The following is a 144,179-nucleotide window of genomic DNA, read 5'->3' as shown; positions in this document are numbered from 1 at the left end:
ATTCATATGTTGAAATGGTATCATTGGGCCTGAGTAGCCTCCAGGAGGTGAGGCCTAGCTGACATAGTATCCTACCGGACCAATCGTTTGGGAGCAGATGAAAGACAGTTTTAATCAAGTTCTAGACTTTAAAGGTCTTCTCACTATTTGTAAAGGCCTGAAGGTTTTCAGAGTAAGCACATTATACTTTTTATGAAAAAGAAGGTAAATATTTTATTTGAGGATTTTTATTTATTTTTTTGACAGAGATCACAAGTAGGCAGAGAGGCAGGCAGAGAGAGGGAGAGGCAGAAGCAGGCTCCCTGATGAGCACAGAGCCTGATGTGGGGCTTGATCCCAGGACTCTGAGATCATGACCTGAGCCAAAGGCAGAGGCTTAACCTGCTGAGCCACCCAGGCACCCCCAAAAATGTAAATGTTTTAAATACAGGACATCAGAGCAGAACCAAATAAAGGACCCCAGGATAAAAGTGAGAAGGCCACTGTCAGGCTTTGTACAAGGGACTGGTGTACTTGTAGAAGCCAAAAGCATTAACTATTAAGAGTTGAACACATTGCTTCCTTTCCCTAAGCACAAGCCCTAGCCCCAGTCCCAGTGCAGTACGCAGAGAACACCGCTCTCTATTAGAAGAAATGTTTATTGAGGAGGATTAATATCCTTGGTTGTGCTGAAGGTTGTTCTCATCAGAGGATATATTGTCATGAAAATTGTGAAGCTTCCTCAATAAGGACTAAATGATTTCTTTAGAGAAATTTTCCTCCCTGGAAGTGCTGGAGAAGCATTTTCTGCCTGAGTAAAAGAGTCAAATCGCTTAACATAGTACTTTCGTCAGGGTCACCCCTGATGGCCCAAAGGACCGGGCATACTTGATACACACAGGTGGGGCTTGGATGAGGCACAGACTCCCCAGAGAACAGAGAAAAAGGGGGTTGACCCCAGCTTAATAGCTGATCCTTGAAGGCTTCAGCTTTCTGAGGATGTCTGATCCTGTTTCTGTTGTGTCCGACACTTGTAAGACGGTTCTGGTCAGCACAGGCAGCTTCTTGGCTGCAGGACTTGATACTTGCCAGTTTCTTTTGTTGTGGGTCAGAGAGAGCCCAGTAGTTAGGAGGGAGGTCTCTTGTCAGACCTGTAGTTCCTCCTGCTGCTGGCTTAACTATGAGGCCTCAGATCGAAACATACAGGCAGCTTCTCTTCTAGGACGTTCCCAATGGAAGTGAGCTTGTGAGCTTCAGGAGGCCAATCACTCCCAAAAGTAGCCACACTTTCAACTGGGTCTTGGTGATGCGCTAAGGTGGACATGAACTTGGCTTTTTGCTGGGGACTTCCTGATGTCCTGTGATTTTTTTCTTGGAATTGATCCACTGAGAAAATTGCCTCATCTTTTTTCTGAAGTAACTTTCAAGAGGAAACTCTTGAAAATTCTGTGACAGAGTTGGGGAAGCACTCTCTAATTTTCTGTCCTCTGCATGGGGGATCTCCTCTCTGCCTACAGATGTCCCTACTCCTGAGTCCTCCCTTCTGCATTTTCTTGCTTTGGAATCCTGAGGTCTCACTTTCATTGCACTTTTACTTTGTGAGAAAATCGTAGGCTGGCAGTCTTTGCTAGATCCCTGTTACTATGGCCCTGGAACTCAGAGAATTGTAAGTGAACGTGTCTGCCTTTTTGCTGAGAGAGTTCTGATAATGTATGCTGAGGCTCCATCACTGCTAGGGAGTCTAGATTTCTACAGTCATGGAGGCACCAGCGTGGGATTACCTTCCTTGGGCTATGTAACTCCAGTGTCTCCCGGGGTTCACAGATGATATGAAAATGGCCAGGAAGGATGGAGACTGGTACATAGGCATGGGATGACCGGCTAACCAACGGAAGGTTGGGAGCTTGAGGACAAATGGTTTCTTTAGGTTTCTGGAACACGGGGACTAAAGCCCACAAACTTTCCTGTTGCTTCTGCAACATGTGCCTTCCCAGGTGTTGATTTTCAGTCAAGATAGGAGAGTCTGATTCATTCTTGGATCGATGAAAAGACACTCCACAGTCCCTAATCTGGGATGAAGAAGGTAGTATGATCAGGAGGCACGATTGAAAATGGCCATGGGTGTTCACATTAGTGAAAGGTAGGGGCTGGGATGGGGACAGGGTTTGAGGCAAGGAATGGGGTTGTACAATGGGGAGGGGAAATGGTTGGGAATGAGGAAATGGTGGAGGTGCTTGCATTTTGGTGGCATAAGTATTATGAATTACATTGAATAAGACAAAGTGAGACTCTAGTGAGGAAGTACTACTAGAAAACAGGAAAGTGGCTACTAAGGACTCACTGTGTAAAGAAGGAAAACCCCAGAAGAGATGGCTATATTTCTGGTGCAAGTTTTCTGCCAAAGCCTTGACATAGAGGAGCTATTGATAAATAGAGAGCTGCTCTTGTTTGCCTTCAATATTCCAGCCAGTTATGGGGGCTGTGGTGACCTGTACATCAATCAGATGCAACAAATTCCCTAAAGATGTCCACTGGTACTCTGACCACATTTGTTTGGAAAATGGCCCCTCCTCTTTTACTTTCTTCTCTAAAATCTGGAAAGCCATTCTCTTCTCCATTTGTCTCTCCAAGAGGACCTGGATGTTAAGGCCAGGGAAAGAAATTGACTGGCCTCCTTGTGCTTAGTAGCAGAGTCTCCCCAGAGACAGGTTTCTGGTTGATGGAGGTAGACTTGCTCTTGCTGAATATCTGAGTGTGATAATGTGGGGAGGAACATGTTCTTGGCATGGGCCTGCCAATAGGAGAATTCTGAACTTGATGGGTTTGAACAGTCACTACCTCTAATTATTGGGACGTAAGTAGACAACCCACCAGGGCTATCTGGAGATGACTTCTCAGGAACAGGTTTCAATGAGATGGAAATTGATTTGGATTGAGTCACAGTTAAAAGGCAGTCTGGCAGTGATGAAACAGACAGAGTTGGTGGTACATGATGACAAGCAAAGGAATCAGTGGGATTCCTTGTCTGAGACAGATGTGGTAAGAGGTTGTTATCTGGTGAAATGGTGGGGTCAAGAACAGAGATGGTATTCAGAGGTAAAGTGGCCTCTGGTTGTCTGAGCATCATATGGTAGGAAAGAAGTCAAAGGAAGGGGTAGAGGTATGGAATGGTTACCCGGGAATAAAGAATCCTTGGTTTTTGGCTCTAGTGACAGGAGTGCCCTGGGTTGAGAGTAAGAAAAAGTCAGCTAAAGGGGTCATTGTGTTAGATGAGAAGATTGAGGGGATTGGGGGGAAGGCTCAGGCAAAGAAGCTGGTATTAGGTCTCCTGGAGCAACTGTAGAGAAGTCAGGAGTAAGTAACAGGAGCTGTAAAACCAAGGGGATCAGAGAAGGAGTAGCATCTTCCAGGGCCTCTGGGAACAGCAGCCAGTTCACCTCAGCAGTTGTGCTGTCACACACCCCACAGAAGGGGTCTGGACATAATAGTTGATGAAAGTGGATGGTATCATGACACCAGCCTAGGGACTGTGGGAGACAGGAGATACAAAACTGCAACCGGGACCAGAACAAACATTTGTGACCCTGGCTGGTCTGGCAAAGGTTGCCCCCCACCCACCAGCATCCCCAAGACTTTCAAATTCTAACTCTGAGAATTTTCCATCCCATGTCAATTCCAGGCTTCCCTGAGGCCCTAGAAATACATAGATTCTGCTTAAAAGAGGGGTACAGGAAAGAAGATAATGTTTACTCACCTTTACACAAGAGAAAGCACCTTTCTTGCCTCCCCTACTTCTGACAAGTTCTCTACCCTGGGAAACCAGGAGAATGATGAAGAAGAAGCAAGAGATCTTATAAGAGGCTGAATAGAGTGTCCTTTATAGATATCCTTGGTAGATTGGACTTGGAGAGCTCCAAGAATTAGGATACAAGGTCACATGATCAATGATAATAATAAGACTTACATTATTTGAACATTCACAATGGGCTTTTGTATGTATTATCTATCCCATGTGATACTGAAAACCACCTTATGTGGAACATAGGTCAATGGTTACCTTAAAGAGGAAGGTGAGTATCCATGATGTCACAGGTCTTTCAGAAAGTCTCAGAACTTCAGAAATTCTGACTCTTAGTGTCTCATATGGCCTCCTGTTGCACAGTACCCATTGCTCAGATCCATCTCTGCTTCATGCTCAGTCATGGTCAGAGCAGGAAATCTGAGAAGGGTTTTGCATTCTGACTGTGTTTCCATGAGCCTCTCCTCTGAGGCCTCTGTTTTCTCATAGGGAATGTATCTAGCAGTTGGCATCCTCAGAGATCATGGACCTGAGCCCTCACAGAATGGACAGGAAGGGTCAGCCTTGGAGAGCTCAGGTGGAATAGGGAGAACCTTACCTTTTAGAGTCCCACCTTTCCTCCTCTTGGCTCTTCCCTGATGATAGAACAAAAAGAAAAGAATGAGGGGTGGGGACTCATCTTTCACTCTTCTCTCAGAAATGGAGACATTCTTTATCCAAGAACACCAGGACTATATTTTAATTTACAGAACTTTGTGTTCCTTGCTTTTCACAATTTTTAAGTTTTTATTTTGAAAAACAAAGGAGGATTTTGTCTGGGAGGTCCACACTCGATATTCTCACTCAGAAGTTCTTTGTTCAATGAGGACATACAAACTGAAGCCCGACAGTCACATCTGTGCTCCCTTAGGTAGACGCTGTATCCTAGGATATAGCTCAGAACCCAGTCTCTTCTCAGAGGCTCAGCACTGTTCTCCTGATCAGCCCAACGTGAAGGCGGGCTTGATTAAGTGATGCTTGACATGGAAATGTGACTCATGATCAAGACTTGGGAACATTTGTTTTCTTACACAGACCTCATACTCTCCAAATAACCCAATCCAGAACCGCAGAATCATTGTGTTTGGGATTTTACCCAAGAGCCACCACCATACCCAAATAGACTATGTGTTTCAAGTGGAAACCTTAGTGCTTCCTTAATCCTTCGCCCTGTCAGATCTCTTTTCCTAGAGGAGTTAATGTCTGTTCTTTCCTTAGACTTCCCATTTTAGGTGTTTCTCTGACCCTACCAAACTCATTTAGAAATGTGGGAAGAAGAACAGGAAAATAAAGAGTCATTCTCTGAAGGGCAACTTCTGGCTCCAGATCTAACATTTTAAAAGCTTGGGAGTCATCACTTCAGTCCATGGAAGACGTAAAATGCTGAACAAACTAAAAATCAATGACATTTCTTGGAACCATAGTGGCAAACCACTACCTCAAATCTTCCGAGAGTGTCAGTGCAGAAAATCATACCTAAGATTCGCTTACCTGAAACAGAAGGCACTGGAGGCTCAACACTGCTCTCCTGGTACAAACACTTAAACAGACACTTTGACAAATTGCTGGAGGATGCATCTGGGCTAGCTTGAGAGTGAGAAACTCCTGGGGTCACAATCTAATGGGGGGCCTCCCATTTATATATGGGTTATATTACCAGGAACCCCACCTTCTTCTCGTAGTAAACTACAAAGAAAAAAAAAAGCTCTTATTTCTGGCAGGGGAGTGTAGTGTCTGAGAGAAAGGAGAAAGGTAACCCATTTTAAAAACATTGTGAAATATTCCCAGAGTGTTTTCCGTAACAGAAGCCTACTCAGCAGGGAAAAGCCTACCAGAGCTTTATGCCCCATGGGAGAAGGTAAATTACCCAACTACAGCGGCCCTCTCTAGCTTTCCTCTCTCATCTATAGAGTGGAAGAAAACAAAACAAAAATCTCTGAAATATTAGTGAACATCACAATCCAGGAACATAGGGCCATTAAAAGATGAATGATTAATCATCTTCCCTCCCCTGACACCTTACTACAGTATTGACAGCTCTGTGTAGGAACAGGATCATAGCTAAAAAGAGCTGCAAGGTATAGGTTTTATTTAGGGAGATTTAGGGAAACTTAAAGACAGTAGGGGAGACAAAAACAAGGACATTATAGGAAACTGTAGCCTCTGATATGTATAGCTACAGTAAATATTAAAAACACCCTAACACCTAACCAGTTTAACATAAGACTTCATATTAAAGTTCTCTTTATTTCAGTTCCCATTACCCAATACATCATGTTTGGCTTTCAAAGAAAAATTACAAGGCATGCTAAAAGGCAGGGAAAAGCAAACTGATAAGACAAACTAAGCATCAGATGTACATTCAGATATTATACATTTTAGAATTCTCATACGTAGAAGCTAAAATAACCATGATTATTATGTTAAGGGTTCTACTTGAAAAGGTAGACAATATATGAAAGCAGATGATGCATGTAAACTGAGAGAGGGAAATTCTATGAAAGAATCAAAGGAAATGTTAGAAAACAAAAGCAGTATGACAAATGAAGAATGCCTTTGATTAACTCCTCTGTAGGTTGCATAAAGTCAAGGAAAGAATATGTGAGTCTGCATAAATGTCAGTAGAAACTTTGTAAACTGAAATAAAAAGAGGAAAAGAATTTTCTAAATGCTAAAATCTAGAATATCGAAGAACTGTGTTTCAAACTGTGTAATAGATATGTAATTGGAATACCAGAAGAAGAAAGAACAGAAAAAAATGTTTAAAGTAATAATGGCCAAGGATTTTCCAAGATTAATAACAGGTTAGCGATATATTGTAGAAGTTCAGAGTACACCAAGCAGGGAAATATTAAAAAGGTCTATACCTGGACATATCATATTCAAACTGTATGAAAACAAAATATAAAATTTTGAAATAATCCAGAGATAAATAAAAACCCTACCTCTAGAGGGAGAAAACCTTAGAATTATGACCTATTATCATAAACCATGAAAGTAAGAGATTGGAGTGAAATGTTTAGTGTTGAAAGAAAACAAAAACACCAATCCAAAATTTTATATCTAGTGATATAATCCTGCAAAAGTAAAAGAGAAATAAAAACTTAGACAAATAAAAGCAGGGAATTCATCAGCAACAGATCTGCCCTCCATAAATGTTAAAAGAAGTTCTTTGTTGAGAAAGAAAATAACTCAGATCTACATAAAGGAAAGGAAGAGAAGGAATGAATGAGGATCAAATAAAACTTTCATTCATCTTATTCTCAACTGACCTAATAATGATAGTGTGTTGGTTGGTTATAGTATATGGATAAGTGAAATGAATGGCATCAGTGGTAGAAGGGACAGGAGGAACTGGACAACCTGAACTATCTATGAAGTGATATAACGTTATATGAAAGTGGACTTAGAGTAGTTGTAAATATATATTACAAACTCTAGGACAACCACTAAAATATTTTAAAACAGAATAATTGATCGACTAACAAAAGTGAGAAAATAGAATTATATATAATGCTTTTTCATACCAGAAAAGGCAGAAAAAGAGGTGAAGAATAGGTATAATGAATAGCAAACAGTACGGACATGGTAGAGATATTAATCCTACTATATTTTAAAATCACTTGGGGCACCTGGGTGTTTCAGTAGGTTAAGAGGCTGCCTTCTGCACATGTCATGATTCAAAGGTCCTGGGACTGAGCCCTGCATGGGGCTCCCAGCTCAGTGGAGAGCTTGCTTCTCCCTCTCCATCTATCTGCTGCTCTGCCTACTTGTGCTCCCTCTCTCAGTCAAATAAATAAATAAGATCTTAAAAAATAAAATCACTAAATGGAAGTAGTTTAAATTCACCAATTGAAAAAGGAGGCTGTCAGAGCACATTTAAAAAAAAGACCTAATTATATGTTGTCTATAAAATACTCACTTTAAATATGATGATACAGATAGATTAAAAACAAAGAGACAGAGAAAAATGTACCATGCTAACACTAATGAAAAGAAAATAGGGCTAATTCTATTATTTTGGACAAAGCAAACTTCACAACATGGAAAATTATCAGGGGTAAAGAAGAGCATTGCATAACACCAAAGAGGTCAATTCTCCAAGAAGACAGAACACTCCTTAACAGGTACACATGTAAGAACATAGTGTCAAAATATGTGAGGCAAAAACTGGCATAATTGCAAGAAAAAAAATGGATGAATCCACTGTTATTATTAGAGATTTCAACAGCCATTATCAGAAATGGGCAGATTCAGCAGGCAGAAAACCAGTAAAGATATAGTTGCCCCAAATAAACATCATCAATCAACTTGCTCTAATTGGCATTTATAGAATACCTCATCCAACCACAGAATACACATACTTCTCAAGCTCACATGGAACGTTCGCTAAGATGGACTATATTGAGGGCCATAAAACACACCTTAACAAATATAAAATAGAAATCACACAAAGTATGTTTTCAGACCCTAGTAGACTTAAACTAGAAATCAACTACAGAAAGATGACTGGAAATCCCAACATGTTTAGATTAGATTAAATGACACACTACTAATACACAGGCCAAGAAAGGAGACTCAAAAGAAAAAATATATTTTAAACCAAATGAAAATTAAAATGCAACTGAAAGGGCACTTAGGTGGCTCAATCGGTTAAGCATTTGGCTTTTGTTCTCAGCTCAGGTCTTGATCTCAGGGTCATGAGTTCAAGCCCTGTCTTGGGCTCTACGCTGAGCATAGAGACTCAAAAAATACAATACAATACAATACAATACAATACAATACAATACAATACAATACAATACTTAAAATTTGTAAGATTCAGCCAAAGCATCATTTGGAAGTTGTTTTGAATTAATCTATTTGAAAAGAAAGATTTAGTATCTCTCAGGGACTTTACTTACCTGATTGACATCTCTGTTTCCAAAGTACTGGTAAACACGGTTTCCTCTTTTGGTAGCACAACAACAGAAGAAGGAGCCCCAACTGACCCAGAAAGGCAAGACTGAGCAAGTGTAAATTGGAGTTCAGCCATGGTGCAGTAAGGCTTCTCCGACGAAGATGATTCACACTATTGCAAATGCACTCCTGCCTCAGGCAGCTGAGCGTGGAGAATCCATGTGCTAGACTAGAGTTCCAGGCCCACATCACAGGGCTTTAGTACAGACACCAAAGGTTCCTGAGTGCTGGGGAGGGGACAGCACAGGAGAGAGAAACTCACATGCAACCCTTCCCCCACTATCCAGCCCAGCAGATGTGTCCATCCTTCCTGGTCTGTTAGATGCCTCCAGCCTACCTTCCTGCTCCACCTAGTCACATATCGTATATTTACCTTAGTGAAATGTTCTCAGTCCCCTGTTACCCTGATATTACCTGAGACCCTTCTCTCTACTTGGTGATCTCACTTTGGACCTCAATTCATCTCTGAAGGTTTGCTGTACCCCGGGATTTACACCCTCAAGATCTACTCTGCCTTCAGCTGCAGCTCTCCCTCATACATCTTTCCCTGTATGAAGCCAGAAATAGACTCAACAGCAGCCCCACCCCAGTAGCTCCTCAAAAGTATCCAAAAGTACTGAATACCAAAAAGTATTCAAAAGTTCACTAAAAAGCACAAGAAAGCACAATAGCCTGTACCAAGGAACAGAAAGCATGACAAAGAGGGAGACAAGGGCATGATACACCCATGGAACTGAGGCAAACAACTTAAAAGCTTTTAGTAATTCTTTCATTTCCTCAAATCCCTCTTAGGCTATTCATGCCCTACAGGTTCTCTTCCACACCTATAGTGTCTCTCCCTGCTGCTCACTCTTCCCTCTCTGTCAAGTCCCCCTTCTCCCCCCAACATTTTTAAAGATTCCTTTATTTTACAGAGCAAGTGTGCTGCATTACAGCAGACCAAACTCACCTCGATTTAGAAAGTGAGCTCCTGGGCGCCTGGGTGGCTCAGTGGGTTAAGCTGCTGCCTTCGGCTCAGGTCATGATCTCAGGGTCCTGGGATCGAGTCCCACATCGGGCTCTCTGCTCAGCAGGGAGCCTGCTTCCCCCTCTCTCTCTGCCTGCCTCTCTGTCTACTTGTGATCTCTGTCTGTCAAATAAATAAATAAAATCTTAAAAAAAAAAAAAAGAAAGTGAGCTCCTCTAGCTTAATGTCTAATGAGCACAACTGTAACCATACCTAGCAATACCTTTTGGTTTTTTGAATGCACCTATGTTTATTTCTTCCTTGAAAACTGTTTTTCCCACATAGCGTCTACCTTTTCATCAAAATACCTTATTCTCTTTTCTACCAATGTTAAATAATAATGTCATTTTTGTTGATGGTTATATGTATTTATTTCTTCTCCCCATGCTACCTAGTCATATAATAATTGGAACCCTTACGGCTTCATTATTTAGATTATAAACTGTTGAAATTAAGCCCTGTATCATTTTCTTACTTGACTTGCCTACATTCCCTCACTGATGAATCAGTCTTGGCCCTAGACACCCAATCCTTTCCCTCCCATATGAGGAGGGTTTAACAGTAATGACAGCCTTCTTTTCCTCTCTTAACCTGTGTCTAAAGCTTCACCATTATCTCTCCCAAAGGAAAGTACACTTCTAACCCGCCCCACTTCACATACCCTCCCTTGACTACAGGACGTATGTCTGTTAAGAAAAATCCCTCCACATATCTTTGAATTTCTGGAATTGTTTTTAAATAGGCCCCTAGGACTCACAACTCTAAAAATATCCTTCAAAGTCTGAGCAAGATAAGCTCCACCAAAAAAAATTTTCAGGTTAGAAGGGGTTATAAATATGGCACATCAAACTGATTTTACAAACCTGGCCTTGTTCTAAAAGAGGCTAAGAAACTGACCCAATTAAAGGAAATACACAAATTATAAAGGAAATACAGTAAAGATACACAGCAACTGGATGCAGTATGTGATTCTAGCCTAAATCCTGTAAGAAGGTTTACACATACACACACACACACACACACACACACACACACACACACACACACATGCACACAGAGGACATTACTTGATAAATTGATAAAAATGGAATTCGAGTGGGAGTATAGTTAAAAGTTTTACATCACTGTGAAATTTACCAAAGGAGATAACCGTGCTGTCAGAGAATATTCTTTTTCATAAGAAATACACTATGAAATATTCTAGGAGAAAGTGTGAGATGCATGAAATATATTCTCAAATATTTAAGAATGTATGCATAATTTTCATATGCATATATGTGTTTTCCTATATGTAGAGAAGGGGAAGGAGAAAAGGAGAGAGAGATTGTAAACAGGTCAAAATCTTAATAGGTACATCTGGATAAAGGGTATATGGCTTTACCATCTATGCAACTTTTCCACAACTTTATTTTCAAATACATTTTAAAAATGAATTTAACCCAGCCTTTGAGATTTCTGTCTTTAATTTAAGAAGTTACTGCCTCCACCATACCCCAACACCAGTTGTGTGCAATGCCAACTTTAAAACAGTTATCTCAAGTTCCGTCCAATACAAGAAATGTGGGATCTTATCTGCACATTTGAAACATGCTAACATTTCAACAAGGTTTTACAAAATTGGCAAAGAGCACCCCCACTCAAAAAAAAAAAAGACGTTAGAGATTATATGCAATATAAAACAAACAACAAAGAACAAAAATTCAACATCAACATTGCTTATTAACATGGAACACCTAATTTCCTTTTTCTCCAGTGTCACCAGGTTCATTCTCTCCTGGGTTTTGCAGTATGAATTGATTTGCCAGCTCTTTGTTTGCTCTGTTAGTCAGTTACTAGTCCTCCACCGGATTTCCATCTTCCAAAAATGTGTTGACATCCTTTGGCCTTTATGCTCCCCTTCTTGTCATCTTTAAGCATTTATTTTAAATCCTTTTAACAGCTTTATTGAAATACAGCTCACATACCATAAAATTTACCCATTTAACATGTATAATTCCTTGATTTTCAGTATATGCTTTACCACAGTCAATTTTAAAACGTTGTCATGACTTAACAGAAACAAATCTGCAACCTTTTACTATTATTCTCCTCTCCCCTCCTCCCTCCAGCTCTAAGATGAACTACTTTCTGCTTCTAGATTTCCCTATTCTGGATATTTCATACAAATAGAACCATATGTGGTCATTAGTGACTGGTTTATTTCATTTAACATGTTTTCAAGGTTCATCCCTGTTTTGACATGGATAGGTCTTTTTTTTTTTTTATGTTTTGGGGCGTTTATTTATTTATTTTTTTTAACAGAGTTGCTCCTTCCCTTTGATTATCTTTTTTTTTTTAAATTTTTTTATTTTTTTCAGCATAACAGTATTCATTATTTTTGCACCACACCCAGTGCTCCATGCAATCCGTGCCCTCTACAATACCCACCACCTGGTGCCCCCAACCTCCCACCCCCCACCCCTTCAAAATTCTCAGATCGTTTTTCAGAGTCCATAGTCTCTCATGGTTCACCTCCCCTTCCAAGTTCCCTCAACTCCCTTCTCCTCTCCATCACCCCTTGTCCTCCATGCTATTTGTTATGCTCCACAAATAAGTGAAACCATATGATAATTGACTCTCTCTGCTTGACTTATTTCACTCAGCATAATCTCTTCCAGTCCCGTCCATGTTGCTACAAAACTTGGGGATTCATCCTTTCTTTCTTTCTTTTTTTTTTTTTACAGCTTTATAAACATATATTTTTATCCCCAGGGGTACAGGTCTGCGAATCGCCAGGTTTACACACTTCACAACACTCACCATAGCACATACCCTCCCCAATATCCATAACTCCACCCCCTCTCCCAACCCCCTCCCCCCATCAACCCTCAGTTTGTTTTGTGAGATTAAGAGTCACTTATGGTTTGTCTCCCTCCCAATCCCATCTTGTTTCATTTACTCTTCTCCTACCCCCTCGACCCCCCATGTTGCATCTGCTCTCCCTCATATCAGGGAGATCATATGATAGTTGTCTTTCTCCGATTGACTTATTTCGCTAAGCATGATACCCTCTAGTTCCATCCACGTCGTCGCAAATGGCAAGATTTCATTTCTTTTGATGGCTGCATAGTATTCCATTGTGTATATATACCACCTCTTCTTTATCCATTCGTCTGTAGATGGACATCTAGGTTCTTTCCATAGTTTGGCTATTGTAGACATTGCTGCTATAAACATTCGGGTGCATGTGCCCCTTCGGATCACTACGTTTGTATCTTTAGGGTAAATACCCAGCAGTGCAATTGCAGGGTCATAGGGTAGTTCTATTTTCAACATTTTGAGGAACCTCCATGCTGTTTTCCAGAGTGGTTGCACCAGCTTGCATTCCCACCAACAGTGTAGGAGGGTTCCCCTTTCTCCGCATCCTCGCCAGCATCTGTCATTTCCTGACCTGTTAATTTTAGCCATTCTGACTGGTGTGAGGTGATATCTCATGGTGGTTTTGATTTGTATTTCCCTGATGCCGAGTGATATGGAGCACTTTTTCATGTATCTGTTGGCCATCTGGATGTCTTCTTTGCAGAAATTTCTGTTCATGTCCTCTGCCCATTTCTTGATTGAATTATTTGTTCTTTGGGTGTTAAGTTTGCTAAGTTCTTTATAGATTTTGGACACTAGCCCTTTATATGATATGTCATTTGAAAATATCTTCTCCCATTCTGTCAGTTGTCTTTTGGTTTTTTTAACTGTTTCCTTTGCTGTGCAAAAGCTTTTGATCTTGATAAAATCCCAAAAGTTCATTTTTGCCCTTGCTTCCCTTGCCTTTGGTGATGTTCCTAGGAAGATGTTGCTGCGGCTGACGTCGAAGAGGTTGCTGCCTGTGTTCTCCTCGAGGATTTTGATGGATTCCTTTCTCACATTGAGATCCTTCATCCATTTTGAGTCTATTTTCGTGTGTGGTATAAGGAAATGATCCAATTTCATTTTTCTGCATGTGGCTGTCCAATTTTCCCAACACCATTTATTGAAGAGGCTGTCTTTGTTCCATTGGACATTCTTTCCTGCTTTGTCGAAGATGAGTTGACCATAGAGTGGAGGGTCCATTTCTGGGCTCTCTATTCTGTTCCATTGATCTATGTGTCTGTTTTTGTGCCAGTACCATGCTGTCTTGATGATGACAGCTTTGTAATAGAGCTTGAAGTCTGGAATTGTGATGCCACCAACTTTGGCTTTCTTTTTCAATATTCCTTTGGCTATTCGAGGTCTTTTCTGGTTCCATATAAATTTTAGGATTATTTGTTCCATTTCTTTGAAAAAAATGGATGGTACTTTGATAGGAATTGCATTAAATGTGTAGATTGCTTTAGGTAGCATAGACATTTTCACAATATTTATTCTTCCAATCCAGGAGCATGGAACATTTTTCCATTTCTTTGTGTCTTCCTCAATTTCTTTCATGAGTACTTTATAGTTTTCTGAGTATAGATTCTTAGTCTCTTTGGTTAGGTTTATTCCTAGGTATCTTATAGTTTTGGGTGCAATTGTAAATGGGATGGACTCCTTAATTTCTCTTTCTTCTGTCTTGTTGTTGGTGTAGAGAAATGCAACTGATTTCTGTGCATTGATTTTATATCCTGACACTTGACTGAATTCCTGTACAAGTTCTAGCAGTTTTGGAGTGGAGTCTTTTGGGTTTTCCACATAGAGTATCATATCATCTGCGAAGAGTGATAGTTTGACTTCTTCTTTGCCAATTTGGATGCCTTTAATTTCCTTTTGTTGTCTGATTGCTGAGGCTAGGACTTCTAGTACTATGTTGAATAGCAGTGGTGATAACGGACATCCCTGCCGTGTTCCTGACCTTAGCGGAAAAGCTTTCAGTTTTTCTCCATTGAGAATGATATTTGCGGTGCGTTTTTCATAGATGGCTTTGATAATATTGAGGTATGTGCCGTCTATCCCTACACTTTGAAGAGTTTTGATCAGGAAGGGATGCTGTACTTTGTCAAATGCTTTTTCAGCATCTATGGAGAGTATCATATGGTTCTTGTTCTTTCTTTTATTAATGTGTTGTATCACATTGATTGATTTGCGGATGTTGAACCAGCCTTGCAGCCCTAAATAAATCCCATTTGGTCGTGGTGAATAATCCTTTTAACGTACTGTTGAATCCTATTGGCTAGTATTTTGGCGAGAATTTTTGCATCTGTGTTCATCAAGGATATTGGTCTGTAGTTCTCTTTTTTGTTGGGATCCTTGTCTGGTTTTGGGATCAAGGTGATGCTGGCCTCATAAAATGAGTTTGGAAGTTTTCCTTCTATTGCTATTTTTTGGAACAGTTTCAGGAGAATAGGAATTAGTTCTTCTTTAAATGTTTGGTAGAATTCACCCGGGAAGCCGTCTGGCCCTGGGCTTTTGTTTGTTTGGAGATTTTTGATGACTGTTTCAATCTCCTTACTGGTTATGGGTCTGTTCAGGCTTTCTATTTCTTCCTGGTTCAGTTGTGGTAGTTTATATGTCTCTAGGAATGCATCCATTTCTTCCAGATTGTCCAATTTGTTGGCGTAGAGTTGCTCATAGTATGTTCTTATAATTGTCTGTATTTCTTTGGTGTTCGTTGTGATCTCTCCTCTTTCATTCATGATTTTATTTATTTGGGTCCTCTCTCTTTTCTTTTTGATAAGTCTGGCCAGGGGTTTATCAATCTTATTAATTCTTTCAAAGAACCAGCTCCTAGTTTCTTTGGTTTGTTCTATTGTTTTTTTGGTTTCTATTTCATTGATTTCTGCTCTGATCTTTATGATTTCTCTTCTCCTGCTGGGTTTAGGGTTTCTTTCTTGTTCTTTCTCCAGCTCCTTTAGGTGTAGGGTTAGGTTGTGTACCTGAGACCTTTCTTGTTTCTTGAGAAAGGCTTGTACCGCTATATATTTTCCTCTCAGGACTGCCTTTGTTGTGTCCCACAGATTCTGAACCGTTGTGTTTTCATTATCATTTGTTTCCATAAATTTTTTCAATTCTTCTTTGATTTCCTGGTTGACCCATTCATTCTTTAGAAGGATGCTGTTTAGTCTCCATGTATTTGGGTTCTTTCCAAATTTCCTCTTGTGATTGAGTTCTAGCTTTAGAGCATTGTGGTCTGAAAATATGCAGGGAATGATCCCAATCTTTTGATACTGGTTGAGACTTGATTTAGGACCAAGAATGTGATCTATTCTGGAGAATGTTCCATGTGCACTAGAGAAGAATGTGTATTCTGTTGCTTTGGGATGAAATGTTCTGAATATATCTGTGATGTCCATCTGGTCCAGTGTGTCATTTAAGGCCTTGATTTCCTTGTTGATCTTTTGCTTGGATGATCTGTCCATTTCAGTGAGGGGAGTGTTAAAATCCCCTACTATTATTGTATTCTTGTCGATGTGTTTCTTTGATTTTGTTATTAATTGGTTTATATAGTTGGCTGCTCCCACGTTAGGGGCATAGATATTTAAAATTGTTAGATCTTCTTGTTGGACAGTTCCTTTGAGTATGATATAGTGTCCTTCCTCATCTCTTATTATAGTCTTTGGCTTAGAATCTAATTGATCTTATATAAGGATTGCCACTCCTGCTTTCTTCTGATGTCCATTAGCATGGTAAATTCTTTTCCACCCCCTCACTTTAAACCTGGAGGTGTCTTCGGGTTTAAGATGAGTTTCTTGTAGGCAACATATAGATGGTTTTTGGTTTTTTATCCATTCTGATACCCTGTGTCTTTTGATTGGGGCATTTAGCCCATTAACATTCAGGGTAAGTATTGAGAGATATGAATTTAGTGCCATTGTATTGCCTGTAAAGTGACTGTTATTGTATATTGTCTCTGTTTCTTTCTGATCTACTACTTTGAGGGTCTCTCTTTGCTTAGAGGACCCCTTTCAATATTTCCTGTAGAGCTGGTTTGGTATTTGCAAATTCTTTCAGTTTTTGTTTGTCCTGGAAGCTTTTAATCTCTCCGTCTATTTTCAATGATAGCCTAGCTGGATATAGTATTCTTGGCTGCATGTTTTTCTCATTTAGTACTCTGAATATATCATGCCAGCTCTTTCTGGCCTGCCAGGTCTCTGTGGATAAGTCTGCTGCCAATCTAATATTTTTACCATTGTACGTTACAGACTTCTTTTCCCGGGCTGCTTTCAGGATCTTTTCTTTGTCACTAAGACTTGTCAATTTTACTATTAGGTGACGGGGTGTAGACCTATTCTTATTGATTTTGAGGGGGGTTCTCTGAACCTCCTGGATTTTGATGCTTGTTCCCTTTGCCATATTGGGGAAATTCTCTCCAATAATTCTCTCCAATATACCTTCTGCTCCCCTCTCTGTTTCCTCTTCTTCTGGAATCCCAATTATTCTAATGTTGTTTTGTCTTATGGTGTCACTTATCTCTCGAATTCTCCCCTCGTGGTCCAGTAGCTGTTTGTCCCTCTTTTGCTCAGCTTCTTTATTCTCTGTCATTTGGTCTTCTATATCGCTCATTCTTTCTTCTGCCTCATTTATCCTAGCAGTGAGAGCCTCCATTTTTGATTGCACCTCATTAATAGCTTTTTTGATTTCAACTTGGTTAGATTTTAGTTCTTTTATTTCTCCCGAAAGGGCTTTTATATCTCCCGAGAGGGTTGCTTTAATATCTTCCATGCCTTTTTCAAGCCCGGCTAGAACCTTGAGAATCATCATTCTGAACTCTATATCTGACATATTACCAATGTCTGTATTGATTAGGTCCCTAGCCTTTGGTATTGCCTCTTGTTCTTTTTTTTGTTGTGAATTTTTCCGCCTTGTCATTTTGTCCAGATAAGAGTTTATGAAGGAGCAAGTAAAATACTAAAAGGGTGGCAACAACCCCAGGAAAATATGCTTTAGCCAAATCAGAAGAGATCCTGAATTGTGAGGGGGGAGAAAGGGGATAAAAAGGGGTTCAGAAAGAAAAAAAAAAAACTATTAAAAAAAAGAAAGCCGATAAAGAAAAAATATAAAAAGAGGATAAAATATATATATATTAGATAAACTATTTAAAAAACGTTAAAAAAAAACGGTAAAAGTTAAAAAAAATTTAGCAGAAGAAGAGAAAAAGAAAAAAAAATTGAAAAAGAAAAAAAAAAATTAAATTAACTGCAAGGCTAAAAAATCATGGGGAGAAAGCCATGAGTTCCGTGCTTTGCTTTCTTCTCCTCTGGAATTCCGCCATTCTCCTTGGTAGGTGAACTTGGTCCTGGCTGGGTTTCCCGTAGATCTTCTGGGGGAGGGGCCCGTTGTAGTGATTCTCAAGCGTCTTTGCCCCAGGCGGAGTTGCACTGCCCTTACCTGGGGCCGCGCTGAGTCATCCGCTCGGGTTCGCTTTCGGGAGCTTTTGTTCCCTGAGCGCTTTCCGTAGAGTCCGGAGGACGGGAATAAAGATGGCGGCCTCCCGGTCTCCAGCCCGGAGGAGCCGAGAGCCCGGGGCCCCACTCCTCAGTGCACCCTCAGAGAACAGCGCCAAATGACTCCCGTCACCCTGGCCTCCGGCCGCGCTCCGAGCTGACTGAGCCTGCGACCGGTTCAAGGTAACCCCGAGCTGAGAGTCACTCCTCGGCTCTGTCTCTGTAGCCGGCTTCCCCGGTCTAATACCGGTAAGCTCTGCGACACTCAGACACCCCCGATCCTTCTGCGACCCTGCGGGAGCTGAGGCCGCGCTGACCCCGCCTGGGCTTCACCCCAGTTAAGCCTCTGGAGCAATGTCCCTCAGTGGAACAGACCTTTAAAAGTCCTGATTTTGCTCCGTTGCTCCGCCGCTCGCCAGGAGCCGGCCCCTCCCCCCGCGGTCTATCTTCCCGTCGCTTTGGATTCACTTCTCCGCCAGTCCTACCTTGCAGAAAGTGGTTGATTTTCTGTTTCTGGAATTGCTGTTCTTCTTCTCTTCAATATCCCGTTGGATTTGTAGGTGTTTGCAATCTTTAGATAAGCTATTTAGCTGATCTCCCGCTACCCGAAGTAGTCTCAGCCTGCTACTTCTCCGCCATCTTGACTCCTCCCCCCGATTGGTCTTTTTTATTCCAAAAACTATTATATCATAGGGATATGTTATATTTTATTTACCCATTTCTCAGTTGACAGATATTTGAATTGTTTCCATCTTTTGACCTTTTAATAAGATAACTACAAACATTTGTTTACAAGTTTTTGTGTAGACCTATGTTTTCATTTCTGGGGAGTATATACCAAGAAGTGGAACTGCTGGGTCCTATGTTAACCCTATCTCTAACATTTTGAGCAACTGCCACACTGTTTTCCAAAATAGCTGTACCATTTTTCATTCTCACCAACATTGTGTGGGGGTTCTAATTTCTCCACATTCCCACCAACATTTGTATTCTTTTTTATTTTAGCCATCCTTGTGGGTGTGAAATTTTGGCAAATATTGATTTTGATCTGTATTTCTCTGATGGTTAATGATATTGAGCAGTTTTCATCTAATCTTTTACTTTTAATGCCATTTTGGAAAGAGGGGAGTGTTTGATCTTCTCCATTATAGGTGAAACACAGTAGCTTATTTGAAAAGTAACAGGACAAATTTTTCTTCTAAATATTTGAAAATACATAATGTCAAGTCTTTAACAACATATACAGTGTTCTTCTATACTTTTTGTATATTACAGTTACTGAAAGATTAAGGGACAGTGAAATTGTGCCCTGAATTTGCTCCGTAGGATTACTTCTTGTGTGGAGTTCAGGAATTCATTCAAATGGCTCCTTAGGGTTGACTATAAGGCAGAGCAGAACTGATTGCTAAAGCATCTAAAGCCCACTGCCTTTTTGTCACCAATGCTGTGTACACCTGTTGTGTAAGTGTGTTCCACAGGTGCTAAACATCAAAGAAATGTGAGAGCTTTGACGTGGACACATGGCATATGTCTCAGAGGTGGATGGCAAGATGTTTAAATGGGCTTTTGCACTTTAATCACGGTGTACCACACCCGCCCAATGATAATAGTGCAAGTTGGGTGGCAGATATGTGGAAAGTTATATTGTTCTGTGTGGCCTTGGACAAGCTTAAACATTTCTGTAGTAAAAACCATTAAAAAAAAAAGATGCTGGGTGCCTCATAAGGACAGGGAGGAGGGGTCAGAAGGAGACCTGGCAAGGGTAGATCAGTCCATCAAGACTAGAAGTTAGCTCGCTATCAATAAAGACATTCAGAAAGTGTATTTCCTTTTAGATTGGGAAGGAAACCTCTTTCCATATAACAAGAAGGAAAAGGAAAATGAAGAATGGGGAGATTTTTGGGGAAGGGTTTTGTTTTGTTTTGTTTTGTTTTGTTTTGTTTTGTGAGAATCTCCATCACTGCTTTCTTGCTCCTCTGTGAGCTGTGGTCTAGCACATCTGCTGGGCAAGCAAAGATGGCCTAAGTTTGAGGAAAGTAAAGGAAATTTGAAATACATCTGAGGGCCATCTGGTGTCTCAGTTAAGAATCTGCCTTCCGTTCAGGTGATGATGCTGGTGTCCTGGGATTGAATCCTGCTCCTTCCTTGGCAGAAAGTCTGCTTCTCCCTCTACTTCTGCCAGTCACCCTGATTGTGCTCCTGCTCTCTTTCAAATGAAATTAAAAATAAAATAAAATAAATTAGATATGAGAACACTGAAAAGAGAATGTACTATGGAAACAGTGATCTAACCCCATTTATTTTGTTCAAGTTAGTAAGTCTTGGATAAGTATTTGGGAGTGAATGAATGATTTCCAGGTAGTGCTGGGGCTGAATTTCATGTGGCATCAGTAGACTCAGTTGTGAGTAGACTCAGTTTTGACATGGGAGATTTAATCCAACAATAATCAGTTACATACAGAAAGGCATTTCTAAAAGGACAGAGAGACAAGATTTTGCCAGACAGGAAGAACTGAAGGGGATTAGATAGGGTCGTCCACTTGTATTAGAGCTTGTTTTGTTTCTTTTTAATTGAAGAATGGCTGATGCAATATCACATAAGTGTCAGGTATACAACTCTATGCTGTGCTGTGCTCACCACAGCTGTAGCTACCACATGTCACCAGATAACGCTGTTACAGTACTATGGACTCTATTTCCTATGCTGGACTGGCGTTTTTTTACATGTTGGTTACCCGACAAGCTCTCAGTGAAGAAAGGAAGAACAAGGCCTTGCTGGATAGGCAAGAATTGGAAAGTGGATGATATGGAGTAGAAAAATTAACAGGAATATATAAGCTGGAAGAACAGGGGTATGAGGCAGAGGGACAGAATGTCAGACTATAGTATTCCTGATGGCAGAAGTATTCCTGGTAATAAGCTCTACAGGGTGGTGGGAAGTGCACTGGATTGGCCATAATGGACTCTAAAATGAGATTATGTAGAAACCAGGAGGCTGGCTTATTGGCTGGTCTGCCTGCATAGATGATAGATCTGCCTGTACCCCCTCCTCAACTCTTCAGATTCCCTGCCCAGGCCCCATTCCACCTATTGTCCCCTCAGGGCCTCCACAGCATCAAATCTGCATTCTTTCTGTGACCCCAACATTCAGATAGTGTAGGGTCAATGATAACCTGGAAAAGAAGCTACAACTGTGGTAGTGAGAGAGGTCATGGACATCTGGGGTTTTATTTGTTTTAGTCCTGAGCAGTCCTGAGTCTGTCCAAAAGACTACCTCAGGTGTTCTCTAGCACACTCACCCCATTTTGAGTCCCAGTCTGAGGTGGAGTTGCCTTCCCTCCAGAGTCTGATTGGAAGTGTGGGAATGTGTGTTGTCATGCACCCCCCCAAAAAAAAGCATTCCATGGAGTTCCTTGATAAGCCCCCAAACATCTGTATCCTGGTACACAGTCTAGAACTCACCTCTGGTTCATATGTTGCACGTCTTTTTGGGAAGAGCTACCATGCCTCCACTAAGGCCATGAATATTGAAAGTGGCATACCGCCATCCTAACCATAGTAAAGGCTGTATTTTATATATTGTCATTGAGTGTGGATGAGTGTGGATGGAAGGCAGGCACCAAGATCACCTTCCCCCAAAGGGGATGCCATGCCTGACAGCCTGCAGGTATTGCTTGCATACTCAAGGAACAGAACCATGCCTTTTTGGTATAAGGCATCGGTACGCTGTGCCAGATTCCAGTCTGCCTCAAAGTGGTGGTGCCTGGATCAGACTGAGGAAGGAGGGGAGTGGGACAGGGTCCTGAGAAGGGGATGATTAGACATCAACCTTTGTTCTACCAGCAAGGTCTCTCTTTCACCTTTTCATTTCTTCAAAGGTGTCTTATCCTGGAAGGTGGTAGCTGCCTTGTCAACATTCCTACCACTAACAGCTAAGTGATGCTTCTGTTCTGCAAAACACATCTTCAGTCCAGCAGCCTGAAGAAACACCCAGGGAAGGGAAGCATTTCAAGAGGAAACCTCAGTGTCAACGTTAATGTGACTCACAGGACAGATTCTACAGCATCATCTAGGGTATTCTTTGACGCTACCCCAACCAGCCCAAGATCAACCCAAACAACACCTGCCCCCAGAAAAACACTCACATTCAGAGTTCATCCACCTGTGGGACCCTCTGATCACTGACTTCTAAGTAATGATTAAGCTACTGTACCACAATAACAGTGAAGAAACAACAGTGGCTTAATCATTATTTTCTGAAAACTATACCTGTCTTTGATCTTCCTCAGATATAGAAGACTTGCTGTAAAGGGTGTAAAATTTCAATAAGGGGAGAGGTGTGAGCTACTATACATTTTCGGTAAGGCAAATCCATGCGACAAGAGAGAGAGTCCATATCATCACACTGCATAACAGAGGGTATAAGATTTTGGAGATTTGGGGGCACATAATGCATAAGTCCCAGGAGTTCCAGGATATTGGGCACCCTTTAAAAGCCAAAGGAAGAAAGCAGTAACAGCTCAACTGATTTACCCAAAACGCATTCTCCGAGACAATACACAGAAAAGACATCACCAATAAGAGAAATATTTGTTCCTCACAAGGGATTATTGTGGAGGAAAGTGCCGCCCAAAACACAGTAGAGGTTTACCTTGATGGGCTCCTATATTCTTGCTCAGAGTCATACCTCATTTCATTATCTGAGGAGCTAAATAGGTCACTCAACAGATAATCTTTGGGGCCATTCTCTGGGTGGCGTCCCTGATCCTTCTTCCGGTCACCATGTTCCCTCTCCAGATTTTTGTCCTTCTGCATGTCATTATTATCCTTCCCCAGGTCATCGTTGTACTTTGCCAGGTCACTGTACTCTAGCTGAAGCATTTCTGGGTCCTCCACGTACACACTTTTAGAGACACTCAATTTGATCTCACTCTTTTTAGAGTTCCCTGAGCGTCCACGATGGCCCTGAGACTCAGGTAGCTGTGGAAGAGTACTCGGACCGCTCATCGCTGCGAGAGACTCATAGATCCTGCAGGGCAGGCCCCACCAGTGTTGGATGAGCCTCTTTCGAAGGTGCCTCTCGAGTTTTCTTCCGAATCTCGTCACTGAGAGGAGACTGTGCATGACGGGTAGAGGTAGCAGCATGGGCCTGGGAGGGACAGAGATTACAACTTGGGCCTTGGTGGCACAGGGTTTGGGAGAATGGTTAGGAGCTGAAGGACGGTAATCCTCTTGGGATCTTTGGACAACGGCGGGTAAACCCCCCACACGTTCCTGCACCTTGTGCAACGCGTTCCATTCCAGAAGTTGCATTTCAGTTGACATGACTCTCAGATTCATTCTGAGGTCTGTCGGGTAGAGGACCAGATGGCAGGACTGGGAGTGGGGATTGAAGGTGGGCCCGGGGCTGGACGTGAGGGATGGGTTGGGGCCGGGTTTGAGGCAGGAGTTGAGGCGGGTTCTCAGGCAAGGATGGAGGAAGCGGATGGGGAACTACTGGGGATTCCTGCTCTGTGGAGGCACTTGAGATTTTATCTGAGGCATCGGCAGCGGGGAAGAGGGACTCACTATGCGGAGTTTTGGAGACCCCAGAAGAGCTGGATGGGGGTTTGCTGTAAATGGCCCTCCTCCAAGGTTGCAGGGTATGGGCGCTGCTGCTGCATATGCAGCTCCTTTGATTGGTGTTTGGTGCTCCAGAAAGGGAGGGAGGATGCCCAATCATGCTTATCAGCAATTCTTTGCTTTGGAAAAGAACCCTTTGTTTCCTTCCACCTGAGGAAGTCACAGCTCTTTTGGACTTGTTTCTCTAGAAGTGCCAGGGCAACAGGGCTGAGAAGTGAGAGGTTCCCAGGCTCTACCAGGTTGGCTGCAGGGTCTCCCCTGGAAGAAGCCTCCGAAGAATGGAGGGCCAGAAACTCTTGATGGGAAGCACGTGGAGCCAGGGTTGAAGGGAAGACGTCTTTGGCATGAGTTTGCCACCGAGGGAGGTCTAAAATTGACAAGCTGGAGGGGTCAATGCCTGTGATTGTTGGGACATAAGTAGACAACCCACCAGAGCTCTCTAGGGGTGAGCTCTCTGGAACAGGCTTCCTTGAGATGGAAATCGGTTTAGATGGAGTCACAGTTAAATTGCAGTCTGGCCGTGGTGAAGCGGACGGGGTTGGTGGTGCGTGATGACGAGCGCAGGTCTCAGTGGGATTCACGGTCTGGGACAGCTCCGTTAAGGGGCTGACTTCTTGGGAAAGGGTAGGGTCCAGAGAGAAGATGCTATTTAGAGACACTCTTTGTTTGGACAGACGGCTGAACCGAGTTACCCAAAAACCCATGCTCCCAAGACAGTACATAGAAGAGACAACACGTGATGAGAGAAATAGTTATTCCCCACAAGGGATTATTTTGGGGTAGGATGTGCCCCCCAAAGCCCTGTCACTGGAAATGCTGGAGTAGTTTTCTGTCTAAATAGTAAGAAACCCATTTCTGCACACAGTGTCTTCAGGAATCCTGAGATTGGTCAGAGGCCACGGGGCAGCCTGATGCCCGCAGCTGGCCTTTGGGTGAGGCGCAGGCTCCCTGTGGGGCATGGAGAGGGGATACCTCTGCCACAAACTTCTGGGGCTGTCTGTCTTTGTTTCTGAGCTGTCTGTTACTTCCAGTAAGGCCTTGGCCAGCAAAGACGGCTGCTTGCTGGAAGGACCTGGTATTTGTCTCCTTACGGGCGGGAACCCTGCAGTTGAACGGATACCCCGGGACAGGCTGTGCCTGGGCCTGCACTTGTGCTTTGTGCTGAGTTTTCCCCAGCTTGGTTGGGGAGGGAATGGGCTGCTGAGGGCAGGTGCTGCCTATTGCACGCCGACACCCCATTCTCTCCTCTTGGATCTTTCCAACCGCTGTCATGATTTTCTGAGCTTCGGGCGTTACGGTAAAGGCAGCTCTACCGTTAAGTAGGCCTCTGCTTTCCACAGATAGGGTACTATGCTTCTCCTGGGAGTTTTCATGCCTTTTGCGTTGAATTCCAGGAGTAAGCCATTGCAAAAAATCCTTCATTTTTTTACTGAAAATAGAAGGAGTCTGAGCCTTCTGGGAAAGGCTTTCAGGAGGCAGCTGACCCTTCTGTGATAGGGTCTGGGAAGGCTGGCTTCCCAGCTTTACCTTCCATACTGCGTCCTGAGTAGGGAACCTCTTCTTCGATGCCACATCTTCAGTAGGGAACCTGTTCATCCTCAGTTGGGATGTTCCCAGTCCTGCATCCCCTCCACCATGCTCTTGTGCCTTGGATCCTGGACACCTCATGGTCTTTGCAGCCGGTGGGGGGTTCTTATTCTGGCACTTCCTTAAGAACTGCCTAGGGACCCAGGGCTCCTGCTGTTGTTCCATCGTAATTCCTGTGTCCTCTGGATGGACATGCAGCACCCGGGAAGCTCTCGTGTCCCCGGGGGAGACACCCTGGGCATGAGTCAGTGAGGCCTTATAAGTCAAATGATCTGAGGCAGGGACCAGGCCAGTGTATGGGGCTTGGGCCTGGCTATGCTCCCTGTCCTCCAGCGTAAGCTTTAACTCATGCAAGAGTTGTTCTTTGAGATTCCATGACTTAGGATCCTGTGGAATTGGTGTGTTGGGTGGGATGGTGGTTTGGACTTGATGCTCATTCCTCTGTATAATTTGGGAGCTAACTGGCTTGTTGGTTGTCAAGATGCGAGGTTGTGATTGACCTGTATGAAATTCCTTGGTCCTGAATATCTCCCTGGACTCTGTGGGCACAACAACAGGTTCTGGATTCTTCACCCTTCTGCCTTGTTGCCGTCCTCTTCTAGCACCGGTATTCGCACTCTTACCCTTTGCCTCCCATCTGATTGCACCTTGCCTTGTAGGCAGCCTTGGGGCCCATCTGTTGCCTAAGGTGTCACGTTTGACAGATGTAGGAGTCTGGCTGCCGTTCTTAGTTTTCAGCACATCCTCTGCCAACTGATGGTTGATATTACAGTGTGATGGCCTCAGAATGCTCTGTTTTTCCTTGCCCACAGTTGAGGTGGCAGGGAGAGGATGATCGCGGATGGGGGCTGAATTTGCTGTTCCTGCTTTGTCTCCATGGACAGATTTCAAGCTTCCATCAAGGGAGTGTGTGGACTCTCTTGATTTAAAGTGCTGTATGGATTCAAGGACCCTAGGGGGCAGGCCCCAAGTCACCCTCTTATTAAGCCTTTTAATATGGTCTTCCAGCTTCTGTGCTGCACGAGGTTCAACAAGGGGAAGCTCCTGGAAGGTATTCAGGGAGTAGTCCTCAACCTCTGATGGTGGCAAACTTCCCTGCTTTATTTCAGTCTGGGATTTCTCAGAAAGTAGTGAGGTCTGCTGCATAGTATGCCATGAATTATGCACAGCCCCAGGCAACTGACCCTCACTGATTTCCTCAGACTTTCTGCGTAAATGTGTCTTCAGGGCATTTTCAAGTTGTCTCTGTCCCATGGTCTCCACAGACACCATGGAGTTTTGCACGGATGGGCTCCTAAGTTCTTTCTCAGAATCATACCCCATATCATTCTCTGGGTTGTGTCCCTGATCCTTCATCAGGTCATCTTCGTATTTGCCAGGTCATTGTCCTCTAACAGAATTTCTGGGACCTCCACATACATGCTTTTTGACACTCCATCTGATCGGACTCTTATTAGAGATCCCCGAGTGTCCACCATGGCACTGAGACTCAGGTAGCTGTGGAAGAGTACTCGGACCACTCATCAGTGGGAGAGACTCATAGATCCTGAGGGGCAGGCCCCACCGGTGTTGGATGAGCCTCTTTCGAAGGTGACACTCTAGTTTTCTCCGAAGCTCTTCATTCAGAGGAAACTGTCCAGGAGGGACAGAGATTACAACTTGGGCCTTGGTGGCCTTGTGGCTGAGACAAGGGTTAGGAGTGGAAGGACAGTAGTCCTCCTGGGATCTTTGGACTACAGTGGGTAAGCCCCACACACGTTTCTGTACCTTCTGCAACACGTCCCATTCCACATGCTGCATTTCTGTTGATGTGAGACTCTCGGATTTATTCTGAGGTCTGTGAAAACACACTCCACAGATCTTGATGTCGGGTAGAGGACCAGATGCCCAGATTGGGAGTGGGGATTGAAGCTGGGCCTGGGGCTGGACCTGAGGGATAGGTAGGGGCTGGGTTTGAGGCAGGAGTTGAGGTGGGTTCTCAGGCAAAGATGGAGGAAGTGGATGGGGAACTACTGGGGATTCCTGCTCTGGGGAGGCATTCGAGATGTTATCTGAGGCATCAGCAGCAGGGAAGAAGGACTCACTATGTGGAGTTTGGAGACCCCAGAAGAACTGGATGGGGGTTTGCTGTGAATGGCCCTCCTTCAAGATGGTAGGATACGGGCGCTGCTGCTGCGTAGGCAGCTCCTTTGATTGGTCTTTGCTGCTCCCAAGAGGGAGGGAGGATGCCAAATCATGCGTACCAACAATTGTTTGTTTTGGAAAAGATCCTTTTGTTTCCTTCCACCTGAGGAAGTCACACCTCTTTTGGACTTGTTTCTCTAGAAGTGCCAGGGCATCAGGGCTGAGAAGTGAGAGGTTCCCAGGCTCTACAAGGTTGGCTGCAGGGTCTCCCCTGGAAGAAGCGTCTGAAGAATGGAGGGCTTGATGGAAATCACGTGGAGCCAGGGTTGAAGGGAAGAAGTCTTTGGCATGAGTTTGCCACTGAGGGAGGTCTAAAATTGACAAGCTGGAGGGGTCAATGCCTGTGATTGCTGGGACATAAGTAGACAACCCACCAGAGCTCTCTGGGGGTGGTAAGCTCTCTGGAACAGGCTTCCTTGAGATGGAATCAGAATCTAGATCCCCATCCAGGGTTGGGAGGATTTACTTCAAGTTCACAGCACTTTGCAGGGTGAACATTTCAATCTATCATAATTATGTTTTTTAAATTATGTTTTGATATTAAAACATACAAATCAGGAGATGAGTGAGTATAGCATAATTCTTCAGACGTACTACACTGTCATCAAAGAGACTTTGACTTGAATCTCAGCTTTAGCATTTTCTACCTCATAAACTTGGGAAAGTAATTTGACTACTATAAAATGCAGTTTCCTCAGGGTGCCTGGGTGGTCAGTTGGTTAAGTGTCTGCCTTTGACTCGGGTCATGATCCCTGAGTTCTGGGATAGAGCCCTCAGTCAGGCTCCCTGTTCAGTGTGGTGGCTGTTTCTCCCCCTGCCTGCTGGTCTCCCTGCTCAAGATTTCCTCCCCTCTCTCTATCAAATAAATAAGTAAATTCTTTAAGAAAAAATAAAAATAAACTTTAAAATGCAGTTTCCTCATCTATCTACATTATAGAATTGTTATAGGAATTGAAAGAGATGAGGCACCGATGCATATTCCATACATTTAAAACTTATTTTGAAGGTGACTCGTTAGCGCAGTAGGTAACACGTCAGTCTCATAAAACTTATTTTGAGTACATAGAGCTCAAAAATATTATTTTTATCATGCTTTTTCATAGATTAACTTTTTATCCTTTTGTGTGTGTGTGTGTCTTTTTGATATCAGCAATACAAAGTTGGATAGAAATGAGTGCCTGCGAGGGCATCTGGGTGGCACGGTTGGGTAAGTGTCCGACTTGGTTTCAGTTCGGGTCATGATCTCAGGGTCTTGAGATCAAGCCCCACGTCCAGCTTCATGTTCAGCGTGGAATCTATTTGAGATTCTCTGTCCTTTTCCCTCTGCCCCTCCCACTTGTGCTCGCTCTCTTTCTCTCTCTCTAACACACAAACACATACAGACAAATAAATAAATAAATCTTTAAAAAAACAAAAATGAGTGCCTGCCATCAAGGAGATTGTATTCTAGGGGTGCCTGGCTCGCTCAGTCGGTTGATTGCCTGCCTTCAGCTCAGGTCATGATCCGAGAGTCCAGGGATCAAACCCCACAAATGGCGCCTTGCTCAGCAGGTAGCCTGCTTCTCCCTCTCCTTCTGCTTCTCCTCCCCACCCTGCTCATTCTCTCTCTCTCTGTCTCTCTCTCTCTCTCTCGATCACTCTTTCTCAAATAAATAAATAAAAAACCTTAAAAAGAAAAAGGAGACTGTATTCTATCAGAATAGATAGAATAGCAACAAAATGGACTGTGGCAAATGCAAAACCATCAGCATGAACAAAGTGCCATGAAAGCACAGAGCAGCAGCAATTAATTTTGCCTAGAAAAGGAGAATAGGGTTCTCAGAAAAGATTCCATAGCCTTATTTACCTTGATGGGGGGTTGGGAGGTCATCAAGGTATTCAATTAAATTGAGTTTTTGAGGAATGAACATGCAGTTGGTATTGACGGTTGAGGGCACTAAAATATAAATAAGCTAACACCCCAACAGAATTACAGAATCGGAAAATACAGAGCCGGAAGGGACATAGGCTGGAGGCTGAGATGTTGACCTAGTACTTCCCCCACTCCCTTGCTGTTGAGTGCATTCACATAACTAGTTGTAAGCGAACAGAACAGAGTATAGAAAAGAAAGCCTAAGGGCACATATTCCCCTGGTGCAGGTACAAGATGGTAGAATTTCCGTGATAATGTGTCACCAAGTTACACCACTGTACAAGTTGGGAATTCATTTTGGTGATAGTAAATCACTCAGACTGGGGAGTTGCTTGTTACCATACCGTAACCCGAACATCCTGATGCACTCAGGTTGATAATGTTCATGGAGCGTGATGCCTCATTTTAGAGTGGAAGAAACCACGGTGTCAGAAGGAGTAGGAGAAAGGATTGGCCTCAGATAAAGTGGGAGGTGGGGGTTGCTACGAAACCAACTGAAATGTGTAACTAAGCTGCACTTTCTAATATTTTCCCTGCTCACACGTCAGTATTTTTCAGAATTTAATCTTAAGATCCTACTAAGGACATACACCCTCATTTGGCCAACAAAACCACAGTATGTCACGGGGTCATAGTGCATATCAAGGTTACAAAAACAGTTAGGAATTGCCTTAAGAAAAACAAATCCATCTGTGTGTCTTTGCGTGCCACTTCAAAGCCACTAAACCATCTGAAATCAAACTTCTTAGGATTAAATAGGCTACAAGTTTGAGACCTAGAGAATGTCACTTTTAACCTCTAGCAAATTTCCAGTCAAGTGGTAAAATCTTCCCAAACGACATTTCTAACGGGAGGCCGACAGACTTCTAACTAAAGCAGTTCCGATGTGCCACTATAATAACCTGCTTCTTTTGATTGCATTTATTTTTAATGATTATTTTCCCTGCATGCCAATCCAACCTGTGCTGCCAGCCCAGAGCGAGGGGGAGGGGAGGAGGCAGAGGACCCGGCACATTGACTTGGGCTGCACTGCCACCTAGAGGTTGTGCTGAAGAACTGACGCATTGCTATTCAGAAAGGCCCCTGTCCACTGTGAAAAGGGGACCTTTCTCCACAGCACCCTGCTGGCTCAAGGAACTGGAAAAAAAAAAATACATTATGGGGCGGGGGAGAAGCATGACCTCTGCGTGCTTTCAGTGAAAAATTATTGCCTTGAAGAGGGAGCCCCTTTAAGTCATATTTGCAATTTGCACTTGGGAAATGCTTTTCTCTCAACAGTTATTATCAGCACAACGGTTACATTTGATTTGCACCTTGAACTGAATTGACAGAAAATCATTTGGAAGTGGATTGTTACAGAGTCTGAATAGGTCCATATGGTCGGAACTACAATTCAATTGCAAAAATAAAATTTATTCAGAACTTATTCAGGCTTGACTCAGAAGCCAGGAGGTGTACTGAGGGGATGGAAAGGACAAGGCCAATGATGACTTGATGACAGCCTAAATTCAGCAAATGAGAGTTTGACGGGAATATTCTTAATTGTTACGATTTTGAAGACAAACTGGAAATTCTTTCTCCTCAGGCAATGTCAACTTATATACAATGCAAAACATTTTGAATAACCAAGAAGGACCTATATTTCATGAGGAAGTTATTTTCAACTGATTAATACAAGGAACACACAGGTTCAGGAAAAAGGTCATTTAGGCAGGTTTTGGGAAAGATCATTATTTAGTCAACATTATCAATGATACTGTCTTTTTTTTAAGATTTTATTTATTTGCTTGAGAGAGCGAGAGAGAGCAAGGGGAGGGGCAGAGGGAGAGGGAGAAACAGACTCCTTGCTGAGCAGGGAGCCCAACTTGGGGCTCCATCTCAGGACCCCAGGATCATGAGGTGAGCTGAAGTTAGACATTAAACTGACTGAGCCACCCAGGTGCCCCTCAATGATACTTCTATATGAGACAGGCAGAAACTGAGACAAATCATTCAAGAGCTCACGAATTTTCAGCTACAACCTCTTTGTGACATTTTAAGCCAATAATGATGTCACCTCTTAGAATTTAAGAGACACATCTATGTTCTAACTCTGGGGACGACTGATCACATGGCTGTTGCCATTTACATCATCTGCCTGAGATCAAAAAGTGATGTGGAAAGGACAACAGAGAAAAGCCACAAAAGGGGGGAAAATGTATTTTGCAGCACAAAAAGCTTACTACCCGTACAAGTACAAAATTCAAAATTAGGTGAATTAATAATTCCACTCATTGGAAGACATGGTCATTTTCCGAAGGGCACAGTTAACTGTTTCCATTTTCAAGTACTTATGCTTCCTTTACTATTTTAGCACTTTACTCATTTAGTCCTCAAACAAGCCTACATGGTGCAGACTCTCACATCCCCATTTGACAGATGAAGACAGTGAGGTCCTGCGAAGTTAAGCAAACTTACAGGGAGAGCCTGAATCCAAACCCAGGTAGTTAGTCTGTCCTCAGGGTCTGTACTACACTATTAAACTAACTCAATAAAGAACACTTTCTATAGGGCAAACCTGCTGCTTGTTTCTGTGAGGTTGTTCAAGATGGTTCCTCCACTCATGAAAGCCATTGCCTTCCTGAGGTCCATTCTGGCTGCCACTCTGGAGCTTTCCTTTACTGCTTGGATGACCATTCAGATCAGAAAACCTCTGATAACAGGAGCGATAAGCCTTATCAGTGTCCTGAGACCTAATGGCTTTTTCCACTGGATCCTTCTCTGGAGCTGAGCCAGCCCATTCTTCAGTCACCCCACCAGGAATTTCCCTTTCTTGCCCCGTGTACATGTGTGCCTTCCCCTCTCCGGCCTTGGGCAAAGGTGACTTTTCTGAGGTCATTTAGTATACCCTGTCTGAGGGAGATGTTCAGTAAATATTTGAATAGGATCAATGAAGGTATTTCCAAAGCTTAATCAAGCCAGAGGCATTTTCAATATTGATGGAGTTCCTGGCGGCACTTCTAACCTCACCCAAGATCCCTGGTGGCTGAAGATGGAAAGTGGTCAATTGCCTACAGGCATTCATTGTTCTCCCTAAGATGTCCTCAGGGAGAACTGGAACACTAAAAAGCTTCAGTAAAAAGGATTTTACTAGTTAAAAAAAAAAAAATTTTTTTTTCAGCCAAGCGAAATAAGGCTCATCTGCAAATGTCATTAAACTAAATGTTTCTTTGTTGTACCTTTTAGATCCTTTCTGGTGAGGGAGAAAGGGAAGTCATTTAATTGTAATTCCCATAAGCTGCCAGTCTGCATACAACATGTTCAGTTGCTTTAATTATTAAATCTCATGCTATCAAGACATAATAAAATCTAAATTATCCATGGGGTTGGAGGAAAGGAAAGTAGAGGGCTATGAACTCTTTCCCCTGGCACACCCCTAATATTATCTATCAGGTTCAGAAGTATTGAATAAACAAAAGAAAGAACAAAAGAACCCACAAATCAACCAATGAAGAAATAAGTGAATGAAGGAACCACATATTCTGGGTCAACCGAAGGGTGACATGTCATTAGAGGCAGCTGATCTACTACACCCAGACAATGGACAACCAACTATGGAGACCATTCCCTTCTCATACTTAGGCAGTGTCTGCAGCCAGGTGCATGCTGTCTAGGAGTTGGCAGGCTCCAGCAAGCTGAGCTCCAGCAAGCCAGAGAGCATTCACGGCACCATGCCCAAGAGAAGTGCCAGAGATAGAAGCCAGAGGAGTCTGTCTAAAGTGGGTTGTCAGGACAAAGGAGGCTGGTGGTGGGTACTGGGAGTCCAGAGAGCCAGAGTGAGGATCCAAAATGCCAACAAGCCAAAGGAGATAAGCCAAGCAGATTGGAATTGATGGGCAGAAGGACCATTTTTGCCAGCACCAAGACCACCAGTATTTTGTTAGGCTGAGTTTTCTTTTTGCTTTGTGATTTTTTTTTCTTTAAATGGGTAATATAATGCACATGAAGCAAACCTCAAAATGCTCCAAAGGGTATACTGAGGGGTAAGTTCATTTTCACCCATGTCTCCTAGCTCCCCAATTTTCTTCTGCTGATTTTCTTCTGGATTTTTCCACAGGTAGCCTGTACCTATATAAGCATGTGTGTATATATCATAAACCATATCATATTATATGTATCAGTCTCTTTCTTTTTCACTTAACAATGTCTTAGAAATGGTTCATAGCTGTATATGCAGAGCTAGGTCATTCTTCTAGAAGACTACGTAATATTCCATTGTACAGGCACACCATAATTTATTTACCCATTTTTAAAATGTGTATTTAGTTCCCATTCCAAACTTCGCTACAGCAGATAACGTCGCGATGGTTGGCATTCCCATGATTGTGGACAGATCTGTAAAAGGGAAACTTTCATGTCAAAGAGTATGTGTATTCAGGTCCTTGAGAGTCAATGATCTCCACACCACATTTTCCTCTTGAATACTGACTAGAAGTATTTCTACCTTCTTCTGTTTGATTTATTCAGTTTTATTCATCTTGGCCATGGACCGCAAAATAACCCAAAACAGAACACTCAATACCACCACCATTTTTTTAATAATTTAAAATTTTAGCTTTCAGCTCTCTGAAGCCAATTTAAATTACTGCTTGATTCTAAAGACTTACTCACATTTCCTCTCCTCACAGTTTTCCCTGGGATCAATCCCCTGCATTGAAAGTATAACACAAAGATGTCACCATAGGTATCACCTGTCCTTGAAGGCGTCTTCTGAAAAGTGGATATACCTGTGGGTGGGATGGGGCAATGACAAAGCTTCCTAACTTAGCTGCTAGACTGTGAGTTCCTAGAGGCTAAAAAATTGTATCATATTCACCTCTTTTTCTCCTCCCCATCACATACCCCACTCAATGCTACTGGCTATAGCAGGAATTCTGGAAATGTTTGGTGACTGTATTATTTTCCTAGGGCAACTGTAATAAATTGACATAAACTAAGTGGCTTAAAACTATATAAATTTATTCTCTTACAGTTCTGGAGACTAGAAGTCCAAAATCAAGGTGTTGGTAGGGACATGTTTTCTCCAAAGCTTCTAGGGGAGAATTTGTCCTGTACTTTCTTCTTAGCTTCTGGTGTTGCTAGAAATGTTTGGTGTTCCTTGGCTTGTAGACACATCTCTCTAATCTCAGACTACATCATCACACAGGAGGACTACAACTCCTCAAAGGGCTGTATCTGTTTACAGCCATTTGAATAGCCTCTAAAATGGTAAGAGGACAGAGTACACATCAGCCCGGTAGCTGATGGAGAAACCTGTGGGAATGCACATTCTCCTTTGCTACACGGCTGGAATTTCCAATGGCTCCATTTTCTTCAGTACTGAGGGGATGGCCTCTTTTGTGATTTTGTCAACTAAATGATACATTCTTCAGGAAGAGGGAATATACCTTTTTTTTTTTTCTTTCTGCCCAGACTTTCAGAGAGTACTCCCCCTAATCAGTGCTATATAAATGTTTAATTGGCCAACTCTATGTCAAGTTGTGGCCATTTACATAAACGTAATGTTTGAAATGATAAATGTTCATTTCTTATTTTCAGAGAGCACTTTGAAATTTTTTCAAATCACCCACATATATTTTTTTAAAAAGTGAAAATTTTGGGTTGTGTACTTATTTATTTAGGTTTTCCAAATTAAAAGATTAAAAGGCAAATTATTCAGGAGTCAAGCATTCTTTTTTTTTTTAAGTCACCTGATACTTGCAAACTGTGAAAAGAAAAACATAATGGTATAAAATTATTGTGGATGTTGCAGTAGATAGAATTATGGTCCACCAAAGCACTGATCCACAGAACCTGTAAATATGTCACTTTATTGGCAAAGCTGGAAAGACAATGAATGGATTATCCCCTAGAGCTACTGGAAGGAATGACATCCTACTGACAGCTTGATTTTAGTCCCTGATACCTATTTTTATATTTAGGGCCGACAGAACTATAAGAATAAATTAGTGTTCTTTTCAGTCATAAAGTTGGTGGTAATTTGTCAGATAGAGTAGGAAAACAAGACATAATATATATATATATATATATATATATATATATATATATATATATACAACACACTAATTATTTCCGAGTTTGAGATCAAAATTTAGAGATGCCACATGTAAGCAAACTAGAAAGACTGATGAATTAATTGCAGTTTATATTCTTTTTAATTTTTGAAACTTAGCAGAAATGATCTTATCCAAATGTCATGGGTAACAGAATCAATAAGAAGGCTCAAGAACTCAGTGGAGATTATAGATGATAAGCAGAAACCAAGGGTAGCTAGGCCCTGGGGACTGTGGTCAAGGCCATGCCCTAGAGGGTCTGGGATCCATTACTGTGGTGTGAGGAGTTTCTTAACCACCCTCAGGTCTAGGTCACTCCTTTAGAGCACAGGGCTGGGTGGGAAGACAGAAGACTAAAACCCTGGGTTTTAGGTGATGGGGAGAGGGAACATTTGTTCCTTTCAGCTTCTCTCAGGATCCATGGGGTTTTGTTTCTCACTAACATTCACATGGTATGGGATTCCTGGTAAAGAAGAAGGGTGTTCAGATGCTGGTAGCAAAGGAAAAGACAAATGTCTCCCACTGCTTCTGATCATCTGAATTATCCAGCATAACATTTAATCAAGAAATTTAAAATAGTGTGGGGCGCCTGGGTGGCTCAGTGGGTTAAGCCGCTGCCTTCGGCTCGGGTCATGATCTCAGGGTCCTGGGATCAAGTCCCGCATCGGGCTCTCTGCTCAGCAGGAAGCCTGCTTCCCTCTCTCTCTCTCTCTCTCTCTGCCTTCCTCTCCGTCTACTTGTGATCTCTCTCTGTCAAATAAATAAATAAAATCTTTAAAAAAAATAGTGTTGTTAAGACCCTTTTGTCTGTAGTTATGAAAACAAATAACTGAAAACTTTTTCATGAAATTCAAATATTTAAATTAGAGAATGTTTTAAAATTGTGTTCCATATTACAGTAACGTTCCTCTTTCCTCTTTTTTTCTCTCCTTCCATCCTTCTTACCTCCATCCCTCCCACTTTCTAGTTATATCATTTGAAAATTTGATGAGTTGGTTTCTGGAAAGAGGGTTTACCAAATATTGGCATTCTGGGAGGATATAGTGTGAGCTGGGTACCGGATGTCTATAGCAAATATACACAGGGAAGGTGTACAGCTCATGCTCTCACTCTCTCTCTCCCTCCTCCCTTTTTTTCCCCCCTAGCTAACTATAGCCTCCCACCATCTCCCAAGGGAGGAAAAAACAGAACACTCCTAAGGAATGGGCAGCTAGTCCAAGCAACAGGGAATGAAGCAGCAAGCAGGAAGTTCACCAGCATAAGGCAAGGACAGGAGTACACAGATCAGGATCAGGGCCGATTTACCCTGCCATTCTGTCCTCAGATAAAAAGATGATGTAATGGCACTCTGTGGTGAGAGCTCTCTTAAGTCACACTGTTCCAATTGGGACCAGTATCCTCTACAACTGGTGACGTCTCTCAGAAAGGGATCTTCCTTCACTATCTCCCTGGGTATTGGACTTTATACCATCCTATGCTGAAAGTCTTAACTCTTGTATTCTGCGTCACATACTTTTCCTTGGTTGGAGCAAGTTCTCCTCAAGCATATTGGAAAAGGTATATAGTGTATAAGAGAGAAGGTTTTTGAGACCTTGAACGTCTTGAAAATGTCATTATTACTGACCTAGTTTAGCTAGGTATAGAATTACAGTTTGGAAATAATTTTCCTTTGGAAACTTATAGGTATTGCTACATTGTCATTTTGCTTCTGGTATTTCTGTTGAAAAATGCATAACCATTCTCATTCCTGTTTCCTATTTTTTTTTCCTCCATGCAAACTTGGAAAGTTTTTTCTCTGGGCAAAGAACCCTAATGACAACATGCTCTATGTCCATCCATTCTTCTGGGTTTTAGATAGGCTGTTCCAATCTAGCAAGTCATGCCTTTCAGTTCTGGAAATTTGTCTTGAATTATTTGACCATGTCACCTTGTTTTCTCTGATGTCTCCTTGTGGAACAGCTGTTTTTGAACATTGGACTTCTTTCCACTCCCGGTTTCTGTGTGTTTCTTTCTGAATGACTCCTCAAATTTATCTTCCAAACTCTATAAAATACTTTTTTTATACTTCTGCTCCCATGTTTTTAATTTTGAAGAGCTTACTTATGTTCTTGAAATGTTCCTTACGGATAGTAACTTATTCTTGTTTCATGGCTGCAAATAGTTCTGTCTATCTCTCTAAATATATTCATGTGTTATTCTTTTTCTTTTTCTGCATGGGCTCCATTTCCCTAAGTTGCTGTTTTTCTGTCTTATTTGTTCTCCATTTTCCAAGCTAGAGACTTGCCACAAATATCCAGTGATCCTTGGATTATTCAGGGGAACTAAAATCCTGATGGAAAGTGTGTGGTGTGACTTGCCAAATTTGAACTTTACTGTAGGGTGATGGGGGAGGGTTGTATTTTCTGGAATGATGTCTGATGTCAGTATCTTAAGATCTTCCCCTGTGGCTGGTCATACTCCAGGGAAAAGTCTTTCAGTCTTGGGAAGATAAAGGTTGTCACTATCCTGAAAGCTGAGTGGGGAATATTGGCTTTTGGCACCAAGTACCCAGAATATGTAGTATCACTTAATTCCCTCATTTTTTGAATAGTACCAATGCTCAACTGTGTCTGGCATCCATCCCCCAATCTAGCAGCTCTGTTTTACTCCAAAGTCTCTGGACTTTGGTCTGGATAGTAGTGGCACAGCATGGGAGAAAAATACTTAAGGATAGAACTGCTTCTCAAACTGCTTTTACCCCAACTTCCCTCACCCCACCAGTTACAGAGGCACATGCTTCCCTAGTTCCTCAGCCTTTTGGGAAATTCACAATGTAAATCTAGATTATTCTCAGGCTTCCCCCATTCCTGGTTTAGGATTCAGCTTCCTTAGGTTGTTAATTCAGCTCCCAATTTTCCTTCTACTTTGCAGCTTCACAATTTTGTTGTAATTGTCTTCTGTTCTTGTTGGTCTAACTATCTAAAAGAAAATCTGTATGACTCTAGATTTAATGGTATTTTAGAGAGAAGAAAATTTAAATGCTATCTTGCTCCAGAAAACGTGCAATATTTCTGATTCTTTTTTTTTTCAATATTTCTGATTCTTTTATTTTAAATTTTTTTATGTTTTCAGCATAACAGTATTCATTATTTTTGCACCACACCCAGTGCTCCATGCAATCCGTGCCCTCTACAATACCCACCACCTGGTGCCCCCAACCTCCCACCCCCCACCCCTTCAAAATTCTCAGATCGTTTTTCAGAGTCCATAGTCTCTCATGGTTCACCTCCCCTTCCAATTTCCCTCAACTCCCTTCTCCATCTCCCCTTGTCCTCCATGCTATTTGATATGCTCCACAAATAAGTGAAAACATATGATAATTGACTCTCTCTGCTTGACTTATTTCACTCAGCATAATATCTTCCAGTCCCATCCATGTTGCTACAAAACTTGGGTATTCATCCTTTCTTTTTTCTTTTCTTTTTTTTTTTACAGCTTTATAAACATATATTTTTATCCCCAGGGGTACAGGTCTGCAAATCTCCAGGTTTACACACTTCACAGCACTCACCATAGCACACACCCTCCCCAATATCCATAACCCCACCCCCCTCTCCGAACCACCTACCCCCATCAACCCTCAGTTTGTTTTGTGAGATTAAGAGTCACTTATGGTTTGTCTCCCTCCCAATCCCACCTTGTTTCATTTACTCTTCTCCTACCCCCTTAACCCCCCATGTTGCATCTCCTCTCCCTCATATCAGGGAGATCATATGATAGTTGTCTTTCTCCGATTGACTTATTTCGCTAAGCATGATACCCTCTAGTTCCATCCACGTCGTCGCAAAATGGCAAGATTTCATTTCCTTTGATGGCTGCATAGTATTCCATTGTGTATATATACCACCTCTTCTTTATCCATTCGTCTGTAGATGGACATCTAGGTTCTTTCCATAGTTTGGCTATTGTAGACATTGCTGCTATAAACATTCAGGTGCACGTGCCCCTTCGGATCACTACGTTTGTATCTTTAGGGTAAATACCCAGCAGTGCAATTGCAGGGTCATAGGGTAGTTCTATTTTCAACATTTTGAGGAACCTCCATGCTGTTTTCCAGAGTGGTTGCACCAGCTTGCATTCCCACCAACAGTGTAGGAGGGTTCCCCTTTCTCCGCATCCTCGCCAGCATCTGTCATTTCCTGACCTGTTAATTTTAGCCATTCTGACTGGTGTGAAGTGATATCTCATGGTGGTTTTGATTTGTATTTCCCTGATGCCAAGTGATATGGAGCACTTTTTCATGTGTCTGTTGGCCATCTGGATGTCTTCTTTGCAGAAATGTCTGTTCATGTCCTCTGCCCATTTCTTGATTGGATTATTTGTTCTTTGGGTGTTGAGTTTGCTAAGTTCTTTATAGATTTTGGACACTAGCCCTTTATCTGATATGTCATTTGCAAATATCTTCTCCCATTCTGTCAGTTGTATTTTGGTTTCGTTAACTATTTCCTTTGCTGTGCAAAAGCTTTTGATCTTGATAAAATCCCAATAGTTCATTTTTGCCCTTGCTTCCCTTGCTTTTGGTGATGTTCCTAGGAAGATGTTGCTGCGGCTGAGGTCGAAGAGGTTGCTGCCTGTGTTCTCCTCAAGGATTTTGATGGATTCCTTTCTCACATTGAGATCCTTCATCCATTTTGAGTCTATTTTCGTGTGTGGTGTAAGGAAATGATCCAATTTCATTTTTCTGCATGTGGCTGTCCAATTTTCCCAACACCATTTATTGAAGAGGCTGTCTTTTTTCCAGTGGACATTCTTTCCTGCTTTGCCGAAGATTAGTTGACCATAGAGTTGAGGGTCCATTTCTGGGCTCTCTATTCTGTTCCATTGATCTATGTGTCTTATCTTTGTGCCAGTACCATGCTGTCTTGATGATGACAGCTTTGTAATAGAGCTTGAAGTCCGGAATTGTGATGCCACCAACTTTGGCTTTCTTTTTCAATATTCCTTTGGCTATTCGAGGTCTTTTCTGGTTCCATATGAATTGTAGGATTATTTGTTCCATTTCTTGAAAAAAATGGATGGTACTTTGATAGGAATTGCATTAAATGTGTAGATTGCTTTAGGTAGCATAGACATTTTCACAATATTTATTCTTCCAATCCAGGAGCATGGAACATTTTTCCATTTCTTTGTGTCTTCCTCAATTTCTTTCATGAGTACTTTATAGTTTTCTGAGTATAGATTCTTAGTCTCTTTGGTTAGGTTTATTCCTAGGTATCTTATAGTTTTGGGTGCAATTGTAAATGGGATGGACTCCTTAATTTCTCTTTCTTCTGTCTTGTTGTTGGTGTAGAGAAATGCAACTGATTTCTGTGCATTGATTTTATATCCTGACACTTGACTGAATTCCTGTACAAGTTCTAGCAGTTTTGGAGTGGAGTCTTTTGGGTTTTCCACATATAGTATCATATCATCTGCAAAGAGTGATCGTTTGACTTCTTCTTTGCCGATTTGGATGCCTTTAATTTCCTTTTGTTGTCTGATTGCTGAGGCTAGGACTTCTAGTACTATGTTGAATAGCAGGGGTGATAACAGACATCCCTGCCGTGTTCCTGACCTTAGCAGAAAATCTTTCAGTTTTTCTCCGTTGAGAATGATATTTGCGGTAGGTTTTTCTTAGATGGCTTTGATAATATTGAGGTATGTGCCGTCTATCCCTACACTTTGAAGAGTTTTGATCAGGAAGGGATGCTGTACTTTGTCAAATGCTTTTTCAGCATCTATGGAGAGTATCATATGGTTCTTGTTCTTTCTTTTATTAATGTGTTGTATCACATTGACTGATTTGTGGATGTTGGACCAACCTTGCAGCCCTGGAATAAATCCCACTTGGTCATGGTGAATAATCCTTTTAATGTACTGTTGAATCCTATTGGCTAGTATTTTGGCGAGAATTTTTGCATCTGTGTTCATCAAGGATATTGGTCTGTAGTTCTCTTTTTTGTTGGGATCCTTGTCTGGTTTTGGGATCAAGGTGATGCTGGCCTCATAAAATGAGTTTGGAAGTTTTCCTACTATTTCTATTTTTTGGAACAGTTTCAGGAGAATAGGAATTAGTTCTTCTTTAAATGTTTGGTAGAATTCCCCCGGGAAGCCGTCTGGCACTGGGCTTTTGTTTGTTTGGAGATTTTTGATGACTGTTTCAATCTCCTTACTGGTTATGGGTCTGTTCAGGCTTTCCATTTCTTCCTGGTTCAGTTGTGGTAGTTTATATGTCTCTAGGAATGCATCCATTTCTTCCAGATTGTCAAACTTGTTGGCGTAGAGTTGCTCATAATATGTTCTTATAATTGTCTGTATTTCTTTGCTGTTCGTTGTGATCTCTCCTCTTTCATTCATGATTTTATTTATTTGGGTCCTTTCTCTTTTCTTTTTGATAAGTCTGGCCAGGGGTTTATCAATCTTATTAATTCTTTCAAAGAACGAGCTCCTAGTTTCGTTGATTTGTTCTATTGTTTTTTTGGTTTCTATTTCATTGATTTCTGCTCTAATCTTTATGATTTCTCTTCTCCTGCTGGGTTTAGGGTTTCTTTCTTGTTCTTTCTCCAGCTCCTTTAGGTGTAGGGTTAGGTTGTGTACCTGAGACCTTTCTTGTTTCTTGAGAAAGGCTTGTACCGCTATATATTTTCCTCTCAGGACTGCCTTTGTTGTGTCCCACAGATTCTGAACCGTTGTGTTTTCATTATCATTTGTTTCCATGAATTTTTTCAATTCTTCTTTAATTTCCTGGTTGACCCATTCATTCTTTAGAAGGATGCTGTTTAGTCTCCATGTATTTGGGTTCTTTCCAAATTTCCTCTTGTGATTGAGTTCTAGCTTTAGAGCATTGTGGTCTGAAAATATGCAGGGAATGATCCCAATCTTTTGATACCGGTTGAGACTTGATTTAGGACCAAGAATGTGATCTATTCTGGAGAATGTTCCATGTGCACTAGAGAAGAATGTGTATTCTGTTGCTTTGGGATGAAATGTTCTGAATATATCTGTCATGTCCATCTGGTCCAGTGTGTCATTTAAGGCCTTGATTTCCTTGTTGATCTTTTGCTTGGATGATCTGTCCATTTCAGTGAGGGGAGTGTTAAAATCCCCTACTATTATTGTATTCTTGTTGATGTGTTTCTTTGATTTTGTTATTAATTGGTTTATATAGTTGGCTGCTCCCACGTTAGGGGCATAGATATTTAAAATTGTTAGATCTTCTTGTTGGACAGTTCCTTTGAGTATGATATAGTGTCCTTCCTCATCTCTTATTATAGTCTTTGGCTTAAAATCTAATTGATCTGATATAAGGATTGCCACTCCTGCTTTCTTCTGATGTCCATTAGCATGGTAAATTCTTTTCCACCCCCTCACTTTCAACCTGGAGGTGTCTTCGGGTTTAAGATGAGTTTCTTGTAGGCAACATATAGATAGGTTTTGTTTTTTTTATCCATTCTGATACCCTGTGTCTTTTGATTGGGGCATTTAGCCCATTAACATTCAGGGTAAGTATTGAGAGATATGAATTTAGTGGCATTGTATTGCCTGTAAGGTGACTGTTATTGTATATTGTCTCTGTTTCTTTCTGATCTACTCCTTTTAGGGTCTCTCTTTGCTTAGAGGACCCCTTTCATTATTTCCTGTAGAGCTGGTTTGGTATTTGCAAATTCTTTCAGTTTTTGTTTGTCCTGGAAGCTTTTAATCTCTCCGTCTATTTTCAATGATAGCCTAGCTGGATATAGTATTCTTGGCTGCATGTTTTTCTCATTTAGTACTCTGAATATATCATGCCAGCTCTTTCTGGCCTGCCAGGTCTCTGTAGATAAGTCTGCTGCCAATCTAATATTTTTACCATTGTACGTTACAGACTTCTTTTCCCGGGCTGCTTTCAGGATCTTTTCTTTGTCACTAAGACTTGTAAATTTTACTATTAGGTGACGGGGTGTGGACCTATTCTTATTGATTTTGAGGGGGGTTCTCTTGAACCTCTTGAATTTTGATGCTTGTTCCCTTTGCCATATTGGGGAAATTCTCTCCAATAATTCTCTCCAACATACCTTCTGCTCCCCTCTCTGTTTCCTCTTCTTCTGGAATCCCAATTATTCTAATGTTGTTTCGTCTTATGGTGTCACTTATCTCTCAAATTCTCCCCTCGTGGTCCAGTAGCTGTTTGTCCCTCTTCTGCTCAGCTTCTTTATTCTCTGTCATTTGGTCTTCTATATCGCTAATTCTTTCTTCTGCCTCATTTATCCTAGCAGTGAGAGCCTCCATTTTTGATTGCACCTCATTAATAGCTTTTTTGATTTCAACTTGGTTCGATTTTATTTCTTTTATTTCTCCAGAAGGGGCTTTTATATCTCCCGAGAGGGTTGCTTTAATATCTTCCATACCTTTTTCAAGCCCGGCTAGAACCTTGAGAGTCGTCATTCTGAACTCTATATCTGACATATTACCAATGTCTGGATTGATAAGGTCCCTAGCCTTTGGTACTGCTTCTTGTTCTTTTTTTTGTTGTGAATTTTTCCGCCTTGTCATTTTGTCCAGATAAGAGTATATGAAGGAGCAAGTAAAATACTAAAAGGGTGGCAACAACCCCAGGAAAATATATTTTAGCCAAATCAGAAGAGATCCCAAATCATGAAGGGGGAGAAAGGGGATAAAAAGGGGTTCAGAAAGAAAAAAAAAAAACTATTAAAAAAGAAAGCCGATAAAAAATATAAAAAGGAAAAAAAAATATATATATATATATTAGATAAACTATTTAAAAAACGTTAAAAAAGAAAACGGTAAAAGTTAAAAAAATTTAGCAGAAGAAGAGAAAAAAAAATTGAAAAAGAAAAATAAATTAAATTAACTGCAAGGCTAAAGACTTATGGGGCGAAAGCCATGAGTTCCGTGCTTTGCTTTCTTCTCCTCTGGAATTCCGCCGCTCTCCTTGGTATTGAAACTGCACTCCTGGGTAGGTGACCTTGGTGTTGGCTGGGTTTCTCGTTGATCTTCTGGGGGAGGGGCCTGTTGTAGTGATTCTCAAGAGTCTTTGCCCCAGGCAGAGTTGCACCGCCCTTACCTGGGGCCAGGCTGAGTAATACACTCGGGTTTGCTGGGTTTGCTTTGGGGAGCTTTTGTTCCCTGAGCGCTTTCCATAGAGTTCCGGAGGGCGGGAATGAAGATGGCGGCCTCCCGGTCTCCGGCCCGGAGGAGCCGAGAGCCCAGGGCCCCACTCCTCAGTGCGCCCTCAGAGAACAGCCCCCAATGACTCCCGTCACCCTGGTCTCTGGCCGTGCTTCGAGCTGACTGAGCCTGCGACCAGTTCAAGGTAACCCCAAGTTTAGAGCTCACTCCTCGGCTCTGTCTCTGTAGCCGGCTTCCCTGTTCTAATACCGGTAAGCTCTGCGACACTCAGACACCCCCGATCCTTCTGTGACCCTGTGGGAACTGAGGCCGCGCTGACCCCGCCTGGGCTTCACTCCAGTTAAGCCTCTGGAGCGATGTCCCTCAGCGGAACAGACTTTTAAAAGTCCTGATTTTGTGCTCTGTTGCTCTGCCGCTCGCCGGGAGCCGGCCCCTCCCCCCGCGGTGTATCTTCCAGTCGCTTTGGATTCACTTCTCCGCCAGTCCTACCTTTCAGATAGTGGTTGATTTTCTGTTTCTAGAATTGCTGTTCTTCTTCTCTTCAATCTACCATTGGATTTGTAGGTGTTTGCAATCTTTAGATAAGCTACTTAGCTGATCTCCCGCTACCTGAAGTAGTCTCAGCCTGCTACTTCTCCACCATCTTGACTCCTCCCCACCAAAAGCTTTCATTAGAATTTTTAACATGAAATTTAAACCATAGACTTTGTGGAGATGTCAATACCTTGTTTTTATTTTCTAACTTTTTGTCACACAAATGTTTTTTCCTCTGTATATAAAAAAAGATTTTTCTGTCTCCACTGAAGCCTACAGCATTATTTTTTTCTCAATTAAATTCTGTTGTTTCAGAAATGAGAAAAATCAATGCCCCAATATTTAAAAAGTCCAACTAACCAGAGTCCTTATTAACTGTGGGTCATCGTGGTCTCCTTCCCACTCCTTACAGTGCACAGAATCCGAGAGGCCAAGGCCTGCAAGGCCAAGCTGCTTGTTTTGCAGGTGAGGAAACAGGTCTATCGTGGGCTGCTGACACGTCTGAGACCACAGACAGCAAAGCTAGGATGATAATCCCCTTTTACTAGTATTCTAGTAACAGATATTTGAAAAAAAAATGTTGTTTTAGGTTATCTACAAAGTCAGCTACCACATGAATCTACATCAGGAAGTTTCTTCTACAGCTTTGATCTGAGCATATGATTTTTTTTTTACCATTTTTTTTTACATGTTATCTTTTGAGACTCTGTAAGGACAAGACAAGTACCTTCAACTATGGGGCCCCAATCATTCACTGAAACATAACAAAGAGCCAGGGCTCCAGAAGGATCTAAGAGCACAGTTTCAAGGCCCACACTGTCAGCTTCCACCTGGCCATGTCTGGAGGACCCACGCCTCTGTGAGAAGCAAACAAGTCACAGACACCCAGGACTCTGGGCCTGAAGACCTGACAGGCCAAGGATGTTTGGGATTTAACTACTGCAACAGTTCTTCATGTGCATTGACTTTCTGGAACTGGTCCCGGTCAGATTGGTGATGGATTTACTGTCATCTTCATCGGTCCTTTTTTTCACTTCCCTGGGGGACGGGGGCAAGGGGGAAAGGGAGAGAGAAACAGAGACATAGAGACACACAGAGAGAGAGAGAATGCATTACTGAGGTACAAAACTAAACCACAAATGGTTCTGTAGAAATAAAAACAAGACAGCTGAGCACTTGCTCTATGTCATCTGGACACCGTTCTCGCGAGGACCATGTGAATTTGTTGGGCCCCATTTTATATGTGTGGAAGCAAAGGCAAAGAAAGAAAGGTGAAGCAATTTCCCTTTGATCACGTAGCTGGAAAAGCCACAGAGCCGGGCCTGGAACCACGCCTGAACTCTGAGCACAAGGCCATGCTCACGTATGCATGAGGCAGGCACACACAAGACACACATGCACAGGAACACACACACACACACACACATACCCTACTACTGCTCTCTCCTCTGGTCTCACATGTTTTACGGTCTGCCGCATGCACAGCTCACTCCTTAGCACTCTGGAACCTGGCTTCCACCACTGACTAGTACTTGCTGACCTTAACAAAAGCAATGATGACTTCAAAACCACCCTTTAATTATACAGGATCATGGAGATAATGATGAATGCTTAAAATCCAGGAAAAAAAAAATCTTCTTTCTGCCTCTTCCTAACTTCCTTTAGAATTAACAGCTAGAGGCAACAATGACAAAAGATCTTCACTTTCACAAGTGAAAACCTCCTACGGACAGTATCCTTCCAAGCGTGTTCCCAGAGATGCCTGTGAAACATGCAGACCCGGAATGGCACTCCTGACTGGGACAGCTCATCCCCGGGAGGCCCCGCATCATGGGCTGTCCCTTCACAGTACTGGCTCTGTGACTCCTTAGATCAACAGAATGCAGGGGAATGGTGGGCTGGGAATCCAAGCCAAGCGTTAATAAGGCCTAGCTGCTCTCAGCTGCCAGGGCTCCTCAGTGGAGAGGGCCAGCAGAGTGGCCAGAAGGACAAGGACCCTGGTGGCAGACACCCAGCCTCAGCTTTACCCCCATGGCTGCCTGACCACAAATGTATGAGACACCCCAAGCAAGAACCTTCCAAGTAGAGGAACCTTCCAGCTGAGATCCAGACAATTTTGATAATTTCAAGAAACTAAAAAGTGGCAATTGTTTCAGGCAACCACGTTTTGGTTTATTACAGAGCAGCAAATAACTGAACCTACTAAGAACTGGCATATTCCTAGTACAGCAACACTGTTCAATCAAAATATAATGTAATCCACATGTAATCTTAAATTTTTTAGTAGCCATATTAAAAAATGTAAAAAGAAACAGGTAAATTTAATTTTATTAATATATTTTAACTCAATATAGCAAATATATTATTCTAGCATTTTATCGGTAAAAATAATAATGAAGTATTTTATGATTTTTATACTGTCTTCAAAATCTAGTACATACTCGGTACCTACAGCACATCTCAGTTTGGGTTCGCCACATTCAGGTGGCCTGTGGCAGCCAAATTGGTCAGCAGGACTCCAGAAGGTGCTGATATGTGCTAAATTTGAAAACTACTATACTGAGTTGGAAAGACGATATCACAGGAGAAGAAAAAAAAAGGAGGGGGGGAGGAATTAACTCTTGCTGAAGGCCAGCTAATAAACACTACACTATATGTTTTCACATTTTTCTTATTTAATGCACATAAACAATCACACAACACAAACACACATGCATCCCTGACAGGTGTCAGGGGAGCATTATTATCCTCACTTCACAGATGAGGAAACAAAGACCCAGGAGAAGAAGGAAGGTACACGATCCAACCTAGAACACCTCATAAGACTCCTTTCAGACTCCTGACCTCCAGAACTGGAACGTGATACACGTGTGTTGCTGAAGCAACACTTGTGGGAATTTGTTACAGCAACAACAGAGAACTCATACAACTTCCAACTGCATCATCTCAGACATTTGGTCATTCAACAAATGCTCAATTTATGCCAAATGCTGGGACCTTCTATTAGTGAGTGCTGAAGGAGAGAGTGAAGGCTAAACAAATCATTCCCACGTCCTGAGACAGCTGCTAACACACATGCACGGTACACCAGTCGTGCTGATCTGCGGGGAAGGAAGGCGTTGTGGAGATGGAGCTGTGTGGACACTTTGACACTGGCGGGACCTCTTGAAAGAACGGGAATTGACCTTCACTTAATGAGGAAAGGAGATTCTAGGTGCAAGGAACAGCATGCATAAAGGCAAGGAGACATAAAAAGAGCTTGGCCACAAGTAGAATTAAGTTTGCTGTGTCTACAGATTATCATTCCTTTGGGAAGTAAGATTAAGAAATGCAACCAGAAAGGTGGGTGAGGCCAGGCTGTGAGGGTTTGCACATGTTGGATACAGTCACGCCTCTGGAATTTCCTCTGGGTGGTAGGTGGGGATATGGTTATGAAATTTTAAAAAGAGGCGGAGGTTAAAAATATAGAAATTGGAAAAGTCACCAGCTAGAGACAGTTCTAGAATCCCTGGGGATAGGCGACATTAGGCAGAGAGAGAGTAAAGAAGAAGAGAATGTGGAATGCAATCCTGAGATTGCTACCAGGGAAGCAACAAGCCGATGTGCGAGAGTGGTGGCAGCAAGTCCCAATGTTGCCACTTAGTAGCTGTGTCACTTTGAGCAGGCTGATTAAGCATTCTAGTCCTCCACTTTCTTATCTGTGCAAAGGGTATACTAATCATAGCGCCTTCACAAGACAACTCACATCTCTCCCTTCTAGGCAGCCCAATAGCCTCTACCAGCTACAATCATCTGACTAGTCAAATGTTTTCTCTCGGGGCACAGAGACCTGGGTGGCTCAGTGGTTAAGCCTCTGCCTTCAGCTCAGGTCATGATCTCAGGGTCCTGGGATCGAGTCCCACATTGGGCTCTCTGCTCTGCGGGGAGCCTGCTTCTTCCTCTCTCTGCTTGCCTGTCTGCCCACTTGTGATCTCTCTCTGTCGGATAAATAAAATCTTAAAAAAAAAAAATGTTTTTTCTCTCTCTCTCTTTTTCCCCCTTCTCATTACACTGCATAGCCTGCAAATATTTATTTCCTCAATACCGCTACTGAACCACGTATAGGGCCTCCACAGGCTGAGAGCTCGCAATAATGCAGACATTTTATTGAACCTGAAAGCAAGTATTAGGAAGGAAAAATATGTACCCACATGGTCCATCTGGCCTTTGGTTTCTCTAATCCACCATAAGTACAGGCATGTCCCTCCCACTTCAAGGAAATAAGATATTCCAAACACCTACAATAGATGTAAGCCTGGGAAAACTACACTCTCTCACCAAAACTACCATATGCTTGACAACTGCATGTAAGGTGACTCTGTCTCATCGGCAGATTTCTTCCCAACAGGCTCAGCTCCTGGGCTGAATGGAAATATCAGCCTGAGCACTTCTTGTGTTGTTGTTTTTTTTTTCTTTCAAATCTCAGACCATTGATCAATTAAACACTTTGGAACTTGAATCTACTACAAAATGTGCAAAGCTTGTAGTTCTGGTGCTGGCAAGTCCACTTGCTAATGGACAATGACTATGATAAATGTCCTGTCAGCACTGCGAGAAAACTGCATTCCTAGGAAACACTTTTCCTGGGATTGAGAGGTTTCCAGAAAAAAGCAATACTAGTAGTTCAGGGTGTTAACCTAACATTCATGGCCTCCCCTCAAAACAGAATTCTGTTTCAGACAGTGCAAATCCATAAACTCGTCTAGCTCACGTTTTATGACGTGAGACAGCATGAAAGCGGCCGTGATGGTAATTTTCTTGCAAGATCTAAATTGAGAACGTAACATATTTACATTATACGTAACTTTCTAAAGGATGTAAAACCTTTTTAAAGATGATTTTATTTATTTATTTGAGAGAGAGAGATAGCAAGAGAGAGAGCGTGAACAGTGGGGAGAGGGAGAAGCAGACTCCCCGCTAAGGAGGGACTCCATGTGGGGGACTCGATCCCAGGACTCTTGGATCATGACCTGAGCTGAATGCAGACCCTCAACAGACTGAGCCACCCAGGTGCCTCAGGATGTAAAACTTTAAAAACAATCATTTCACCAGTGGCAACTCTACTTTTTCCATGTAAGACTTAGGCACTTTAATAAGCAAATCTGAAGGCAGGATATAAAGCAAATTAAAATTTTTAAATATTTGCTTTATTTATAATTTTCATATTTAACACATCACTAACATAACGAAACCAGGGACCTCACACCAGGCCATAATGCAACAACGACAATAAAATAACTCCCTGGTGAGTGATTCCCAAGGAGGGACCTCGTGATCAAAAGGCCTCTGTGCACAGGTGTGCTGCGTAAGGAAGCACAAGGCTGTGTGGCGGCAGCAGAGAAAGCATAGGCAGCTCACAGCCTCGCCCCCCTTTACGATACAATAAAGAGCATGGAATCGGCACTCTGGGTGTGACCGTGGCAATCTGGAGTCCCTTTAACTGTAATATGATCCTATAAGACAATTAATTCAGCACGAAGTAGTGACTGGTATTCCGAGGCATACTGGCGGTTCTGTGTAGAACCACAGACTGGCAGAACCAGAGAGGACCTTGGGGGTCACTTCTCCAGCCCCCCTCCTTCATTTTACAGACTAGAGATGCCAAGAGGGAGGAGGGACTCGTCCGACTCCACAGCTGTTTGAGGGGAGATTTAAGACCGTACTTTGAGCCTCCTGCACCGTGGTCCTCCATTAAGTGGGGCCGGAGGCAACAGCCTGGCAGGAGGCCTGCGCACAGCATCCTTCTCTGCTGGGCCGAGCAACAGGTCAGCACCCCGCTGCCAAAGCTAGGGACCCCACCCCTGCCCGCTGTGGTTCAGCTTTGGGCCCAGCGATGCTCTAAAGACCCGCAGGTCCTCCCCAAACCCCCCTAGCCCAGCAAGCAGAGCACTTCCACCCAGGAATCCCTGGGTATGTTATAGCAAAGCGCCAGCATGAACACCTGAGAAAGGACCAACACCTACCAGTTCAGCAGTGAGTCCACTGTCAGTGCATCTCACCCAGTCTCCACCCACCCCCCGCCCCCACCACCTGTACTGAATGAGCCTTCCTTGGTCAAAATGGCCAGCGGCCCCTTCACACCCACAGGTACAAGGAATCCATTATTTCACCCAGCTTAGTTTATCTGGGCTCTTGTTTGACAAATGTGGTATGAGCCCATGATTCTCCTACTGATCACAGGCAGAAAACCATGTCATTCCCTTGAATCTACACATACTTAAATGTTTGCCTTTCTTCTACCCTATCTAGGTCACACTCAGAGTTAGCACTGTCTTTGCTTCACACAAAGATGATTTCCAGCATGGTGTGGGCAGGTGGCTCTCTTTCGGACTGATATCAAAGGAGATAATGTTCAAAGACTCAGTTCGAGCCCAAGGTATCTGTTAAGGCCTGCCACAGACTGATGCCAAGCAGACCATTTAAATTTCTGAGGCCCATTTCCTGATTTTCTCAAGTGAGGGCAAGGATCTTGCCCAAGGTCCCAGTCTAAGCAGCTGGTAAGCATTTTAAACACCGAGTCATCAATAGAAAAGCAGCATTGGGGGGCGCCTGGGTGGCTCAGTGGGTTAAGCCGCTGCCTTTGGCTCAGGTCATGATCTCAGGGTCCTGGGATCGAGCCCCGCATCGGGCTCTCTGCTCAGCGGGGAGCCTGCTTCCTCCTCTCTCTCTACCTGCCTCTCAGCCTGCTTGTGATCTCTCTCTGTCAAATGAATAAATAAAATCTTTAAAAAAAAAATAAATAAATAAAAAATAAAAATAAAAAAAAAAGAAAAGCAGCATTGGAACACTGCGATGTATTTTGCTTGTCACTGTATAGGAGCAGAAGAAGCCATCTATCATACTAAATCTAAGATTCTTAAATTTCACATATGATCAGAAAAAAACCTACACACCCCAAATTATGGCTTTACTTTGTCAGCAAATAAAGATCACTGGCCTGATTTTGTTCATGCTCATTTTCTTTTCTTTTTTTCCTTGCTTTTTCTTTTGGATATTTAATCTCTTCAGGCCAGTAAAGAATCATCCTTTCAATTGTGGCAGAAAACCAGGCAGAAGACATAAATCTAAAAGATAATGTTATTTCTTAAAATTCAAATTTACTCCAAGGAATAAAAAACACTCACATTTATATCCAAGTTCCTCGAGGATGTAATTTTCATTCTAATCTACATCCCAAAATGTTATTTATTATTAACACCACTAACTGAGCTTAATAATTACCTGAGTAATTATTTTAATAAAGTGCTTCCAACTGGCATGATACACAATTTGCTTTGTTGAGTTGCTTTTTTTCTCCTTTATCCCAGAAAATGTCATAATAGGTAGTTAATTTCATAATAGTCTCTTGTGTTTAAAATCTGGTTCCTGGAAATGATTCATACAAGTCAACTGTTAGCTTTGCAGTGACATTTTGCAGAAATGTCAGCGACACCTCACATGCACCTGCTTTGTTTGGCAGTAAAGGTACTTTGCCAGTGTTCACAGTGAATAAGCAGCACTACCAGTTTTTCTAAGATCTGTGTTCAATTGTTCCTCTAACCACCACTGAAATACAAGACAGTGTTTTCCAATGTATATTCACGTTATGGTCCAGAAATCGGGCATATGCACCAACTACGTGAAAATACAATCCTGCGTTCAGTTTTCCAAATATAAGACAACATTTTACCGAGCAAGATGGAGAACAGCTTCCACTATATTCGAGCCGTCTTTGGCGCTGGTTTCACAGAATAATGCCCCATAGGTCTGTAGAAAAGAAATAAACACAAATAAGTGAAGCCTTTACTTAAGGCTCCTGGAATTTTAGCTTTTGAAACCAACAAATAAAATAAACATGTTCTCCTGTTGAGTATTCTAACAGCTAAGAAATAGGATTCATGGTTTTGATACTTTAAAAATAGTGCATTTGGGTCTAGTTATTCCAGACCCAACAGCTCCGAGTCAGGGAACTTTTTATTTTGCCTTAAAAGCAGCACAATACACCATTTCATGTTTTAAGGTTCTTATTCTTCACGGTTCTACCAGTTGCTACAAACGTTCTCTATCGGATAATCTGAGAGAGGTAAAATGGTAGCTTAAGGTAACCACTCACGAATTAAATGTCCATCAAAAGTATGTCTTCTTTGGGCCGGCAGCTAACTCGCAACCCTTCACACTATCATCTTTGCCTTCAAGATTCAACAACCTCCATGTTGTTAAACCCAATGGACGCTGTCCAGGGCTCTATTATTCTATCTCCCAGGAGTTATGGATATGACCACTGATCATATCACTCTCCTGCTTCACACCTTTCAGTGTTTCCCATTCTTCTTCAAGTAACGCTCAGATGCTTCCCCATGGCTGACAAGGCCTCGCGTCCATGTAGTCCCAGCCCAACTCCTAGCTTTACCTGCCACCCTCCTCCCTCACTCTCAATGCTCTGGTTACTCTAATCTTCCCTCTGTTTCTCCAATGTTCCAAACTCCCCTTACCTCACGATCTTTGCACCTGCTGTTCCCATTACCTGGGTTATGCCCATCAACCCCGTTCTCCAGGCTGACTCCTACCTACTTTTTGAATTTTTCCATAATCCTCCCCTGAAATCAAGTTTCAGTGTTGTCTAAGCCTGGCATGTCCCTGTCAGGTCTTGCTATTAGGAAACCTCACAGCCCTCTGTGTCTTCTCTGTACTGCACTTGCCACAGTTGTAATTGATGAAGTTATTTTTGTGCATCTTTGCCTGGAGACAATGTCCTTTCAGGAAGGAGAATTGCAGGGGCCTTGGGCCTGGGTGTAGGTGACACAATTCTGTGTGGGATAAGGGAAGGATGTCATGGCTGCTCTGGAGCATGGAGAGAGAGAACAAAAGGAGGGGGTAAGAGTCCATAGTGGGACCTTTACCCATGAGCCTGGGGAAAATCTATAGAAATTCCACAGAAAATCTATAAAAATTCTACAATGAATGTGAATGAATTTCTAGTGGAAATGCGTAGCGCTGTTTCCAAGTGTTATGGCTAGGATGTTATGGGGTGACATGGAGGGTCTCTCTGAGGCTACAGGAGGGTAGGGGTCACAAGATGCGTAAGTGAGCAAACCTTGGGAACTCTGAAATTGTGAGGAGGGGATAAACCTGGCATGTGGCGGGGAATCACATGCTCTCTTAGGGGACGAGTGGGACAATGTGGCTCGTGGATTACACACATTCCCCGCGTATCCCCCAGAAATGAACTACATGAAGACACGGACTGTCTGTTTTGTGCTCCAGTCTTTTCTCCACACACGATCAAGTACATACGATTAAACGTGTTGAATGAATCTATTCTGTGCTTCACTGCCTAGCTCTGATGTTTAGCATGTTTGGTTCATAGTTTTAAAACTTAAGAAATGTTTTCCAACTTAAAACAGTGGCACTGACCCTTGTTTTTACAGTCCACGTGCCATAATACAACGCAGGCTGTCCATGGGCTGAAGCAGACCAGAGAGGCAGCCGTATCAAATTAGACTGCAATGGCGTGGACTTAGCCACCCTCAGGTGCCTCTGATGCCATGTTTGGGAAAGACAGGTCCTAAGGGGGCCCTGGAGCAGCCTCACACACTGGTAATAACAGGAGAATAAATGCTGCCCCAGTAATAAACTGGATCAAAATGAGCCTCGTGTTCTATACAAGCGCACAACCAAAAATCATTTTAGACCATTCAACTAAGCACAAATCTTAGAGAAAAAAACAACTTTCCAAATTCTCTTCCAGCCAGGTAACACACTGCCCGTTGGCACAGTAGCCTTCTGGAACTAAACCATGTTTTCTAAACAGGACACCCATTATTTTTCCTTGACGTGGATTCCAGAACTAGGAGGAGTCCAGGAACTGGCCGAGGGTGAGGAGGAAGGCAGGATACTTCTGATTCCTTTGTCAACGTTCTTCAATGGGGAAAATTGCCCAAGTGATCATTTTACCTCCATGAGAGGTTTAATCCTTGGTACAATTACTTACATTCATTAAAGTGTGTGTGGCGAGTGTGGGGGTCGGGAGAGCACCTGGGTGGTATAGTAAGTTAAGTGTCTGCCTTTGCTCAGGTCCTGGGATCAAGCCCTATGTCAGGCTCCCTATTCAGCAGGGAGCCTGTTTCTCCCTCTCCCTCTGCCCCTCCACTCCCCACCCCTGCTCATGCTCTTGCGTGCTCTTTCTCTCTCACTCTCAAATAAATAAATTTTTAAAAATAAAATAAAAATTAAAAAATAAAGGGCAGGGGGACACTGAGAGTTCTGCCTGAATAAGAAGGCCAGTAGTCCCATCGGAAGGGGTGAAGGGTTGTCAAAGAACCTCGTTAAGCTAACGTAGACGGGAGTGAAGGGTCACCAACTTCAAAGCTCATGAATGGCTACGTCTATTCCAACAGCCCCATTTCACCCTTACCATGGCCAGTTTTTCTCCCAAGTATCCTGAGACGCACTTCTGTTCCTCTGCTGCAGCAGCATCACGGAGGTCAGCCTTGTTTCCTACCAACATGATCGGAGCACGCTCCCAGGCTGCATCCTGCCAGGGGAAAAAATGCTGTGTGTTCATCAAACACTGAACAAGTTCCACTGACAACAGCATCTTTCACTCTCCAAATGCCCCGTGGGTTCTGCATGATCTGGAGGTCATATCTTCCAGCCTCAAAATCTCTCTACAGAGAGCCAAACTTCTTCCCATCACCAAGTGAAATCACTGAAATTCTGAGAGGTTAAACAAGAATTTGCAAAGGCCAGGGCCACGGTCCAAATGCCCCCCATCACCCCTGCCACCATACGAACCAATATGAACTCATGGGGCATGACCACAGAGCTATATTTTGCTGTGGCACCCACACAATTTTCTGCGACTTTCACTCCAAATGGTGCTAATAACAAGTCAACTTCATTATCTCAGGCACAAAACACACAGGAAGATCCCTCAGCCATAACGGGATAAAAACAGAACGTGGGCGTACCACACTCACTGCAGTCCGGTTCACAACAAAAGCAAAATGTGAAGGTCCTAAAGGTTAACATTTTTGTTACGAGGAGTCAATTACCGATCATTCGAAGGACTCAATTCTAAGGCGAATGCTCCCAAATCCACCTTTGCAGGTCCACGTGAAACGTGGGGAACAGAGCTGCATCGGAGGCCACCCCTCCCACCACCTGGCCACTATACCGTCTGTGGCCCAGAAATCAGATGAAACGCTTCATGTTTCTGCCTCAGTTTCCCCACTGGTAAAATGAAGGGGTTAGTAAGGGCACACCACACCTCAGCAGGCTCTAATGAGAACAGAGAAAGCCAGCCTGACTGGCCCAGAAAAACCGGGCTCTGGTTCCCATGCAAGAGCAGCAGCAGCAGCCCTGACCGTGACCCTCTGCCAGGCCTCCAGGTACTAGTTGTGCTTTCGGTTTGGTGCTACACCTGCCACGGGATCAAGAAACAAGCCTTGAAAACAGTGAGAACAGCTGATTTCCCTTCTCTTCAGACCATTCTCCTCCGACCAAGGGCACCACAGTGTAGTAACAGCAGAGGGGAGATGGGAATGGAGGGCCGTCCCTGAAACTAGGTGCCCTGTCCATCGATGTGTTCATTAACCATGTTCTTCTGCAAACTGTTCAGGTTCCAAGGGGGTAACTTTGGAAGCCGCTCAACAAACACTCACTTAAGTGAGCCAAGAACCCAAGCATCTAAGTGAATTCCCTAAGTTATGTCAGTAAATATGGGCAACTCCTTCCAGTCTTGTCTCGAACAGCACCTTCCAGGGAGGCTGCCCTGACCACACCATCAGGCCCTTTACTCTGCCTTCTTGTGTCCACAATATTTATCATTCTCTATCATTCCGTTTATTTTATTTACTTGTTTGTTGCTTATTATGTTTCCCCTACTAGGATACAAGCTCCCCTACTGTGGGCGTATTCCAGGCTCTGGAACCTGCACAAAGGAGGGACTCCCAAAATACTCTGGAATGTGAAAAAGTCAGTTAGAGATCTCACGTCTCAAGTGTCTCAATTCAACGTTCACCCAAGCATTCAACCAATACATTACTCACGACAGGTAAGTAAATGGTCATCATTTAATTTTACCCATGATTTTACTGCACAATTTTGTAACTCAGTGGTTTTTATTGAAAAGTATTAATTATTAATTCACCACTGACATTCCATTACCCCTCAGCCCTTGGGCCTATCCCAACAATTACACTCTCAGTGTATCTCTAGTGGCCACATAAACTCTCCCCACAGAATGTCCTCCAATTAGAAAGGGCCATGGCAAAGGTTTGTCGTGCCCTTTTTTCCCAAAGGTATAAGTCAAATGCCAAGTAGTATCTAATTTTTCCCCGTGACAAATTCAAGAGTTCATCTTGAATATAGTTTTTGTCCTTTTCAGACCCTGTGAAAGGTGATCCACAGAGCTGTAAAGGTCACTTACCACGTGTAGGTGATTAGCAAATGATGGCAAATGATGGGGTCCTGGCACACCAGCTATAGTGGTCACCAAAGGCTATTTCAACACTGTGACTGACCTTGCCTTTGGGCCGCCAGTCCTTGTGCATCATGCAAAGACTTAAAATGCAGACAACGTCCAAAAGTTTTAACAGTAAAAGATTTTGCTGTGGATTTTAAATTTTCTGTGTGTACGAGTCCATTGGGATGATGTTATTCTCTGGACTCATCGTTCTACCCCAGGGAGGTCCGTCTGTGTCCGTGAGCGGACGCTTCTCCTCTGTGCATGGAATGTACCTCGGAACTCCACTCTGGACACCAAAAGCTTCTTTTCTCAACCTGCTGCTTACTCTGGCTCTTTATCACAGCAGCAACCAGGGCTGACTCAGGAGATCCAAGGCCCCCTTCAACCCCTCCCCTCTAAATAGCCACAAACCAGGGTCATACACTTTCTCCAACTCCGGTTTCTCATAAAAAATGAGAGTAACATTACACTTCTTACTTCTTTCCTCAGATATGTTACAAAGATGTATATAACATGTGGAAATTTTGTGAAGTAAAAATGCTACATAAACATCAACACACTTGCCTCATATTTATAATAATTTTAGGTCATGATATTCCGCTAGGACAAAATGCACATTTCTTTGTCATTTCTCAAATCATTTTTTCAGTTAGAAAGAGAATATAATTCTATTTTCTTACAGGGTATAAAATAGGCCCAATGGAAGACTCTAGAAGCTAAGCTGATATACAGCAATCAATTCTCTGTTTAGTCATTGCTGCACTGTTTAATGCCTGTTAAAAATTAGAGATAATACACTTAATTGAAAAATTCTATTAGCCACTAGTTTTTTTTTCCAAGAGAGTATATTCAACCACAGATTGAACTGAATTTTATGTTAATTAATAACCCGTTGGCAGCACACTAAGTATGGTCAAAATAATTTCCTACTTCTAGAAATTATTTACCATGAAACCAAAGGATATGAAAGCTCCTCAGACAAAAGACACTATCTCACTTAACAACAACAACAAAAAAGGCAGCACAGTTGTCACCATGTTTAAGATACCACTTGCTTAAAAAAAAAATTTACTGATTTTTGAGACTCTAAAAAAACAAAACAAAACAAAACAAAAAAAAAAACCAAAACACTTGGTATTTCAGGGGCATCCAAATTACCACCAGAATAAGGTTGAGGACACAGGTGCTAACAGAGCTGGGCCTTGTACATGCTCATATCCGGCACACATGGGGGCCCCGTGCACACCCAGTCACATACACACCACCCCAGGCATTACGAGCTGCTGCTTCTCAGGTTGCCCACATTTGCAGTTACTTCCAGACGGGTTCTGATTTTATCTGTAAGAAAACCAGAAGTTTTATTCCCAGAAGCTCCCTTCCGTGGTATCCACGGCTCTGGGGAAACTCGCCCGGCTACCGAGGAAGAGACCAATACTGCCAAGTGCCATGAGACACTCCCCCCTCACACCCAGTCAATGCTCTCTAATGGTGCGCACGTCAACAAAGAAAAGAAACCGCATCTTCTAAGATGGCCCATGACGCCCGTGTAGTTTTTTGTTTGTTGCTGTGTTTTGATATCTTACCTCGATCGTGTCCACCCATTCTCGAACATTGAGAAAGCTTTTCTCGCACGTAACATCATACAACAGCAGAACGCCATCTGCTCTTCTGAAGTAAGTCTTGGCGATACTTCTGAACCTGGCGAAGAGGAAAGCGTGTAAATACCAGTTCTAACCAGTCTGTTGGTCAGGTGCTACCCCTTCTTCATCTCTTTCATTCTCACTTTTTTTCTCCTTTTCTAAGATAAGCCTCCATTTAGAAGAATCTCATGGCAACTTGGCACAGGGACAGAGCCACCTCAGAGGGCTGGAATGACTCAGTGGAGGGTAACAGAATAATTTGGGGTATGATCTACGAGAGCCAAACAATTTCTCCAAGAATATCTACGAACCCAAAGTATAACCAGGGCAAGGCTGAGCGTATAATTTCTAAAAATTTCAGCCCCAGCAACAAGCTCCCAAGCCCATGTGTGGGACACAGGGAAGGAGGGAAGGAGAGGCCCGAGAGAGAACACTGTGGTCTGGGGGTGGGGAGGGAGCACTGGGGGGTGTGACACGAAAGAGGGCCTAACGACGTGGAGTGCCACAGCATGCCAGCTTTACACACACGGCACTTGGCCGGTTTGCTAGCACAAGAGCACACCCCTGTGTGCATGTCCCAACTCTAAACCAACTGCAACACTGGATAGCATCTTTAAAAAGGCCACGTCGACTACAAATGTTTTTAAATATTGAAAGTCTCAGTGTCCTAGAGAATGCGAGCTCCCTGTAAGCAGCTTTTGTGGATTTATATCTGTTTCCTGTTGAATCTTTGGATCCTAAATGGTGCCTGGGACGGGCACATATGGGTACGCAGCCCATACTCGCTAGCTGAGCAACTGGAGAGATGCTATTCCCGAAGAGTTAGGCAGGAATAAAACCTACACTTGATCCTTCTGGTCATCGGCAATGCATGCAGGAGAAGGCAAGGTCACCAGACACGAGTCTTCTACTTAGTTGGTGCCTCTGCCCTTGAATGGAGGGGAGCTGACAGATTCCCTTTTCTGTCTTTTATTGAGCCTGGCTAAGTGCCTCCTCACACCGACACTGCATTCCAGGAGTGCTGCCTCGCCTACGTTCCCTCATTCAGAAAAGGCATTCTCCTTTTCCCAACTGAGCAGCAGCTCAGAGGAAGCCTGAAGACCTCCACACACAACTGACAGGTAAATGAAGGAGGAAAGAATGGGGGACATACAAACATTCCCCAAATCCTAACGCACTATGTAATTACACAGTGTATTATAATTATAGGATTATGAGCATCAAAAACCACCAAGCATCCCAACAAGGCTCGTCCATGCAGACCGAAGGTGAGCCCACAGCTCTGTGGGAAGCACTTGCCTCTCCTGACCAGCCGTATCCCAGAGCTGCAGGACTATGCACTCTCCGTCCACAAAGAGAGCTTTCATCTGAAAATCGACTCCTGAAAGGGAATAACAGGAGAACGTGGGGACCATGATGTAAATAATTTCACCGGTTTTGACTCTCAAGCCCTCTGTAGATAAGACAAAAGCCAATAAGCCAAAGCTCAATGAGGTAGAGAGGGATGAATGCAGCCTTCAAGGAGAGCGACCTTCAAACACTAATTACAAGTCAGAACACACATGTGCGCACAGAGGCACCCTCTGCAGGTTGGCTGAGCTGGGAAAGGCTTTCGGCTACAGACAAAAGGAAAATCTACATTCTCTTTGTCCGTGTGATTACATGAAGTCAGTATGTCTCTGCGTGTTTATGTGTGTGTGCTTGTGTGCATGTGGACGTGTGTACATGTGCATGTATCAGTGTGTGGATACGTGGGAGGTGTGCATATACACCATGCTCTTGAGCAACCGAACAAGACATGGTGGTCTTTTCAGGAACCAAATCAAAGTGAACTTGCAGATTTGTTATCTTCAGGGATATGACGAAGAACCATGAATTTACAAAGACGCCCATTGTGAAGAGGCTATAATCAATCTGTTCTAATATTTCTCATCATCAAAATAAGAACTCTTTAGATAAAGAAGAAAGGTGAACGATAATTTGAAAGCCTTCAACTCCTTTTACTGATTAGTATGCAAATTTTGGAAATCAGGACACTTCCTCTCTTGTTCTCAGAACTGCTTACTCATGTATTCTGCTGTAAAGGAGGGGAAGGGATCATACACCCGGCTATGATTTTGACCATGACAAAGTGGCCATCAACAATGTCACTTTGCCAAGTGACAGCTTATCAGAAAAGCTTTCCCCAGTCACCCTGTGTAAAACTGCACCTCTCTCCAAACTTCATCTTTTTTTCACCCATTGCTGTCCTTTGGGGTGAAGTTTCCTTGCAGGCTGGGATTTAGTTGCCTCCGTTCATTGTGTGCCCTTAGCACTTACAGAGGTATCGTGCTCCTAGGAGAACTCAGGAAATGTCTGCTGAATAAATTAATCTGTCATCTCTGGCTCTAAGCTTGGTTTGGCTGCTCTGACTGGCTAAATGGATACCTCTGTCCTTTGTCAGTCTTCTTTTCCTAAAGTTTTTTCCTAAAGTATCTGTAGATAAGGATACACACATACACATGCACACACCCCTATATATTATATATGTATACAGAGAGTTCTGTGCATATAGTTTCTATGGAAAATAAAATCAAGCTGAAAGAAGGTCATTTCCCCATTACCAACTGGAGAAGGAACCATACCCTGGGTGGCACTTGTATTTCCTCGAAATTCATCCTTGCAGAGCCTCGTAAGGAAACTAGACTTCCCCATTACAGCATCCCCAGCAAGCACAATCTGGTAAGCCTTCTGTGAGCTGGAAGATTTATGGTCACCATCCACCATGTCTGTCTAGGGGGACAAAGCCACAGTGGGTGACAAAGGTCGGGCCAGTTGTCTTCCTAATAAGTTATAAGGCACTGAAAATTCACAGTGTTCATGAATAAAATATCCCAGAAACTACCTACCTGTGGTGACAGAGCTGAGATGGGCTTTCTTGAAGAACTGACGATGCTGCCCTTACTAGTGGACCCCTGGGGTTTCCAGTCTAAGATGGCAGCCACACCTTCAGCACCAAACGTCTCTTCATCCCTTATATCAGGAAACTGTTTTTTGTTATTATTATTATTTTTTTTAGTCAGCCATTAAAAAACAAAGTCTCTCATTACACATATATATTATGGATTAAAGAAAAGAAAAATATGCAGATGAATCTATAGTCAGTTCTGTTATGGAACAGAGTAGCCCCAAATGGTAATCTGTGAAAATTTCTCCCTACCCTGATAAAGAAAAATACATTCTAAAACTGACTATATTTCATATTTATAATTTTTAAGTCGTATTCCCATGACAGATACAAGTCAAACAGGGTGATAGATTTCTATAGATGGTACGACCCAGGAGACAGTGATTTCTGGGGCTTATGTCTACATCTAAAGCATCACCCCCAAAGCTCTCCTGTGTGCCATGTGACCTCTGAGGTGCCCTCTGGTGCCTGTATTCCACCTCCGAGTCATATTCGTTGGAGTCTCTCAGGGTAGACAAGCCGCTGTCAAAGCAGCTCTCGGGAAGGCTGTCCACCTCACAATTCATCCTCTGCATAGGGTCACAGAGGGCCAACGAGTCACAGTCCTCATCCACGTAGGAGGAGCAGGGTGACCTGGTGATAAAGGAGAACACAGCTCTACCCGAGAGTTCACAAAGCTCAGGACTACACAGCAATGGACTCAAGAAGACCAACAACTCTCCCTTTTGCCAAGAATCACAATGTAGTCCATGACTATACATCAGGGGGAAAAAATGTTCAGAGCAACACCCGCTCATTCTATGCAACAGTCAATTAAAATAAAGACACTCAAGTCTAATACTTAATAAAAATGAAGCCATTTTTAAAAATCACATTCCGTATTTCCTAATAAGAAAGGAATTGCAGTGTCCAGAGCATAAATGCAATCTCAAGTTAAGAAAAATGTATGCAGGACATGTGAACCTTTTTACTCTAATGTGGTCAGACTATACTCCAAATAGCTCGTCCATTTCTGGATAACAGCTCTACTTTTTAAAAGGGATGCTGACAACCTAGATGGGAAACGTAACAATGATGACCGTGAGACTCAAAACCCTTAGACACAAGAAACTGTGCCATGAGCTCAACTTCAGTCTTATTGATGTCCCTCTTCAAATCCTCAGAGAAGCTGACACATGAAGATGAAGAATACATTCTCCTAAGTTGCACAAGACAAAATAAGGGCCAACTGATAAAGTTTTCTAGGAGTCATATTTCTTTTTTTTTTTTTTTAGATTTTATTTATTTATTTGTCAGAGAGAGAGATCACAAGTAGGCTGAGAGGCAGGCAGAGAAAGAGGAAGGGAAGCAGGCTCCCTGCTGAGCAGAGAGCCTGATGTGGGGCTCAGTCCCAGGACCCTGGGATCATGACCTGAGCTGAAGGCAGAGGCTTTAAACCATTGAGCCACCCAGGCATCCCGGGTGTCATGTTTCTAATCAACATGGTAAAAATGACAGGCAATTAGAAAGGTGTGGTACCAGAATATGACACAAGGAGTTTTCTGCCACTAGGTGTTGATACATAGTCTAGTAAAATGCTTGTAGAAGAAGTTTCACTGGGAGGTCTCCCAGATAAAAGCAGGAACCCCTGGCTTCTATGGATGTTTCCATTTGTGAAACTCTCTAACATAAGTGAGGGAGAAATTAACATCCAACAAAGGAATCAAAAGAAACCGCATTATTTCCCTATTTACTTTTGCTTTTCCATTTGATTTTCCCAAAAACCTGTTTATACTGAAATAATGGGGCACATGCATGGCTCAGTCAGTTAAGTGTCAGACTCTTGATTTTGGAACAGTGATCTCATGGTCATTGAGATTGAGCCCCACATCGGGCTCTGTGCTCAGGGTGGAGGTTGCTTGAGATTCTCTCTCTCTGCCCCTCCCCCACATCATGAGGAAGAGGAGGAGGAGGAGGAGGAGGAGGAGGAGGAGGAGGAGGAGGAGGAGGAGGAGGAGGAGGAGGAGGAGGAGAAGGAGAAGGAGAAGGAGAAGAAGAAGAAGAAGAAGAAGAAGAAGAAGAAGAAGAAGAAGAAGAAGGAGAAGAAAGGGGGAGGAAGAGGAGGAACAACAAGAACAGGAAGGAAGGAAGGAAGGAAGGAAGGAGAGGGAAGGGGAGAGGAGATGAGAGGAAAGAAAAAAGAAAAGAAAAGAAGAAAAACAAGGGCCACAGCCTGTTTAGTCTCCATTACACTGGAGCACCATCTTGGGTCACTTGGCAAACACTTGTCTCATCAGAGTGAGGAAATGGGCAGAGTATATAGTCCACAGAGATAAAAACAGTAAGAGACGAATATGTTCAGAAAACAGAGGGTGATCACAATATAAATAAGTATAAGTGACATAAGTCTGAGAAGTCAGAAATATTTTGGTGCCAGGGTGCCTGGGTAGCGCAGTCGGCTAAGTGTCGGACTCTTGGTTTCGGCTCACGTCATGATCTCAGTATTGTGAGATGGAGTCCCATGTTGCTTGAAGCTCTCTCTCCCTCTCCCTCTTCCCCTCCTGCTCATGTGCTCTCTCCCCCAAATAAATAAATAAATCTTTAAAAAAACTATTTTAGTACCATTAGCAAATGCTTAAAATTAACTAAAAAAGTAAGAACCACCAAACTCTCCCTAAATATGTTACTTAATTACAAAGTTTTTATCCTGGGGGCACATATTCAGACCATATTGTTAACTAGCTAGCTCTGTGTGTCTGTGTGCATACATACATTTTTTTGTTGTTTCATCATTTATGAAATTATCCTTCTAAAACTTTTAGCCACACTATAAGGAACCTAAGAAAACCATTCTCATTATAATATAGTACAAACTCCTTCAGCTCCATATCATTATTAATCAGAACTTTTTAAAAAAAACATTCAGATTTTTGATAAGAGGGGAAGAAGTGAAATACAGAATTGAGAAATCACTTCCATGAATATCTAGACTCTAAATTTAATATATAGGTACAAATCAGATTTTCTCAAAGTCAACATATATATACCCTTTAAAAAAGTAAACTATTCTTACCTGCCTCCAAAATATTTTCATAAGTAAGTATGTACTGTTGGGGCCAATTCCACATTAAAACCTGTTAAACCCCTAAGGCCTGCCTGGGCCTACTTAGCCATAGTGACTCCATGTTGCCTAGGTAGCCATTTTGTTGTTTAATAAATGCCTCAGCAGTTACTGATACGGGTTCCAGGTAACGTTGCTAAAACACATACCTAAAACAAGCCCATTTTGTTGTTTAATAAATGCCTCAGCAGTTACTAGTATCGGTTCCGGGTAACCGTTACTAAAACACACAGGTAGGAAACATCCAATCAGCCAAAGCCACATATGTGGATGTCTGCGGTTGTGCCCTATAAAACTAGCCTGTAAGACCAAGGGGTGGTCACTCTCTTCGGAGAGCCCTGGCCGGTCAGTCTGCCCCTGGCTGGTCAGTCTAACTTCTAATGCTTGGCGTAGAATAAGGCTTTGCATAACTTTCACATTGTCTCAGTCTCGTTCCTTTGATAATGGACCCAACAGTACAAATATAGAACAAGCTATATTTTTGTTACAAATCTTAGAAAAACACAAAACTAAAACAAGTATACAAGTTAAAATCCAGTAAGGTCACAAAAGCAATAAAATTAAATTTAAAACATGCTTTTAAGTTTTTATATTAGCATCAAAAACTTCTGATATTAAACTTCTGATATTAAAATAATGACCTTCCAAAAGGACATCAGTCCAGACCCTGGTGGCCTGCTGGTTATTATTCAGGGTGATGAGAACAAAAGTGCTCTACTTCTGTTCCTCTGAGCCACTGGGGACTTTGTCCCTTAGAACCTACTCTTGAGGAGTTCTTAATCCAGTACCAATGAGCCTTATTCATGGTGTGTAATCTTTTCCAAAATGAACCATGGTAAAATGTCTGAAAAAATTTTCAGTAATGTATCTTTTCCCTTATGTGCTTAGAATTGGTCTTAAATATCAGTCCAGAAAAATCACGCTGCACCCACAGTTTTTTTTTTTTTTATTTTATTTATTTATTTGACAGACAGAGATTACAAGTAGGCAGAGAGGCAGGCAGAGAAAGAGGAGGAAGCAGGCTCTCTGCTGAGCAGAGAGCCCGATGTGGGACTCGATCCCAGGACTCTGAGATCAAGACCTGAGCCGAAGGCAGAGGCTTTAACCCACTGAGCCACCCAGGTGCCCCTCCCCACAGTTTTTTAAAAGTAATGTCTTTTTCTCAATAACAGAGCAACTGAGCTGCCTACATGTCTACAAACCATCAACATTTTTTATTTCACAAATCAGTGACAATAAAAACATTTGATACCTATATAGCATTTTCCTAAAAGTGATCACCAATAAGCCCTGGTAATAAACCTTCCTGACCATTTTGCTATTGCCAGGATAGTTAAGAACATTATTCTTTATTTTTTTGTTGATTTCAAGTTTTTATTTAAATTCTAGTTAGTTAACATATATGGTAAAATTGGTTTCAGGAGTAGAATTTAGTGATTCATGACTTACATGTAATACCCAGTGCTATTTACAGCAAGTGCCCTCCTTAACACCCATCATCCATTTAGCTCATCCCCCACTGTTTTCCCTCCAACAACCCTCAGTTTGCTCTCTATGGTTAAGAATATTTTATGATTTGCTTTCCTCTCTCTTTTAATTGTTTTTCTTCCCCTATGTTCTTCTGGTTTGTTTCTTAAATTCCACATATGAGTGAAATCATACGGTATTTGTCTTTGTGAGTTATTTTGCTTAGCACAATACACTCTAGTTCCATCACCATTGCAGCAAATGACAAGATTCCATTCCTTCTGATGACCAATATTTCATTGTATATATATGCCACCTCTTCTTTTCCCATTCATCAGTTGACAGACATTTGGGCTCTTTCTATAATTTGGCTATTATTGATAATGCTGCTATAAACATTGGGGAGCATGTGCCCCTACCCCTTCAAATCAGTATTTTTGTATCCTTTGGGTAAATACCTAGTAATGTAATTGCTGGGTCACAGGGTAATTCTGTTGTGACTTTTTGAGGACCCTCCATACTGTTTTCCACAGGGGCTGTCCCAGTTTGCATTCCCAGCAACAGTGTAAGACGGTTCCTCTTTCTCCACATCCTCACCAACATTTGTTTCCTGTGCTGTTAGTTTCAGCCATTCTGACAGGTGTGAGGTGGTATCTCATCATGGTTTTGATTTGTAATTCCCTGATAATAAATGATCTTGAGCAACTTTTCATGTGTCTGTTAGCTATTTTGTATGTCTTCTTTGGAAAAATGTCTATTCATGACTTCTGCCCATTTCTTAACTGGATTATTTATTTTTGGGTGTTGAATTTGATTAAGTTCCTTATAGATTTTGGATACTAATCCCTTATCAGATATGTCATTTGCAAATATCTTCTCCCATTATGTCACTTGCCTTTTAGTTGACTGTTTCCTTTGCTGTGTAGAAACTTTTTATCTTGATAAAGTCCCAATAGTTCATTTTTGCTTTTGTTTCTCTTGCCTCTGAAGATGTGTCTAGTTAGAAGCTGCTATGGCTAAGGTTTAAAAGGTTTCTGCCTGTGTTCTCCTCTAGGATTTTGATGGTTTCCTATCTCACATTCAGGTCTTTCATCCATTTTGAGTCTATTTTTGTGTGTGGTGTCAGGAAATGGTCCAGTTTCATTCTTCAGCATGTGGCTGTTCAGTTTTCCCAACACCATTGGTTGAAGAGACTTTTTTCCAGCGGACATTCTTTCCTGCTTTGTCAAAGATTAGTTGACCACATAGTTGTGGGTCTGTTTCTGGATTTTCTACTCTTCTCCGTTGATCTATGGGTCTGCTTTTGTGCCAGTACCATACTATCTTGATGATGACAACTTTGTAATAGAGCTTGAAGTCCAGAATTGTGATGCCTTCAGCTTTGGTTTTCTTCTTCTCCTTCTCCTTCTTCTTCTTCTTTTTTTTTAAGATTTTGTTTATTTATTTGAGAGAGAGTACACAAAAGTGAGAAAGATCATGTGAGCATGGTGGGGGAGGGGCAAAGGGAGGGGGGCATGTGGTCTCTCCACTGAGTAGGAAGCCCAACCCAGGGCTCAATCCCAGGATCCTGGGATCATAACCTGAGCTGAGGCAGACAGTTAACTGACTGAGCCACCCAGGCACCCCTTTGCTTTTCTTTCTCAAGACTTTTGACTATTTGATGTGTTTTCTCTTTGCATACAAATTTTAGGGCTGTTTGTTCTAGTTCTGTGAAAAATGCTGGTGGTATTTTGATAGGGATTGTACTGAATGTGTAGATTGCTTTGGGTAGCATAGACATTTTAACAATATTTGTTCTTCCAATCCATGAGGATGGAATGTTTTTCCATTTCATTGTGCCTTCCGCAATATATTTTATGTGTTCTATAGTGTTCAGAGTACAGATCTTTTACCTCTTTGGTTAGGTTTAGTCATAGGTATCTTACAGTTTTGGTACAATTGCAAATGAGATCTATCCCTTGACTTCTCTTTCTGCTGCTTCATTATTGGTGTATAGAAATGCAACTGATTTCTGTACATTGATTTTATATCCTGTGACTTTGCTGAATTCACGTTACTGGTTCTAGTAATTTTTTTTGGTTAAAGTATCATGTCATCTGTGAATGTGAATGTTTACTTCTTATTTGTTGATTTGGGTGCCTTTTATTTTTGTTGTCTGACTACTGAGGCCAGGACTTCCAGTACTATGTTAAATAACAACTGTGAGAGCAGGCATCCCTGTCTTATACCTGACCATAGGGGGAAAGCTCTCAGTTTTTTCCCCTTTGAAGATGGTATCAGCTGTGGGTCTTTCATATATGACCTTTATGATGTTGAGATATGTTCCATCTATCCCTACTTTGTTGAGGGTTTTTATCAAGAATGTATGCTGTATTTTATTAAATGCTTTTTTGGCATCTATTGAAGGGATCCTATAATTCTTATCCTTTCTTTTATCAACTGATTGATTTGTGAATATTGAACCACTTCTGCAGTCCAGGAATAAATCCCACTTGATCATGGTGAAAAACTGTTTTACTGTACTGTTGTATTCAATTTGCTATTATCTTGTTGAGAATTTTTACATCTGCGTTCATCAGGGATATTGATTGGCCTGTAATTCTTCTCTTTGCGGGGGGGGTCTTTGTCTGGTTTTGGGATCAAGGTAATACTGGTCTTGTAGAATTAGTTTGGAGTTTTTCTTCAATTTCTATTTTATGGAACAGTTTGAGAAGAATAGGTATTAACTTTTCTTTAAACGTCTGGCAAAACCCTTTCCCTGGGAAGCCATCTGGCCCTGGGCTTTTCTTTGTTGGGAGGTTTTTAATTACTGGTTCAATTTCTTTCCTGGTTATGGGTCTGTTCAAATTTTCTATTTCTTCCTGTTTCAGTTTTGGTAGTTTGTATGTTTCTAGGAATTTATCCATTTCTTCGAGATTGCCCAATTTGTTGGCATGTAATATATAATACACAATATTGTCTTATAATTATTTCTATTTCTGTCGTATTAGTTGTGATCTTTCCTCTTTCTTTCATGATTTAATTTATCCTTTCTCCTTTTCTTTTGATAAGTCTGGATAGGAGTTTATCAGTTTTATTAATTCTTTCAAAGAACTAGCTATTAGTTTCATTGATCTGTTCTATTGTTTTTTGTTTGTTTCATATTGTTTATTTCTGCTCTAATCTTTATTATTTCCCCTTTTCTTCTGGCTTTAGGCTTTATTTACTGTTCCTTTTCTAGCTCCTTTAGGAGTAAGATTGGATTGTGTATTTGGAACTTTTCTCGCTTCTTGAGGTAGGCCTGTATTGCTATTTACTTCCCTCTTATAACTGCTTTTACTTTATCTCAAAGGTTTTTTACTACAATGTTTTAATTTTCAGTTGCTTCCATGCATTTTTAAATTTCTTCTTTAATTTCCTGATCTTCATGATCTTTCCAGGTTTTTTCTTGTGGTTTCTTCAAGTTGATATAGCATGCTGGTCTGAAAATATGAATGGTATGATCTCAATCCTTTTGTACTTGTTGAGGCCTGATTTGTGACCAGTATGTGATCTATTCTGGAGAATGTTCCATTGGCACTTGAAAAGAATATATATTATCCTGCTTTATGATGAATTGTTCTGAGTATATCTGTTAAGTCCATCTGGTCCAGTGTGTCATTCAAAACCACTGGTTCCATGTTGATTTTCTGCTTAGATGATCTGCCCATTGCTGCATAAGGATTGCTTTAGCATCCCCTACTGTTACTGTATTATTATCAATGAGTTTCTTTATTTTGTTATTAATTGGTTCATATATTTGGGGGCTCCCATGTTGGGGGCATAAATATTTATAATTGTTGGATCTTCTTGTTGGATAGACTCCTTAATTATGATAGAGTGCCCTTCTTCATCTCTTGTTATAGTCTTTGGTTTAATATTTATCATATCTGATATAAGTATGGCTACTCCAGCTTTCTTTTGATGTCCATTAGCGTGATAGATGGTTCTCCATCCCCTCATTTTCACTCTGGAGGGGACTTTAGGTCTAAAATGTGTTCCTTGGAAGGAGCATATTGATGGGTCTTGTTTTTTTATCTCTTCTGATACCCTATATCTTTTGACTGGAGCATTTCATTCATTTACATTCAGAGTTATAATTAATAGATAAGAATTTAATGCCATTGTATTCCTGTAAATTTGCTGCTTCTGGAGATTCTCTCTTCCTTTCTAGTCTTTGTTACTTTTGGTCTTTCAGTCCCACAGAGAGGGTCCCCTTTAGTATTTCTTATAGGGCTGATTTTGTGGTCAGGAACTCCTTTGGTTTTTGTTTGTCTGGGAAACTTTTTATCTCTCCTTCTACTTTGAATGCTAGCCTTGCTGGATAAAGTATTCTTGGCTGCCTATTTTTCCCAGCATGTTGAATATATCATGCCACTCTCCACTGGCCTGCCAGGTTTCTATGGAAAGATCTCCAGAACCATGCCTCTGCACCTCCTACCTACTACAGTGTTTTCTCCCTCTAGTTCTGCATTTTGTTCTCTCAGTATTCAGATCTATTCTTGAGTATTTGGAAGATCTGATATTTATCTAGCCGTGTTTGAGGGACAAGGCAAACATAGGGTCCCCCTACAGCTCTGCCATCTTAATTCTCAATACATTTTTATTCTTTAGAACAGAAGATCTCAAATGCAAAGGGAATGAATATGAATTGGAAAGTTGCATTGAAAATGGAGAGCTAGAAGCCCATAGCTTATGCCTTAACTTCTACTTTCAAGGTTTGATACCCCCCAAATTTAACTTTTTAACTAATAACAATGGACATATGTATTTATACACACGAGTACACACATGTAATCTTTCAGTCCTTGTCGCCAGATCTCAGGTTACATAGGACCAATATATCACTTCATTTGATTCAAAATAGAGCTAAATTCTCACTTCTGTTAAATCTCTCTGACTCTTTCATTCTTTTTTTTTTTTTAAGATTTTATTTATTTATTTGACAGAAAGAGATCACAAGTAGACAGAGAGGCAGGCAGAGAGAGAGAGAGAGGGAAGCAGGCTCCCCGCTGAGCAGAGAGCCCGATGCGGGACTCGATCCCAGGACCCTGAGATCATGACCTGAGCCGAAGGCAGCGGCTTAACCCACTGAGCCACCCAGGCGCCCTCTCTGACTCTTTCAATACAACAGTTCACAAACATCTGCTAGTCATGTTTCTGTTTGTTTTGAAATTTTCCTTGAACACAGCTTACATAATATTATGCTGAGCTATTAAACATTTGCAGATCATGCCAAGAGTCTCAACATCTTATCCCACGTATATGGCAACATCCAACACTATAGTTCTGCTTGTTTCCCTCTAAGAGTTTTCAGAGTTCACTTCTCAGGAACAAGATGTAATGAGAGAACAAGGTCAGGGGAAGCATACATAAAATCAAGTCATAATAATGTCTTAAGGAAATCACTTTGCCCTCTCTGAAACATTTCTACTTTGAATCTTTACAGGTTTCAGAAATTTTAAATAAGATAGCAGAAAATAGAAATTAGTGCCCAAAGTAGATTCTACTGTTTTAACTCCCCTCTAAGGAAATTTACTTTCCTTTTCACTCTAATCCAGAAATCAAATGAAAAGTAAGTAGGTGTTACCATACCTGTCATAGCCCAGAGGATGAGGAGAATGACCATTAAATTTGGGACTGCTCCTAGAAATTTTATTCCCTGGTGATATATTACTTATGCGCTGAAATACATAAAATATATAAGCAACATTTTGTTATTCCATAAACACATAATATATATACACACATATATATAACACACTAATTAACTTCTAATGTAATTAAAAGTTTGGTACCCTACATGAGTAAATATGAGCACAAACACCAAGATAACTCTTGTTATCCTCTCTCTGCATTGTGTCTTAGATCCAAATCCCACTGCATGAGCCATAAAGGGCATCCTGGTTGCCTGCATTGTCTAGGACTCCGAATATCAATGTCTTTGGATTTATCTCTTCTCAAACCATAATTTGGCTCAGTGACTGAGCTAAAGGCTAAGGCCTAAAGCTAAGGCAAAGGAACACTAAATTTGAAGCTGACCCCCAAAAGTGGGAGAAGAGGATTTCTGACACATGTAGTCAGGAAAATTTCCTCAAAATTCCAAGACGGGCATAGCTGGTTTCTGTAGCGGGGTTTTAAATCCAAGGCCCCCACTCTGATCATCTCACGGCCTAAAGAATACTCAGTGTGTCTAAACACACTCCTCAGCCAGAAGCACCTTCTCCCGACTCTGAAATGGGAAGTATTTTCTTCCTATTTCAATAAGATTTCCCATTTTTTCTTCTATCATTGCTATCTGTGCACATCTGAATTCCCTACTACACTATAAACTATAAACTCTTCCAGGACCCAGGTAACACCTTACACATCTTTCTCTGGTTTCCTTGAACAGCTAACAGTTGGTGAACATCCAGGCATTTATCTCGGCAGAAGGGTAGCATATTCTTTAATTTGGGAAAATGTTGCCTCCTCTATTTAAATGGAATAGTTTTGCATTTTTGGAAGTTCCCCCTTTAAGAAAAGACATGATCTTCATCAAAACACTCTACTATAAGAAAGAATAGAATGTATTATAAAATTCTACTACATACCCAAGATCTGTTGAACTTGCTATAACTGTTTTCACGGGAGCTCCTAAGGCCGTCATTACTGTCATGTAACTTCCAGTTAGCTGTTCTACACAGCAAATTAACAAACAAACAGATAAGGGAGGTTGGGGTAAAAACCACCTTCTTCACAGGCTGCGAAGTTCAGAACGCTGAGTTACTTACCACCTCTTGCAACTTTCTACCACTCCTCTTCAAACCTCATAAACTGAGATCATAATTCACTACTGGAACTACAACTTAATTGATGGATTACCTCTCTTTTAAAGGTCTCAAAGCATTTCAGGAATTAGCTATGCTGTTGGAACCCACTGTTCCCTCAGGTAGCTTCGCAGTGTAAATAGGTTTCTTGAAGGTCTCTGTTTCCTAAATGCCTGGACCCAAGTGGCCCCATGTGCCACTCTCTGTCCCTGTGCACGTGTCCCATCCAGGCGTAGATGCAATGTGTTATGTCACACTTCTTTCTCCCGGCTACTCCCACGTCTTCCTTGTGGCCTGATGCTGCCCACCAGGCACTGTCAGGTACCGATGAAATGTTCTGATGTTGACTCTGGGTTCAAATCCCATGCAGGCATGTACCTTCCACATCATTGATGGGAGTCATCTGACCTGTCAGAGCGGCGGCAACCTCTTCTAAAAACTGAGGACAATAACAGAGCATCCGCCTGAGAGTGGCCAGTCTGTCTCTACTGAAGGCTGATCCATCCTTCAGATCTCAGCTCGGTTGCTGCATCCGCCAGAACACTTCCTGGACCTTCCTGGTTAGGAGGAAGCTCTGCACTATATGCCCCCAGTAGGCGCATCCCTTTCCCCCATCCCATTTCTTTGGCATTTTAATGTTTATTTCTATAATAAGCCATCAGTTTCCATCTTCTTCCCCTAGATGAGCCCCATAAGGAGACAGAGAGACTTTTTCCTTTTCTTTTTACTTGCCATTCTATGCTCAGTTCCTGGCATACCTGACCTGTAAATGGTGTTGAATAAAGTCTGCTGGACGAATGAATAAATGAATGAGCAGGATCACTGTAACATGTCAACTCTGTAACTGCCACAAGTGAGACTTAACAATCATTCAAAATGGGGAAAACAAACTTGCCAAGTCTGGTCCTCCTTCATCTGGGGAGACAAACCAGAACTTACATGGGTAGAAGAGAACGCTGAGGTAGTGGAGTGGGGGGTCTTATGGGGAAGGCCCTCAGAGGCTGGAATTACGGTAACGTGGGTGTGAAGTTGATAAGCAGGTGTAATATTTCCAGTAGGGTTAAAAAAAAAAAAAAACTAAGAAAAATAGCCATCTCACCACGAATGATCGTGGCAAGAATGATCGTGGGTGTCCGGTGCTCTGACATGAGCAAACAGGAGATTCCTGACAGCCTCCCGGTGTGCTGAGCTGCAGAGACAGCTGCTGAGGTCTGAGCCCTGAGTCTTTATGGAAGTGTAACAACATCTCACCTGACGGGCGAGAATTATACTCTAGTCCCTGGATTGAATAGTTTATTTAGGATTAAAAGCAGGGGAAGGTCAAGTGCTGAATGCACCACAGCGAGAAGAAACCCACATGGACCTGCAAACCCAGTCTTGAGAATATGACCACTCGTGTGACATGGGGCACATGTCTCATTCACAAAACATTAGGAAAATGTAAATGTAATGAGCGTTTTATATGGGAACTTACTGGAGTAATTTCAATTTGCCTCTCAAGACTATTTGATCTTCTGTGTTCTCTCAGATTATTTCCAGATCCCTGTAAAACCATATTTTATGTTTGAACCAGAATTAGGTATGCAGTGCTGTCTTACACCTATCCTCCAGACCCCCTTCACCTTTCTCAAAGATCTGTGTCCTTGGCCATGGTTTTCTATTGTTCAGTCCCTCTGTGTGGTCAGCAGCCCCACATGCCTGCATATCCCCCCTCTGCTTCCTGTGCGAGGTCTTGTTCTCCCTCTCAAAGCCAGCTCCATTCCTCACAGGACCATGACCCTTCACCTTCTGCTAAACCCCCTCTCCCCAGGCACTCATTACCAGTCCCTTCAACCCAGCCTGCTCTCTCTACTTTGACCCTCCCCTGCTCTTTCTCTGCTTTAACACAATCCCAGCCCAGCTATTCGTCTCCCTCCTTGTGATTCCTTCTCCTTTCCCTGCCTGGCTCTCCCCTCCTCATCGTAAACCAAAGAGAAGTCCACAGGACCAGGCTCTCTCCATCTGTCATAAAACCATGTTCAGTGATTCCTGTTGCTTTATTACAAAGCTCTGGCCTCCTCTTAGTAATGTCCCCTAAGAACGTCAGTCACTCACCACCAGCCCCTATTTGGCCCCAGCCTCATTTCTAAGCAGACAAACCCCATCACTCGCTTTCAAAGACTCTCAGGCTCTCAACTGTCATCCACAATAACCTGTCCACTCACTCTCTTGATGATAAAGCGAAAAGGTTCCTGGGGTGCCTGGGTGACTCAGTCATTAAGCGTCTGCCTTTGGCTCAGGTCATGATCCCAGGATCCTGGAATCAAGCCCCACATTGGGCTCGCTGCTCTGCTGGGAAGCCTGCTTCTCCCTTTTCCACTCCCCCTGCTTGTGTTCTCTCTCTCACTGTCTCTCTCTATCGAATAAATAAATAAAATCTTTTAAAAAATAAAATTTTGGGGCGCCTGGGTGGCTCAATGGGTTAGGCCGCTGCCTTCGGCTCAGGTCATAATCTCAGGGTCCTGGGATTGAGTCCCGCATCGGGCTCTCTGCTCCGCGGGGACCCTGCTTCTTCCTCTCTCTCTGCCTACTTGTGATCTCTGTCTGTCAAATAAATAAATAAAATCTTAAAAAAAATAAAAAAATAAAATAAAAAATAAAATTTTTTTTAAAAAGCTCCCAATTGACAATAGGAATTCAAACTCCTTAGCCAAAAATGATGGGCCCTTGCATTATAGCCTTAAACTGGCTTTTAAATTTTTAGACTTTGTTTAACTTTTACTCTTCCATTCGAAATACCTTTTCCTATCCAGATGTCTGAGCACTGTTCCCCAAGCCAGTCTTACCTGTCCCTTTTCTGGCCTCTGCCTTGCTTACTGCTCACTTAGAGCAACTCTGAGGCTCTTAAGAGTCTCTGAAATGGAGAGACTAAAAGTCTGTATCCCATAGGACATTCATTGGATTGCAAGAGTTAATGCTAGGAAGGTCTTATGTACAGTGCCTGCCAGATGACAGGGCCGCCTTCGTAACCTCACTGACATTGCCCCTGACCTCCCCCACCCTGATCAGCACAGGCCAGCTCCTCCCAAGCTGACCTCAAGCGTCTCGTCTCTAATAAATCTCTTCACCTCTTCTGAATAAAAAGGACATTTTATCTACCATCACATGGCAATGGACCCAACCAGCAACGCTGCTGGGATTGTTTCTGACACTGCTGAGCAACTACGAAGCTCCCTAACCTTTCAGCTTCGTGGCTTCTCAAAGAACCTGAACTTCTCATACAGCAGAGACCACATCTTTGCTTTTCTTTTTTTCATATATTCCACACTCATTACTCCTTCTATAAGTCAGGAACCTGTATACAATAAGTACTTAAATGTTTCACTGCTGACCATTACAGGACCTTAATTGTGATTCAAGTTTGCAAACAAATAAAACAAAAAGCATGACATTTTCCCCAAGTGTACAAGTTTATATAGACACATGCACACACATGTATGTATTTTGGGTGTATATATCTCCATATATGCATTTGTACGCAAATCTGTGAATGCAAATACCCACGTAAGTATCCATATATATGGACATATATGGGTATATGGATATATATGGATACTTACATAGGGATTTGCATATATATATACACGTATATGTATGTAAATGCATACATACATATACATGTGTGTATGTACCTCTGTGTGTGTGCACTTCAATTAGCACTGACCGCCAACATTTTAGGTAAACTCTTCTGCTCCCAGTAATTCAAACATCTATTAAGCCCTGCACTCTCCAAAGCAGTCAATAATTATACTAATTAATCTTGTTGTTAAAAAACTTTTAAATGCAAAAATCACCAGGCAATAGGATACTGAAAGTGAAATCTTTGGAAAGCAAAGAACATACCAGCAAGGTCAATAAATAACCCTTTATGATTACGTAGCTGACTTCATTCACATGGACGGCCATCTAGACAAACAACCCGCTCAAACGAAAGAATAAAATGCCAAGTTTCATACCTTTCTGAATTCAGAGTCTGATCGGCATAATCACTTTTCAAAGCATCTAATTCACTCTGGAGGAAGGCTATGTTTGTCTGTGCTTCTGAAAGATCTTTCTTAACTTTCTGATTTTCCTGAAGGAAAGGAACAGTACAAGCATTAGATTTCGGGCAACTTCCACCCGGGAGAGTCAAGAGTAATGGAACCTCACACCCCACGCCACACCTCCATAGTCCTTCAAACCTTGGGTGTTCGAAGAACTAGTTACCAATTCAAGGTGATTTCAAAATATCATAAGGTAGTAAAGTCTCAAAAAGCTAAATCTTTGAAATTGTTCTTTTATTTAACGTCTGACATTTGGTGCCAAAAAACTCCGGTCAAGACGGGATCGTGATGTACGTTAACATGTTACTGGTAAATTAACTCAGTAAACACGTAAACATCTGTTTTACTCAATGAGAGCTATGAATCTACTGACAAATATGCTGTGGAATTAACAGTATTTATCACCGGGCAGACTGGCTGATTTTTACAATAAATCTTATCACCTAACATTTGTGATTTTTGCACTTAAAAATAGTGTGTTTTTTTTTTTAAGTCTATGTTTTTCTTAAAAAAGAAAAAAAAAAAAACACTGGAGGCTTCCAGTACAAAATGATGGACTGAACACTCTTCTTTCCCTTTGAAGACCCCATTCCCATGAAATACCAAATAACATGAAATAAACCAATACAGGTTACAAGAATGCAAGAGGGGCCCCCAACAGTCAAGTGAATTAAATAGATTTCTGGAAGATGGAAACTGGATGGAAATGTGCTGACAGAAGAGAAGAGAGCAAGAGCACAGTAGGTCTGGAAGAGGCGTGGGAAAGTTTGTACTACAGAGCAAAGGAGGAGGCAATTAGCTAGGCAGTACCCCCCCATCCCCCAACAGGTGGAAATGGAGCTTAAAAACAGAGATTAAATTTGTGTATTAAGGCATGCAGCCTGCAGCCCCCAGGCCATCCTCTCTTACACTAGCAAAGAATAGCAGATAGTCAGAGTCAATTCCCAAGGCAGTAAGACAGGGCTTGTCTTTTAAAAAGAACTGAAGTGGGTGCCTGGGTGGCACAGTCAGTTAAGCATCCAACTCTTGGTTTGGGCTCAAGTCCTGATTTCAGGGTCATGAGACAGAGCCCCGCCTCAGGTTCGGTGCTCAACGTGAAGTCTGTTTCAGATTCTCTGCCTCTCCTTCTGCCCCCACTTGCTCTCTCTCTCTTTCAAACAAATAAATAAAATCTTAAAAAAAAAAAGAACTGAATGACCCCTATTCAGTGTCCTAAGGCTTCTTATCTATAACCCACTCATTCCAGTCATAAGGGGTCCCCCATTCCAACAGCCAGCTTCACACACACAACTCCTAGGAAGACACCCTCTCAGGGAGGAGGTCCCGAGGTAAACAGACGTATTTACCTAGGTGCACAGAAATCCTACACCAGCTACCTAAAATGTTCAGAAATTCCAGGATGATGTATGCATAGTGAGTTTAAAAAACTCACTGAGTTTTGAGAACTGAAATTTTGGAGACTCCAAAATTAATATTTTTAAGGAGAAAAAACAAATTCCACACATTGGGAAGAATAAATAAGAAGTTGGAAGGCATCAGTGAATGATATCCTGAAGATACCAGAGTTTCTTTTTATAAGAAACCAAAAACTCAACCAGGAAATGCAAGAAAAATAAGCAACTCTACAAGAAAGTCATGATCCAAATACAGAGCTAAGTAAGATAGGGCAAAATTTGGAACCAATGGCACAGTGCAACTTGACCATGAAGCTAGGGGCCTTCTCTTCTGAGTGGTGTGGGGATAATGAATGGAGAGAAAGAAATGCACTTGCAGCAAGCTGGCTCACTTCTGGGCTCGGCAGTGAGAATATTTAGTCCTAACAAAAGAAATGTTCGATAGTGGCTTTCAACTTTTCGAGAGTCCACCTAAAAACAAAATAAAGGCAACTTAATGATGATGATAAAACAGATGCAAAGGCTGTCAATTTGGCAACAGAAAGACCAAAGGTAGGGTCATCAAGGTGGGAAAGGGACAGAAAGAGGAACACTGGAGGAAGAAAAGGGCAATTATCCCCTCATCCCACAAAGCTGGGGATACAGAGCAAAGCTGAAGTTGCAGGAATGCAGGGTTAACTATGCGAAGTGCAAGGGCCATGCCACCATTGCTGTGAATAAGAAATAAATAAAAGCATTCACCATAGGTGGGGAATCACTGAGGATAATAGCGTGAATAACATGTTTGGTCAAAGGTACATCAAAGGCTTTCTCTCACTGCAGTATTAATTTCTCTCTATCCCCGGAACACTGATAAACAGCACGATCATGTCTAGTGGTCGAAGAGGAAATGTATTTCTGGGAAAGAAAGGTGATTCTTACCATTGATAAATCATAAATTTGCTTTTGTAAGGCAGCCACATCTTCTTTTTGACTTAGGTGTTTTGATTGTTCTTCTAGCTGAAAGAACAAATAAATGCTGTTCATGTACAAACTCACTTTGGATTGACTGAGTTAAGTTTATTAGTATCCTTGAATATATAGCTAAATTCTATAGGAATTCTAAAAGTCTTCAATTTTCAACATGATACAACTTTGTAAATCATTAAGCTACATATAATCCATGAGGATTTGAAAACTTGGTTTCAATAATTTAAGCATTTAAAAAATGAGGGTTGCTGGGGGGAGGGGGGTTGGGAGAAGGGGGGTGGGGTTATGGACATTGGGGAGGGTATGTGCTATGGTGAGTGCTGTGAAGTGTGTAAACCTGGCGATTCACAGACCTGTACCCCTGGGGATAAAAATATATTATATGTTTATAAAAAATAAAAAAATATTTTTTTTTAATTTTTTTTTATTTTTTATTTATTTGACAGAGAGAGATCACAAGTAGGCAGAGAGGCAGACAGAGAGAGAGAGAGGAGAAAGCAGGCCTCCCGCCAAGCAGAGAGCCCGATGCGGGACTCGATCCCAGGACCCTGAGACCATGACCTGAGCCGAAGGCAGGCTTATTAACCCACTGAGCCACCCAGGCGCCCCTAAAAAATATTTTTAAAAAAGTTTAAAAAAGGGGTTTTTTTTTTGGCTTTATGAATTTCCTTTGAAACAACTGAACAGTCCTTTTGGGAAGCCACCATTCAACTACTAAGCGACCTAACTTCACCTTTTCAGTTACGTTGCATATGAGTCTGGACCTTTATATTCTCCTAGAAATTTATCCATACTTAACACTTTCTACCCTGTATTATAATTATTTACGAATGCCTTATCTCTCCTACCAGAGTCCAAGATTTTTAACAGCAGTGTTAGCATCAGATTCACTTCTTTTTTTCAGTGATTCCAGTAAATGCTTATTAGAATAATTGAAATCAGTAACATTTAAGTGTGATAGGAAGCTAGTGACATATGCACCCAGACTCTATGGATACATACCTGAGCTTGCTTTCTGGGTGACTTGTCAGTATCACCAGACTAAACCAGCTCAGGAGCATCTCTAACATGGACAACTAAAATGTCTCTCCTACAAAGAGCCGACAGTCCCTGGAAACGGTGGGGATCCGTGGGTTTCCATTAACTGAGTAGTTGCGCAGTGACCAAAATGAATGCTAAATTTCATCACACTAAGTCAAAGCCTAAGTAATCAGATGCTGGACTTTCTTCATCTTACCAGATGCTTCTATTAAAGGTTTTCACACGAGACCACGACTCTGCCCCCGGCCAGCTCTGAGAAGAGCCCTTGATTTTTTCTGATGCATGCCACTTTCACAGAAGAAAAATGGGGGGGGACTAGGTTCCTGGGGCGCCTGGGTGGCCCAGTGGGTTAAAGCCTCTGCCTTCAGCGCAGGTCATGATCCCAGGGTCCTGGGATCCAGCCCAACATCAGGCTCTCTGCTCAGTGGGGAGCTTGCTTCCCTTCCTCTCTCTCTGCCTACCTCTCTGCCTACTTGTGATCTCTGTCAAGTAAGTAAATAAAAATCCTAAAAACAAAACAAAACAAAAACTAGGTTCCTCAGAATCCATGGCTTAGGGTAACGGCAGTCATAATCAATTTGTGATCTTTTCCGTAGGTAGTTTAAGCCTTTAATGTTCCCTCACGTAAATCCCCATCTGCTCTCTTATAAAAAATCCTCCGCAGCAGGCGGGAAGTCTGGTACAAGTGAGAAAGCGCAAACTGCAAAGCGAGACCACTCCACGGCTTATTGGCTCTGTGACTCGAGGACTCCGTGTCCTCAGCGGTGAAAGCAGCATATTCACCTCTCCTCAGAGAAAGCTTGAGAATTAAATTTAAAAATTGTGAAAAAGAGCTTATTAAACTATAAAGTCAGTAATGTCCCAGCTATTATGGTGAGGCGGGACAGTCAATTATTAATCCCATTTTACAAATGAGAAACAAAATGATAAGATAACGAAGTCAATTGTCCCAGGTGTAACTGGCAGAAAGTGGCAGAGCCACGATGAGGACTCTGGTCCCGTCACCTCTGACTCTTACTGTTCAGAGCCTATGTGGTCCTCATCATATGCCTCATCGTGGCAAGAAATTGTGTGTCTTTTGTGCGTAACTTGCTTTTAGCCTAAAGATGTCAGAAAACAGGAAAATAACTAAAGACCAGGGTGAGGAGATCTGTGACTCTGGCATCAACAAGGGATTGGTCTGTTCAAATTGTGCAATTCAAGCATCTCATGTCTGTCTAATGGCCTCTGTCAACTAGAGAAAAGGTTGACATTGATCATAATTTCCCAAGAAGGCTATTGGGGAGAATTTTTAATAATCCCAGAGGTTTGAACTGCAATAGACTATAAAATACAGCTAATCGTCACTTAATCTCATTGACTATGAACACTGGAAAGAGCATTAAATGTTATCACATGAACAACCAGAGAAGCAAAGTGCCACAGTGGCACTTTCAGGAATGATTCTTTTTTAAGTATCCGTTTTCACTTTAGCCAAGGTATTTCCGCTCGCTACAGAGACAACCCACACCCAAGCAGTGGATCCAGTACCAAGCTGCAGACAGCCTGGGCCGGCAGTGGAGAGCCAATGGGACGTAGCTCTTCCCAAACTCTGCTCTCGGTGATGTCAACTTGGCAGCTTAAAATTGTAATGATGGGAGCATTAACACCATGGAAATCAGCAAATATTACAGATTTGTCCCTGACCCCCTCCCCTCTCCAGAGCCTGTTGTTAAGTAGCTACCAGCTCATCACAGGGTGAAGAATACCTTACTCATTAGAGACCAAACACAGCAAAGGCCAAACGCAATCACACCTTTGCTCACATTTCAGCAAGTTCTCTCCTAAGTCCTGCTTATCAGGGGTGCCCTACATGTGGAACTTTCTGCACAGAACATTTACTTTATTTAATAAATATTCACTGAATACTGACCATTGCAGTTAGCTGGAGGCAAGGATATGAGAATATGTGACCAGTAAAGACAAGATCCCTCCTGTCCTGAGCAGAGTCCACTGAACATGTGGGCACTGAGGGTACCCGAGGAAGGAAAACTGGGGTTTGATGGACAATTGTCCAAGGGGTCAGAAATATTTATTAGACCTGTGCAGAAGAAAGACTGCCCTTGAAACAGAAAATCAGGGACCTTTAAAAAACCGTCTTTCAGGAAGCCCAGTTTGACTTTGAAATCTGATTCCAAATGCTGCTTTAATATGATTCCCAATGTTTTCAGTCGCTAAAAATTTAAACACCCTGATATACTGAGGCTATTCCTAGAAGCCTCACTGCCACAAACCCACCTTTTTAAGTTTCTTTATTGTCACCTGTAGATCTACTTCTGTTTCATACTGACGTCTGAGGTCACTGAGGGCTTCCTCAGCCTTACGTTTTTCCTTTAAAAAAAAGAAAAAAAGATTTTACTGATTTAAATAGGTTTTTCAAAACCCCACTGAGCGAGAAATGTATTGTGTCAAACTAAGGCTGATCCCAAGTCTCCCACACAGGGAGGGCAAGAAGGGATGGCGGAAGTAAACCAAATGACTCTCGAGGTACAGCTCTTCTGGAACTGAAACCTGTGGAAGTGAAAGCCGACATGCACACATCACCTGGAGAGACGCCCCTAAGACTATCACTCATGTTGTGACAGGAGGCCAGGCAGCATCTATTAACTAGTTTAATTAATTACTGCTGTTGTTAATTAAAAGATACAGCAAGAGCCAAGGGCCCAAGTGCTTGCCTGCACCCTATCATGGCATCGGGGCCCAGAAAGGTCCAGTGGGTGTATCCTTCTTCCAAGAGCTTACACCTTACTTGAATTCAAATCACATCACCTGCAAATTTCTATGCTAAGTGCTTCTGCATGGGTTGGCTCTTCTCAGATGTATCCTGCCTGGATAAGAGAATGCCAAGGGGCACACCAGGAGGTCAAGGGCTGCAGCTCCCAGGAGCCCAGACATCTTCATTTCTAATATTATTATTCCGGAACATTGGTAAACATCTGCATATAGAAGTTTTCTTGCAAACTAATCTATGAGATTTACCAGAACACCCCATTTTCTGATTTTACTGGCTTTCCCTAATCCACGTCCCCCAACATTAAGTTCCAACTGGTTAACACACATCAGAAATCACATAGATCTTCCAGATCCCCGCATCCGAATAATTTTTCTCGGACCTTTTCTCCACAACCTGAGAAAGAATTAGTAATCAAAATCCTTTGGCAGGCAGCGACAGTTAAAAACTAGGGTGATTTATTTTTATTTTTTTAGATAAATCTTAGGGAAATCTTATGTCCAAGTGCATGTAACCCTTTGATTTTAAACACTTATTTCAGCAGTGCTATTGTTTCTTTAATACTGACTGCTCAATGGGTACAAGATCTTAAAAATTCAATCATTTTGATCTTTCTTTTTTTCAATCTTACCCTGTTTCCAAGAGACCCTCCTCACTCTGTCTTATGACTCATGCGTAGGTTCCCTCCAGTGATTCTAATAGCCTGTGAAAATGTATTTGGGTTATTTTTATTTTATTTACATTATCCATTCCCTCCATGCTTTAGACTTTCTTTTATGTACAGCCATTTCTTTTAGTTATAACTCTGTATTTCCATTTTTATCTCATTCTGGATTTTCTTCATTGCTTATTACTTTGTTTTTTTTATTATGATTAAAATAAAGTAAGTGATTGGACAGACATCCCTCCAGGCTGGTGTTCTTAAACATAAGACTAAGTGCTAACCATCTGAGGAACTGTTAATTCTTGAATAGTACATAAAACAGAGTCAATGCTTAGCATCTATCAAGCCAAAAATATCACTGATAATTATCATCTATAAATTTAACTGGTAAATTATGAGAGGCAGTCCATTAGAGGCCCTGATCTTAGCAGTCTAATTGTTAAGTGAATATAGTTCCATTCAATTGGACAGCTAACACACCAAATTAAATTTTATCATTATTGCAATATAAGTTGTTATTGATTTTGAGTTTATGTGCTTTCCTGTTTATTCTAAAGATTGATTTTTCCATTTAAGGGAAGGAGTGGCTAGCTAGATGATGCCCTTAAAGCTTTAGAAATAGACTTGTTCAACTCAACCTCTGAAGTATTATTATCATTATACGTTAGTAATTACTAAATATCTGTAGTTTTCAAAATAGATGAGTTAATATTTTTAACTGCTTAGACAGAATTGCTTTCTAGAAGAATGTTCCTGCAACTTCATTCCTGAATTCACTTTGACCATTGCCCTCAGTTTCTAAATTCTTGTATTTTTTGACCTGCTTTGCCCTTTCACTGAGTCTCTTTACTGAAAAGTCATCAAGAAATACAGATCCTTGCAAATGTCTTATGTACACATCTTTTCATTTCCCATGATAATGATCTACTCCAAACCCACTCTAAGTGATCTACCACTGCATAACAACACAACAATCACTTAGTGATTTAAAACAACAACCATTTCATTTGTTCATAATTTCATGGTCATTAATATCATGATCATTAGTCTTTATGTTTCTCAAGGAGAAAGATAGTATCAAAGTTGAGAATATCAAGTACATTTTTAAATTTTATCGCCTTAATGAGGAATGGTCAGCTTCCCTATGACCCTGCTATTGCACTACTGGGTATTTACCCCAAAGATACAGATGTAGTGAAAAGAAGGGCTATCTGTACCCCAATGTTCATAGCAGCAATGGCCACAGTCGCCAAACTGTGGAAAGAACCAAGATGCCCTTCAACAGATGAATGGATAAGGAAGATGTGGTCCATATACACTATGGAGTATTACGCCTCCATCAAAATGGATGAATACCTAAGTTTTGTATCAACATGGACGGGACTGGAGGAGATTATGCTGAGTGAAATAAGTCAAGTAGAGAGAGTCAATTATCATATGGTTTCACTTATTTGTGGAGGATAAGAAATAAACCAGAGGACATGGGGAGATGGAGAGGTGTGGAGTTGGGGGAAATCAGAGGGGGAGACGAACCATGAGAGACTATGGACTCTGAAAAACAATCTGAGGGTTTTGAAGGGGCGGGGGGTGGGAGGTTGGGTGAGTCTGGTGGTGGGTATTATGGAGGGCACATATTGCATGGAACACTGGGTGTGCTACATAAACAATGAATTCTGGTACACTGAAAAGAAATTAATTTTTAAAAAGAGGAAAAAACAAAACGAAACAATATTTTAACTTACAGGGAAAGAAGTGCAGTCATCCCACAGCAATAGTGGTAGCATGAAGGAAGAATCTGGAAACTCTATCAATGGTGACTTGTTTAGCATTTTTTTTAAATAAGGAAATACTGACCAGCCGGAATCTTATGCAATCAGCTGATGTGTGACTGTTAAGGTTTTTAGTTTCTCAGTATTGTAGAAGAATACAGTGATAAATTCTTCTCAGGATGTATTAATTTCGCCTTTGATGAAGAATTGCCAGGCCTTGTTTTAGAAGGCAAAAAGGGCCATCATTTTTATGGTGCTTCCCATTTCGCCTTCCCTGCCAGCAGCTCCAACTTCAGTCTTCATTCACCTTGACCCCAGTTCCATTTCTCCTGTTTCTCTACCTGGTTTCTGAGCAAACATTTTTTTTACCATAATTTCAAACTGCTCAGCTGTGTGTGTGTGTGTCTGTGTGTTTACCTATAAAAAAAAGTCCTAAAGCCTTTGGAAAGGAGGCAGGATTTAAAATTAGGAATAATTATAAACAACTATTAGGCAGTTGTGTACATTTTAATGTTGATGGTATTGGAACAATAATCATGTCAGTATTTCCTTATTAGTTTACTACTTGTTCTTTTTTAAGTTTTTTTTTTTATTTGTTTGACACAGAGAAGGAGAGGGAGAGCAAACACAAGTCGGGGAGCAGCAGGCAGAGGAAGAGGGAGAGGTAGGCTCCCCGCTGAGCAAGGAACTGGACACGGGACTCGATCCCAGTACTCTAGGATCATGACCTGAGCTAAAGGCAGACACTTAACAGACTGAGCCATACAGCTGCCCCAATTTACTACTTGTTTTAGAACTGTCTAGGACTCATTCAACTTTTTCCCCAAACTTACATTCTAACAAAAGACAAATCATGTTCTAAGATCACAATGGATTTCTTCTTAGGAAATCCTATGAATTTGATCTCAAATGCTCAAACATTACTTTTAGCCCCAGGGAATGCAATGTATGCATTGTTAGATCAGAGACACATTTATGTTCATTGAAAATAATGGAGAAATGTACATTTCTATGTGGCATGGAAGTTCCCAATTCTATAATATGAGGAGATGTTAAAATATTAATCTTTTTTTAGACTAAGAAAGATTAAAGCTCCTGATCCCAGAAGTACAAAATGAGACAAACTAGATCAGTCAGATAGAGATCTATAAAATTCTAAAACCATTCCTGTTCCTCTGGAAAGTATTCTATAATTCAGTATTCAAAGAATGAGATATTCAAATAAGGCTCTTTCACCAATACCCCAGAGTCTCAGCTTAGCAATGAACTAGGATACTAATTTTTTACTAATGTCGTAATTGGAAATACAGAATCAGGATTTCTAACACTCTTACATGTGTTCTTTAATTTGCAAATATTTAATGTTAAAGAAGATGGGTGAATAAAGTGAAATCTAGCTTTAAAAAAAAAAAAAGTAAGAGGTCACATTTGCACCATGCAATGAGATATTGGAAGAAGACAGAATTCTTTGCCCACAAACACATTTGTGGAGGAATGCCCTACCTTTAGGATTTTGGAAAATAATGTAAATTCCATTATGTCTTCTAGTTCTCAATTCATATTTTTAGTAATAAACAAATTATTAGTTAATTTTTATAAGAAATTTGAACCCCCATGCAATGTTGGTGGGAATGAAAAATGGTACAGCTATTTTAGAACAGTGTGTGGCAGTTGCTCAAAATGTTACACATAGGATTAATGTAGGACCCAGCAGTTCCACTTCTTGGTATATATTCACAAGAAATGAAAACATAGGTCTACACAAAAACTTGTAAACAAATGTTCATAGCTATCTTATTTATGAGGTCAAAAGACAGAAACAATTCAGACATCTGTCAAATGAGAAATGAGTACATAAAATATATCTCTATGATATGATATTTTTTGGAATAAAAAAGACCAATGCATGTCAAAACAGGGATGACCTTGAATACATGTTAAATGAAAGAATCCAGTCCCTAATGACCACATAGGATTCCAGTGACATGAAGTGTCCAGAATAGGGAAATCTAGAAACAGAAAATAGATTTATCTTAGAGTTGAAGGAAGGAGGGGAGAGGAGAATGACAGCAAAACATTGCAGATTTGTTTCTCTTAAGTCATAACAATGTTTTAAAATTGACTGTGGTGATGCCTATACTGAAAATCAAGGAATTATACATGTTACATGGGTAAATTGTATGGTATGGGAAATATATTTCAATAAAGCTGTTAAAACAAGTAAAGGATTTAAAAATTAATGCTGAAGGATGAAACGAAGAGGAGCATAAAGGACAAAAGTTGTCAACACATTTTTGGATAATGGAAATCTGGTGGAGGACTGGTAACTGACTAGCAGAGCAAACAAAGTGCTGGCAAATCAATTCACAGTGCAAAACCCAGGAGACATGCAACCTGGTGGCACCAGAGAAAAAAGAAATTAGGGGTTCCACCTTAGTAATCATGTTGAACTATTGTTCTTGTTGTTTGTTTATATTGCATGTAACTTCTAAAATCTTTTTTTTTCCCCCCCTGGAGTGGGGTGGTCTTTGCCAGTTTTGCAAAACCTGTTGAAATGTTAACATGTTTCAGATGTGCAAAGAGGATCCCAGGTTTCTTGCATTGGACAGAACCTGAGACAACTGTTTTAAAGTTAGCATTGCACATGTCTGGGGTCGGTGTATGGAGGAGGCAGTAGCTTCTGAAATCAAAGCCAGAAATCTCAAAGCTTGGGTTAAATTCATTTTTAAATTGTATTTAAAAATAAAGTTGTGGAAAAGTTGTGTAGATGGTAACGCCATAGATGGTAAAGCCATATACCCTTTATCCAGATGTACCTATTAAGATTTTGGCCTGTTTACAATCTCTCTCTCCTTTTCTCCTTCCCCTTCTCCACACATAGGAAAACACATATATGCATATGAAAATTATACATACATTCTTGAATATTTGAGAATACATTTCATGCATCATATACTTTCTCCCTGAATATTTCATAGTGTATTTTTTATTAAAAAGAATATTCTCTGACAGCACAGTTATCTCCTTTGGTAAATTTCACATTGATCTTAAACTTTTAACTAATCTCCCACTCAAATTCCATTTTATCAATTTATCAAGTAATGTCCTCTGTGTGCGTGCGTGTGAGTGTGTGTGTGTGTATGTGTGTTTGTGTAAACCTCCTTACAGGATTTAGGCTAGAATCACATACTACATCCAGTTGCTGTATATCTTTAGTTTCCTTTAATCTGGATCAGTTTCTCAGCCTCTTTTAGAACAAGGCCAGGTTTGAAAAATCAATTCGATGTGCCATATTTATAACCCCTTCTCACCTGGAAATTTTTTGGGGTGGACCTTATCTTGCTCAGATTTTAAAGGATATTTTTATAGTTGTGAATCCTAAGGACCTATTTAAAAACAATTCCAGAAATTCAAAGATATGTGGAAGGATTTTTCTTAACAGACATACGTCCTGTAGTCAAGGGAGGGTATGTGAAGTGGGGCGGGCTAGAAGTGTACTTTCCTTTGGGAGAGACAATGGTGAAGCTGTGGACAAAGGTTAAGAGAGGAAAAGAAGGCTGTCATTACTGGCAAACCCTCCTCATACGGGAGGGAAAAGATTGGGTGTCTACGGCCAAGGCCGATTCATCAGTGAGGAAATGTAGGCAAGTCAAGTAAGGAAATGATAGAGGGCTTAATTTCAATGGTTTATAATCTAAATCATGAAGCCATAAGGGTTCTGATTATTATATGAGTAGGTAGCATGGGGAGAAGAAATAAATACATATAACCATCAACAAAAATGACATTATTAACATTGGTAGAGATGACAATAAGGTATTTTGGTGAAAAGGTAGAAGCTATGTGGGAAAAACAGTTTTCATGGAAGAAATAAACATAGGTTTCATTCAAAAAGCCAAAAGGTATTGCTAGGTATAGTTACAGTTGTGCTCATTAGTCATTATGCTAGAGGAGCCCACTTCCTAAATCAAGAGAGTTTGGTCTGCTGTGATGCAGCACACTTGCTCTGTAAAATAAAGGAACCTTTAAAAATGTTGGGGGGAGAAAGGGGACTTGACAGAGAGGGAAGAAGGAGCAGCAGGGAGAGACACTATACATGTGGAAGAGAACCTCTAGGGCACGAATAGCCTAAGAGCGATTTGGGGAAATGAAAGAATTACTAAAAGTTTTTAAGTTGTTTGCCTCAGTTCCATGGGTGTGTCATGCCCTTGTCTCCCTCTTTGTCATGCTTCTGTTCCTTGGTACAGGCTATTCTGCTTTCTCGTGCTTTTTAGTGAACTTTTGAATACTTTTTGGTATTCAATACTTTTGGATGCTTTTGAGGAGCTATGGGGGTGGGGCTGCTGCTGAGTCTATTTCTGGCTTCATACAGGGAAAGATGCATGAGGGAGAGCTCAGCTGAAGGCAGAGTAGATCTTGAGGATAAATTCCTGGGGTAGAGGAAATCTTCAGAGATGAATTGAGGTCCAAAGTGAGAACACCAAGTAGAGAGAAGGGTCTCAGGTAATATCAGGGTAACAGGGGACCGAGAACATTTCACTAAGGTAAATATATGATATGTGACTAGGTGGAGCAGGAAGGTAGGCTGGAGGCATCTAACAAGCCAGGAAGGATGGACACATCTGCTGGGCTGGATAGTGGGGCAAGGGCTGCATGTGAGTTTCTCTCTCCTGTGCTGTCCCCTCCCCAGCACTCAGGAACCTTTGGTGTCTGTACTAAAGCCCTGTGATGTGGGCCTGGAACTCTAGTCTAGCACATGGATTCTCCATGCCCAGCTGCCTGAGGCAGGAGTGCATTTGCAATGATGTGAATCATCTTTGTCTGAGAAGCCTTACTGCACCATGGCTGAACTTCTATTACACTTGCTCAGTCTTCCCATCCTTCCCTTCCTGGGTTGAGTGGGGCTCCTTCTTCGGTTGCTGTGCTACCGAAAGAGGAAACTGTGTTTACCAGTACTTTGGAAACAGAGATGTCAATCAGGTAAGTAAAGTCCCTGAGAGATACTAAATCTTTCTTTTCAAATAGATTAATTCAAAACAACTTCCAAATGATGCTTTGGCTGAATCTTACAAATTTTAAGTATTGTATTGTATTGTATTGTATTGTATTGTATTGTATTGTATTGTATTGTATTGTATTTTATGAGTCTCTATGCTCAGTGCAGAGCCCAAGACAGGGCTTGAACTCATGACCCTGAGATCAAGACCTGAGCTGAGACCAACAGCCAGATGCTTAACCGATTGAGCCACCTAAGTGCCCCTTCAGTTGTATTTTAATTTTCATTTGGTTTAATTTTTTTTTCTTTTGAGTCTCCTTTCTTGGCCTGAGTATTAGTAGTGTGTCATTTAATCTAATCTAAACATGTTGGGATTTCCAGCTATCTTTCTGTACTTGATTTCTAGTTTAAGTCTACTATGGTCTAAAAACATACTGTGTATGATTTCTTTATTTTTTTAATTAAAAAAAAATTTTTATATTAACATATAATGTATTATTAGCTCCAGAGGTACAGGTCTGCGAATTGCCATATGTGTGATTTCCATTTTATATTTGTTAAGGTGTGTTTTGTGGTCCTAAATATGGTCCATCTTAGTGAACGTTCCATGTGAGCTTGAGAAGTAAATGTGTATTCTGTGGTTGGATGAGGTATTCTATAAACGTCAATTACAGCAAGTTGATTGATGATGTTGTTTGGGTCAACTATATCTTTACTGGTTTTCTCCCTGCTGAATCTGCCCATTTCTGAGAGAGTGCTGCTGAGATCTCCAACAATAACAGTGGATTCATCCATTTTTTCTTGCAATTATACTAGTTTTTGCCTCACATATTTTGAAACTATGTTGTTACATGTATACCTGTTAAGGAGTGTTCTGTCTTCTTGGATAATTGACCTCTTTGTTGTTATATAATGCTTTTCTTTACCCCTGATAATTTTCCTGTTGTGAAGTTTGCTTTGTCCAAAATAATCGAGTTACTCCTATTTTCTTTTCATTAGTGTTAGCATGGTACATTTTTTTTTCTGTTTCTTTGTTTTTAATCTATCTGTATCTTTTTATTTAAAGTGAATATTTTATAGATAACATATAATTAGGTCTTGCTTTCTTTTTAATGTGCTCTGACACTCTCCCCTTTTAATTGGTGAATTTAGACCACTTCCATTTAGTGATTTTATTTTTTTTAAGATTTTATTTATTTGACGGAGAGAGAGAGAGAGAGCACAAGTAGGCAAAGCAGCAGACAGATAGAGAGGGAAAAGCAAGCTCTCCGTTGACCAGGGAGCCCTATGGAGGGCTCAGTCTTAGAACCCTAGGATCATGGCCTGAGCCGAAAGCAGCCGCTTAACCTACTGAGCGACCCAGGTGTCCCAAGTGTTTTTTATGTATAGAAGGACTAATATCTCTATCTTGTCTGTACTGTTTGCTATTCATTATACCTATCCTTTCCCCTCTTTTTCTGCTTTTTCTGGTTTTAAACAAGTATTATATATAATTGTATTTTCTCACTTTTGTTAGTCTTTCAATTATTCTGTTTAAAAATCTTTTAGTGATTGTCCTAGTGTTTGTAATATATATTTACAACTACTCTAAGTCCACTTACATATAATGTTATACCACTTCATAGTGCAGGAGTGTCCAATTCCTCCTGTCCCTTGTAGCATTGATGCCATTCATTTTACTTATCCATATACTAAAATCACCCAACACATTATTATTATTATTAGGTCAATTGAGAATAAGATAAATCAAAGTTTTATTTGATCATCATTTATTCCTTCTCTTCATTTCCTTTATGTATATCTGAGTTTTTTCCTTCTCCTCAAAGATCTTCTTTTAACATTTATGCAGGGCAGGTCTGTTGCTGATGAATTCCCAATTCTTATTTGTCTAAGTTTTTATTTCTTTTTTACTTTTGCAGGATAATATCATTAGATATAAAATTTTGGATTGGTGGTTGTTTCTTTCAACACTAAACATTTCACTCCAATCTTGTTTCATGGTTTATGATAATACGTCATAATTTGTAGGTTTTTTTTTCCTCTAGAGGTAGGGTTTTTATTTCCCCCTGGATTTTTTCAAAATTTTATCTTTTGTTTTCCTAAAGTTTGAATATGATTTGTCCAGGTATAGACTTTTTAAATATTTCTCTGCTTGGTGTACTCTGAACTGCCACAATGTATCACTAACTTGTTATTAATCTTGGGAAACCCTTGGCCATTATTACTTCAAACATTTTTTTCTGTTCTGTCTTCTTCTGGTATTCCAATTACATATCTATTATAGAGTTTGAAACACAGTCTTGGATATTTTAGATTTATCTAGATTGGATATTCTAGATTAGCAATAATAAAATTCTTTTTCTCTTTGTATTTCAGTTTGGAAAGATTCTACTGTCATATATGCAAACTCATATATTCTTTCCTTACTGTATGGAACCTACAGATAAGTCAATGAAAGGCATTGTTCATTTGTCATACTGCTTTTGTTTTCTAACGTTTCCTTTTGATTCTTTCAGGGAATTTCACTCTCTTGGTTGTGTTTGTATGTTTTAGTATGTTGTCTACCTTTTCTGTTTTTGTATGTTGTCTACCTTTTCCATTAGCGCACTTAACATAAAAATTGTGGTTATTTTAGATTCCACAAATGAGAATTCTGAAATTTGTCACATCTGACTATACACCTGATGCTTGGTTTGTCTCACCAGTTCACTTTTTCTTGCTGTTAGCATGCCTTGTAAGGTTTCTTTGAAAGCTAAACATGATGTATTACGTAATTGGAACTAAAATAAACAGATCTTTAATGTGAAATCTTATGTTAATCTGGTCATGTGTTGGGGTGTGTTCAATATTTATGGTAGCTATGCATATCAGAGGCTGCAGTTTCCTTTAGTGTCCTTGTTTTTGTCTCTCCTGGTGTCTTTAGTTTTCCCTAAATTTCCCTAAGTAGAAACTATACCTTGCAGCTCTGCTTAGCTATGATCCTGTTCCTACACCAGAGCCATCAATACTGTAGCAAGGTGTCAGGGGGGGAGATGATTAATCATTCATCTTTTAATGGGCTTATGTCCCTGGATTATGATGTTCACTAGTGTTTAAAGGTTTTTGTTTTGTTTTGTTCCACTCTTATCAATGAGAAAGGAAGCCTAGAGGGGGCTGCTGTAGTTGGGTAATTTACCTTCTCCCATGGGGCCTAAAGCTCTGGTAGGTTTTTCCCATTGAGTAGGTTTGTGTTATGGAAAACACTCTGGGAATATTTCACACTGTTTTCAAAATGGGTTACCTTTCTCTTTTCTCTCTAACATTACATTCCCCTGCCAGAAACTTGAGCTTTTTTTTTTTTTTTTTTTTGGTAGCTCTACTGTGAGAACTAGTTTTGGTTCCTGGTAATATAACCCATAAATAAATGGGAGGTACCCATTAGATTGGGACTCCAGGAGTTTCTCACTCTCATGCTAGCCCATATGCATCCTCCAGCAATTTGTCAAAGTGTCTGTTTAAGTGTTCCTACCAGGAGAGCAGTGTTGAGCCTCCAGTGCCTTCTGACTCAGGTTAGCGATTCTTCGGTACGATTTTCTGCACTGACACTCTTGGAAGATTTGAGGTAATGGTCTGCCACTATGGTTCCAAGAAATGTCATTGGTTTTTAGTCTGTTCAGCATTTTGCTTCTTTCACAGACTGAAGTGATGACTCCCAGGCTTTTTTAATGTTAGATCTGGAACCAGAAGTTGCCCTTCAGAGAATGACTATTTTCCTGTTCCTCTTCCCACATTTCTAAATGAGTTTGGTAGGGTCAGGGAAACACCTAAAATGTGAAGTCTAAGGAAAGAACAGACATTAACTCCTCTAGGAAAAGAGATCTGACAGGGCAAATGATTAAAGAAGCACTAAGGTTTCTACTTAAAACTCATAGTCTATCTGGGTATGGTGGTGGGTCTTCGGTAAAAGCCCAAACATAATGATTCTGCAGTTCTAGATTGGGTTATTTGGAGAGTATGAGGTCTGTGTAAGAAAACAAATTTTCCTAGGTCTTGATCATGAGTCACATTCCCATGTCAAGCATCACTCAATCAAGCCTGCCTTCTCATTGGTCTAATCAGGAGAACAGTGCTGACCCTCTGAGAAGAGACTGGGGTCTGAGCTATATCCTAGGATACAGGGTCTACCTAAGGGAGCACAGATGTGACTCTCAGCCTTCAGATTCTATGTCCTCATTGAACAAAGAAATTCTGACTGAGAAAATCAAGTGTGGACCTCCCAAATAAAATCCCCCTTTGTTTTTCAAAGTAAATATGGAAAATATTTTATCACCTTAAAAATTGAGAAAAGCAAGGAACACAAAGTTCTATAAATTAAAATAAAGTCCTGGTATTCTTGGATAAAGAATGTCTCCATTTCTGAGAGAAGAGTGAGAGATGAGTCCCCACCCCTCATTCTTTTCTTTTTGTTCTGGCATCAGGGCAGTGCCAATAGGAGGAAAGGTGGGACTCTGAAAGGTAAGGTTCTGCCTATTCCACCTGAGCTCTCCAAGGCTGGCCCTTCCTGTCCTTTCCATGAGGGCCCAGTCCATGATCTCTGAGGATGCCAGCTGCTAGACACATTCCCTCTCAGAAAACAGAGGAGTCAGAGGAGAGGCTCATGAAAATGCTGTCAGAGTGCAAAACCCTTCTAAGATTCCCTGCTCTGACCATTACTGAGCATGAAGTAGTGATGGATCTGGGCAATGGGTGCTATCCAATATGTGGCCATGTGAGACATTAAGAGTCAGAACTTCCGAAGTTCTGAGACTTTGTGAAAGTCCTGTGATATCATGGATACTCAACTTCCTCTTTGAGATAACCGTTGACCTATGTTTCACATAGGGCAGTTTTCAGTAACACATGGGATAGATAATACATACAAAAGCCCATTGTGAATGATCAAATAATGCAAGTGTTATTATTATCATTGATCATGTGACCTTGTATCCTAATTCTTGGAGCTCTCCAAGTCCAATCTACCAAGGATATCTTTACAGGACACTCTATTCAGTCTCTTATAAGATCTCTCGCTTCTATCTTCATCATTCTCCTGGTTTCCCAGGGTGGAGAACTTGCCAGGGAGAAGTACAGGAGGCAAGAAAGGTGCTTTCTCTTGTGTAAAGGTGAGTAAATATTACCTTCTTTCCTGTACCCCTCTTTTAAGCAGAGTCTATGTATTTCTAGGGCCTCAGGGAAGCCTGGAATTGACATGGGATGGAAAATTCTCAGAGTTAGAATTTGAAAGTCTTGGGGATATTGGTGAGTGGAGGCTACCTTTGCCAGACCTGCCAGGATCACATTTGTTTCCTCTGGTCCTGGCTGCAGCTTTGTATTTCCTGTCTCCCACAGCCCCCTAGGCCTAGGCATCATGATATCATCCACTTTCAACAACTATTATGTCCAGACCCCTTCTGTGAGGTGTGAAATAACACAACTGCTGAGGTGAATTGGCTGTTGTTCCAGAGGCCCTGGAAGATGCTACTCCCTCTGTGATCCCCTTGGTTTCTACAGCTTCTGTGACTGACTCATCATTCACTTCATCTCCTGACTTCTGTGCAGTTGCTCCAGGAGACCTAATGCCAGGTTCTTTGCCTGAGCCGTCCCCCCAATTTCCTCCATCTTCTCACCTATCCCAATGACCCCTTCAGCTGACCTTTTCTTACTCTCACCACTAGGCACTCCCTCCCACTAGAGCCAAAAGCCTAGGATTCTTAATTCCCAGAGAACCATTCCATACCTCTACCCCGTGCCTTTCCTCCTTTCCTACCATATGATGCTCAGACAATCAGAGGGAACTTTACCTCTGAATACCATCTCTGTTCTTGACCCCACCATTTCACCAGATAACAACCTCTTACCACATCTGTCTCAGACAAGGAATCCCACTGATTCCTTTGCTTGTCATCATGTACCACCAACTCTGTCTGTTTCATCACTGCCAGACTGCCTTTTAACTGTGACTCAATCAATTTCCATCTCATTGAAACCTGTTCCTGAGAAGTCATCTCCAGATAGCCCTGGTGGGTTGTCTACTTATGTCCCAATAATTAGAGGTAGTGACTGTTCAAACCCATCGAGTTCAGAATTCTCCTATTGGCAGGCCCATGCCAAGAACATGTTCCTCCCCACATTATCACACTCGGATTTTCAGCAAGAGCAAGTCTACTTCCGTCAACCAGAAATCCGTCTCTGGGGAGACTCTGCTACTAAGCACAAGGAGGCCAGTGGAATTTCTTTCACTTGCCTTAACATCCAGGTCCTCTTGGAGAGACAAATGGAGAAGAGAATGGTTTTCCAGATTTTAGAGAAGAAAGTAAAAGAGGAGGGGCCATTTTCCAAACAAATGTGGTCAGAGAACCAGTGGACATCTTTAGGGAATTTGTTGCATCTGCTTGATGTACAGGTCACCACAGCCTCCAAAATTGACTGGAATATTGAAGGCAAGCCAGAGCAGCTCTCTATTTATCAACAGCTCCTCTATCTCAAGGCTTTGACAGAAAACTTGAATCAGAAATATAGCCAGCTCTTCTGGAGTCTTCCTTCTCTGCACAGTGAGTCCTTAGTAGCCACTCTCTGGTTTTCTAGTAGTACTTCCGCACTAGAGTCTCACTTTGTCTTATTCAATGGAATTCATAATACACCTGCCATCAAAATACAAGCACCTCCACCACTTCCTCATTCCCAACCATTTCCTCTCCCCATTGTACATCCCCAATCCTTGCCTCAAACCCTGTCCCCACATCCCAGCCCCTACCTTTCACTAATGTGAACACCCACGCCCATTTTCAATCCTGCCTCCTCATCATATCACCTTCTTCATCCCAGATTAGGGACTGTGGAGTGTCTTTCCATAGATCCAAGAATGAATCAGACTCTCCTATCTTGACTGAAAATCAACACCTGGGAAGGCACGTGTTGCAGAAGCAACAGGAAAGTTTGTGGGCTTTAGTCCCCATGTTCCAGAAACCTAAAGAAAGTATTTGTCCTCAAGCTCCCAACCTTCCGTTGGTTAGCCAGTCACCCCATGCCTATGTACCAGTCTCCATCCTTCCTGGCCATTTTCATATCATGTGAACCCCGGAGACACTGGAGTTACATAACCCAAGGAAGGTAATCCCATGCTGGTGCCTCCATGACTGTAGAAATCTAGACTCCCTAGCAGTGATGGAGCCTCAGCATACATTATCAGAACTCTCTCAGCAAAAAGGCAGACATGTTCACTTATAATTCTCTGAGTTCCAGGGCCATAGTAACAGGGATCTAGCAAAGACTGAATTGAGTCTCCCTGGAAGTTTCCATGAGAGGGTCCAAACAAAGTACCAGATAAGTAAAGATATGAGGAGGAATCGTGGATATATCCTAGAGAAGAGTCCAGAAGACAGTCCATATAGGGTCTCAGAATGCCACCTAGTGAAGGGTCTGAGGGCTGCCTTGGAGACAACAAGGAACTGTGTGTGTCATTCAAGGAATCACTCGGGGAATGAATTATTAAATGCCTCAAGGAGGGACACAGACCAGAATCAAATGAAAAGTATTCTTAGTTTACATATGAGCAAAAAGCTTTGGCAGATCACTCTGGGTAGGATTCCTATAGGTGTGTGTTATTCATGGCTAGCTGATGACAATACATTGCCTTTCTCTGGGAGTTCCCAGACTGCTACGGAAAACACAGATTCTAAAATGAATGGTGTGTAGGGTTTACTGCCAGAGCATCACTCTAGAGCATTCTTTTCTTGATCGCAGTAACGACAGGTGCCAGAGGCCCATATTATTAGATTTTGCATGAGTGAGAGGTGGGGTTTGCCCCTCAGGGTTCTTGAATCCATAAAATTCTATATGTCGAGAGAAGCTAAAACATGGCCTCTCTCCCAATTTGACTTTCCCTCCTCAGCCATGCATATTTCTGGGGTGGATTCCAAAGCTGAGTTTTTTTTAAACCCCTTGAGGGAAGCTCTAAACCTTTTTTGGGAAACAGGGTGAGAACAACAAAGTCAGTCCCCACTGTGGATCATCCTCTCCCCGCTATGTCATCTGTGGCAATGAAGGACATGGGGGCCTGAAGGCATCACACTCTGACACTGACCATAAGACTGCAGAGTGTATCCAGATAGCTGAGTGGGGAAGCCAGACTTTTTAGCCCTTTACACACAGCATCAGAGCTCAAGTAAGAACCAGTGAGACTGGACAAGACAACACATGTGACCCAGAGGTACCCACAAGGCAAGCTGGGGCTGTACATGAACCAACATATGAGAATGTGAGTTCCAGTAACAGAGTAGAAATGGAACTGGGCAAAGTGATGGTGGAGAAGAACTTACAACATTTTGCCATGTCCAACCTGTCCAGGGATATATTCGACACCAAGGAGCTATGTACCCTTCAATCCCAATCTTGGGACACCTTGATAAGCAGTGAGTTGGGAAGCTCCAAAATGATAAATGTCAACATGAGTAAAGTAGAAACCGCCCTCACTACCGAACACCCCTCACCAAAAATACTAGTTCCCCAAGATTCTAAACTATCAGACTTGAAAAGACAGATCCTGAGTGAGTTAAAGTTTAAACTGGAGAGTGAGGAGCATAACCAGGCTCAAGGATATCCCACTGACATGCCTCTTCTTTCAGATAGCTTGACTTCCAAGGCTTCACTGACTCAGTCGCAGAGTGTGTGCAGCGGGGACCTGGAAGCATCCCAGGTGCTGCATGTCCAACTGAAGGACAGCAGAATTAGCACGGAGGAGCAGCAGGAATCCTGGGACTCAAAACTGGCCTTCTGTAAGGGCCAGCCTACAATCTTTTCACAAAGAAATGCAAAGAAAGTGAGACCTCGGGATCCCAAAGCAAGAAAATGCAGAAGTGAGGAATCAGGAATAGGGACATCTGTAGGCAGAGAGGAGAGCCTCCATGCTGAGGACAGAAAATTAGCGAGTGCTTCCTCAACTCTGTCACAGAATGAACAGTTTCCTCTTGAAGTTACTTCAGAAAAAAGATGAGGCAATTTTCCCAGTGGATCAATTCCAAGAAAAAAAATCACAAGGCATCAAGAAAGTCCCCAGCAAAAAGCCAAGATCATGGCCACCTTAGTACAGGACCAAGACCCAGTTGAAAGTGTGGCTACTTTTGGGAGTGATTGGCCTCCTGAAGCTCACAAGCTCACTTGGGAAGGTCCTAGAAGAGAAGCTGGAACGTATGTATGTATCTGAGGCCTCAGAGTTAAGCCAGCAGCAGGAGGAACTACAGGCCCAGGTAGGGCCTGACAAGAGCCCTCCCTCCATATATTGGGCTCTCTCTGACCCACAACAAGAAAAACGGGCAAGTATCAAGTCCTGCAGCCAAGAAGCTGTTTGTGTTGACAAGAACCATCCTGCACGTATCAGACAGAAGAGAGACAGGGTCAGACAGCTCCGGAAAGCTGAGGGAATCAGCTATGAAGCCAGAGTCAATGCCCTTCTTCTCTCCCTTCTGGAGAGTCTGTGCCTCATCCAAGCCCCACCTGGGTGCAGCAAGTATGCCAGGTCCTTTGGGCCACCAGGGGTGACCCTGATGAAAGTACTGTGTTTAGCAATTTGACTCCTCTACTCATGCAGAAAATGCTTCTCCAGCACTTCCAGGGAGAAAAATTTCTCTAAAAAAATCATTCAGTCCTTGTTGAGAAAGCTTCACAATTTTCATGACAATATATCCTCTGATGAGAACAACCTTCAGCACAACCAAGAATATTAATCCTCCCCAATAAACATTTCTTCTAATAGAGAGTGGTGTTCTCTGTGTGCTGCCCTGGGACTGGGGCTGGGGCTTGTGCTTAGGGAAAGGAAGCAGTGCGTTCAACTCTTCGTAGTTAATGCTTTTGGCTTCTACAAGTACACCAGTCCCTTGTACAAAGCCAGACAGTAGCCTTCTCAGTTTTATCCTGGGGTCCTTTATGTGATCCTGTTCTGATATCCTGTATTTAAAACATTTACTTTTTTTCATAAAAAGTATAATGTGCTTACTCTGAAAACCTTCAGGCCTTTATAAACAGTGAGAAAAACCCTTAAAGTCTAGAACTTGATTAAAACTGCCTTTCATGTGCTCCCAAACTATTTGTCCGGTAGGATACTATGTCAGCTAGGCCTCACCTCCTGGAGGCTACTCAGGCCCAGTGATACTTTTTCAACATATGAATATACGGGATAGTCTTTGAGCATGAAGACAGTATCTCCAGTGATGTTGCCAGGGATGTTGTCCTCCTATACGGTGCCTGCCTTCCCAGACATGCAACATTTTACCCCAAGATTATAGTAATTGAGGGGTGCATTAATTATCTATTGCTGTGTAATGGATATTCCAAAATTTAGTGGGTTAAAAATATATACTTATTATCTCATAGCTTTTGTGGGTCAGAAATTCTGGAGAGGCCTACCTGGATTCTCTGCTTCAAGGTTGCATTTAAGATGTCAGCTGAGGCTACATTCTCACCTGGAGGCTTGACTGGGGAAGGACCAACTCCCATACTCATTCATATAGTTGCTGGCAGGAAGCAGTTCCTCAAAGTCTGTTAGAATGAGATCCTCAGTACCTTGCTGGCTCCTGGCTGGTTCTTCATGAAGTGGGCTTCTCCAGAATGGCAGCTTACTTCATCAAAGCAAGGAGAGAGTTTGCAAACAAGATAGAAGTTACAATCTTTTGGAAACTAGTAATGGAAATGACATCCTATAACCTTTCCTTTATTCTATCACTCAAAGGTAAATCACTAAGTCCAGCTTATGCTCAAGGGGAGGGGTAATTACATAAGAGTGTGAACATCAGGAAGTGGGGATGATTGGAATCTTCTCAAAAGTCTTCCTAATGCAAGGATTTCTTCTTGGACACCCTATTCAGTTTGCTGAAGCAAAAGTGGCCAAAGGTGCCATGTGGATTTTTTTCCTCATTCATATCCAAGTCATTAAGGTCAAAACTGTTTAGCGGCTAAATGAAGTGGCACCTGGTAAGTAACCATCAGAGACTGGAGCATCCAAAGAAGGAAGGAAAGGTGATGTAGGGAGGTAAAGTAGTTTGGGTTTATCCTGAATGGTTAAGTAAAATAAACACTGAGAACCACCTGACTTACCAGTATTCAAACTGGGGGGCTGGGAGGGAAGCTGGTGTAATATGGCTCAGCCGGCTCTACCAGTCTCTCTATTTTGCCTTAGCTCCCAGACCATAGTTGTGTAGAAGTAACCTTCAGCTTCTGTAGACCTAGCCAACGTTATATGCTACAGGTTGCAAGGTTTAATTTCTGTTCTTGTTAATATATTTAATATAGCACATCCATCATCTCAAATTTAATTCTCATAGCTTGAACATCAGAAAGAATGGGTCACTCAACTTTGCAAAAGGCGGTACTAGGGATCTTAGAGTACATACTCCCATTTTGGGATATTTTCCATAACGTATGTTGAAGGCTCTGATGCCTGGGAACTCTGTCACACTCAGGCACCCCTGTCCTTTCTATGATCCCGGGAATCCTGAGACCACACTGCCCCAGCTAGGATTCTGCCTGCTTCGGCACCTAGGAGTCTTTCGGGCAAGGACATCCCTCACTGGAGCTGACTTCTAAAAGTTCTGATTTTGTGCTCTGCTACTCTATCACTTGCCTGTAGCCTGCTGATGGAGGCTCCCTCCCCTCCCCACTGTGGTTTATCTTCCCATATACCACCTTGGATTCCCTCCTTTCCACCTCCTACCTGGCAGAACATGGTCACTTTTCTATTTGATGAGTTTCAGGTATTCTTTTCTTTGGTCTTCCCTTGAATTCGCAGGTGTTCAGAATGACTTGATAGCTATCTAGCTGAATTCCTGCAACCAGACAAAACTAAGTTCTCTTACTCCTCTGCTTTCTTGGACTGCAATCTCAATGCAGATTTTTTTTTTAATTTTTTATTTCTTTTCAGCGTAACAGTATTCATTGTTTTTGCAGATTTCTTAATCCCCTCCCATAGAAGGGCAACCTGAAGGACAGAGAAGGTAATATATATTCAGTGGGCTAGCATGAAAGAGGGAGCCAGTGATGGAGAGTCGCCTTATACTGTGAGGAATTATTTGGATGTAAAAGACGGAAAATACAACTTAACTGACTTAAGAAGGAGGATCTATTGACTTAGGTACCTGAAAAAGTCTGGGAATAAAGCTTGCCTAAAGGACAAGCGTTCATGGTGGGGCTCAACTGATGCCTTCAAGATTCACTTTCTATCTATTTCTTGGCATTCTGGACTGACTTTCTGTCCACCTATTCTGTAGCTTTAAGTGTATCTTCCAAGCTTTAAGTGTAGCTACAAACGGTTGTGTCTCTCAGTAGTCCCTGCAGAAAATCCCACTGTGCCTTAATGGCTCCAGTTTTGTCACATGCCCATCCCTGACCAATCACTGTTGTCAAAAGCATAATATCATCTTTTGGCCAATCGTGAGTTATAGATACATTCTTAAAATAGGAGTGTTAGGGAAAGACAACTCTACCTGCCCATAGACTGAGATTGAGAATGGGGTTAGTTCCCTAGAGGTCAATAAAGGGACTGCTTCCAGAAGGTGCGTGAATGTTACGTATCAAAAATAAAACAGATGTCTACTCCAGACCTCTTTCTCTGCCTCATTTCTGCTTTCTTGTCCAGAGTTATGCCATGACTAAAGCTTGGAGTTGTAGGAAATGCTGATTCCTTTAGGTGGGATGGGGTGGGGTCCAGGAGACAAATGTGGAGGAGGAATCAGTCAGAGTCCCCAACATCCATGTGGATAGACTATCCAATAATCTGGTCTCTCACTGTTCACCCCTTCTCATCCTTGAGCCCTTTACTTCCATTTCAGTTTAGTTATGGCCATATCCTAGAATGTAACAGCAGGATACATTCTGCCATCTAAAAAGACAGTCTGACATTCCACCGGAGTTCATCCTTTCAGCTTATGCCCTTAGTATGCCAATTCTTCAACTTAGGAACTACAAGACACTTTATACATCTCCCTGTCCATCTGAGACTGGTTTGTCTCATTTCCTCCCTCTCCAAGGAAAACTTCATTTTTCGTCACTTAATTCTAAACCTAAGGAGCTCTACTTTTTTTTTTAATTTTTATTTATTTTTAAAATTTCTTTTCAGTGTTACAAAATTCTGTGTTTACGCACCACACCCAGTGCTCCATGCAATACGTACCCTACACAATACCCACCACTAGCCTCACCCAACCTCCCACCGCCTTCCCCTCCAAAACCCTCAGTTAGTTCCTCAGAGTCCACAGTGTCTCATGGTTTGTCTCCCCCTCCAATTTCCCCCAGCTCCTTACTCCTCTCCATCTAAGAGCTCTACTTTTGACAGCTTTTCATTTGCCTTTCATCTGAGACGTGAGCAAAAATCAGTTGTGTCTTTTTGAGACAAACCAGTGAAACCAAATGCTTGCTAAACATCCTCAATATAAGGTCTTACAGACTGAACCTGTTGTCTTCCTTTATCTCTAACCTTCCCTTCCTCATACAGTCCCAGTTCCAGTAGCACCTGAAAATCCAAGCAAGAACCACAAGAGCCACTTTACATTCTTCCCTCTTTATTGTAGCTATCAGCTACTTCGTGGAGAAGCTGGAAAAATATGCCGTGCAGAGAAATCCTAGAACTCTCACAGTATAGTACATTCCCCAAAGAGATTATAAGATCCTTCAGGTCATGAGCTATATTTTGGTAATTAATTTTAATTATATTAGTAATATATGTTCACATTCTCCTGAGTCAAAATTAAAACAGTCTCATTAAAGTTAAATACCCTCATCCAAAACAAAGTGTCTCATTCTGCATCAATCAATTAATTAATTTCTTTGCTACTTATATCAATATAGACTATTGGTTTCCTAGTTGATTCAGGTCAGTCTGCTACTGTCTATTTATTTTGGTGACCAAATTGTCATTTTTAGCTGGTTACCTCAGTCTGACTTCTGTGCTCTTTTGATTTATTCAGTCATTTTTTACTTTCTGACACAAAAGATGTTTCAAGCTGATTGTATACTTTTCAGTGCATAATCCTTCAGTTCTTGATTTCTTTTTTTTTTTTTAATTTCTTTTCAGTGTAAGAGTATTCATTGTTTTTGCACCACACCCAGTGCTCCATGCAATCCGTGCCCTCTCTAATACCTACCACCTGGTTCCCCCAACACCCTCCCCTGCCCCTTCAAAACCCTCAGATTGTTTTTCAGAGTCCATAGTCTCTCATGGTTCACCTCCCCTTCCAATTTCCCTCAACTCCCTTCTCCTTTCTTTAATGGAAAACGGTATTTGGAAGCCAACATCAGTTTGCTAGATGTGTTCATTATTATTAGGATGTTGCTGCTTGTTGGCTATCTCAATAAATAGAGTTAAGGAATATGTATATATATGCAGACACACACACATTCACACATTTAAATATTAATTTATTTTTCTCGTCTCTACATGTGTTGAAAGTTTTGAGTTCACACCAGTACTTCTAGTTGTAATCTAACACTGCAGGGTTCACTGTAGTTTTCTCCCTTTCCAGGGGAAAGGCTGTCTGCTTTTCCCCATTGAGAATGATATTCACTGTGGGTTTTTCATAGATAGATTTTATGAAGTTGAGAAACATTCCCTCTATCCCTGTACTTTGAAGAGTTTTAATCAGGAACGGATGCTATATTTTGTCAAATGCGTTTTCTGCACCAATTGAGAGGACCCTGTGGTTCTTTTCTTTTCTCTTATTGATTTGTTCTATAACATTGATTGATTTGCAAATATTGAATGATCTTTGCATCCCAGGGATAAATCCCACCTGGTCATGGTGGATGATCTTTTTATTGTATTGTTGGATCCTGTTAGCTAGGATCTTGTTGAGAATCTTGGCATCCATATTCATCAGAGATATTGGTCTGAAATTCTCCTTTTTGATGGGTCTTTGCCTGGTTTGGGGATCAAAGTAATGCTGGCTTCATAGAAAGAATCTGGAAGTTTTCCCTCTGTTTCTATTTTTTTAAACAGCTTCAGGAGTATAGGTATTATTTCTTCTTTGAATGTTTGATAGAATTCCCCAGGGAATCTGTCAGGTTGTGGACTCTTGTTTTTTGAGAGGTTTTTGGTCACTGCTTCAATCTCATTACTAGATATTAGTCTATTCAGGTTGTCAATTTATTTCTGTTTCAGTTTTGGAAGTTTATACATTTCTAGGTTGAATCCATTTCTTCTAGGTTGCTTAATTTACTGGCATATAACTGTTGGTAATTTCTGATGATTGTTTCTATTTCCTTGGTGTTAGTCATGATCTCTCCCCTTTCATTCATAATTTTATTAATTTGGGTCCTCTTTTTGTTTGGATTGGTTTGGCCATTGTTTTATTGATCTTATTAATTTCTTTCAAAGGACCAGCTTCTAGTTTCGTTGATGTGTTCTACTATTTCTCTAGTTTCTAACTCATTGATCTATGCTCTAATCTTAATTATTTCCCTTCTTGTGCATGAGGTTGACTTAACTTGTTGATTTTCCAGTTCTTTAAGGTACAAAGAGAGTTGGTGTGTTTGACATTTTTCAATTTTTTTGAGTGAGGCTTGGATGGCTATGTGTTTCTCTCTTAGGACTGCCTTTGCCATATCCCATAGGTTTTGGACATCTTTGTTTCTTTGTTCTCATTGGTTTCCATGAGTTGTTTAAGTTCTTCTTTGATTTCCTGGTTGATCCAGACATTCTTGAGCAGGGTGGTTTTTAGTGTCCAAGTATTTGAATTCCTTCCAAACTTTTTCTTGTGGATGAGTTCCAGTTTCAAAGCATTGTGGCCTAAGAAAATGCAGGTAATTATCTCAATCTTTTGGTATCGATTGAGCCATGATTTGTGACCCAATACGTAGTCTATCCTGGAGAAAGTTCCACGTGTGCTCAAGAAGAATGAGTATTCCCTTGTTTTAGGGTAGAATGTTCTGTATACATCTATGAGGTCCTCTGATCCAATGTGCCATTCAAAGGTTTTGTTTCTTTGTTGATTTTTTGCTTAGATGATCTGTCTCTTGGTGAGAGTGGTGTGTTAAGATCCCCTACAATTAAAAAAAAAAAAGATCTCCTACAATTAATATATTCATATCAATATGACTCTTAATTTTGTTTAACAGGTGGCTTATGTAGTTGGCTGCTCCCATATTAGGGGCATAAATATTTATAATTATTAGATCAACTTGGTGGAGAGACCCTTTAAGAATGATATGGTGTCCTTCTGTATCTCTGACTACAGTCTTTAGCTTAAAATCTAATTTTTATCTGATAGGAGAATCGCTACCCCAGCTTTCTTTTGAGGCCCATTGGCATGAAAGATGGTTCTCCATCCCTTCACTTTCTTTTCTTTTCTATTTTATTTTGTTTTATTTTATTTATTTGACAGAGAGAGAGATCACAAGTAGGCAGAGGCAGGCAGAGAGAGAGGGAGAAGCAGGCTCCCCACTGAGCAGAGAGCCTGATGTGGGGCTCAATCCCAGGATGCTGAGATCATGACCTGAGCCAAAGGCAGAGGTTTAACCCACTGAGCCACATAGGCGCCCCTCCATCCCTTCACTTTCAATCTGGATGTATCTTTAGGTTCAAAACATGTCTCTTGTAGACAGCACATGGACAGGTCCTGTCTTTTTATCCCATCTGCAACCTTGTGCCTTTTTATGGGAGCATTTAAGCCATTCACATTGAGAGTGGTTATTGAAAGGTAAGTTTTTATTGACATCATGTTGCCTGTGAAGTCCTTGTTTCCATACATTATCTCTGTAACTTTCTGTTCTGTGTCACTCTTGGCTTCTTTCTTCTTTTATAGAATCCCTTTAATATTTCTCATAGTGCTGGCTTGATGGTCACATAATCTTTTAGAACTTGTGGGTCTTGGAAGCTCTTTATCTCTCCATCCATTCTGAATGTCAGCCTTGCTGGATAAAGTATTCTTGGGTGCATGTTCTTCTCATTTAGTGCCCTGGATATGTCTTGCCAGCCTTTTCTGGCTGCCAGGTTTCTGTGGACATGTCTGATTTTATTGTGATTTTCCGTCTTCTGTACGTAAGGAATCTCTTCCCCCAGCTGCCCTTAAGACCTTCTGTCTGAATCTCTTATTGTAAACTTCACAATTAGGTGTCTTGAGGTCTTTTTAGACTCATTGATCTTGGGTCTTTCTAGACTCATTGATCTCTGCCTCTATGACACAAACACTTGTTCCATTCCCCAGATGAGGGAAATTTTCCCCAGTATTTGTTCAATTGTATCTACTAGTCTCTCTTTCTCCACCCTCTCAGGGATCCCAATAATTCTGACACTGGAACATTTCATGGCATCATTTATTCCCCTAATTCTGTTTTCATGGCTTCTAAGTTGTTTGTTCCAGGCTTCCTCCTGATCCTGCTTTTCTATCAGTTTTTCTTTTAGATCACTAATTTGATCCTTTGCCTCAGTTACCCTAGCTGTTAGAATATTTAGATTAGATTGGATCTCCTTGGTAGTATTTTTAACTTCTTCCAGATCAGCTCTCCCTTCCACCCTTAGAGATTCTTTATTGCCACGATTGGTCTTCTTCAACATAGCCATTGCCTGGACAATTATTATCCTGAATTCCATTTCCTACATATTGTTTAATCCATATCCAATAGCTCTGTGGCAGAGGTTGCAGTCTCTGAATTTTTCCTCTGTTGGGTGTTCATCCTCCTAGTCATTATGGTGAGAGGTGGTTATGAGAATGTATATATATCAACTACGATCCAGTCAAGGTACCCCTCTCCACTGATGATCTTCTGCCCCCATAGAGATCCAGAAGTGTATAATGTTACATCTCAGGCTGATTTCATGGGTGTTCAGAGTGTTCTGGTAGATATTTAGCTCAATTCAGGGTCTCCTACTTCTCTGCCATCATGCACCTCCCCTCTGAAATTCTGTTTCTGTTATTTTGTTTCTAGGTTTTCCCATCATGTAAATACTCACCTTTGCTTAAATTACTGTGCCTTTGGAAATATTTAAAAAAAAATTTTTTAAGAGCATGAGCAGAGGGAGGGAAGGTCTCAGAGGGACAGGGAGGAAGAAAGACTTAAGCAGGCTCCAGGCCCAGTGCAGAGCCAACACAGAACTTGATCTCATGACCCTGAGATCATGACCTGAGCTGAAATCAAGAGTCAGACACTTAATGGACTGAGCCACGCAAGTGCCCTGAATATTTGTTAATCTTGAGGAGAAATTTTCTTTAACTTCTAGATTATGGTATTGTTCTTATCAGTACAAATGTCAGGATCAAATCAGAATGGATCAAACTTGGGATGTTCAAACAAATGATAGCCTTGGCATATTCTTCCCCAAGAAGACAGATAGCAAAACCTGGAGTTTATTTCTTATCCTTCCATTCTCACCTCACTAACTTTCTTCCTTTTTTAGGATTTTTTTGGGGGGCCTTTTTCTTTCACACTGGAATTTCTGCCATAGAATTTTACCATTTCCTCAGTGTTGTTATCTATTAAAATCATCTCAGGATTGCGTTCTCATCAACACTGTGAAATAGATATCATTTTCATTTTACAGATTGGAAACTGGGACCTAACGGGTTAATTGCATTGCTCAGGGCCACACTCTAGATGTCATCTTATGGATTTAATTCTTCAGACATGATACTGACTTACCTGAAATGTTACATGTAGTGGAGATCTTTGCAGTTTTTAATCAGCAGTATTTTCTTTTGGTTCCTGTGTTATTTTTTTTTTTCTTTCTTTCTTTTCCAATTTCTTTGAACTCTCAACTTTTACCCTTGTTCATTTTTTTTTTTATTTATTGTTTCTTCTGTTTCTCTCATTAAACAGGTTCTTTCTTTATTGCTTATACTCTGCCCTGGCAGTTTGGCTTCAGTAATTTTTCTTTCTTTCTTTTTTTTAAAGATTTTATTTATTTGACAAGAAGAGAGTAGGCAGAGAGGTAGGCAGAGAGAGAGGAGGAAGCGGGCTCCCTGCTGAGCAGAGAGCCTGATGCAGGGCTCCATCCCAGGACCCTGAGATCATGATCTGAGCTGAAGGCAGAGGCTTTAACCCACTGAGCCACCCAGGTGCCCCTGGCTTCTGTAATTTCTGTACAGAATTTTAGCTAAGTCAGCCTCAGAGTTTGAGTTTGGTCGAATTCCTGCTTTCTGCTTTCATCCTTTCTGAAATCCTCATTGGTCATCTTCTGAGTTTCCTCAAAATCTGGTGACTTTCTGCTTTTGCACCATGGGGTTAGCTTCTATTCCTGGTATAACATGTAGATGACTTCCCTTGTGGAAAGGATGCACCTTTTTGGATTCTGCTGTGGGCCTGTCCGGAGAGGCCACAATTCTTACAACAGGTCCCTCTGCATTCCTCATCTCAGGTAATACTTCTCCTGCCTTGCTGCGGCTACCTAGTTGTTGTTTTTTTTTTCCTTTTAAATTTAATTAATTTATTTATTTGAGACAGAGAGAGTGAGTGAGAGCTAAAACGCATGATCACTGGGGCTTAGGGAGAAGCAGACTCCCCACTGAGGAGGGAGCCCAACATGGGACTCCATCTTGGGACTCTGGGATCATAAACTGAGATGAAGGCGGATGTTTAACCAACTGAGCCACCCAGGCTACCTAGCTTTTGAAATATATTTAAAATTTTATTTTTTTAACCAGGGTAATAAGCACATGCTTTTTAAAGCAAATATTTTTAAAAGACTTATAAACAGAAACAAGCAGTTCTTTCTTTCATCCCTTTCTACCCCCTCAATAACTGTTTCTTCTTTTTTGATATTTCTAAATAATAGATACACACTGCTATATCCTGAATTATGAACATTGGCCATTGCATGTTAATTTTTTTATATAATAACATTTATTTCTTTTCATTATTCTTCTAATTTCTGTCCTCATTATTCTTATATAGTCTTCTACCACAATTTTTGGCTAAATCAGCTGTGTTTATGATATTATTACATTGTAAATATTGTGCATTGCAGACTCAAGTAACATACTGTGACTTCTTTTTTTTTTTTTTCTGTAGTTAAACATTTCCTCTAATATTTGTTTAACTCTCTATGAACCTATGGCTTTTTCCCCCCCAAATAGTCCAATTGTTCTGTTCTAATCCTTAAAATATCTCTATATACCAAAACACCAAGTAATATATTGTTTTATTTTTATTTATTTTTTTCCTCAGTAACCCTTGTAGGGACCAAAGGCAGGCAGCCCCAAGATGGGCCACTTTGGCATCAATATTATTTTGAGTTAAAAGCAATCCAAACCCTGCAATTTCAGAAAAATCTCCCCCCCTCCCACAAAATGCCTGCTTGTACCAGGGAAAGACCTATTAATAGAGATTTCTCTTTACCTAAGAAACTTACTTAAGTAAAAAGGCAACCTTTGTTTTCCAAGCATCTCCTTTCACCTTCCTACTAATGGTCTTTCTCCTCTTGTATCCTCATACCACATTTTTTCTTATGTTGCCTCACTGTCTTTGAAATTTCCATGTCTGTGTGGATTCCCCATAAATAGGCTATTAAATTTGATTTTCTCCTGTTAATCGTCTCTTGTCAATTTGATTCTTAGCCCAGCTAGAAGGACCATGAAAGGTAGAGTAAACTCTTCCTCCACAATACCCTCCTTCGACATGTCTCCGATTTACTCTAGTCTTTCACTTTCTCCTTCTGTCAGAAAGAGAGGTGTAATTCTGGGACCTTTTTTTTTTTTTTTACCCTTCCTGTGTTGGAATCCGTATTTCCTAGATTTCATGTAGATAATTTTCCCATATTCTATAATATATCCTTTCATGATGATGTACTTTGATACTTTCTCATTCATCGTTCTTGGCTTTCAGTGGACCTGTGTGATTTGAAATGCATATCCTTCAGTTCTTGGAAATTTTCTTACATTATTTGATAGATACCAGCCCTTTCTTTTGCCTTTTTTCTCTTCTTGGAACTCTTCTCAATGAGAAGGTGAAACTCCTGACTTAATTCTCCAATTTCTGTTATTTTTCTCAATTTTTCCTGCCATATTGTTTTATCATTTTATTTTAGTGAGGGATTTTTCTCAACTTTGTTTTCCAACATTTATAAAGTTAACCTGTTTCTTTTTTTTTTTAGCATATTTTACTTATTCTTTCTTGTTCTTTAAATGTTTCTGCTTTTCTGTTTTACATAGCATGTGGTGGTTATTGTTTTATAGACATAACATTTCCATTTATTACTTTGAATATTTGAAAAATTTTAGAAGTGTCTCTCTCTTTTTTCTGTCTTATTTTAATCGTATATTTGTGTTGGAGCTTTTTCTCAGTTGCCTGGTGACTCATAGGTATCACTGAATAAGAGGCATCAGAAAATAAAATTGACAGGCTACTATACTTTCTCATTTGTTAGAATTGACATTTGTCATTTACAGAAACTCAATTTAAGCTAGCTTAAGAAAAAAGGGAACTCTCTTGCCATACACAGAAATAAAACACAGATTAGTCTTCAGATATGGCGGGATTCAGGAGCTGATACAGTGTTGTCACTGTGATCTCTCTTTATTTTGGGATGAGGGCACTTCCTTTTATACCACATGAAATAAGTGAAAGAAAAGAGGAAAGAGGAGTGCTGTTATCAAAAGAAGGTTATAAAGTAAAGGAACACTTGAAAGAGAAAAACCATAGCTATTTCCTAAAGTCCCTTCGGATGGCGCATGTGAGACTCAGGATCCTAAAACTTATTATATAGTTGAATTATTTTATAGTTGAGTTATTATTGCTCTTAATAAAGCAAAATCTATTCCTTTCCAGGACTGTGATGTGTTATTCTCTCACATACCTACTTCTCTTCCCTACCCAAATGTGTTTGAGATGTATCCTCCTGAAAGACAGCATAGTCTTTACCCAGAAATTCTTTAAGACAAGCAGTTCTCAATCTTCAACAAGTATACAAATTTGTAGGGTTCTTGTTCAAATGTAGGTGCTGATTCAGCATGTTCTTGGTGGGGTATGAAACTTCTGTTTTTTTGAAAGATGCCTGTTAATATTGATGCTACCAGTTCTTGGATCATACTTTGAATGGCAAGGCTTAAACCATTTGGTTTAACTTCTCAAGTTGCCATTGCTTAGAAACTTTTCCAGAAAATCTGAAACCTGACTTTGGCTACAGTGTCTTACTTTCACAAACTTCAGGATCAAACCAAGTCCTTCATGACTTAGTAGGTAGGTTAACATTTCCAAAATGAGTAACTTCCAAAGTCCAGAGTAAAAAGAAAAAAAAAAAAATGATGAGGCAAAAAAAATGCCACAAGACTTTCTGGGAAGGATTTACATTTTCTGAATCTCCAGTACCTGAGGCTCTCTGTTCTTCTGTGTGAGCACAGACCTTGAAGGAAGTCTCTAGTCTATAAATGTGACTACAAATGGATGTGAGATTGGCCAAAATCAATTCCCTCCCTAACAGATGCTAACTGGTTATTTTTACACAATCTGAAATCCATGAAGTAATTAGGAAAGCCCATAAGAATTAAATCCTAGGCTCAATAACTGGTAAGTGAATTGTCCCATCACGAGAGCATGTGTATTCACAAGTTGTGGGAAATACATGTCATCCTGTAGCAGTGGTCCACAATTGATATACTTCCTTTTTTTTTTAAGATTTTATTTATTTATCTGACAGACAGAGATCACAGGTAGGCAGAGAGGCAAGCAGAGAGAGAAGAAGGGAAGCAGGCTCCCTGCTGAGCAGAGAGCCTGATGCGGGGCTTGATCCCAGGACCTGGGATCATGACCTGAGCTGAAGGCAGAGGCTTTAACCCACCGAGCCACCCAGGTGCCCCTAGTTTCTTATCTAAGAAATAAGTAATCTCATTACCTAAGAAAATTTTAGGGACAATGTAAAAGCCAGTAACAGAGGCCCTGCTAGTGATGATACTTCTTGATATCTGTATTTTTTTTTTTGTATCTGTATCTTAACATAGAGTTCTATGTGTTCAATTTCAATAACCTCTCCCTGGCTGATAACTATTTCCATGGGCATATCTGTGTGTTTGTATTGAAGCACAAACAGGCAAGAGAGAGGCACAGGTGTGTGCTAAGGAAAGAGAGTTAGGCATCATGATTACTTTTGATTAAAGAGGAGCTTTCATATAGGACTGTCTCAGGATATAAATAAAACAGGAAACCAATCAATATACCTTTATCCTCAAAGCCTATAAATAAGCATTAGGATTAAAATAACTTCCTAAGTTGAGCTATGATTGTCATCAACATTTCTTCCAAGGATCCAACTAATATATTTTAAGTTAAATAACATTGACCTTTAATACGTTTTAATCCCATTGACTTTCCTCATTCTTGCTTCTGAGTTTACATTTTTAAGTGACATTTAAGGATGCATGTACTTAGCTACATTTAATTTTAAAGAAATATCAGGGGACAATTTTATAATAAAATAGCGCCAAAAGTAAAAAATGAAAGGGAAAAGGTGTTAGGTATTTTAAAACTGAGTGACAGTATATGGTAGAGGGCTTCAGGGTTGGTAGGAGTAGTCTGAACATTAAAGACCCCTTAGGCTGTAAACGGAGAGCACAGCCCGAGAGAGTAAGTCGTAGTGACCTTGTGCACTCTGATTTGCCAACCTAAGCACAGTCTTTAGGAGCTGGAGTAGATTGATGTTCATCTGCTGTCTACCCTGGATCCAAACCACAGGACTAGTATCCATGCTCAGCTAGATGTAAGACACATCAGGGCTTAGTTTTGTGCTCCATTTCAGCACAGTTTCACCGCAGACCTGCAAGCATCTTGGAAACATTGCTTCATTCATCTCTACAACATTCCATTTAGGGAGTTAAGTTACAAATATTATGAAGCCTACTCTCCAGTTAAGAAAGCTGAATTACAGGAAGGTTAAGAGGCTTGCTTGAGGTCAGAAATTGGTAATAGAGATCAAGTGCCGACTGGAGGGGACCCAGCAATAGTTCCCAGGATACCATGGCAGCATCATTCTAAAATCCTTTCAGTCATTTCTCTCTGTTATTCCCCAGGGCAGCAGATTCACAAGTGTTAATACCAAGTTTCTTTGAGGTAGTGGTATAGGCAGAATTCTTTCTCTAGGAGGCAGATACTATGCTGTTAACTTTAGACCCCTCTACATTTTCAAAGACACAGAATTAATGACTGAATTAGTCCTAACACTGGATACACCTCACATTTAAAGTCACAGACAGCACCTTGCAATACAGACATCCACAGTTTAGAAGGGCTTCTTGAAGAAATATATTGCAATGCAAGAAAACTCATGGGCTTTCCAAAGCTGCAGCCTAGATATAGTTTCTTTTTCTTCAAAGAGGAAACTTGAGAGGAAACATTTAGAATACCTTCACAATCAGTCTTTTCTGTGAACAAGCTTTGGCTTGAGAAACTTCAAAATGTCCTCATTCTGTGGTTATCTTCATCTCCAAGTAAATCTCTAGAGCTTCATATGCAGAGGTATGAGGTATTTTTGTGGTTCCTTATACTTTGGCTTTATTACTAACTGAAATCAAATGGGTCCAAAAGAAGTGGAGGAAATTGGAAGGAAAATTAAAATTGAATATTTACTCTAATAGGTGAGGCCCCTACCTCTGATGGTGGCTACACTTGCCTTACCGTGAAGTAGCAAGTTTAAGACTTTTGAATCTTTTTTCTAGGGTGAAGAGAAGATTAGAAATTATCCCCAGACTTCTCATCCAATAATTTACAATGAAATAATTTACTATGGCACTGTTTTCTGATATCTTTAACTTCTGATATGAGTTAAGTTGTAGGTATATCTTTATAGCCACAATAGTTTTTCGGATAATATATAGCAAAGCATAAACTTCTTCGTAAAGAGAAGAAATATTTTATTTCCTGAACCATTCAAGAATATACATTCTCTTTGAACATTTTGCTACCTTGAATATTTGTAACTTTATGCATATAACAAGAAAATCAATAATAATTACTGTATATTAAACAGCATATTGCCTAACTATACAAAGTATATGTGTATTTATGTATGCATATACTAATATACACACATATAAAATCTTTTTTAATAATTCAACAACCTTTCATTGTAATTACCACCACTTTTGTTTCACCTATGAGGTAAAGGAGACTAAAAAAGACTCATGGTCTCACAATTCTATGTTGCTGACAGAAAATCTTTACATGAAAGCACAAAGTTAAATTATTAAAACAAACCAAAATAAGAAAGATGCAGGGTATTATCTGTATATTCCTCCATACAATTAAATCTGGAGAGAGAAAAGTTCGAGGAAAGAAAATCATTATCTAATTGCACTATCAGAATAATTCTGTATGGTAGGCTAAAGCTATTAGAACCAATTTTCTGATGAAGACTCTGAGGCTCACAAGATTGCAAACTGTTGCCTGAGAAATGTTTAATATCAACCAGGTGTTCCGTAGCATCTCATTCAGACCATTGGCCCTAAAATCAGGTTAGAGTTTTCTTAGAATGTGCCGTTTGTACTCCAAGGATAAGATGGCATAAAACTATCCAAGTTGATGTATACAAGTGGTGGGTCTAGGAAGTGCACAAATATCCATGAAAATCCGAGGAATAGAATCATAGTTGATGGGTTAAAAGTGTCAAACATGTAGATTGTAGCAGTTAAACTATGCAGAGGTCAGGAAACATTTTCTGCATCCTCAATCCTCAGGGCTTCAGAAATTTGGGTGTTTTTTTTAAGTTTAGGGTTTAGATGACTCTTAAGGCAAAATTAGCTACTGTATTCCTCCAAATTCCATTACAAATTTGGCGTCAGCTTTCACTGAAACACTCCATTTCCTTTATAAGTTACTTTGTCTTCCCTGTGTCTACTCACCTGTAGATGGGATGATAGAGCTGCTGAATATCTTTCTATATAATAAGTAGGTAGGTAGGTAGGTAGGTAGACAGGTAAACAGGTAAGGTAAGTAAATAGGTGATAGGTAGGTAGGTAGATAGATGGATAGACAGATCACACTTCTGGATCTGATACTGAGTTGCTTTAACATTGATTTTTCTACCCCGATAGACTCTTTAACAGCTAATGCTTTTTCTTACTCTGCTCATTGGTTCTCTCACAGCAAGCCTTCCATAGCAAGAGTGTTTCAGAAATCCCTATTTACCATCATTTGTATTATCTTCATTTCACCTGGCTTCTCCACTCAAATGCAGTTTTAGGCCAAGAGCCCAGCAGTGTTATTCTTTTAATTTTATTTTATGCCCACAGAGCTGAAACATTTGAAGTGCAAGCATGGGACTGTATACTTTTCAATTAGATGTTGGCACATGCAAACACTCACAGACACTACTGGCACAGACCAACTACCATTCACTTAACTTAATGGATACTCTAATGGCATGGCCAATGGTAGAGCAATTTTGGAGCCTTGAGAAATCTAAAAGCAGTGGAAATTATAGTCCACAGCATGACAAGAAGTCCCTTATAAAGGTTTTGCACAATTAGCTTATTTCAGAAATGAAAAACGCCCATTGGATTAATCTGCCAATCTTGTCAGGACAACGATACCAATTGCCTTTTGTAACTATTTACTTATTTCTCTGTTTCCTTAGGTATAGGGGACCAGACAAAGTATTGCTCCTTACATTTGTACTCATGCCTTTTTACTTGAGAAAGCATAGGACAGTGAGTCCTCCTTCATTCTTTCCCTGTTGAATCCTGTGAATTTTCAAACTTCAAGTCCTTTTTTTCACATTTAGTTTCTCATTAAATATTCTGGGTCTGTGTTTGGATTGAGATTTCTTTGAGGCTTATAACCACAAATCAAAATTTTATCTATTAGCATTATTATTTGCAAATTTCCAGTAGTCATTTTTATAGTCTACAACTATGGGTGTTATTGTTCCCTATCCATTTTATAATTTCAACTAAATTAAGCAATGAAAATTTTATAGTGCATCCCTAATTGTGCACCAGACTGGAACTGTTCATACAAATTCCAAGCACTTATAAGGCTTTCTGGGAAACATTGGCAGCAAACACTGGATTAAATGTTTATAACAGCAAGTCATATGGGAAACAGAGATAAGGAAAATCTCATGGAAACTTATTTTTTTAATCCCAAACCAAAACACTATTTTAAATTAACCTGGCCAAGAGAAAGCATTTTCACACTGTTGACCAATAAATAGCTTTTGGTCAGTAATAACAGTTAAATTGTGGGAATAATTTTACACGGACGTAACTCTTTGTGTCGACTATGATTGATGTTACAAACAGATATTAAATAGACAGAGTTGATGACTGAGACTCCAGCAATGTTAGTTCAAATTTAAACAGTGGACTTTAAAGTTTAAAAAAAAAAGTGCTTTGTTTTATATTGAAGGTGGAAAAAATCACATGGAAATATTTAGCTGTGCTTGAAAATGACATGGAGACTGCGGTGCATATATAGTCAACTTACTCATGCTAAAAATATTTTTATTGCTTGAGAGCTCAGACTGAAGACTGCCTTTTTTTTAAGATTTTATTTGTTTATTTGACAGAGAGAGAGAGAGATAGTGAGAGAGGGAATACAGGGAAGAGAAGGGGAGAAGTAGAAACAGGCTTTCTGCCGAGCAGGGAGCCTGATGTGGGGCTCAATCCCAGGACACTGGGATCATGACTTGAGCCGAAGGCAGATCCTTAATAACTGAGCCACCCAGGCGCCCTGAAGACTGCCATTTTTGTGGATAAATCTATCTTAATGGAATTGGGCAATAAGCTACTCCCACCAATTTGAACCCATGCTTGCTTCTTCTGATTTGACCAAAATGTGAAAGTTACAAAGGTAGATTTGTAGGGAAACTAATAACACTAAAGTTTCAAGTCCCATCACTTGTATGGGTACCTTCCCTGGGATGACTCCTAACAATACGTTCACATGCTCATACATTTTTTGAAGTTTGTGAGGGAAGATACTTTAAAATATGATTGGTTAAGACTACTCTGTCTTTCCATTCTGATTTTCCCTCCATCACACTTCCTTTTTGTTAGGTAGCATTAGAGTGGCCATGAGCATTCCTAGATTATGGCTATTATTCCCAGTGTTAAATTTAGGAGACATTTATTGGGTTTAGTCCTGTATATTTATGTGAGATGCAGTCAATTCCATGTAGTTAAGTTAGTGCTACATAGAAGCTTATGGGAATAGTTTACTACCCACTATGCCTAGCCACTTGTTATGGAAATATGAAAGTACAGGCCAGAAGCACTATTAATAGGTGCTACCTCACCTGATATGCTTAGTGGAGAAGAAATAAGGTTTAAAATGCGTATAGCAGGGAGCTGGTTTATAGAATATTTTTTTAGTCAACAAATATGTAAAAGATATTCATACTTAAAACAGGAGTACAATGACTTTTTAAGAATTCCAGATTATATTTTCTAGAAATTGGAAAAGGAATACAAACATAAAGAAGATGCAAACATTTATTCAGAAAGTTGTAAGGCTCAAAGGCAACTTTTTACTGCTGGATGGGAAGATGTTTTAGAGCATTTAAGTGAAACAGATGAGAAATTATGGACATCTGATTTGGACATACATATGTGAAGATGTTTTCTTTTGCAAACTTTAGTTCTATTATCAAAGATATTGAGAAAGCATTAAATAAATATTAACGCAATATGAAATATATGGGATAAAGGTGAGAAGAATAATCAATAGAAATTATTCTTAAGAGAATTTGACAAATATTTTTATATCATACTGAAAGTAATTTGTTAAGTTGAAGAGCAACATTTTAAGTAGAAGACATATCAGGCCCCGGGCTTGTCGTGAATCCAATAATGAAAATAAAAATTATATGAATGTATTTGGGGAACCACTTAAATTTCCTGATAAATTAGTTAGATTTTGTTGTATAACAAACTTTCCCTAAACTTAATGGCTTATACTATATCATATGGGCCGAATGAGGCCCATGACTTCTTTTTTGTTGTTGTTTTGGGGTTTTTTTTGTTGTTGTTTTGTTTTTTAGAGAAGAAGAAGAAATGTAACAGAGACTTTCAAGTGGTCCACAAATTCTAAAATATTTACTACCTGGTTCTTTATAGAAAAAAATCCTGCCAAGCTCTGGCTTTAAAAAATTTACTTTGCTCCCTATTCTCTACATTAGTGATTTGGGCTGGACTCATTTGGGCACTCCTGCTACTGCTCTGGGCTGACCTCATTTATTGTTTTATAGTGTCCAATAGGTCCCCTAAAACCTAGTGATCTGGCATTTCCTCCCTTCCAGGTTTGCAGTTTGCTGGCAGTCAGCTGGGATGATGGGTCCATGGCCTCTCTTTATTTAGCAGACAAGTCAGGGCTTATTCTTATGGTGGTAGTTGCACTGTTTCCAACAATAGCAAGCAGAGACAAGCCCAAATCTAAACACTGGTTTGCATCATGTTTGGTAATGTTCCAATAAAGTAAGTCACATGGCTAAATCTAGAGTTATTGTCAGGCAGTAGGGTCGGGTGGGGGGGGGGATACTACCAAAGGCATAGATGAAGAAAAGGGAAAAAAATTTGGGGTTACCTTGGTTCAGTAGGTAGAACATGAGACTCTTAATCTCAGGGTTGTGAGTTCAAGCTGCACCTTGGGCATGGAGCCTACTTATAAAAAAAGAAAAAAGAGACCCCTCCCATTTGTGCTCTCTCTCTTCCTCTCTCTATCAAATAAATAAATAAAAATCTTTTAGAAATGTATGGATAGAGACAAGATGGCAGGGAAGTAGGAGGAGGCGCCGTTTCAACCTGTACCCTAAAGTGAGCTGATTACCTACCAAAGAACTCCGATCACCCATGAAAATCAGCCTGAGATCAGAATTATACATGTCTGGATCTCTACAGGGGCAGAAGACACCAGTGGGCAGGTAAAGTGGAGTGGGAACATCGGACTGATACCGGAAGATAAACAAAAGGGGGAGGGAGACACCAGAGGCGACCGACTGGAAAGTAATACCCCTAATAGGAGAGCGCCCTGCATCTGGGGACCAGCATTAACTTGGAGTCTGGTTGAAGGCACTCAAAAAGAGCAAAGGATCGTGGGGGTAATTGCGGGAATCGGGGTGGCTAGCGACAGCAGCTTAAGTCCCCGGACCCAGGACAGCCTCCCCTGGTGCTGAGCCAGAGAGAGTGCAGCAGAGAAACCAGGTCTTGGTCCCTGAGCCACCAGTGCACTCAAGAACACCTGGGGTCCAGCTCCTGTGAGGGGCTGGGAGCCTCACCAGACGGCAGAACGCTGTGCGTGCTAACAGAGCCTGAGACGTGTGCGCCCCACACTCTCCCCGGAGAGAGGTGTGCGAGGCCCAGCCCGGCGCTCTTAGACCCGAGCCACACTATCAGAGCCTAAGACGCACACGCCCCACACTCTCCCCAGAGAGAGGTGAGCACAAGCCTGGCGCTCTTAGACCCGGAAAGACCAGGCACTCCCAGCCCGGGGCAGCAGAAAAATCTCAGTGTGCAATCGCTGCTTGGAACCTCTCTGGTGATCTAGAGCTGCCCAGACAGCCGCTGCTGCGGTGGTTTTGGGTACAAGCAGAAGATCCTGCGTCCCCAGGGACTGCGACTCAGAACCTGCTCTGCCAGCGGCCAAGGGGGAATTTATATGGGCTCTGCAGCACCCACAGGGGAGCAGACTGAGGCTTCTCTCTGAGAGGGAGATTGGAGTGCAGTTTGCTTTTCTCTAAACATGGAAAAACCATCAAAAGCTGTCAAGGTGAGAGAAAATAAGTGAACAAACATAAAAACCTCCAGAGAACAAAAGCCTGAAAAAACCGGTTTCCTCAGAGCCCACCCCCTTGAGGGGGGCGGGAGGACTTAACTCAGGGAACATCATTGACTGAAAACCCACGTGGCAGGCCCCCCCCCCAGAAAACCAACCAGGAAAGGAAAAAAAAAAAAAAAAGACTCCAAGAGAACAACCACCATGACTTCATAGATACAACTTTTATTTTTAACTCATTCCCACTATTTTGGTTCATTTTTTTAATATATAGATAATTTTTTAACCTATTGACCATCACAGTGAGATGTCCAGAACATCAAAATCCATAATAACCTTCTAACCTGAACTTTTTGATACATACACCTGTGTTTCCCTTTTGCTTTTCAATTTTTTTTTCATTTTTAAAAAATTTCACTTTAGTTTAGTTTATTCCTTCCTTATTTTCTAATATTCATATAGAGTTAAACTTCAAGGTAACCCCCTTTCCCCAATCAATGCTACCCCTATAGGCAAATCAATTTTTTAATCATTTTTTAATTTATTTTCAGCATAACAGTATTCATTGTTTTTGTACCACACCCAGTGCTCCATGCAGTCTGTGCCCTCTCTAATACCCACCACCTGGTTCCCCCAACCTCCCACCAATGAGAGACTATGGACTCTGAAAAACAATCTGAAGGTAAACCAATTTTTAATCCCCCTTTATCTTAGGAAAGTTGAATCCTTTAACAAAGATATCAAGATACATCCAGGAAGAATCAAAATAAATTTCCTCGCCCACACTGAGAATTTATAAACACTCTCCCATCTTTTTCTTCTGCCAGTGTTTCTGTGCATTTGTGTTTGTCCTGATAGTATATAAATCTTATACTTGGGGTTCTTTTTGACGAGGTTCTTCCTTTTTTAGCATATATATATATATATATTTTTTCTCTTGTCATATACTTTTACCAGTCTTTTTGTTTGTCTGCTTTTGTTTGTATACTTCTTAAATCTTACCTTGGGGCCCATTTTGGCTGAGCCTTCTCATTTATCTTCCCTTTCTTTCCTGTCTCTCACTCTCTCTTTTTTTTCCTTTTTCTTTTCTTTTTTGTCTCGTTTGGGTGGGGAATCCTGATTGCTCAGAAGCGTTCCAGGGTGCACTTTGACTGCACCACAGTTGATACATCCAGCTACATCCGTTCATCTCTCACCAAATCAGCTACATCTCTCACCAAAATGACAAGGAGGAGGAATGCCCAACAGAAGAAAAAATACAGAGGATGGGCCTTCTGCAACAGAGCTAATGGCTATGGACATAGATAATATGTCAGAAAAAGAATTCAGGATAACAATTATCCAGGCAATAGCTAGGTTGGAGAAAGCCATGGATGACCAAACGGAATTGATTAGGGCAGAACTGAAAGCCACCAGGGATGATGTTCAAAATGCTCTCAATGAGTTCCAATCTAATCTAAATTCTCTAAAAGCTAGGGTAACTGAGATAGAAGATAGAATTAGTGATCTGGAGGACAAACAGATAGAGAGAAAGGATCAGGAGGAAGCCTGGAACAAACATCTTAGAAGCCACAAAAACAGAATCAGGGAAATAAATGATGCCATGAAACATTCCAACGTCAGAATTATTGGGATCCCTCAAGGGGAGGAGAAAGAAAGAAGTCTAGAAGATATAGTGGAACAAAATGTCCATGAAAATTTTCCCAATCTCACAAATGGAACCAGCGTTCATGTACTAGAGGCAGAACGGTTCCCCACCAAGATTATGGATTCTCAAAAGTCCTAGAGACACCTAAGAGTAAGAATGAAGAATTATAATTGTAGGCAGACCCTCTTGAAAGCAGCCAGGACAAAGAAGCTCCTTATGTACAGAGGAAAGCCCGTCAGAATAACGTCAGACCTGTCCACAGAGACCTGGCAAGCCAGAAAGGGCTGGCAAGATATATTCAGGGCTCTAAATGAGAGGAACATGCAGCCAAGAATACCTTATCCAGCAAGACTGACATTCAAAATGGATGGAGAGATAAAGAGTTTCCAAGACCGGCAAGGCTTAAAAGAGTATGTGACCACCAAGCCGATACTGCAGGAAATATTAAGGGGGTTCTATAAAAGAGGAAAAATCCTAAGAATAGCATTGAACAGAAATATAGAGACAATCTACAGAAAGAAAGACTTCAAAGGTAACACAATGTCAATAAAAACATATCTATCAATAATCACTCTCAATGTGAATGGCCTAAATGCGCCCATCAAATGACACAAGGTTGCAGATTGGATAAAACGACAGGACCCATCCATATGTTATCTACAAGAGACCCATTGTGAACCTAAAGATACACCCAGACTGAAAGTGAAGGAATGGAGAAGCATCTTTCATGCCAATGGGCCTCAAAAGAAGGCCGGGGTAGCGATTCTCATATCAGATAAATTAGATTTTAAACTAAAGACTGTAGTCAGAGATACAGAAGGACACTACATCATTCTTAAAGGGACTATCCACCAAGATGATCTAACAATTGTAAATATGTATGCCCCCAATATGGGTGCAGCCAATTACATAAGAAAACTATTAATCAAGATAAAGAGTCATATTGATATGAATACATTAATAGTAGGAGATCTTAAGATGCCTCTCTCAGAAATAGATCATCAAAGCAGAAAATCAATAAAGAAACAAGAGCATTGAATGACACATTGGATCAGATGGACCTCATAGATATATACAGAACATTCCACCCTAAAACAACAGAATACTCATTCTTCTCAAATGCATATGGAACCTTCTCAAGAATAGACCACATACTGGGTCACAAATCAGGACTCAACTGATACCAAAAGACTGAGATTATTCCCTGCACATTCTCAGATCACAGTGCTTTGAAACTGGAGCTCATTCACAAGGAAAAGTTCAGAAGGAACTCAAACACCTGGAAGCTAAAGACCACCTTGCTTAAGAATGCTTGGATCAGCCAGGAGATCAAAGAAGAACTTAAACAATTCATGGAAACCAATGAGAATGAAGACACTTCGGTCCAAAACTATGGGATACAGCAAAGGCGGTCATAAGGGGGAAATACATAGCCATCGAAGCCTCCCTCAAAAAAATTGAAAAATCCAGAATACACCAGCTGTCTCTACACCTTAAAGAACTGGAGAATCAACAACAAATTAGACCAACTCCACACACAAGAAGGGAAACAATCAAGAGTAGAGCAGAGATCAATGAGGTAGAAACTAGAGATACAGTAGAACATATCAATGAAACTAGAAGCTGGTTTTTTGAAAGAATCAATAAGATCAATAAACCATTGGCCACATTAATCCAAAAGAAAAGAGAGAAAGCCCAAATTAATAAAATTATGAATGAAAAGGGAGAGATCACAACTAACACCAAGGAAGTAGAAACAATCATCAGAAGTTATTATCAACAGTTATATGCCAATAATCTAAGCAAAAAATGGGCAGAAGATATGAACAGACACTTCTCCAAGGAAGACATACAAATGGCTATCAGACACATGAAAAAATGTTCATCATCACTAGCCATTAGGGAGATTCAAATTAAAACCACATTGAGATACCACCTTACACCAGTCAGTAATGGCCAAAATTAGCAAGACAGGAAACAACGTGTGTTGGAGAGGATGTGGAGAAAGGGGAACCCTCTTATACTGTTGGTGGGAATGCATGTTGGTGGAGCCACTTCAGAGAACAGTGTGGAGATTCCTCAAGAAATTAAAAATAGAGCTTCCCTATGACCTTAATTGCATTACTGGGTATTTACCCCAAAGATACAGATGTAGTGAAAAGAAGGGCCATCTGTACCCCACTGTTTATAGAAGCAATGGCCACGGTCGCCAAACTGTGGAAAGAACCAAGATGCCCTTCAACGGACGAATGGATAAGGAAGATGTGGTCCATATACACTATGGAGTACTATGCCTCCATCAGAAAGGATGAATACCCACCTTTTGTAGCAACATGGACGGGACTAGAAGAGATTATGCTGAGTGAAATAAGTCAAGCAGAGAGAGTCAATTATCATATTGTTTCACTTATTTGTGGAGCATAACAAATAACATGGAGGACATGGAGAGATGGAGAGGAGAAGGGAGTCGAGGGAAATTGGAAGGGGAGCTGAACCATAAGAGACTATGGACTCTGAAAAACAATCTGAGGGTTTTGAAGGGGCGGGGGATGGGAGGTTGGGGGAACCAGGTGGTGGGTATTAGAGAGGGCACAGATTGCATGGAGCACTGGGTGTGGTGCAAAAACAATGAATACTATTACGCTGAAAAGTAATAATTTAAAAGAAAGAAAGAAAGAAAGGAAGAAAGAAATGCATGGATAGAGAATAAGAGTTGTCAGACTAAAGAAGAATTGATGTCATTCAAAGTTAAAAATAACTAAAAATGTCTATAGAAGAGAAAAAAAAGAAAAAGAAAAGAGATAGCCATCTTTATAATTGTCCATACTTGATTTGACATAAAATAATGACAATAACAAAGATAATGTACAACTAATAATATGCCATTACTATGAGGATATTGATGACAAACTCTTAAATAAGTATTTAAGAGGTTTTTTTTTTTAGTTTAATACTTCAATAAGTAAAATTAGTAGCTACACAGGAAAGTTAACAGGTGTGAAATATTTTTGTTCATATATGAAAGAAATCTGGTAGATATTTTCTCCAATTGACAGTAATCCTCAAAATTTACATGGAATTATCAATACAAATTATGAACTTGAATGAATTTGCTAAACTATCAATAATAAAAACACCTGACACTTAATAGAAATTCAATGATCATTATATTCTTTATTTTAAAGATGACAAAATCATTGTCATATGAGTATGAAAGGTATAATCAGCCAAAAAATGTAGGAGAGAAATATTATAGAATAGCAATAGGCATTTCACATAAAAGCATATATTTTTCTGGATTTGTGAGGGGGAATGGTATTTTCAACTTTTTATTCTCATGAACAAAGAAGCAAAAATCCTTAAGAAAATATTAGCAAACCAAATCCAACAATACGTTAAAATATTATACACCACAGTCAAGTGGGGTTTATTCCCAGGATGCAGTGGTGGTTCAATATTTTAAAACAATCAACATGATATGTCACATCAGTAAAAAAAAAAGGATAAAAACCATATGATCATTTCAAGAGATGCATAAAAAGCATTTGATAAAGTACAACATCCATTCATGATTAAAAACTCTCTGCAAAGTGGTCTAGAAGGAACACACCTCAACATAATGAAGGCCTTATATGAAAAATCCACAGCCAGCATCATACTCAATGGTGAAAATATGTGAGCTTTTCCCCTAAGGTCAGGAACAAGACAAGGATGTCTATTCTCATCCTTATTATTTAACATAATACTGGAAGTCCTAGCCACAAGAAATTAGACAACATAAAGAAATAAAAGTCATCCAAATTGATAAAAAGAAGTGAAACTCTATTTGCAGATGACATGGTAGTGTATGTAGAAAACCCTAAAGACTCCACCAAAAAACTACTAAAATTGATAAATGAATTCAGTAAAGTCACAGGATACAAAATCAATATACTGAAATCTGTTGCATTCCTATAGACTAATAATGAAACAGCAGAAAGTGAATACTCTGAAAAACTATAAAACACTGGTGAAAAAGATTCAAGACAACAGAAAAAATGGAACGACATCCCATGATCATGGGTTGGAAGTACAAATAGTGTTAAAATGTCTATACTACAAAGCAATCTGTAAACAGAAATCAATTCCTATCAAAATGCAATCAGCATTTTTCACAGAACTAGAATAAACAATCCTGAAATTTGTATAGAACCACAAGAGACCTCAAATAGCCAAGGAAATCTTGAAAAACTAAAACAAAACTAGAGGTTTCACAATTCTAGACTTCAAGTTATATTATAAAGTGGTAGTATTTAAAACAATATGGTATTGGCATAAAAACAGACACATAGATTAATGGAACAGAACAGAAAACCTAGAAATATACCCACAGTTATATGGTCAATTAATCTTCCACAAAGAAGAAATGAACATACAAAGGGAAAATACGGTCTTCAACAAATGGTGTTGGCAAAACTGGGCAGCCACACACAAAAGAATGAAACTGGACCGATTTCCTTCACCTTACACAAAAATAAACTCAAATGGATTAAAGACCTAACTGTGAAACCTGAAATCATAATTTGAAGAGAGCACAGACAGTAATCTCTCTGACATTGTCCATAGCTATTTTTCTAGGTATGGCTCCTGATGCAAGGGAAATAAAAGCAAAAGTAAGCTATCAGGACTATGTCAAAATAAAAATTTCTGCACAGTGAAGGAAATTATCAATAAAACTAAAAGAAACTTACTAAATGGGAGAGAATATTTGCAAGTCACATATCTGTAAAGGGTTAGTATCCAATATAGATGATGAACTGATACAACTCAGCACCCAAAAAAACAAATAATCTATTTAAAAATGGGCAGAAGGCATGAACAGACATTTTCCCAAAGAAGATATACAGATGGCCAACAAACAGATGAAAAGATGCTCAATATCTCTTATCATTCATGGAAATGAAAATCAAAACTACAATGAGATAGCACCTCACACCTGTCAGAATGGCTAAAATAAAAACACAGGAAACAACAATTGTTGGTGAGGGTGTAGAGAAAAAGGAGCACTTGTGCTCTGTTGGTGGGAATGCAAACTAGTGCAGCCACTGAGGAAAACAGAATGGAAGTTCTCAAAAAATTAAAAATAGAACTATCATATGATCTAGGAATTGCAGTACGGGGTATTTACCCCCAAAATGCAAAACACAATTCAAAGGGTGCATGCACCCCTGTGTTTATTGCAGCATTATTTACAATAGCCAAACTATAGAAGCTGCCCAAGTGTCCATTAATAGATGAATGGATAAAGAAGTGAGATGAGGGGCACCTGGGTGGCTCAGTGGGTTAAAGCCTCTGCCTTTGGCTCAGGTCATAATCCCAGGACCCTGGGATCAAGCCCCGCATTGGGCTCTCTGCTCAGCAGGGAGCCTGCTTCCCCCTCTCTCTCTGCCTGCCTCTCTGCCTGCCCCTCTGCCTACTTGTGTGTCAAATAAATAAATTTTAAAAAAATTAAAAAAAAAAAAGAAGTGAGAAGATAGATGATAGATAGATAATGGAATATTATTCAATCATAAAAAAGAATGAAATCTTGCCATTTGCAATGACATGGATGGAGCTAGACAGTAATGTTAATCAAGTGAAATAAGCTAGTCAGAGAAAGACAAATATCATATTATATCACTCATATCTGGAATTGAAGAAACAAAACAAATGAGGAAAGGAAAAAGAAAGAGACAAACCGAAAAACACTCTTCACTATAGAGAACAAACTGATGGTTACTAGAGGGGAGGTGGGAAGGAGGGTGTGGATTAAAAATACACTTATCATGATGAAATAAAATAAAAATTTTGTGATTTGTTATATTTTCTTATTCTAAAATGTACTTTCATGCCTAATTTTAAGTATATACTTCTTAAAAATTCTTTTCCTTCTATAGACTTTCTAAAATGTTCTACATTTCAGGCCCCATAAAACCTGGATCCACCTAGGGAAGGATCAGTAAGTGTTCCTGCTCTGGAGAATTAGGCCTGGGTGGGAGAACAACTAGTAGAAAGAAACAAGAAAGGAGAGAGTTCCAGCTTTTTTTTTGGGGGGGGGGGGTTGTAATCCTGAATCTTTTTGTCAGCTTCAATTTTTATTTGAAAGCCTTTAATAATCCTTTCTTCTCATAATCAAATGCAATCTATCAACTGTAGGGTGATAAAAACCCCATAGTTTTAAGACTGCTAAATTGCTATATTAAATACCCGCCCTCTTTGTTACTCCCATTCTTACTTGTCTGGTAACTTTCCCCCTTCTTGAGAGGGTGTTTGACTGACACCAGAAGGGGTTTTCATTTAGGAAATGGAGGAAAAAGCCTCTGAGAGATCAAATAATTTGCCCATGGACATACAGTTCATTGGGGAAGCTAGACTTGCAAACAATGTGTATCTGTGGCCAAGGATTATTCTTTTCCCACCCGTCTTTCTTGGCCTTCAACCTCCCAATGCATCTCTAAATTGATGAGAAATACATCTTCTATAGAAACTGAGACTTAATTATATGCTAATTATCATCCACTACATATCTTCTGTATGCATAGTCCTATGTTAAGTGCCAGAAATCCTGGGGAAGCAGAGAAAACAAAAAATAGATATACTAGGAGGTAGCACATGTGAAGTGTCTAGTAAGTGATATATAATTTGTCATATGTGAAAATTCAGGTAGATGGCCTTGAAAGGAATATATACAAGTAGCTAAAGAGGCACTGGTGAGGTCAACTCAGAAAGGAAGGAGGAACAGTGACTGGCTTTATTTATTTAATAAATTACATGATACCTCTCATAAACATAGAATTACAGATCCTAAAAGGTCTTTTAGAAATCATCTAGTACAAACCTTCACCATTTATATCAGAGATATTTGATTTTCTTTTTTTTAAGCTTTTATATATTTATATATTTCAGAGAGAGAAAGAGCACACTCATGAGTGGGGGGAGGGGCAGAGGGAATAGGATAAGCAAAGTCCTCACTGAGTAGGGAGATGAATGTGTGGTTTGATCCCAGGACCCTGAGATCATGACCTGAGCTGAAGGCAGCTGCAGAGCCACTCAGGTGCCCTGGTACTTGATTTTCTACAACTCTACTAACCTAACCAACTTGCCCAGTATTGTCAACCATAGAGCCAGGGCGTTTAATCATGTTTTCTCAGCATTCTCTTGGCTGAATTACCAAGACCAATCACGATATTACTTGAAGCCAATATGTGTTCTCTAAAGCCATCTCTAGATTAATTCAGATCCTTAAAGTTACTTGTTATTTACAATAGTGTGCCCTGATATTTTTCAGATTTTATTCCAAGGTTGAAGTCTCTGATCTTTATTCTTCATTTCTACTTTACTGTTTACTTTCATTTTCCCTTTGTATTGTGAGCATCCTAGAGAAAGTAATTGAATGCAGAAAATAGTTCTTATAGTCATGAATTGGATTTCTTCCCATTCCAAGTTTGAGGGCATTTTATCAAGAAAGATAGGTAATAAGTCCTTTTTTATTTAGGTATAGTCTTCGATAAAAGCAAGTAAATTTTGTGTACCTTATCTTTGTTCTAAGTGTCAAGCATTTGTTAAAAACTTCATATACATTTGATAATATGAGTTATAGGATCTCCAGCCAGTGATTCCACACTTCCCCTATAGCTTCTAGTTATCACTGTCCTTATTGTTAAATGACTAGATTTTAATCCTGGCTGCAGAGAACCAAGGTTGAGATAAGCTATTTCCAAATGGTTCTTAATGCACTAGGAAAAAAGTAATATTAATAGATTAAGCATGTTTAACAATGCAACTTTTTGTCTTTTAAAAATTATCTCAAGTGGGGCGCCTGGGTGGCTCAGTGGGTTAAAGCCTCTGCCTTCGGCTCAGGTCATGATCCCAGGGTCCTGGGATTGAGTCCCACCTCAGGCTGTCTGCTCTGCAGGGAGCCTGCTTCCTCTTCTCTCTCTTTCTGCCTGCCTCTCTGCCTACTTGTGATCTCTGTCTGTCAAATAAATAAATAAAATCTTTAAAAAAAATAAAAATAAAAATTATCTCAAGTAATCATTCTAAAAACTCAAAGTAATAGCTATTACTACCATTTTATAGTTGAAGAAATTAAGGTACAGAGATATCAAATCATGAGTTCAAGGTTGCAGTAAGAGCAGAACTAGGATTAAGCACTGATGCTAACCTGGGTCCCATGGCTCTTTCCTCTCACTATGCCATGCATCTTTCTCAACCATGTATCACCATCCTAATACCCTCTTCCACATCTACTCCAGATACAAAGACATAGTATTCTTGGTTTATAATATTGTTCAGTATTTTTTGTTATTCAGTGAATGGCCCCATACTTCTTTATAATCACTAGACAAGACCACCACACAAAGTCAATCTACATAAAAATATTTTGTGAGAAATTTTTAAATCAACCTAAACATTTTCCCAAGACCAGAGGGACAAAGTAGGCAAGAGTTGTTCCACAATTCCTGCAACCATTTTCTTTGATCATGAAATCTGTATACTTGGGATCTAAGAGCAAATGCTTGTAGATTGAAGACACAGCCCATAATTTTAATGATTAAGATATGTGTCCAAAAAGCTAAACCTAATTATTTATTGTATTTATTATCTTCTTGGTTAACATGCCCAGAGGCTAATGTCACAGTGGTGAGTCAAAGATACCACACAACGATTTACTTTATATTTCTAGATAAAATAACAAAATTACACTTACTACAAACACTACATCACTTTAACCTTTGGTTTCTTCCCACATCTTGTCTTCCCAGGGTCATTATGTCATCTGACATGAGTGCAGGGCCTCTGAGAAGAAGCCCACAGCAAGGGTACAGAAGTGTGAGGAAATCTGGATAAGCAGGTAAGCAGGCTATTATTTGGCTTAATTATAAAGTCCTCTTCTTGAACTTTAGAATCCAGAGGTTTCAGAAGCAAAATTAAGATGGTGCCACAACCAAGTCATAGATGCAAGTCCAAATGCTTATAATTGCTCCATCACCCCTATGAGAGGTTCTGATTAAAATGAGTCACCTTGACCTTAGACAACATGGCCTTATGGCCAATTATTCCCCAAGGGACTTAATTAAATGCAATTAGACCAGTGAGAGTATATTTACCAAGGCCCCTTGCGATACCTATATTTCTGATTTATTTTTCCAGCAACTTTCGCTAATGATTTAATTCATTCAACATCCATCAATGGATAATGATTGAATACTCACCCCTACAAGGTGACAGTAGGATACCTGCATCCCATGATTCAGAAATTAGAGAGAAAAGACAGACACATGACAAATTAAACAGTGTTGCCCAGATTTATGTGGTAATTGTGTCCTAGATGTATGGAAAATAGTAGGAACTGGAATAGTAGGAATAGTAGGAACAGGCCTGTATTTGGCCACTATTAGTTATAACAAGAGCCTCACATATGAACAATGATTTCTGGCAATAATATGAGAAGCCAAAAGCATTGTGCAAGTGATTCTGGACAAGGGAGGCACAGTGTCAAATATGACTCCCAGGGTTAAAGCATGGATGTCAGGAGGCAGCAGGCAGTAGTGGTCATCAGAGATGGAAACCAGAGAGGACCCTGAGAGGAAAAAGGAGGGGTCCAAGGTCAGAGAGTCCTGAGAAGGTTCAGGAGTGCACAGTCAGGAATGAGCCAGGGTCTAGATAAATAGTCAGAAACTGAGGTGAACCTGGGCACTTTAGATCTGAGCAAGGAATGAGTTTGGAATGAGCAGACTTCTGGGGCCCCGGAAGACTCAGACACTGAAAGGAAAGGGGCAGCCTCCCCAGACCAGGAAATCTGGAATAAATGTGGTATTATGACCCAGAGCAGCAGCCTTGGCAGCAGCAAACAGAGTCTGGCAAGGGATTCCAGTAGGTGTGGATACACAGCATTAACAAAGCACTGACACTACTAACTGGAGCCCCTGGTTTTCTTAGGGTGTCTGCAAATCTGCAGAAGCTCCAAGAAAAGAAAGAAAAGAAACAAGTGAAAATTAAATTTTAAAAAATATATAGATGTAATCATCATAGAAAAAAAAGAGCAATGTAGGATTCCTCACATAATAGTTTTGATTTATGGGGACAGGGAATGTGCATGAAAGTAGAACATGAAGTTGTCAATGAGGCTAAATATATTTCTCTGGTTCTGCTGAAAACTGAGGAAACTTTTGCTCCAACCAGGAAGTTGCTGAGATGTTTCCTTGTTTGTTAGTTAGGCACTGACTTACCCCAGAATTGCAGTAGAGATAAGGTCATGTGCAACTCCTAGTTACAGAGAGAAGTATGGAAAGGGAGTTCACCTGGATCTGATTTACTTCTAGAAGAAGAAAACAGGTGGGAGGGGGGCGTGTTAATATTAGGAGAATCAGCTGGTTTCCAGAAGAAATGATGAGTTGTGCGGACGTGGAGCAAGACATTGAAGGAAAAATCTCTACTAGCGGGGCACCTGGGTGGCTCAGTGGATTAAAGCCTCTGCCTTCATCTCAGGTCATGATCCCAGAGTCCTGGAATCGAGCCCCGCACCGGGCTCTCTGCTCGGCAGGGAGCCTGCTTCCTCCTCTCTCTCTCTCTGCCTGCCTCTCTGCCTACTTGTGATCTCTATCTGTCAAATAAAATAAAATCTTAAAAAAAAAAAGGCTCTACTAGCCAGCTGAAGGAAGATTAGGGCTGATATATAGACTTTGGAGTCATACATAGAGCTGATAAATGAAGGTGAGTAGGGGAGGCATTGTTACTTCTCAACATCATCATCTGTTATTTACATAAAATTATTTGTTACCTCCATTTTTAAGGGGCTGACTCATTTTACATAAACAAGAGTATGCCTGGTGTTGTAGACTTTGACCCCAGTTGGACATGGTCTTAATTAGATGCACAGCAGTGGAAGTTTGTGAACTGCAAACATCTGAAGGTGCAGTTTAAAAGATACCTGCTGCAAAGAGGTGACAGAGCAGAGCCTAGGGGCTGGCTGGTCATCAGCAACCATTGGGCAGATGCTTAAGAAAAGAGGGTTTATACCTCCATCAGTCACTTGAGTTAAGACTGGCTCATTTCAGCATTTGAAAAATCATGGGAGATATGCTAAAAATATTCTCTCTTGAGTTTTCAGTTATTTTCTGGTTGCTATCATGGCGTCATTATCCTGGCCCTTCACATGGCATCCTGGAACTTCTGCCTCTATTCCAACCTAAACTTCAAAGCCAAAAGCAAAATAAAAAGTAAAATAAATCCAAACAAAAATATTCTGTGAGGGAAACTGCTTTTGAGAGCTTGTTTGGAGGTTCTAGCAGGGGAGTGCAGCTACTCATATACCCTTGAACGAAGAACAGTCCTCTCCTCTATCGGGGAAGGTCGTCCTCTTCGACTGAGCGCGCAGCTTCAGGAGGGACGCGCATGGAGCGGTGAGGGAGGAAGGGGACACCCGCCTAGCCAGCCAGATCAGCCGAATCAACCCTGGCGATCAATGGGGTGACAGATGTCGCAGCCAGATCGCCCTCACATCTGGGAAACTGCTTTTGAATAAAAGTTTTATTGGTTTCAAAGAAATGGAAAAATGTTCCATGCTCCTGGATTGGAAGAATAAATATTGTGAAAATGTCTATGCTACCTAAAGCAATCTACACATTTAATGCAATTCCTATCAAAGTAACATCCATTTTTTTCAAAGAAATGGAACAAATCATCCTAAAATTTATATGGAACCAGAAAAGACCTCGAATAGCCAAAGGAATATTGAAAAAGAAAGCCAAAGTTGGTGGCATCACAATTCCGGACTTCAAGCTCTATTACAAAGCTGTCATCATGAAGACAGCATGGTACTGGCACAAAAACAGACACATAGATCAATGGAACAGAATAGAGAGCCCAGAAATGGACCCTCAACTCTATGGTCAACTCATCTTCGACAAAGCAGGAAAGAATGTCCACTGGAAAAAAGACAGCCTCTTCAATAAATGGTGTTGGGAAAATTGGACAGCCACATGCAGAAAAATGAAATTGGATCATTTCCTTACACCACACACGAAAATAGACTCAAAATGGATGAAGGATCTCAATGTGAGAAAGGAATCCATCAAAATCCTCGAGGAGAACACAGGCAGCAACCTCTTCGACGTCAGCCGCAGCAACATCTTCCTAGGAACATCACCAAAGGCAAGGGAAGCAAGGGCAAAAATGAACTTTTGGGATTTTATCAAGATCAAAAGCTTTTGCACAGCAAAGGAAACAGTTAACAAAACCAAAAGACAACTGACAGAATGGGAGAAGATATTTGCAAATGACATATCAGATAAAGGGCTAGTGTCCAAAATCTATAAAGAACTTAGCAAACTCAACACCCAAAGAACAAATAATCCAATCAAGAAATGGGCAGAGGACATGAACAGACATTTCTGCCAAGAAGACATCCAGATGGCCAACAGACACATGAAAAAGTGCTCCATATCACTCGGCATCAGGGAAATACAAATCAAAACCACCATGAGATATCACCTCACACCAGTCAGAATGGCTAAAATGAACAAGTCAGGAAATGACAGATGCTGGCGAGGATGCGGAGAAAGGGGAACCCTCCTACACTGTTGGTGGGAATGCAAGCTGGTGCAACCACTCTGGAAAACAGCATGGAGGTTCCTCAAAATGTTGAAAATAGAACTACCCTATGACCCTGCAATTGCACTGCTGGGTATTTACCCTAAAGATACAAACGTAGTGATCTGAAGGGGCACGTGCACCTGAATGTTTATAGCAGCAATGTCTACAATAGCCAAACTATGGAAAGAACCTAGATTTCCATCTACAGACGAATGGATAAAGAAGAGGTGGTATATATACACAATGGAATACTATGCAGCCATCAAAAGAAATGAAATCTTGCCATTTGCGACGACGTGGATGGAACTAGAGGGTATCATGCTTAGCGAAATAAGTCAATCGGAGAAAGACAACTATCATATGATCTCCCTGATATAAGGGAGAGGAGATGCAACATGGGGGGTTGAGGGGGTAGGAGAAGAGTAAATGAAACAAGATGGGATTGGGAAGGAGACAAACCATAAGTGACTCTTAATCTCACAAAACAAACTGAGGGTTGATGGGGGGAGGGGGTTGGGAGAGGGGGTGTGGTTATGGATACTGGGGAGGGTATGTGCTATGGTGAGTGTTGTGAAGTGTGTAAACCTGGCGATTCGCAGACCTGTACCCCTGGGGATAAAAATATATGTTTATAAAGCTGTAAAAAAAAAAAAAAAAAAAGAAAGAAAGAAAGGATGAATACCCAAGTTTTGTAGCAACATGGACGGGACTGGAAGAGATTATGCTGAGTGAAATAAGTCAAGCAGAGAGAGTTAATTATCATATGGTTTCACTTATTTGTGGAGCATAACAAATAGCATGGAGGACAAGGGGAGATGGAGAGGAGAAGGGAGTTGAGGGAAATTGGAAGGGGAGGTGAACCATGAGAGACTATGGACTCTGAAAAACGATCTGAGAATTTTGAAGGGGTGGGGGGTGGGAGGTTGGGGGCACCAGGTGGTGGGTATTGTAGAGGGCACGGATTGCATGGAGCACTGGGTGTGGTGCAAAAATAATGAATACTGTTATGCTGAAAAAATAAAAAAATTTAAAAAAATAAAAATAAATAAAATGAAATTAAAAAAAAAAGGTTTTATTGGTTTATAAAACATCTGAATTTAGAATACAGTGGCCAAACACTTCAGGTACTCATTTTCTCACTGAGCCAGCTTTAGTGCCATTAACTATGGGTGAATGTTGGGATGGGTATGACACCCTATATGCAGAAACAGGTCTGGGTCCATTGGCTTGGTGATAGCAAGGACAAGTGTGTTCCATGCCAACTCTGTTGAAACGCACCCAATTTTGGAACAACAATTTAATATAAGCAGCCAAACATGGACTTAGTCCAACCCCAAATGTCCTACTAAAACTGTGTGATGGCTCATAAAGATAACTCTGTCTCTAGGAATTTTATGGACTAAAACAGTGTGTTGAAGTGATAAATAGAATCCCCAGTACTTCCATTAAGAGCTATGTCTGTATTGCTTTGGACCACCATGCAGCAGAGAAATATCCAGCAGAAGGGAATTAAGAATGAAGCCTGCACTCTCCTTTTCTTTCTTATGCTGCACATATGACTTCATTTTTTTCCCTACTCTTCAAACTGGAAAAAAGAAAATTCTAAGTATAATCAAATGAAGGAATATTAAGGTGCTCCATTTTTTTGAGAAGGCATCTTCCACTGCGTCACTAATGTCCCTTCTGTGACAATCCATGATCCCGGATGCATTTCTTTTGGAATTATGCCCACATATCTCTTAAACATCTTTAAATTTAAATGCAAATAATAAGAACTATGTGTTACATTGGGTTTCCCTTTTTGTAGTAGTTTCTAAGGAGCTCAGAGTGAAAATCAGTGCAGACTTTCTTATCCCAAGCACTTAAATACAATGATTTTCTGCCTTCTTTATTTGAATCCACCCTCTTTTTAAAAATCTCTATTGTAAATATAGTTTGGCATGTTTTTAATTTCTCAATATTTTGGAGGGGGTGTAATTTTTATGGGGGTATAAAGTTGAAGAATAGAAATAATCCATGCTTTGCATGCTCGTTATGACCTGAGATATTTTTTCCAACACAGTGTGGCTTTGTTGAGTGGATAACATTAATGCACATCATACTATCTTGCCATTGAGCTTCCTATGGGATCTTGTTTATTTCACTCCAAAGTATAAAGGGTGGATTTAAGATGGAAAGATAGAAAGAGATGAGGTGAAGGGGGAGGAACAAGGAAAGAATACATAGTTTCTTGAACAAGTGAGTGAGAATAAAGGTGTTTTGAGTAATTTTTATAAAATACTTTGAAATTCTTTTTCTCTCTGAAATTGTACATACTTTCCCACCATTAGCATGAGTTATTGAGAGGTTATTATAATGGCAGTGCTTTATATGACATCAACAGAAAGAATGAGTACATGTAAACTTTTGATCATATGGAAGACCCATTGAGATAAATGCCAGAATTTTCCTATAGAATGTATTAAATGTATTTTGACTTTATATTTGGTCTTAGATACTGAAATATTTTACTCTTACCCAAATCCTTTTGACCTTGGCAATTTGGGAACAAATATAATGTGTTTTGTGCTATGTTAAGATATCATCAACTATGAGATTCATAACTGCTAATGAAATTATAGGGTACTCAACAAAATGAACTTCTGGACTGCGCTTTAACTGATGGTTTAGGATGGGAATTTCTCAGAGAAATTGTGAATGAATTCATTTAGTGAGAGAAAGAAATACCAAAATACGCTATTTCTTCTGGATGCCTGAAGACTAAAATCTTATTTATATTCTCAACAGGGTGAGAAAAACGCATATTTTTTGGCTGAAATTAGAAGTGGAAATTGTAGATGTATTAGGATTATTTAATGAGATCTCTTGTATAAAATTAACAAGGTGATAGTTAAGAAACTAATTTTTCATTTTGAAATATGTGTACACTAGTGATGCCTGGGTGGCTCAGTTGATTGTCTGCCTTTGGCTCAGGTCGTGATCCCAGGGTCCGGGAATCAAGTCCTGCATCAGGTTTCTTTCTTTATGGGGAGCCTGCTTTACCCTCTGCCTCCCTGCTGCTCCCTCTGCTTGTGCTCTCTCTCTCTTTCAGACAAATAAATAGATAAATAAATAAATAAAATCTTTAAATATATATATATATATATATATATATATATATATATATGCATGCATGCTAAGGAATAACAAGGTACCCACATCCTTAATAGCAACTTCTATTTTTTATTAGGCTGATAGGAAAATTCAGTGGGAAAAGATGATAGGATATTGGTGCTTACGCCAATAGTTGCATTCCTTCTTCAGTGAGAATTTCTTCATCTTTTCACTGCTAGAACACGGTAGTCCCCCCTGAGGCCTAACACACAGTAAGTCTACATTGGGCTACAGGATCTCTTCATTCTGACTAAATTAACCTTTCGAATTCATCAAATAAACAGGCTCTGTTTCTGTTAATTGGCCATTTTATTGAGTAAACTGATTGACTTGAGCATTCATTTCAGGTCACTTAAAAATGTATACCTGCAGTATACATGATCTCTGTAGATTCAATAGGTCTTATTGAAATCTAATGCTTGAAAACAAAAATGGCCATCTCTAAGTAGCATAGGAAACTGATACAAAGCCAATTCATTTTTTAAATCTCTTCTTAATTCACTCATTCAGCAGAAACTTTTTGAATAGTAATGGAAACAACTATGAACCAGTCAGACCTATTATTTCTTTTGTCCCGAGAGCTTATGGCTAGGGATATAGTGTCCTCACTGCAAAGCTAGGAGTTAGTGCAGGGTTCCATGGGAGGACATGGCCAGGACAGAGAACAGACTAGACTTCCCAGAGGAAATGATCAAAACAGCTGGAAGGAGTGATGGGGAGACTGATGCAATAAGAAGCAAGAAATACATGACCTATTTTTCACTATATCAAAAGAAAAGAAGAAAAAGATGAATGTGGAAAACTTGTGATTTCAATGGCAAGAATCTGCCAGGATTCCCTTTGTGATTTTCTTTGTGGAACAAGACGGGGTGCAATCATATTCTAGGTGTAGGAGAAGGAATGAGGAAGAAAAATCAGAATGGGATAATACAGGCAGGGAGAATTGTGCAAGTGAGATAAGTAAGGATTATAATAGGATTGCCAACAGCATTGAGAGGCCAGTTAAGATGAGTTCATGACTTTTTAGAGACATCATTTCCCATAGTTATGTGATATCAACCAGCAGGACTCCATTGATCAGGTATAGATGTAGAGGAAATGGTGAGATGGATGACTGAGGGCAATGGTTTTGTTAAGCTGGAGTGTTAGAATAATCACGGGCAAAGAGTGAGTTTGAAGACATAAACCATCTAGTCTCACTTGAATAGGAAAAGCAGTAACTCTGGAAGAAGCTGATAGAGAGGTTCAAGGTATTAGGAGTCTCAGTGGGGTCAAAAAACCAATCTCAATAGTGACTCATTAAGAGGGTTCAATGATAAGGTGGGGGCCAACCCTTGGGGTTGCAGTTCCAGATGATGACACAGTGTAGTGTGTCTCTAAAGAACAGGTGGCTGAAGTGAAGTAAAGGTAAAGTTCTCTGGAGGAGAAGCCCTGGGTGGCAAGAGAGCAACCATGCTAGTGTGGGAGCTGCATAGGAGGATGTTAGGATATGAGAAATGATGGAAGACTCTGAACCATGTGTTAGGCTCACTAACGAACTGAAAACAGGATAGTTGGCATTTCATAGAAGCAGAGTTTTTAAAAGATCCTGGGGTAGTTATAGCATGGGGAACTGGATAAACACCAACCACATCTGCCCCAGGCTGGGAAAGTGAGAAGCTTCTCCTAGAGAAGGTGTCAATAACTCACTATCCTCGGGAGAGAGCTTCTGGGAAGAAGTGAAGAGCTAAGGATTTAGACACAAAGAGGTGCCATGACTTGCCCAAAGTCACCAAATAAGACACTCAGGTTTTATCAATACCCCTTGGTACTTAAGGTTCTAATACTTGCCATAGACTTCTACTGCAAGTACTTGCAACTCTCTGCCAAGGATTTCTATGACTGCAGGGCAAACAGAATGGGCAGGAGAGGGCTTATGCCCCAGGACCAACACTTAACAAATAATGGAAAAAGACAGTGAATACATGTCCACGTTCTTTTGCCCCCAGATAGTACAACTCTAAGGTATGTTCTCTACAGTTTCCCAGAGTCCCCAGAGGTGAGCTATAGTTGTCCACCCCTGCTCATTAACGCATTCTGCACTGGTCTTTCCTTGTTTGTCTTGTGTCCCCCACTCCTTAGCTTCCTGGGATCGTGTTGCCTCCTCAAATGCAGGATGCCCATCTATATTTGAATTTCATATAAAAACACATTTTTTTAATTTTATTTTTTATAAACATATATTTTTATCCCCAGGGGTACAGGTCTGTGAATCGCCAGGTTTACACACTTCACAGCACTCACCATAGCACATACCCTCCCCAATATCCATAACCTCACCCCCCTCTCCCAACCCCTCTCCCCCCCATCAACCTAAAAACACATTTTTTAGTGTAATTATATCCCAAATATTGCATGGGACACAACTTATACTAAAAAATTTTTTGTTATTTATTTGAACTTCAAATTTAGCTGAGTTACTGCATGTTTATTTGCCAAATCTAGCAACCCTATTTGGGATTGCCTTTCAAATAATCAGTGTGTATTCTTATCCTTGCCTCAAGATCTGCTTCTGATGGAGCCCAAAGTAAGATAGTCAGCACTATTCCAGAGGGATAAACTGTGAAGGAGAAAACAAACTTGAGAAGCAACATTCAAATAAGATTGAAATTATAAATGACTGTCATTCTATTGCCAGTTCTGAAGTTACTAAGAAAAGGCTACAAACCAGCCTCAGCACATTTAGCTTAATTTGTAAAAGCCATCACCTCATCAGAAAAACACCTGTTATCCAGTCACCTTTATTAAACTCAATGCCAAGTATCATTAGTACAGCAATGCTATGATGATATGTATTCATTCCATCAGCAAATATCCTAAATGTCTATCACTGGAGAACAACCTCTGTTTCGATAAAATAATATAACTGAATAGGAAAAGGGGAGGCCATGAATCCCTGGTCATCTCCTTGACCCACCACTTCCTAGCAATAATTTGGGCTTGATTACATCAACACTGGGAATCCCAGATGCATTATTATTAATGAACTTGCAAACTGAGGCTTGCTTGTTAATAATTTAATTAAAGCCCCAAGTGTTTACTTGTTGCTGTTCCTCCTAAGAGATCCCTTTGCAAATTCGGCATAGGAGCTGTCTCACTCATCTACCCCAACAATATCACCAAAGTTTTCCAAGCTGATACTCAGTTCACCTTAATTCCTTATTTCCATGAAAACCTCCAAGCCTTGATGGTGTGTGGTTTCATTCCTCATCAGTGTAAAACTAGGCCTTTCAGAATATCTGCATTTCCTCCAACATGTCTGGTGATTCCTGTGTCTTGAATTTCAATAGCAGAAGTTCAGTTGTTTATCACTTTTGTTCATTTGCAGTGAATACAGATTGTTGGTGCTGTTGCAAAGTTGGGTTCAATTCAGGTATAAAACTTGTTCATGTATGAAACAAAATTGTTGGTTTAATGAATGTGTGGTAACTTCTCTAAATATTTAAAATGATGTCCCACTGGTGCCATCTAATTTGGGCATCCACATTATTTGTATCTCTATTTTTAAAATGTAATCTATTTAAACTAAAATGAAACAAAAAACCCAGTTCACCCATTTCTCTCATCCTCTGACCCCTGCCTCTGGCAAGCTCCAATCTCTTCTTTTCTCTGGATCTATGATCTTGTTTTCTTTGTTATAAATTCCACACATAAAAGAGATCATACAGTATTTGTCTTTCTCTGTCTGACTTATTTCCCTTAACAAAATGTTCTTTTGGTCCATATTGTCACAATGGCAAGATTTAGTTCTATTTTTAATTTTTTGAGAAAACTCCATACTGTTTCCCATAGTGGCTGCAGCAATTTACATTCCCACCAACAGTGCACAAAGGTTCTCTTTTCTCCACATCCTCGCCAACACTTGTTATTTCTTGTCTTTTTGATACTAGCCATTCTGCCAGATGTAAGGTGTTATCTCCTTGTGGTTTTGATTTGCATTTCCCTGATGATTAATGATATTGAGCATCTTTTCATGTACCTTTTGGCCATCTGTATGTCTTCTTTGGAAAAATGTCTATTCGGATTGCCATTATTTTCATGTATAGTACCAATCTGTGGCAGTATCAGCAAACCTCAGGGCTGCTAACAGCACTTGAGTCACTGGGGAATGCTAGTGAAGTTCACTTTAAAGAAAATAATTCTCACTTTTATATGCATTCGCAGACTTCCTTTTGATTTCCTCGGTGAGCCTATTGACTTCAATCGGTCCTTTCAGGATCACTTAGAAGGCCAGAGACTCATCGTGTCCTGATTCATTGACTTTGCTCCGTGCTCGGCACTTGTTTGAAATCTGTGGGGTTCTGTCTAAAAGAAGCTCAATAGGCAGCAGAGAGAGGCAAGTGTCTAGTCTCAAACCTCCCTTGTAAAATGATTACAAAACCAAGTGGAGACTGGGGAACTGGGTATCATCTTGACAATGAGTCATCTTCGGAAAATGAGTACTCAGATCCAGCATGGCAGGAGAATGACTACAAAAGAAGGGACTTTATAAAGGGGCTTACATCTTTCTCCCCTGCCTGTGCAAACTTCACCATTTTGAAATCTCAAGAAGTTGGTCCTACACCAGAGTTTGAAGGCAAATGATCTCCTGATTTATAAATCATGAAACTGTTTGAATAAAAATTGAAATCAAGATGGGTGAAGATAACTAT

At 40.8% G+C, this 144,179-nt stretch overlaps 2 protein-coding genes and 2 pseudogenes across 2 annotated transcripts; 1 reads left to right on the top strand and 3 right to left on the bottom strand.

Annotated features, from left to right (window-relative positions):
* Positions 1-744: 744 nt before the first annotated feature.
* Positions 745-3,106, bottom strand: LOC125082948 (spermatogenesis-associated protein 31D1-like; annotated as a pseudogene).
* A 21,537-nt stretch (positions 3,107-24,643) lies between these two features.
* LOC125082947 (spermatogenesis-associated protein 31D1-like) lies at positions 24,644-32,334 on the bottom strand. The gene is given in 5 exon segments (XM_047698877.1): positions 24,644-26,730; positions 26,733-26,797; positions 26,799-27,978; positions 29,391-29,480; positions 32,073-32,334. Coding segments are annotated over 5 exon segments (3,684 nt in total).
* A 13,156-nt stretch (positions 32,335-45,490) lies between these two features.
* On the bottom strand, positions 45,491-111,994 carry LOC125082946 (ras and EF-hand domain-containing protein-like). Its single transcript, XM_047698876.1, is given in 16 exon segments — positions 45,491-46,267; positions 52,938-53,014; positions 55,662-55,781; positions 59,300-59,414; positions 60,656-60,737; positions 61,981-62,128; positions 62,245-62,381; positions 62,701-62,936; positions 72,484-72,572; positions 73,482-73,566; positions 75,172-75,240; positions 77,693-77,808; positions 80,095-80,172; positions 83,461-83,553; positions 101,858-101,892; positions 111,982-111,994. Coding segments are annotated over 16 exon segments (1,599 nt in total). The 3' UTR covers positions 45,491-46,161.
* On the top strand, positions 97,171-101,115 carry LOC125083053 (spermatogenesis-associated protein 31D1-like; annotated as a pseudogene).
* Positions 111,995-144,179: the final 32,185 nt, after the last annotated feature.

Source organism: Lutra lutra, chromosome 13 (genome assembly GCF_902655055.1).
Source record: "Lutra lutra chromosome 13, mLutLut1.2, whole genome shotgun sequence".
Classification (NCBI taxonomy): Eukaryota; Metazoa; Chordata; class Mammalia; order Carnivora; family Mustelidae; genus Lutra; species Lutra lutra.
This window is presented reverse-complemented; position numbering and strand designations above follow the sequence as displayed.